We start from the raw sequence: 144,179 nt of genomic DNA on the forward strand, positions 1-144,179 counted from the left end.
TTACTAGGGATGTATTAATGTAGTATTTGTTACACTGGAAAAAGGTTCTCAGAAATCTACCTAAATTCCATAGCTTTAAAAATAGTTAAAAACGGACACAAGCATATCTACTTTTAACATATTTATTTCTATTTCTTTTTAATGGAATTAATGTATCAAAATCAATCTCAAAACTCATTTATTTGAAAGCAAATAAAACTCTAAATCTTTTCCATACAGAATTCCAAGAAGTGTTGATGAAAATAAGGATTCAACTATAATTAGTTGCTGCAGATATTAGACTGAGGATGGGTGGGGCGAGAGTTGCTGTTTTCAAAGACTTGCAGGTGCAGCCTGCACATGGATTTGTTATTTCTCTTTGAGTGTCAGACATAACATAATTCTTCATAAAAAGATAGTAAGCTGACATGTATATTATCATATATATTACATATCGTCTATAAAATGTATAATAACTAAAGTATAAGTACTTCTTTTTAAGTTAACTAAATGGACAATTTTTTTTTAACAATAGTAAAAGAAATGATAAAGCCATTCAAAATCCAAAATATGAGTGTATTAAATCCAATACATTTAAAGAACAACAGAGGGAGACAATGAATAACTTGAAGTCTCTATGCTGGACCCAGGTACACCAGGGAACTCTTTGTTTATTTCAATTCTGGTGTTTGTGTAGTAAGCATTTCCCAAATAAGTTATGTCCCATAATAATCCGCAAAGTTTAAATTTCAGATAGTTTAAAGGTTTCAGATAGGCTATTGCTATTTTAAAAACCCAACAAATTTGACTTAGTAAATATATAGTTGAAGGTATAACTCGCAATAAAACTTTTGTACCAAAATGTATCTTCAATCATTCTTTGTTAAAGGATACCACATTTGGTTTAAATACTGTAAACGTCCATAGTTGACCATCAAGAAATAACTGTGTAATAGTTTGAAAAAAGTTCTTCTCCTGGGCCAATGTCTCGGAGAGCTACCAAAACCACACATCTCAAGGACCTGCAAATTGAATATTGCAGGAAAAGAAGTTGGTCTCAATTGTGCATTGATATTTTTAACAACACAAGCAATTTTTCCTCTGTTCTAATCCTGATATATCCTACTTCAAATATTTGAGAACACTTAACTATTTAAATTATTCTAGAAATATTCAAAAATACAAATTTCTCACCTTTCTATTTCATGGCCGTAGTTTATGTTTGGAAGATACTGTTTAAATTCTATAGGAAAACATTTAGGTATGTTCAGTTCCTGATAGCAAACATTTGCTTCTTTTTCTGATGGAAAAAAGAGAAATATCTTAAATGAAAAAGAGATGCCTGTACATTAATATATGTCTGAATGTATTCAATTAAAAAAATCCCTTTGCTATCTAAGCCCTTCTGCAGGAAATGAGCAGGCTGAGCCCGAAGAAGGGGTCAAATGCGTAATAAGTCTTGAGTCCCTTAGTGCCCAAAAGAGGTCAAAGTCCAGCCTACCTTGAATTCTCTTGACTCTTTTCTATAGCTAATTTGCTTTGACCACTAGATGTTCAGATTCTTGTAGGGAGCTTTAGCATACAATAAACCTATCTATTCATTTGAACTGTCTGGACTCCTGATTTTCTGTGCTTGACACCTTCTATGAACATACTATAGCCAATTTGTTCTAGTGGGTAAGGCATCAAGATAGAAATCAGGAAACCGTGACCTCCAATCCCCATCTTAGCCATGAAAGTCAGCTAGGTAATTTTGAGCTAGATACTGTCTCTCAGTCCAACTCACCTCACTGGGTTGTTATTGTGGAGAAAACAGGAAGAGGAAGGAGCAGCAGATATGTTCACTGTCTTGAGTTGTTTAAAAATAATAAAAGCAGAATATAAATAAAACCTACAAACTATTCTCTGATGTAGAATAAACCTCCACTATTTGCAGAAATTATAAATATAAAGCCACTGACGAATTAATATTTAGGCAGACTTACAACATGCATAGCAACTTCAATTTTTACAATCTAACCAAAGGGGAAAAAAATGGTCTTACCTGTTGAACAGTTATTAACATATTGTCCCACAGCCAATGGATTTTGCATAGCAGTTGTAAGCCAAAAGACATCGCACATTTTTAAAGGACCAATCTGATCTCTTTTGCTGCATGACCTAAATGATATTATAACATTAGCCACAACATTCTATTTTGATTGCTTCTTGGGCAGATACAAATTGCATTCACTTGCTAGACCTGAATTACTGTATTCAACAGCCCTATATCCTGTTCAGTGGTGGAACTAAATATCTGTTTCTGCAAACTATAGTAGAGTTGGTATGATACTAATGACTTAGAATCCCTATTTGTTCAAGAATATCTCTGAGCCCCCATAATAAACTCCCTAGTAGTATTGGAAAATAAAACATGGAAAGTGAGCACAGTTTAGTATTTTGTTTAGAAAGATGAGTTACTCAGGAAAAAAATCAGAGGGACCATCTGGGTGGCCTGGAGGAAATTAGCTACTATGCTTTATTATATAGATTTTGCATCTATTTTATGAATTGACTAGTTCTGCAGAGCAAATACAGCAGGCTCTCAAAATTTTAAATGTCCTTAACACCAAAGACTATATCAGAGGTCTGATAAGCAGAAAACTGAACACCAATTTAAAACATGATCTTACACATAAAGTAGCTCAGACCACTTCTCTGCCACCATTACTTTTATTCCTCAAATCCTCAAAACATGTATTAAAGCCAACTGCAACTATTTTTTTTGCTGGCCTCAAAATGTTGAGTACAGGCAAAACACAGCATGTGTCAATCAGCCTGTCCTTCAGATAAAGAGAGTGCAAGAAACTGCATTCAGTTAATACTCTGAACTGCCACTATGATCCTTTGCCACCAAAAAGGAAAGAAAATAACCTATAAGAGCTCATGTCATTCTGTAATTTTAGTATATCCTGTAGAAATCAATACAAATAGCATTTTACCCACCAACTACCTATTAGCAATGGTCTTGGCCAAAAATCAGGAAATAGGTGCTTTATTTGTTTGCTTAAATGTTGAAACTTAACAAGACACATACAAATAATATCAATCACTTTATCAAATTATTGATTGCTTGATTATGTGCCATCAAGTCAGTACCAACTTAGTGACCACACAGATCTTCTCCAGGATGATCTGTTCCCAACCTGGTCCTCTAGTCCTTACAACAATGCACCTATCACCCCTGGAACCAAATCCATCCACCTGGCTGCTGGTCATCCTCTTCTCTTAATTCTTTCCTTCCACCTTTCCCCGCATTATAATCTTCTCCACAGAGCTAAGTCTTTGTATAATGTGTCCACAGTATGATAATTTGAGTCTGATCATTTGTGCCTTCCAGGCATTGTAGTTTCCAGTCACATCTTGCTAGCATGTTCTGTCGATTTCAACTTACACTTGATCGTCAAATTCATCAATGCATCAATGGTTGAAGCATAAATCATAAACTTATGATTATAAGCTGCCCTGAGTTACCCAAGGTAAGATAAGTGACCAATAAAAATTATAAATTTTATTTATAAATAAATAAATTTAGACAATGCCATACCATAAGATTCTCTAATTAATATTAATCAGTTGTTGGTTGCATAATAGCCTGGTATTGTCTTTAATAAATCTTTCTTAGCTATGTAACTAATGTCATTCCTTGTTTTCCATGTCTGAGTAGAAAACAAATTGATCTTCTGATTGAAAGTCTCCAATTCTAATCCATCTCAATTCAGTGTTTCCTAGCTGTCAGTATGTAGTATAGTATATTCATTTCAATTTTCAATGGTTGAAAGCTTTTTTGTTACAACTCTAATTTGCAAATTTGAATTTTCTTTTTCTGCAAGGCAAAACCAACAACTAGATATCCCAAAGGCTTTAATGTAGTTATTTCATGCATACTGTTTGTACTCTGAAAATCCTCAGCAATTCCTCATAGCATATTAAGTACTATCTGAACTGGTCCATCATCAAGCCCTATATTATTAATTATTTTACCTTTTGTATCAAGACTACCTTTCTTAGTAAAGTCAGGAATGGTTTATCATTATCTTTTCCCTTGCTGATGCCTTTGTCATTGCCACTTTAGTGACCATCTACCTCTGGCATCTTCCTACATTGCTGCTGCCTAATATAGATGCCTACTTGCTATAACTGGGCAGATTGGTGACCTTCAAGCCCTGGATGATCCTGATGGGATCCTGTATACTTTTGATATACACTACTGCCATTCTTTGCTTATCCTTCTATTAACATTCTTCTGCTGTAATGAGGTAGCACAGCAGGACTTAGGAGAGTCTACTGATTAACCCATGTAAAAATAATTATGGTAAGATTCTATATTTTTGACAAGGCAATACTAATGCTTTTCTACTACAGTTTCAGAGGAAAGACAACAGAAACAATTCATATTTGAGGAGTGTCAGGATGACAGAACTGTGGTTGAGTTTCAAAGGTTGGCTATTTATCCAATACCAATAATCTATCCAAAATGCATCCTTCAAGAGCAAATTATTACTAAAATATATATTGATGAGGCCATATCTAAAGTATAGCTCCATTTCCTCTATTACATAGAATACTTATTTCCAATAAGGAGCATCCATGAAAGGAGGTCAAAACCTGTTGGATGGTGAGTGTTGTTTGCATTGAATTCAGGAACTTGTGGCAAGAGTTTCCATCAACAGAAATCAGCATTTCAAAATGCTGGAAAAGAAAATACTAAATACTAGGGAAGCCTAATATTTTGAAAGGACACTCCACTTTAATAAAGATTCAAGTGAAGCAGCCCTTCAAAGACAACCCTTTCCCTTATAAAGACATACAGTAATAAATGAAATTGTACAATATGACTTTCCTCACACCTGAAAAAAAAAATCTGATTGGTGGATAGTTCTGGCAGATCTCCAGACACACAAGCTCAACCATGTCTCAAAATTCACACAAATTTGCTTGAGACCTCTTGATTATACTCTTAGATAAGGTGAAGTTTTATATGGCATAAACATTAGGAATAATTATCAATTGCTCTTTATTTATATCAATATTTACTTAATGCTTTCATGCCTTACCTGTATATAGCCTTTGAGATTCCCCTATTATTTCCATCAATAAGTACACCATCAATACACCTAAATATAAATGGATTGCCAATGGATTGAAAAAATATGGGTTCGTGATTTTCATAGACCGTGCCTGTTTTAAAAAAAGCAGTTATTTTAGATCCTTAAGTGCGCGCGCGCGCGTGTGTGTGTATGTGTGTGTGTGTATATATATATATATTGATGATAACATTAAAAATAAAAGTGTGATTCCTGGGTATATTCATCTCCCAAAGAACCAAAAACACATGAGAACCAGGAATTTAGGACCACATGAGGAGAATGCACAACAATACACACATAGGCAGAAGATGCAAGAAAAGCACAGTCACTGATACGGAAGTTACGACTAGAGCGCGGCTTAGCCAATTGGGACCGGTGACGAGATCTTGAGCCGGGTGCAAGCAGCGCTTTACCTATAAATAAACTCTCCCATCAACTAACATTATATCCTGATGATGTCGGCAGCTGCCGACGAAAGCTAGGTGTTTTATTCTATTAAACTTTTATAGTTTCATAATATTCCTGGTGCTCATGTGTTTTTGGTTCTTTGGAAGATATACATACATACATACATTAGCTAGATGTAAAGAATTATATATAGTTATTCTTCAACAGAGCAAAATCTTACCCTTTTGTCCCAATAGCATAATATTCTTAAAACTTTGACATGGATTAAATACCATTTTACTTTATTACAACTGCTGAATCACACTTATTTCCAAGGGGTTTTGTATATGATTCGTGAGACACAGTAGGCTGAATAGCAACAACAGTTCAAAAAATGGTTGAATGAGAATTTGAACACAGGTTCCTGAAGTTGAAATCTGTGTATTGTGTGTACAGGTAGTCCTCAACTTGCAACAGTCTGTTTAGTGACTGTTCAAAGTTACAATGGAACTGAAAAAAGTGACTTATGATTGCTTTTCACACTTATGACCATTGCAGCATCCCCACCCTTTTTTGACCTTCAGACAAACAAAGTCGTGTGCTTAAAATCTGGATGCTTGGCAACTGGCTCATATTTATGAAGATTGCAGTCTCCTTTTGCAATCTTCTACAAGCAAAGTCAGTGGGGAAGCTAGATTCACTTAACAACTGTGTTACTAACTTAACAGCTATAGTGATTCATTTAATAACAGTGGCAAAAAGATTATAAAATAGGGCAAAATGGCGTTCAATTGTGGTCATAAGTTGAGGACTACCTATATCTACCATGTTATACTGATTTTATTTTACTAATTTATAATACTGATTAGTATTGTAGTAATGTTAATACTAATATCAATATGAAATAGATGCCATTTCTCCCCCCGTCCCCCAGGACTACTGAGCTGGTAATGGCTGTATAATAACAGGAAAAAAGTGTGCTATTTAAAAAAAGTACATATCATAGTAAATTTGGCCCTTGTCAATAGTATTGGCAATCCTAGAAAACAGAATCAAACTGTTTTGAAAAACAATTGGGAAATACTTAAGCAAGGGATGTTGATTAGTTTGCAGGGCATCTGTTAACAAAGAGCTACAAAACATAACAATTTTCACTTACTTCAAGTTGGTAATGCCCAGAAAACTAAATAAAGGTTGATACCTTTATTTAGTTTTCTGGGCATTACCAACTTGAAATAAGTTGGTAAGACCATTACTTCATATCAAGGAGAAGAGCTGTTGTTTAGGGAGCTTTTAAACATATTAGATCCTAGTTCAAATTCTGCCAGTTCCAAATATCTTAAGTCAGTGTTGATGATACTGAGGAAAATGGATCCATCACAACCTAGTGGACAGGATTTGGAGGCCGGAATCCAGGACTCAATTCAAAAAGTGTTGAGTTCCTGGCTTGCAAACAGCTAGGTTGCTTTGTTAAGATATGAAACCATTAATCATCCATCCATCCACCCACCTACCTACCCATCCATCCATCCACCTACCCATCCTTCTAAAGTGTCCTCCACATATAAACATTAAGTCAAGGATTAAACCTAAAGTTATATCTGCTGCACCACCTGATGAATCAAATGTAATGCTGTTTGTGCATGAACTTATATGAAAAATAATATTTCCATACCAGGATACATTGATACAACGGTTCCTTCTGGAACAAACCCTTTTGCTACAAAAACTCCTATTCCAGCTGACTTCAGTGAACTGGGTTGTCGAATAATGCTGAATCCTAATGTACTGAACAAAACTTCTTCTGGATTAAGAGCTCTTTGATGTTCTTGATCATCGTATATTGCTTTGGATATTGTTTTAGATTGCACTGAATGTATTTCTGGATATTTTGATTTAATTTCGGGAATTACATTCAAAAGGAACATTTGTCTGTTCAAGTCATTTACAAATAAAGATCTAAATGTTTTCAATAATGTTTGAAGGACATCTTCATCAGAAACAATTTTGTCTTTAGATTCTGCTGGCACAAATCGGAGAGTCCTGAAGTAAGATAGGAGCAAGAGGTTCTGTAAGTATAAGAATTGTCACGGTTTAAAATTCCATAAATTTATAGGGGACGGGAGCATACAAAAATATATTTTTCTTTTTATAAGAAAGTGTTGTTCAATTGTTAATAATGACTATAATTTCCAAAATATGGCTACTGTGATATCAAACAGATAGACAGACAGGTTGTTCATTCCTAAACCTTATCTAGGCCAGAAACCTTAACTGGATGCTCCTCAGCACCTGTTAATGCCTGCAAAGGTCCTGTGTTCTTCCCAACCCTGCCTTAAAAAAAACCTATAATGGTTGGTCTAGAAAAATAGTTCATAATCACGTCTGTTTTAGGCTGAGATTCCTAGGCAAGTGATTAACTTGCTCTCTCAATAGTTTGTGTTTCTCCCATCAGAGGGGAAAACAAAAGGTATGCTTTAGTGCTTGTTTTACAATAAAATAGATGCATTTACAGTTGTACAATTTCCAAATAGCTAAATTGTGATATGTGGCCCATAGCAGTTTCTCTAAATTTCAGATGTTAACAAAGTTACTCAGTGATGATAATTTATTCAATCTATATGCTACCCAACTCCCGGTGACTCTGGGCAGCTTACAATTGTTAAAACATTTTTAAGACCCAAAGAATAATACTGAAAACATGAAAACAACACAAATCAAAGGGACAATGATAGCTGAGTGAACAAAAAGGAAGAAAGAGGCCTCAATCATCCTGTCCAAAGGCTTGGACAAAGAACCAGGCCCTTCAAAATCCCAGTACATGGGGAGCAGTTTGAATTTCAGAGGAAGCATATTCCAGAGGGCAGGCACTGCTACAAAGGAAGCACACCCCAAGGACCAAATAGGTGACATTGTTTCACTGCCAGAGTGAACCATTCAGACAGATACTATGGGAGAATCATACCCTAAGTCAATGTAGCTAGTAAAGCAGTTGCAACTTCCCATTATCTGCAAGTGACTATGTCTACATAGTGACTAGAGTTCACAAATATGAAATTACAATCCCTGGTCCCCTTAGGATGCATGAGCAGTTCTGTTAGCCCTCTCCAGATATTGATGAGAGTGAAATGCCCACAATCCATATGGTAGTATAAATTTGTTAGCTATACATTCACACATTCTCCCTGTGTTTCAACTCCTTCAGTTAGCAGATTATGATTAATTTGTATTTAATAAATATCACTTTTGCTTTCTACTGAGGAAAAGTAGGGACAAGAATCAGTTCTAATGGGAACATATTTCAAACAAAGAAGAGACTTAACTACTCACTAAAATCTACTATACTTCTGATGACTGGATGAAGAGTTGGATGTTGTAGGGCAGTGGTGGTGAACTTATGGCACGCGTGCCAGAAGTGGCTCTGTGGGCACGCGTGCCATGCCCCGGAGATGGCGAGGGACTGGCCCCTGCCACCCAGGCCCCGCCCACCCAGTCTGCCATGACAGCTGCTGCCATGCCCACCCGGCACCAGGTGATAAATAAGTAGGTTTTGGGTTGCAGTTTGGGCACTGGGTCTCTAAAAGTTTCACCATCACTGTTGTAGAGCAACCCCCCAACTTAAAACTGATAATTGTGAGCAGCATCTAACAGAAATTTGTATATTTTTTTTTCATAAATCTCATTTGCAAGTATTAATATCCTAGTAGACAATAAAATTATTTGTGTGTGAAAATATACGACGGTAATTCTCTACAGTTTCACTCAGTAAATTAAACCAAACATTTTCATCTTGCTATATTTAGTAATTTGCAAGGGAACCTAGAATCAGTTCAAACTTATTACAGACACCTGTTTGTTAATTCAGAGATACAGGTTGGTGAGAAAGCCCAATTAAATCAACGGCGGGCCACTGTCAGTATAGAATTGTCCTCATATGGCACATTCAGAAATACTTCCTTCTGACTTTTAATTATTCTTCTAAGAGAGTTAGTTCATTGTACTTATGAAGAGAATGTGTGGTGTTTTTTAATCCATCATATATGGAGAAATGAGTGCAGGTTGTTAAACAAAAAACAAAAGTGGAAATATTGGTACGGGGAAGGAAGGAAGGAAAGAAGGAAGGGGGTTTAGTGATAGAGATAAAGGAACAAAGAGAAAGTGATTTAGTAAGTTTCGGTCCGGCTGCAAAATTCCGGCGAGATGGCAGCAATCCCGCAGCCTTCCAACAGCGCCCGCGACCAACCCGCAAAGGATATTCCCGGTCTCTCTGTATCGCTCTCCCCCAAGAGAGACCCTTCCTTCCGCGACCCGGGAGGGAAAGGCGGCCGTGGACCTTCGCCCTCGTCCTCACCTGCGCTTGTGGCGGAGATTGAGCGCAATCCAGGGCACGAAGCGGTACTTGTAGGCCTCCCAGCGCCTCCGCAACCCTCCTAGCATGGCGGGGCCGTGCCGGCAAACCGCCCCGCCGCCCGAAAGCAGAAGGCGCACTATGGAGGGCGAATAAAACCAGGGTGTGTGTGTGTGTGTTTATGTGAACTTGCTCCCGCAAATCTCGAAGGTAGCTCTCTGTTTCTTAGGAGAAGCTAATCTGCTTTTTGCCAGTATGTTTCACCTTGATGGGGGACATAACCTCAAATAAAGGCGCTTAATCCCAACTTGCCCCTCGTCGAAAACCCTCCAGATCTGTGCCTCCCCAATTCGCGGTAAGAATCTTCCGGAACCAAACTCGAAGCGGGCAAAGTTTCCCGGGACATGTTTGAAGGAGGGGATGCTGGACATCTCGGTAGCAAGTTTGCGCTCTGATTTTTGTGCCTCTCTGGGAAAAATCTGGGGCAGATCAGAATGGTGGGCAACAATTGTACATTGTTTCCAGGTTTGCTTACGGTAGGAACGGAATACTTGGTTTCGCGTTAAAGGCTTGTGCCTTTAACGGTCCTGTGAGCAGTAGTTTTCGAGAGGTGTTCGTAGCGATTAAGAGTGCTTGTAGCAACAGCCAGCCGCGGCTCGCACGAAAATTGATGAGTTAAAATCCTGATTTTTCGAATGTTAAATGAATAAGGAGAACCTTTTTGTAGTTCTCCTTTGGGTCGAATAAGAGAATGAAGACCCACAAACTTTTTCTTTTTGTGGTAAAGATACTACGATATGAAACTTCCTGCCTCTTGAAATTCGATCAGCTTTTTACTGTAATCATTTAATCAATCAACTATTTTATTATTTATTTAAAAGATTAGTCCATTAGTCTTCATGAAACTTTTTTTAAAATTAAGTGTTTTAAAGGTATTGCCTTCTATTTTTTTTGTTCGCTTTGTTTTTTTTGTTACAGCATTTTTAATATGTACATTTTGTTGAGATAACCCTCTGCATCTGTCAATTGAAGGTAAAAATTGAATGAATACACTCATAAATAAATAATAAAGGGATAGTTTCCCCCATATTTAAGCAGAAAAGCAAGCAAAGGAACAGAGAAAGGGGGTAGGAAAGAGAATAGATGGCAAGGCGGATGAATCAGTGGTGGTCGGTACAGGCATTGAGAAACCAGAAAGACCACATTAGGGGCAGATATTGAAGAAAAATCTATGTAGTTAAGAATTGACAATGACTTGAAAGCACATAACCAGTCAATGCTTATTAAATTGATCTCCTATGCTGCTGCCTTCCAGTTTTTCTATTAGTTAGCATGGTAATGATTGTGGGCACATGTATGTTTTGTGGAAATCTAATTCAATAAATAAAATGCTTGGCAAATTATGTCGTATAGTATGAGTCACAAATCTGAGTTATTCACAAAAGCCAGAACACTGCCGAGCTGCACTATGCTTTCCTTCAGTATAAAAAAGCCTTTGGAGCCAGAAATCACATATCTGGAAGGATGATGAAGAGTGATAGACACATCCTATTTGGCTTCCCAGATCCTTGAGTAAAGCAATTAGTTGGTTGCCGCAGATTCTGCTTTCTGCATTTGTTGACTTTAATTGTCCCCTCCCTGATGTTTTGGACTGTATTGTATCCAAAGGATGTGTCAATCTCACTTGATATGTACCATGTGTTCAGGAAGAGGTTGCCTGTCATCAGTAGGATTCAAGCAGCCTTTGAACAAAGTTTAGAGAAAGGTTACTAGTCACAAAGATGCTCCTTTTGCTGAAGAATCACAACAGTAGTGTTTTACCTTTTGCACACTCCTTCAAGAAACCAGGAGCCAAGGAGACATTCCTCCTCAATACTGCTGTGCGTTCCTGGTCCCTTGGTCACCCTCCAATCAGCTGGAACTGATAATCATGGCAATCTTATCATCTCACTAGGTGGCCAAACAGAGTAAGCATCCCCCCCCCCGTTTGTCTTCAGGAGCTTTATTTATATACAGGTAGTCCTTGATTACTAGTTTCTGGTGGAAAAAAGCATTTATTTAGGAAGCCAGATTCGCTTAATGAACATGGAGTTTGCTTAGCAACCACAGTGATTCATTTTATAAGAACCATAAAAATGATTGTAAAGCCGATCCAGTCACATTTGACTCGACTTGAGTGCACTGATTTACAACTGAAATTTCTGTCCAAAATGTGATTGTAAGCCAAGGACTACCAGTTTTCAAATTAAAGGTCACACAACACTTAAACAGCTCTGGTCAGTTTACAGTTACAAACCACCAAACAATAAAAACAGATACAAATCATACATCCAGAAGACAAACTATACGTAAGAAAATTTTGCTTAAAGACTCAATAATCACTCTACTCCAAGCCCTTGGAGAATAATAGCCAGGTTTTCAATGACTTTCTGAATACCATTGGGATGGGAGCCTTATAGGTTTCTGAAGGATGCTATTCCACAGTTTGGCCCTGCAATAGAGATCAGGAATGTGTAAAATAGTACCTGGCATGGGGTGCCTTCTGACAGAATGTTACTGCCAAGACCTCTTAACTAATCTGCTGCCATCTATGTGAGAATGTCTATGGAGGTTTTCAGGTCATTGTTGTCCCAAAGGTGCTTTTTCACGAGGCAAGTGGACTTTCTTTTTTTCTCTTTGATCCTTTCATTCCCCACCATCCACTCAGAGCTAAAGAAGCTTCTTGGATGAGAAGCAAAATGTCTTCAAAGAGAAAAAAGAAACTCCAGTTGTCTCATGAAAAAGCACCTTTGGGATATCTATATGAGAAACAGCAAATGCTGCATGTTTTCCCTCAATGCTTGGAGATTCTGCTATAGACATAGGGGGTTAAGGCTTTCGGCTTCAAGGCCATATTAACATGACTGAAATGGAAAACACTAAACAAGACCTGCTCTGGTTAGAATTTGTGCAGGTAGAGAGGGAAGGAAAGGTTGAATTCAATCTTATAGGGCAGCTTATTTGTCCAAAAGCTACAGCCATAGCTGGGATCTAACAGTTCCATCAGATGTACACTCAAAGCTGAATTGATCTTAGAATTTGCTCCCAAGCTGCCAGGATGAGCCTGAATTTTCTGCAGTTCTATAAAGACCAAATTTCAACCCAAAATAAATATGGAACAAAAACAAGTGTGGCAGTCTTAAAAACTAAAATCCAAATTCCAAGAATTATGAAAAACTAAAGCAAGTTCAAGGTTCCCATTAAAATATAATTTTATAAAGTTGTAAGTTTCTATTGCTGCAACCCCAACGAAATCAGTAGTTTTTAATTCATGGGGATGAGGTGTCACATTCATTGATGGGTTTGGGCAATCATGGCACTGAAAGCTTTAAGAACTCTTACCCTTAACCTACAGGAATATGTAGACAAAGCAGTTATAGATTTTTGGCTTTATCTAATTCCAAATACAAACTGTTTCTAAGACCAAGAAACAGAAACAATGATATCCTTACTTGCAGGCAGTTTTCAGACCACATAACTGGTGACAAGATCTTGTTCGCTTAAAGGAAAATACATGTAATACAGTAATTCCAGGAAGTAATGAAGTCAGATTTTGCCATAAAAAAGGACAAGTTTTGTCCAAAATCTTTTATTTACTATAAAGACAAAACCACCAAAATAGGTACAAATTATACTATAAAATTGGTTCAAAGGGGTAAAAACTTTTAATTAAAATATCTTGATATATTTAAAATAACAAAGAATAAAATGAAGCCAAATTTTTTTAACCCAGAGATCTTTAAAATTTACTTGCACAGTAAGGTGCTAAGAAGTTAGCCCTTAAGCCCTGGAACTCTTAGGAATCAGTCACATAGCAAATATAATTTCAATGTGAAAGTGAACTTTGGTAGAAGAAAATCTATAGGATACCTGAGGTAGTAGAAACTGGAATAAACAGCAGTAGACGTTATTTACAACTTAGGTACCAAATAACATTAAGAGCACAAAAATAATTACATAATACAATTTTCCGTCCAGCTTTGATCCAAAGAAAATAAGATTACATCACATCTGCATTTAAAAACACAATTACCAGCAAGCAGAGGAAAATGCAAACAAACTTGAAGAAGAGGCAGTCCAAGTTTGATATGTGAAAGACATGATGATCTACAAGGATAATACTGATTAGCTGAGGTTCGTCAGTTTATATAATTGACAAAGTGGTATTTATCTGACAAGCAATCTTCCAGTACATAAATTGGCAAGAGTGCATCCTTTAAAGCTTGCACAGAAGAGACTTAAAAACAATATGATTGGAATAATGACAAATTCTAAATTGTCAAGAAACAAATCAAATACAAACAAAGCTACAAAACTTCACATTTAGATTTTTTTAACTCTTCAAAGTCTCCCAATAACAACAACAACAAAAAAGCAAAGGAATGTAACATTTCAAGAAGAAATACACATCCACCTTTAATGACATTGCTCTTGATTAACTTTAGCATGGTCATTGTGTAAACATTACCTTTGTTTCCAATTTTTAAAAATTGTACATTGCCTAAATTGTACAGTATTATAGCTTATCAAGTTTGTCCTGAGCCTTTGATCATAACCAATTTCTGATCAATATTTCAACTGGCTTCTGAAGAGTTAAAATTGGAACAGTTATTTTAACAAAAGTTGATTAAACACAATCAAAACTTTACTTCAAAAAAAAAAAATTGCCAGAAAGTAAAAGAGCTGCCATTTTCCTTCAATATCCCATTCATCAGAATTTAAAAAACTGCCATTGAAATTTTCATCAACGACACATTTGTTAAAAAAAATGCTCTGCATTCTTGGTGCAAAATATTTCTTCAAGGCTATTTCATTCTGTAAAAATTTAAACACAAGTTTTTAAATGGCTATTTTCCATTTTAAAAAATAGTTCCCAATAACTTAATTACCAACTATTATTTTATTTTTCGTATTTCTAGCCCACCATAATCCAAATTGTAAATGATGGGGCTGTGCAAGGATCATGCATCAAGGCCACACAGTCAGCTTGTTGTGAGACAAGTTGTCTCCTATATTGCTGCAATGTCATGCCCACTGACTCATTCCCAACCTCTCCATTTGTTATTAAGGGAAAACACCTAAATAAGCAACAGTGTCTTCTCCTGTTTTTTTTTTGTTTTTGTTTTAAATCAAAATAGGATGCTATTTTCAGGAAAGGCTGTTAATGTAGGGATAAAGTCACAATTCATAGAAATTACTTCTGGGGTTTCAAGTGCCCATGATGTATTTCTCCTTAGCTGAATTGGTTCACACCAAATCAGAGCACAGCCTCAGTAAAAAGATGACAAATGGCACAAGGAAAATAGCAGGAAAAAACAGCAAACATAATGCAATGCTAAGAGTAAGGCTGAATTTAAAGCTTCAGCTGACTAGAAGTTGAATATCAGAAGGCAGTATGACACAGTACTCCCTTCTACCACAATTTTACCATGAGCTGTGATATTAAAAAGGGCTTCAAAACAGAACATTCACTTGATCCTTGGCTATGAAGTTCTGTTATTCAAAAAACTTGTGCACTCCTACCTCAATAACACATCTTGTTAAAAACACTGACTCAAGGGCAGCATTTTATTGCAGATTTCAAACCAATTTTAACCATAGTCTTTTACAGTAAGTTGTCCAGCAATATTTAGCTTGAACTTAATTCTAGTTATTTGGGTTTCTTTTAAAAACATTTTCCCTGAATGTGAAGAAAAGATAAAATGAAACTACAGAGTGGTAACTTCCAAAGGACAGTTACAAGACTAATAGTAAGTCAACCACAACTGCCATACTTTGTGATTCTAAAGTAGGCAAAAGTGATTTTTAAAACTCCAAATTTTCTTTTTCCACATAAAGAATAAGCTTCACCATAATGCAGACATGAACTTTCTTTAAAATGGATTGTTGAAATTTGCATGTTCTGAAAAAAATAGTGATGTATTTTTAAATGGCTCTTTAACCACTCAACTGCTTATATCACTGAAAAAATGCTTTAAAATAAAGTTTTTTAAAAATCACATTTTCCACTAAATAATCATGCAGATCTAAAAGAGGAATTGCTTCTCTGTTTGTGAACAAACATATCTTTGAGAAAGGCACAGTTTACATATTTCTGCACAATTTGTGAAATGTTACATATTGAACTTATGTCAAGATCTCGATTTGTCAGTCACATACGTATAGGTCGTTTACTGACCTCTGGACAATCCGAAATAGCGTAGGGTTTCCTGCCCGAGCAACTAGATGACCTAAGGTCTAACTTTACTACTATTACTATTACATACGTATAGGTCGTTTACTGACCTCAAGTCCTCAAAACATATAATTAAGAGCAGATTAATACACATTGCTATGCAAACCTGCACAGGAAGACCAGCACTTTATATTTTCAGTAGCATCGAGTTCAATGTACCCCCCGTTTTCTACAACTACCACATAGTGCGAAAGACAGGGTGTTTTAACAACTCCCTTGTTGGGGGTCTGTCCTGAGGTTGTAGTTCCAGACATCGAAGTGCCACATCCCTTAAGCCTGGAGACAAATGCAATGGGATTGTTGGAGCTGTAGTTGCACTAGCAATCTATAATTAAAACAGAAAATAATAATTACACAAAAAATCCCAAAGCAACAGATTATATACTGTAAAAGCATCTTAGTATTTGCACTGCTGACAATGTAAACATTAAGTTTATTACAGCTGATTCCTGTTATTTGCAGATTCCATATTTATGAATTCGCCTACTTGCTAAAATTTATTTGTAACCACAAAATCAATAGTTATGGTCTTTTGCAATCATTTGTGGATATACAAAACAGAAAAAAATTGAGTCACTTTACACACACATTCCCAGCTGAGGTTTCAATATTCACAACTTCAGTGTCTGCGGCAATTTATAGAACAGAACTACTAAGAATAATGAGAATTGACTATATATTGACACTATAAATATATGTGTCCAGGATGAAGGATATAAATGCATATTTTGCAATAGATGTTTTAACTGCTCAGTAATTAATCCCTGAGAGACAATAGGCAAGAAAGAAGGAAAACATATTTGCTCATTTTTTATTTTTATTTTTAACTGCTATTTTTTAAACCACTGGAATTTATTTATATCCCTTTGAAAATGAAATAATAAATTGGGATATATTGCATATAATGTGACTAATAATTATATTGAGAGAATTGAGAGAATTAAATTGAGAGAATGCTTTCACAATATAAGATATATATGTTGTTCACATCTTTTAGTTTATGTGCATGATTATCATTTAGCCTAATCCAGCTATCTACTGCAAATTCCTTTCCTCTCAAGTTCTAATGACAAATTTACACTGCACTCTTGGGCATGTCAGTGGCCTTTGAATGGAAGAAGCTCTCAGTGCATTTCCTCAACTATAGGCTTTACACATTTTCTCTTATGGATCATTTTACCTTAAATATCAAAGCAAGATGGTTGGAATGTTTCTCTGCATTCCAGGGGGGCTTAGCGCAAGCCATTTCAATAATAGCACAGCCAACACTCCACACATCACAGCTCCTGCCATACTGTTGGCCTCTCAACACCTAAGAGGAAAAAACAAATGAGATTAACTTTGATTCATCAACAGAGCATCTTTTTTAAAACAACAACAGTGTAAAATACTTTATCATGAGATTAACCTAAAATAGCAGTAGGATGCCATCATAAAATGTCATGAGAGATTGCTTTATTTCAGTATCCATAAAACACTGTTCCTGAAAATATTACTTTTACAATTAACACTTGCAAATTCTAGATCAGAGTATACATGTCAACTTTATAGTTTGTCTTCATCTTTTGGTATACTTTAGAAATTCCATAAAAATTAAATACTTGTTCCTGTAAGACCAGTGGCCCCATTAACTTTCTTTGAAGAGAACATGGAAACGGAAGACATGTGGTTCCCAAAGTGCATTAATCATTTATGTATTTTTAGCCATTCTTTGTTAAGAGCAACTGTCTAACATGAACTCTGACAGCAAAGAAGCAAAATGCCAGTGCTATTAGGACAGACAAGTCAAGGTATTTTGCTATCTATTTCCAGAACAAAGTTTCTTAAAACATGACAGCACTGCTCACTTGTAACTTGTTCTTAAAGGATAGTTCACATATCATAACAAATCAGTCTGGTCCACTAATATTGTAAATGGGGAAGATGCTTTTCAAACTAAAATGAAAGAACCTTGTATCTACATAGAAGGTATCAGATAAATGACTGAAAATGTAGATGTAATCTACATTTGGATCACCATTTCCTATTACTATGATGACAAGCTCATTAACTATTTCAAGTTAAGAAAAAAACTGAGGAAGGGTATGATTATGGCTGAGTAAGGATATGATTATGGCTGTTATTGCCCTACAAATTATGCATATGTCTTTAGATGATGTCCCAATGCTTAGATCAAAGGTGGGAACTATGGCCCTTTTATGATTGTGGACTTCAATTCCCAGAGTTCCTGAGCCAGCTATATTCTCCACCTCTGTCTTAGGTGATGAATGGACGTTAAATTATTCAAAGTCAATCAAGCTCTGAATATTGAGAGGGCAAAAATGGGAGCTATTTCAATCTGTTCTTGTGAGTTTCTTTGAAATAGGTGGCTGGTTGGTCTCTATGAGAATCATGGAATTGGATTTGACAAACTTTTGGCTTGCTCAAGTAGGGCTCTTCTCATATTCATGTGTCCTCCCTAATTAGTGTCTTATGGAATTAAAGAAACCTTTAAACTAAAACAAAGTAAAGGTTTAAGCATTTTTCAACAGTATTGCATAGGATGCCATTTTAAATGCTACAGTAGTACAGAAACTAAAGGTTAAGTTAAAAGGTATTAATATCCCTTTTCCCAAGATGAAATCTTACCTCTGGTGCCATAAATGCAATAGTCCCCAATAACTGTCCTTGAAATTCTCCAGCACCAGTTCCTTTTGATGCCAATCTAGCTGCAGCTCCAAAATCAGCAATTCTTAGCCTATGACCTGTGCTATCAATTAACAAGTTGGCACCTGTTGGCATTATTAGAAATACAATTAAGTAATGAAAGAAATGCAAATACACTTGTGGTAGAAAATGAAAAAAATGAACTAGTTTTCTTTGTTCAATAAAGTAAACCGTAGGATAAATTTAAATATATGCTGCAGTTACATTGAATTATATCTATAAAAGGTAGCCTAATAATAATGGACTATACAATAAATTAGAATCAAAGGACAGAATAAGAATCTGGATACTTGAGTAGCTGTAGACTTGAGGCTTTTTTTATTGCTGTTGCATATGTCTGAGATGTTCCCAAATTTTATTATGATTTTTAAGTTAAAATAAATAACAAGAAAGCAACAACTAAATACAATATATATATTGTATCAGTGGTTTATGGTTTTCAGAACACAAACAGAACATTAAAACTAAAAAAGGTAGGTATCCAATAGCTCTTGAAATATTAAAAAATATGTGAATCTTTTTTTCATTTCTAAGCAAATTCTGTTTGTGAATGGCAAATCAGTGCTCTGTCTTTGTCTTTTATATATAAATATTTATCTTATAGACGATTATGCATACAATAATATATAACAACTAGGCTTGAAGAAGTCTAAGAGAAGTTAGCACTGTGCTTGGCAGCATACAATCCTATTTATCTTGTGCTTTCAGTACTACATCACAGAATAATTTTGAAGATAATCATAATTCCTCCTGAGAACTACTGGGATATCTTCAATATCATGTAAATATTCCAAAAATCAGTGCTGTTAACATAATCCAAGATGAAGAGAAACAAGCAGTGACCATTACACAAGCAATGATATCAACACAGTTAACATTTACCAACATTTTAAAAAATGAAATTAGACAGTGATGAATGAATTAAAAATAATTATTCCCATTAGATGGCTCACTGATTGGCCATTGTATAAATGTCCAGCTATAGTAACATTGATCTTACCTTTGACATCTCTGTGAATGATTTGATTTTCATGAAGGTAAGCCAGGCCACGAAGCAATTGTTCTGTGTAGTTTGCAACTACAGACTCTTTAAAGGCTCCATATTTACTCAACAAATGAGCAACAGATCCTCCTGAAAAATAGGAGTATATTTTATCCATTTAGGTTGACTATTTGAAAACAGCAATTTGAAACAGTTGCAAAATTTTATCTAAGGACAGGAAAGGAATTTTAGAAATTTTAATGAATTCTCTTTGGCTCCTTATATTTATATTGTTTTAATATGCAGAGAAAAAGAAATGTTAGAATGCATACATACTTTATATTTTATTAACAATTTTCTTATTAATAATGGGGCAATAAACTTTTTATCTTCACAAAACACCCTTCCTTGAAATATTATAGATGCAGAATCTTCAAAACTCTCGGCACAACTGTTATGAAAGTTCTACCCAACTATCCCTGTTTGAGGATCTATTCATAGACAAGTTTCCCCAGTGCTGATAATGATGATAAACATCTATACATGTATATACACACAAAGACAATGTGACAAAGCCTTTGAAATTGCTACATCAAAATATCCTGAAGATGTGCTTGCTTTAATATTAGTGCTCAGTGTTTGTAGGATAGTCTCTGTATAGCCCTAACCTGCACTGTTTTGCTATTTGTCAGCCTGGAAGTTTTAAAGATGCCTATTTCTCTTGCATATTGCCTTCTTCTTCAATAAATATATGCATCTTGTATGTTTACTGTTCCACATTGCAACACTCAATATTCATCACATTGCTGCTCAAATACGTTAATTATTTAATGATGGATCACCAAAAGTCTACAGTAACAATTACTTCCCTTTCCTCTGCTTGCCAGTCCCTAAACTCCAAAAATCATTCTACTGAGACCGAGAAATGCTGAATTACAAGCATTACAACTAAAGGCCTGGGGGGGGGGGCAAACAACTGCAGAAAGTAATTGTTGTTGTTCCCAAATGATATTACATCCCACCTGGATTATGTATCCCATAATGAACAGAGATCTGTATCAGCTATTCAGGCTTAATATTTTTCCAGAGGAGGAGTCCATCCCTCCTAGAATTACACAATTTGTTGCTAAAGCCTGATCACAACTACTGTTCAGTAGTTGGGACCATATAATTAGAAATAATTCAAACAAAGTTTCTAACAAGTATCTTCAAAGTGACCCACTGTGTTTCAAATGCAGAATTTCAAAGGGAGGCAGTAATCTGAATCCAATCTCTGGATAAATGTATTTACCTACAAGCTAAAACTACACCACAATCTGAGTGGACTGAACCATATTAATATTGGTAGACAACTTCAAAACTTCTTGGGGAATAGCTACTCAAAAGAAAGTGAGCCAGAAAGATTTTTCCAGTGATTCCATCCTAACTTTAGAACCAGATCAAGCTAGGTCAGTATTAAGGTAAAGGATCTTAGATCTGCTTTTTCTCATGATATAATTGTAAATAACTAATTTTTAGCACCTAAATTGACTTCATTTTTATATCACATTCCCCAAATTCAGAACAGCCTTATCTTTACCCGGATTTAATGTTCTCTCCAGAGCTACTTTGGAAGGGAAATATAGAAAAATTCCCTATGAAATGTAATACTGGCATTATGACATGGGTGCCAAAGAAATCACAACCCACTGACAGTTCTACAAGGACATTTGCCACCATATGATTACCTCCTTTTTAATTAAATTTCCAGGGCACTCCAATAATTTTTACTTGCATTATTTATTAGACAACTAGGACACATCTATTTCTCTAAAAGTAGAAGCATTCTGATACATCTGTGTAAGCTTCATCCACAAATGGCTTCAGTAAATTTTGATGTAAGAGGTTAATTTTGCTTGCTTGTTTCACTGAATATGTTTTTATTGGTCAATGACCAAAATAATGTTATTGTCTGTCACTACTTTTGAGGTTTTATTTTTTTATTTTTACTGGTATCTTCAGCTTTCCAGAGTCATTGGAACTGAGAAACCTAGAAATGTGAAATATAAATAAAAATGATGAAGAAGGACTCAAAATTTTCTTCCAAGAAATTGTTGTCTTCCCACATATGGGAAGAGATGACTTTTTGAGAAATCCCAATACAAATATTTAAAACTTTAAGATATTAAATCCATAGCAACCAGAAAGTATGTGGAAGAGGCTCAGATAAACATACATACATCACATGTTTATAAGAACAGGAGATACAGCACAATCAGATTTGCAAGATTCTATTATTGTAGCCACGCCCAATAAAAGTAGTTTTATCCTTCCTGTAGAGTTGATTCTTGCTCTAGTCTACCTGGTTGGGCTGGCACAGACTCAGAATTCAATGAGAAAACCCTAAACTTAACTCTAGTGCCACAGAGTTGTGAGTGGGAAACATTTATTAAGAGATACATTTTGACATACATACCTGCCATCCATTCTATAAAAAGATTGTAGTTGCTTTTCTCACATGTAGCACCCATCATTCGAATGATATTAGGGTGATTCAAATGACTCATCATTCTTATCTCTTCTCTCAAGGCTTCTACCACTTCTTCCTGCTCAGATGATGTATTCCTAACATAGGTTACCTGTTTCATAAAAATGTCAGCTTTTGATTCAACAGTTCTATAAGCAGGAAAAATAGCAACTGTCACTGTTGTAAATAGATCAGATTCCATGTTGAACTATTTGAAGGAAAAGATTCAAAGAATGATATCCTGTATGATATCACTAGGTCAGAGTGCAGAATGTGCACCCGAGCATTACATGAAGTCCCCTAGAGCAAGCATGTCAAACTGCTGGCCCACAGGCCGGATGTGTCACGGTGAAACCGCGCCCACCCCATTGCTGGCAATGGGAAAAAAATCCCGATACTTAGAGGCTTCCAATCATTTGAAGGTATTTTTTAAAATTATATTTAATTTTATCCTGATCCCACTCATCACTATTTGAATGTCACTGAAAGAATGAGTGCCACCTTTGGACTAGAAAAAGTTGAACAACTGTACAATGTATATAACAATCCTGAATACTTTCTATTTTTGCTGAAGTTATTAATATTTTATTGCAACAAAATTCAAATAAATTATATATACTTCTTTCTCTAGAGAAACTCCAAGTAGCTCTTTACATACAGAGAAACATTCCATACACAGTACTTAGGTAAACCACTTCTTGGTGAATGTAATGAAAAAATTGTATATTGTGATACTGAAAATATGTGGAATCCATGCTTAGTAGACACATTGAAATCAATGGGCCTTCAAGCCCAATGAACTTAAGTATTACTGATTTCAGTGGCATTGAACATGCTATGCATCCCATTTTAAAGTCATAAAAACTGTAGTACTCAATTCAACACATGCTTTCAACAAATCAAAAAGATGACAATATTAATCAATTCTATACCCTACTTATGGTTTCCCCCCATTTGCAACAATTAGATAGGAGGAGAATACACTGGTATAGGCTTTGATAATTAGAGGAACATCAAGAACAATGGAGAAATATTCCCGGGATCTGCAAGGGAAGGGAAAAATGAATCGAAATAATTCTTGTAGTACTATGAAATGAGAATACATGTAGCCCTTGACTTATGACCAAAATTGAGCCTGGAATATTGGCTATACGTCATTGCAGTCATTATGTGCATCAACATGTGACCTAATTTGATTTTATTACTATTTTTACAATAATTATTACATGAGTCACAGCACTTGTTAAGCAATTCATATGGTCATTAAGCAAATCCAGTACATCCAATGAGTGAGGTTTTTTTGCCGTTTTCTTTTAGAAAACGGCAAAAAAAGGATCACAAATTAGGGTCATATAACCATGAGACACTGCAACCAGTCAAATGCATGGCAGTTGCAACATCACAAAATGCAATTTACATGATTGCGGTGGGGGTGGGGGTGTTGTAGGAGTCTTGATTTTGAGGATGGATTGTAATTTTTTTTTGAGACAGTTATAACTCCAAATAGCCATTAAACATTAAGGCAGTCATTAAGGACTGCCTGCATTCTTGCAGAATGCTTCTCATGAGATGGTCCTGTTAGTGAAGTAAACACCAAATCCAACAATTTGTAAAACAGCACAGAAATAAGTTGGCTTTTATTCAGTTCTTCTCAAAATCCAAGATTTTCTGGTCTTTCAGCTAATAGTTTCCAGCCTAATTTTTAATATTCAAACGCCTGAACAGTACTAAAAAGAACAGATACTATCCAGGATCTTAAAAGACCAAGGAGAAACTATATTATGCAATCTTTTTAAATTAGAATGATTACTTTTGAAAACGAATTTTACAAATCCACGAAAGAAAAAGAATTATCTTTTAATGATAAAATACCTCTACGTATGTTTGTGCCTGTTCTGCACATCTTAACCTTATTTTTCAAATATTCATTCAGCAAATGCTTGCAAAATATTCAACAGTATTTTTTTACCTGTTTCACTGCCATTAATGTCCCAGTGCCAACATCCTGAGCTTGATAGCAAGAAGAAAAAGCTCCAAGGCCTATCTGTTGACCTTTAAGCCATTCAGTGTCTTCCCTATAATGGTGCTTTGCTTTGGTATGCCCAGGCAGGGTTTCTGGTGTCTGCAAATTAAATAAAAGATATGACAATGTAATCCTTTGAAATTCAGGGTGAAAAAAAATGTATTCTTAACACAAAGATATGAAGCCTCTATTTAGAATACGCAAACAGCACAAGCATTTCTCTAATGAGTATGGGTATTTCTCTAATGAGTATGGGTATTTCTCTAATGAGTTGGGTAGGCAGGTCTCTAATGAGACCTGCCATACCCAACAATTTAAAGAAAAAAATAACCAAATTTTAGAATCTGTTTACAGTTTTTCTCACATATATACTTAATTTTTTTTATAATCTGCCCCATTCCCAAAATACTATGGCAGGCATTCAAAGCCAAACTATAAACAGCAATACAAACTCCAAGTAAATTCATTATAATAGGCACTACCATTCACTAGGGACAAAACCACACTGAAATAAAACAGCTCTGAATTGTTTCTTTACAGAATAGCTATTGAATGTACATCTGGGGGAAGTGTTCCAAAGATTGGGAGTAACATGAAGAACGACTTCTAATTCACTGCCTTTCACACCTGGAGAATATTTTCAGAAAGGGTACTCTGGATGACTAAGTTGAACAGACAGAGCAAGTTCTGGTGAAGCGTTGCCTATTCATATTCTAGTAATCTGCTATAAGGCTATAAAGGTGATAACCATACAGTGATTTAAAAACTGATGTGATTTGTGATTGGTTGGATACACCTATAAAAACACATGTGGATATAAATAAGGTTACAAATAAACTCTGGCAGCCTCTAATGTTCTGTGCCCCAGGGGCTAAAAATATTATCCTTCCTGACATATGCAGTGATTACTCTATCACTACAAACAGCACTTTATCTAGAGACAAAATCAATTTATCTTTAAAATACTATCAGAAATGCATTGTGCAATAGTAACTATAATAAATTGCAAAACCCAAATACTCACATCCTGTTGAATAATTATGATATCTTCACCATTTTCAACTTGAAGTTGAGGAACTATTGGGAGAGCATCCTGAGATGCTGACATGGCCATGGCAATAGCTAAAGCTTCCTCTTCTTCAGCTTCCATTTTTTCCTTGCATTTCTGATTATGATTCACATCATCTTTGTACGTGTTATCATTTTCTGCACGCTCAGGAGACAAGACAGCTACTTCAGATTTGAATGTGACAGTTCCATCACTGGCTGGAGCTTCAAGTAAGTCTTCCATACTAGAACTGAGTTCTGCATTAATATCCAGTTGGCTATGTTTTTCTTCCACTGGGGTGAAAACAGTATCTTCACTTGGTATAGCTGTACTAATACTATTATCACATGGTGATATGTCGTTTAAATTAAGTGACATGCTATTTTTGGAGGTTTCCCCCTGTTTATTCACATCACACGGTGTAGGTCGAGATGGCTTTGGCCTATGTATATGACTGAATGGCAGAGGCCTGGCCTGGGTAAAAACAGGGGAAAGCTTTTCCAATTCTTTTTGTTCAGCACAGTTTCTTTGAATCTGGAGAGAGAGCTTCCGCTGCATTTGAGGAGAAGCCGAAGGTATTTTATAGGGAACAAATCCCTGAGATCTGAGTTTAGGAATATCAGTTCCTGCAGGTACAGATGGGGTAGAGGGGGAAGGCAAAATAGGGAATATATTTTGGGAATGACCGGGTGAGAGAGAAGAGTTCAAGCATTGACCAGGGGATCTGCTTTTTGTCTGAATGGCTGGCTTTGGTTGTTCTGTTGTTCCTGACAAAACAGGAAGTCCCAATGAAATACCAGCCATTGTGTCAGAAATGTCCTCCGGTGTAGCACTTCGCTTTTTATTATCTAGTCCTTTCCCACTTTTACCTGTGAACCGAATTGTGTTATTTGGAGTAGTATTCTCCATCATCTCCGGAGAGTTATCAGGAACTGGAGGCTGTGCAAATTCATGCCTGCATTCCCCAGAATGCCTTTGCTCCATGCCTAACTGGATGGCTTCTGCAATTTCCATTTCATCTGCTATAGCCATCAATCGCCGACGCATTCTTGTATGATGTATTGAGCTTGTCATGCTCAACATTTCTAACAGTTTTACAAATACTTGGGGTACTCTTGCAACCATTCTGGCAGCGCTTAAAAATATTCTCCGGGACAATTTGCCCACCATTGAATGGGAGTTGTCAATTGACTGCAGCGCAAAGCTCAGTAGAGATAACAGCTTTTTATACCTAAAAATGAATACAAAGCTGTTAATTTCCACTTATTTTTCTGAAATATCTTTTTAAATAATCAGCATTTCAAGAGAAAATTGTTTAAAGACAGATTTTAACATAAGACTTTCTAAGCCAGCTATCATTTTGATACTAAAGAGCAACTTTTTAAAAGCAAGTTTTTCTAAATTATTACCTGTCAATGATAGCATCAACTTGTAAAATATCTCCACTGACAATGTGGGGATAAAATTCACCAGGGAATTCTAACAGCAATCTATCTATAAGACAAAGACGTCCAAGTAATGCTTGCCAGTTGTTTGATTCAGATTGTGTCCCAAGGATGCAATTTAAGACAAAATCAATACCCCCAATGCCAATGGACCCTGCAAGAAAAGATTAAAAAAAGAATTAATGGAAGTATATTATTTGAATTGGCAATTGGAGTCTCTTATAAGCCAGTTTCCTACACATAAAGTTGTTTTATGTGAACTAATTCTAAGTTTCTAAATTCATTGTTTTTAAAAAAAGTATAATGAGCAGATTTCTCATTCCCAAAATAAAAGATATTGGATGTACTTGAATGAATCCATATTGCCATTCCTTCTGTTGGAAACTTGCATATAAAGTTACTCATCGCAAAACTATTCCAAAGGTGTAAATGCCATTAGAAGGATTAATGCTATGATCACATATTAAAGAGACGAAAACATTAAAAAAGCTGATCATTCTGTATAGAATTCAATAAATCCAGATACAATCACTCAGAATTTTAGTATTGCCATCCTTTAAAATTCACACAAGGCTACATACACATGCATATCAAGTTCCCCAATTACTACACTACCGAATTTGTTTATACTTATTTTTCTTTCATTTTCTTACTCTTATTCCAAATTCTTCTGCCCATCTACTCTTATTCTTTGAGCAATATCCATTTCAACAAGATTTTATTTTCACATCAATTATTCTTTTATTATATTTAAAAACAGTACATTATTTATCTGTTAGATTTTTATCCCACTTTTTTCTATGTTTCTCCCTCCTCTTGTTTCCTATACAGCAACAATCTGGTGAAGGAAGTAGGGTCAAAGTAAGTACTTCATGGCTAAGGATGGCTCTCCTTTTGTAGTTTTTTTCCCTGCACAATATTTATAGCCTATAGCCTACATCTTCCATTGCAAACTAGTTTGTTATGTTTGCAATTACCAACATGCTAGTTCCTAAAATCCTTATTATGCATATGTAGAGAATGCTTCTTATACATTTTTCTTCTTTCCTGCCTTTAAAAGCAACTCTATTCTTTTTTTTACTTTGTTCTTCTTTATTTCTATTTATTCCTACTATGAATTCCTCTTTATTGACAAAACATCCCCTATGCATTATTTTATTTCTTAATATATCTTGCAAATATCTGAGCCAGTTAAATACAAATCTCTATTACATTGAGATTTTTATAAACAGCATTTTGGAAAATTAATATAGCTGTTTATGCGTTAATTGATATAAAAATTATGTCCAGCCCTTCTTACTGCCAGATTTTCAAATTCCAATTAAAGTTTAAGTATCTATAGCATTCACTCCGTTTTACTGTTAATCTTAAAACCTAAGTGAAATTTGATTTAGTTGGAAAATAACAACAGAGCTGTAGAAATATCACAACACCATATTAAACTGCCAAATTGATTTTATGTGTTCAAATAAATTGCATTTTCAAATAGATTTGGCAGATTTATGTTTGTACATATCTTTTAAACTAAAAATTCAAACCAAATCTCAAATTGCTGTAGGCTAACTCATACATCTCTAGGAAGTAGTACTTATAGGGTGCATGTATTCCTTAAATCCATTTGGACACTTGGTGACTACATGGATAAGTTCACAAAATTTTATTGGCGACATTTTCTGAAGCAGTTTGTTCTAGCCTTCTTTGTAGAGCTGAAAGAAATTGACTAACCAAAGACACCCAATTGGCTTCATACCTAAGGTGGAACTAAAACTCAGTGTCATAGTTTCTAGTCCAGTGCCATTAACTGCTACACTATATTGGTAATGTTACTTAAGTAAGAAGAACATGAAGTTTACCAGACTTAAGTATTTCTCGACCAATTGCCAACTCTCCTGCTTGACCTTTACACATTTCCATCAATGTTGAAACTGACAGTTGGCTTGTGCGGCTGTAAAAAGAAGAAAGAAGTCTCTGTTTTATAAAATAAAAGGATGAATAAAGCTCAATGAATACATTATAAGTAATTGTCACTGTTCTCTTAACAAAGTAATTCATTTTGTTAAGAACCATAAGATTGCTGAACAATCACACCAGAGCATGCCAGGATTGCAGTCATTAAACAAAGCAGTCACATGACATTTCACTTAATAACTGTTTTGCTCAGCAATGGTGATTCTGTCCCAACTGTGGTCATACAATGAGACTACCGAACTATCCGGCGTATAAGGCGACCCGGCATATAAGACGACCCCCGACTTCGGCACCGATTTCCATGCCTAGAAAGTCATCTTATCCGCCGAAAACTACCGTAATTTCCGGCATATAAGACGACTCGGCGTATAAGACGACCCCCGACTTTCTGCGCTTTAGAAAGTCGTTTTAGATTTCTGATTTCTGCGCTTTAGAAAGTCGTCTTATACGCCAGAAAATACGGTACATGAACCTTTTAATCCTGGTTTATTATTTATTGGTAGTAATTCCTACAGAAAAATTTAATGTAATATATCAGTATTGTAGTATGTAACAATATCATGTTAACATATTACTTCTTTCTAGTTTGTTTTTTTATAACAGTTTTCATTTTTTCAGCACAAATATGCATTCATAAAAGAACTGCATGCAAATTAACCAATGTCTAATTTCCACTTGAATTTGTCCATATACAATAAAACTAATACAAACAATCCTGAAGATAGTAATCTAAAATATTTAAATAGATTAAAGCCTATACCTGTTGGGATCTGCACATTTCACCAATATGGTTTCCACAACTGGTTTTAAAAGCTGCTGCAGTTTTGTCCTCTCTGTTAGGCTATGGCAGGGAGTATATACCAGCATGGCTCTCAATGTTTTCTTTAAAAAAAAAAAAAGGAAGATAAATTTAAAAAAAAAAACCTGCATACATTTCTGCAACTAAAAGTTGAACACAGAATAGGCCAACCTATACAAACATAATTTTATGCACAAATTGCTTCTGCCTACAAATCTGTCAATTGTAAAACAATAACCTTTTTGTCATTTAAAGATTCCAAACAAATATTGACATTATTTGCTAAACCAAAAAGGAATAGTTTAATGGGAAGTTACAAGAGTCTACTAGGAAAAGACAAAACCAATTATTAGCTTCCAGACTTTTTAAAGAAATCTGCTCCCAAATGGATGAACTAAATATAGATTCAAGAACTGAATAATATTTAAAGTAAAAAGGAAGTAGTGACATTTATCTTTCATATATACGTGCAACTTAACATTGATAATCAACTTATTTAAGGAACTGATTTCAGCAATACTGCAAAGCAAGAGTACTTCAAATATTGTGCTAAGAATTTGGAAATAGAAAAGTTGGTTCCACTGTGAGTCTTTGATGATTATAGTAACAATTCTTATTGTTTATTGTTTTACACAGAAAAAGCAAAACAATAAACATGCAAAAATATTACAGGACTTGTCAAGTCACTCTACAAATACAGTATATAATAGTTAGTATGGAAATTATTCAAAATATTGCATAACTTTGAGCAGTGGTCTGAATCTTGCCACTAAGAATGATTAATTCGAAAAAAAATATAGAAATTTTCTGAGAATCAGATCGGTTCTATTTCCATTCCGGGAGGACAGGGAAAAAATATTCTAAACAAGCTGCTCAAGAAATAGGCGAAGTAACAAATAATGATGTTTATTTTCTATACTGCTTTATAAGGAACCTTTTTTTTAAACCAGCTATCAAGTACAGTTGATGTCCTAAGTGCAATATTGACTGTTTCCTTCTGCCCATAAAAAGGAAATACTGTATATTTAAATGATGTTCACATTAAATTTAATATAGTCTAGAACAGGGGTGTCAAACTGCCAGCCCACGGGCGAAATCGCGCCCAGCCCATTTCCAGCAATGGCAAAAAAGTCGCGATACATCACAACACGTCACATGATGTTGCGAGTTTGACATCCCGGTCTACAAGAACTTGATTTGTATGGAAATAGATACATTTCAGAGGTGAGAATGGAAAAAGGAATATTTCTAGAATTACTGTGAATTTTTAACAATTTGTTTGGAGGGTTTCTGTCTCAAGTAAAAAATTCATATCTCAAATATGCTACCCTATTTCTAAATTCTGAATATGATTTAGAAAGGAAGATTAGAAAAGGATAAATTACTTACTAAAGCAGCAACATACACTTTGTACACAGGGTCAGCACAAACCATAGAAAGTACACTGCAGCAGGATTCCACAACAACATCTCCTGAGATATTTGTCTGGGATGACCCATTAGCTGCCCCTAGAGTTCCAGAACCTGGGGTGTTTCCACTGCTACTTCCAGAATTTCCAGTACTTTCACCATTAGCCAATAATAGAGCACCACTAACATCATGGGAGAGACGTCGAAGGGCCATCTCACGTATATTCCAGTTTCGAGAGAACAGGCAACCTACTAATTCCATTCCAAATACCTAAAAAAATCAACATTACAAGGAGATCCTGATTACAATTACATATTTACATGTATATACACATGTACACTTGAAATAAGCCATTGGAATTCTTGTGACATAGACTACAAAGGGATGTACTGCATGTTTTTAAGAATTCTTATTTTCAATATGTATTGTGAAGCAATGCAGATTAACAAGATCAGATTAATATTGCACTAAACGTTATTTGGTAAAAAGAAGATGCAGTGTCAGGCTGAAATAAAATGTACTAAGAAATTTAGTTCATTAAAAATGCTCTGAAGTAGACTGAATAGATTGAAGTTAGAATGCAAATATTTTCATTTCCATTCTCCAAGGTTGGCACAATTAATGCGGCTCTTGCAGTTGTCTACCATTCAAAAATATGTTTGGACTAGACTGCCAGAAATGGACAAAGAATTCACTGCTATCAAGCAATTTGAAGTATTTTATAGTAATACAAGATCTGGTCACAGTAGCACATCAACCAAATTAGAATAGCTACATATCTCCAAAGTTCACCGTGGTTTTAGGAATAATTAGAAATGACTAATAATAAGACAGAAAAATAAAATGAGAAGACAAGAAATTTAAGTCAAAGAAATTTAAAATTGGCAACTAAAAGCAAGCAACGTAAGATGTAAAATATTATTAACTCTTGATGATATAAGATAGAAGGCTCGACTGCAATAGCTACTCACGTCACATCTAGATGAAGGACATCCAGACAGAGCTTCATCAGGGAGCCTTAGAAGAAATTACTTATGACTTATGGCATGTCCGGGTTTGGCAACTGGTCATCTTTTCATGGTCACAACATTCCATGATCACATGACTGCAATTTGTGTCTTTTTTGCCAGCTTTTAGCAAAAAAAAATGCTTAATGACCACTGTGTTCACTTAACAAGTTTGCAGTGAAAAATGTTAAGAAATAATTCCAGTCATATGGATGCTTCAACTTATGACCATAAAAATTTACACCTGGATTTCCAATCCCAATTGCAATTGTAAATCAAGGACTATTTGTAACTGTCTTGACATCTTCCATAGACATTTACTGTGTATTCATTTTGTAACAATCTGGAAAAACAGATTGGGGGAGGGGGCGACTATCATTTATTCAGGTATTCAAAAAACAAAAAGATATAGTCAGCACCATACATATTTGTGCAGACTGAAATAAAGTGTTAAGTTGTAGCTGACAAAAGAAAAACAGTTTAAGTACGTTTAGAAATTTAGCATACCTGAATCCATGGCTCAGCTAAGTCCTTATAGGCAGAAGGAATTTGCTGAACCCCATAATGAGTGAGGTTAAAATTACTATCTTGATTCCTCCTTGGTGAACCAGTTACAGGTTGCTGAGTTTGTTGCTGGACCACACAAACAATCGAAGGAGAATCAACAGGGCTTGGCAATTCATGACTAAACAAATAATATACAAAAAAATAAATAATGAGTAGATATTTTCAAACTATAAGGAAAATAAAGGATTTAACATGATTTGCATTTTAGTCAATTTGTCACAATTCAATTTCCCAAATAATGTGCAAATAAAATTATGGTTATCTTCAAGATTTAATTCAGCTCAAAAATATGAGCATGTATCTTCTTGTTAAAAAGTATATTCAGGTAAAGCAATATTTTATTGTAGCTTGTAAAAACGTAACAGCTGATTTGGAATTGGGATGGAAGGGGCTTATACACAGACATTTATAATAAACCAACCTGAACTGAAAATAGACTGATGAGGCTTTTAAAACGTTTAGATGTTTAACTCTGCTCATAAATGGACAGCACAACAAATTCAAATAAAATAAATCCTCACCTATAGAAATCATGTGTTCTCCACTTAGATCTACAAAGAGGGCATATAAGAGGCTCCTTGTTTCTTCTACATTCCTCTGCCCCTAAAATTGCATCAAAATCCCCCAAAGAAAAATAGATGGATTCTCGAGTTAGTGGCATAAGAACATTTTAGAACAGAAGTTATTTGGAAATGTGCAAAGAACTTCTACTGTATAACAAACAGACATAGGGAAAACTAATTATATACTTAATCAGGTCTAAAGAATAAAATACAATAAAGGCACAAACAATAAATGTGGGCATTAGCAGTATCAGATCTTTACAAAAAAAATCAACATGAGAAAGTACGTTTAACAGTTCTATAGGCACTACCTAGGCCAGCGTTTCTCACCGTTTGTGTGACGGCGCCCGTCACACGGACGCAGCGCGCATGCACGGGGCCGCCCCATGCGCGGCGCGCATGCGCGGCGCCGCCCCCTGAGGGGAGAAAATGGCGGATCGTGTTGTTTGGTGACCCCCGTAAAATGGTCATTCGACCCCAAATGGGGTCGCGACCCATAGGTTGAGAACCGCTGACCTAGGCTTTGTACCTGCCCACTTAAATAATGATCTCTTTTGTAACTATTTGTTATTTTAAAAAGATAAATAAAACTCATCATTATGATTTATATACTTCTACTCTCCCTTGTACTTTAAAACTGTTCCATAAAGATGTTTATTTCATTAAAATGGATTTCTTCTCTAAGACACTAACTTGTATGAAAAGAATTCCATTAATGTTCAAGCAATTATGATACCACTTAGGACTGCAACTATTTTTGTTTCTCCACTCCTGGCAAGGACCTTCTTTGCTATTATTCCTTAAATCCATTCTTATGATTCAAGTGCATGTATAATATCAGTGACGTACATATTGACATGCAGTGATGGTGAAGTTTATTTCTGCAGCCTTCTTCACAGACAGTCAAGCTTTCCTCATCCAACATGCCTAGCAAACAAATGGGGCACATCTGTTCCTCTTCATCCTTTATACTATAAAAATATATACATATAGACAAATAATTAAAAATCAATTTTAGCAGGTCTCATTTATTTTTATTTTATTTTTTCTTCCAGGTCCAAAACAACCACCACCACCCCCCACAATATTTCAGTACAAAATATATCATTCTGCAAACTGACAGGTATCAATCTTTTGGTGCAGTTTTTTAATTACTCCTGCATAACCTTGCCAATCCACCTACTCTACATTTTCATATTTTTTCCTGTAGGACTGTAAGATCTATGAAGTGTATATTTTGGTGCTTAGCAATTGCTGCTTTCCATAGTCATATGAACACAATTTGTAATGGATTTTGGTGTTTTTCAACAGAAAACACCAAAAATATGCTATGTGGTGACTTGCTTTATGACTGTGGTAGAAATAGTTGCAAAATCAAATCAGATTAATGACTGCTCAACTTACGACCAAGATTCTGGGCCCAATTCTACCTATATTCTCTTCTATTTGATGTAGCCCAGAGTATTTTTTAGCATATATAACTATTTCAGATATGTCCTTGAGTGTTACATTCTTTATAGATTTTAGTTCACCACACAGACTTTCCACATTAACTTCCTCTAGGACAGTGGTTCTCAACCTGTGGGTCGGGACCCCATTTGGGGTCGAACGACCATTTCACGGGGGTTGCCAAACATGGCTGTCCACCATTCCCCCCCCTTTTCTTTGGCCATGCCCCTGGCACCCGGTGATGTTTAAGTGGTTGGGGGTCACCACAACATGGGGAACTGTATTATGGGGTCGCGACATTAGAAAGGTTGAGAACCACTGCTCTAGGAGCCACTCCTCCAGAATGAATATCAATACTATATATATATTACTACAGTATAATGCTACATTAAAGATATCTTCAAAATACCAAGTTAAGTGTCAAATTCATTTGATTTACTTAAACATTTAAACCACCAGCAGTCAAAACTATATGGGCAGTTTACAATAAAGTAAAAAAAGAGAAACAAATACATTTAAAAGAACTGCCTATTATGTAATTCTAAAATATTAATATTATTTAGGAAGAAATAATCTCCCAAATTTAAAATTAAAAGCCTATTAAAGATAGGGAGAAAATGTATTTTAAAATTTGATTACTACAAACAGATAGAAGTTATAAAATAGGTATTTTGAAAGTACATGCAGTAAATTCTTTATATTCTGCAAATTCTTTGCATATTAAATGTTTCTGCTATGGGCATATTAACTAATCAAGGAGAGAAGCAACCTAGAACTAAGGAGAAACTTTCTGACAGTTAGAACAATTAACCAGTGGAACAACCTGCCTCCAGAAGTTGTGAATGCTCCAACACTGGAAGTTCTTAAGAAGAGACTGGACAGCCATTTGTCCGAAATGGTATAGGGTTTCCTGCCTGAGCAGGGGGTTGGACTAGATGACCTGCAAGATCCCTTCCAACTTATTATTATTATTATTATTATTATTATTATTATTATTATTATTATGGATCATCGCACAGTCAGTCAGATGTTCAGACTGGATTTGGCATTTTGTCTACCTATCGAGTCCTTACCCAGGACCTGGGATAGGCAGATGTGGATGTTTGATGGTATTACAGGTATCGTCGCAGGATGGAAGCAGTTCCTAATAAGGCCGCCTTTTGCAATTGACTAATAGCGAATTTGTCAATGCCAATGGTGTTCAAGTGGTGCTCCAGTTGTTTTGGGATTGCACCCAAGGAGCCTATTACTATTGGTACTACCCTTGCTTGCTATTGCCACATTCTTTCTATTTCTATTTGTAGGTCTTTGTATTATCATCATCATCATCATCATCATCATCATCATCATCATCATCATCATTATTATTATTATTATTATTATTACTATTATTATTATATTCTTTCAGGGGATCACAATCATATAAGAAATATTTTGTTCCAGAATTCATTTCCAGCTATCAGCATTCATCTTTTTTCAAACTGCCATTGTGCTTAATCTATTCACACAAGTTTGTTTAATACAGATACAGTATTATTTCCAAAAACTTCTTACTGATGGACCAGCTTCTATCTGTGGAATGGGGAGAATAAAGATTTCAATATTTACTCTTAGGGGAATTACAGACCCTCCAGAAAAAGATTTTGGGGAACACAGTGAAAAGAAGACATTAGAAATTTTTTGCATAGTGTTAAATTGTAAGTTTTGCCAGAGTTTTGGATTTAAAAGGGAAAGATCCTTCAGAGCATGCAAGGTCTTTCACACAGGATCTACTGACATCTCCTTATTAGCTGTGTCTTTTCATAGGATTCCAGGGCTATGCCAACTCCCAAATATATGGTTCAAGAAATTAGTAACAGATAATAACTTATACTTGAAGCATCTTGGGATAGAACTCTATCTTTTGTTTTACTGTAACGTTACAAATGTTACACAGTAAATAAATGTATTCTGACAGTGAGAAAATAAATTAGAAAATAAATTAGAGACATAACCAGCATGTAAATATTTCAGTTAAACCAACTGAGAAATCAATGCTCATTTTTTGTATTTGAGCATGAGAATTTTAAATACTGTAAGTAAATACAATTCCTTTCCAGAGCTCTGGTAAATCACTTCTCATTTTTATGTAGAGATTCAGAGATGGACAAGTTTTGTTTCCTTAGGAGCTACAATATGTGCCTAGAAGCCAAAAGTTATTTTCAAACATAATACTCATATCAATATTCTACAACTTTAGTTTGTAAACTTTCCTTATGAAAGTATTTTGAGTCATTTTTATTTATTTATTTTGTTACTGCCATCCATTCTAGTGGACTCTGGGCAACTTAGAAAAAACAATATGTGGTTAAAACAGCTAAAACATGAAGAATATGATATAGCCCAGCTGAGAAGAGACTGAACAGCCATTTGTAGGGTTTCCTGCCTGAGCAGAGGGTTGGACTCAATGACCTCCAAGGTCCCTTCCAACTTTATTACTATTACTATTACAATAATAATAAATATTTTGACAGAAATTTAAAAGTATTGGGGGCAAAATTCATTTGAGTTTCAGATTTAGCTATACCTATTCTATTTCTGATAGTTAGCTAATGCTATTTTTCCATTCTTTGGATAGTTTATAAATAGTCCTCAACTTATGACCAAAATTGGGACCACAACTTCTGTCACTCAGAAATCTGGTTAAGTGCCCATCGTAAATACATGCTGGTTGCCAAGCACCCAAGTTGGGATCCAATGTCAACGTAAGTGCAAGGACAGGTCATAAGTCACTTTTTCAGCACGGTAACAACTTCAAACAGTTGCTAAATAAATGGTCTCAAATCAAGGACCACCTGTAATAGTTTATTTTTAAAAGCTGAGATATTCTTAAAGACTCTATTACATTTTAACAGCCTCTAATCATGCACACAAAACCTTCTTGTGTATACTAGCTCTTTAAGAAAACATCCCTGTGATTACAACAGTAGGCCTCTACTTAGAAATGTCGAAAGACATCTTCCAAAATAAAAGGAAATAAAGAGAACAAACAGAAATATTGCCCAAAACATAGTAACAAACAAAAATAAATTAGTCCAAACTTCATACTTAGGTCTCAATCTATTAGGAAACAAAACAAAATAAAAACATTGACTTAAAATGACTGTCCAAATAGAAATATTTTACCTTTTTTTTAATATGACAAATAAAGCAAGTATCTACCTATACACTACAAAATTCTCAGTGTGTTTGTTTCTATTTTTGTATCTTCAAGTTAGTGCATTCACAATTTTGGTGAAGGTATCAAAAATCCGCTAATTTAAAGAATAGCAATAGCACTTAGACATATATACAGCTTCATAGTGCTTTACAGTCCCCTCTAAGTAGTTTACAGAGTCAGCATATTTCCCCCAACAATCTGGGTCCTCATTTTACCAACCTTGGAAGGATGGAAGGCTGAGTCAAGCTTGAGCCAGTCAGAATCAAACTGCTGGCAGTCGACAGAATTAGCCTGCAATACTGTATTCTAACCACTGTGCCACCATTAAAAATCTGGGACTCATTACTCCTGTGGAACTGAAATTTCCATGATGTTCAGACCAATTTTATTTGCAAAGTTATGGGCACTGCAGTGTCCCTATGGTCATATGATTGTTATTTCCTATGCTCCCTGCTAGCTTCCAAAAAGCAAAGTCAATGGGGAAGCCAGAAGAAGGTCACTCCCATTCCCACTTCTTTTTTGCCCACCCGTTTGATGGCAATACAGTTCAGGGAAATTTAATGTACATTCTGGTCATTTCACACTACACTCTCAAAGGATGACCCAATGAGTCAGGGTTATCTATTTATAAAAATAGAGACTATTTTGAACAGTAGTACTGATTTCTTAAGAATAATTACTAACCTATTTTCTGAACTAGATGTAGATGTACTAGAAGATGACAGTGTATGAGAGTTTGACATTCGTGAGACAAACTTCTGAATGGTGTTACGAGATGGTGCTTTGATCCTTGAACTACGCCTATTATGGTATTTCTGGAACAAACTCTCAACCTAACATTGGAAGAAAATATTAATAGGCAGTGTTAGAATATGAACTACTCAAACTTGAAGTCTCTTAAATAAATATATAATTGCAGCAGAGTATAATGTAAAATTATATTAATTTACTTATGTATATAAAATAACAGCATACTATAAATACCAACTATGGTATGGGTGAATTCTATAAATGATATCTTTTGTAATTACAGACACGTTCTCTCTTTTTTATTTATGGGAATGCAAACACAGAAGTTGAATTTTGCCAAATTCTATTTTAGATGTGAGAATTAAATATGTTCAATGTTCATAATTTTCAATTTGACATAAACTAATGATGCTACCCCCTTACAAACAAGCAAAATACCATATAACTTAAATAAACTATATTCATAAAATAATACATGAATAATAAGGCCAACTTTTTACCATTGTTTAACAGCTACATGACATCATTCTGATCTTTCTCTTGGTTAATGGATATATTACAGCAATAATCAGCCAGGACTAAGGATAACTAAGATAACTTTTCCACATTTAAACATCTATATATTTAAGGGAAAAAATAGCCAATAGCAAATATAAATGTCTATATAATATAGGGAGAAAGTAGTGCTTATTGTAAAGGTTTTTTTTTTAGCTAACCCTGTTCAATTCCAGTTATTAAAATGGAGAAATAATAATAGAGAATTTATTCAGGGAATTCTACCCATTTATTTGATATTGGAATAATGCTCATTATTAACTAATTTTAGAAATGAGATGATCATATTTTGGTAATTTTGAAACCGCAGAAATTCTATATGGTAAATTTCAGAAGTCACAACTGTCTATTTGTGACAAAAGAAATACGATGGAACTACCTCAAAGTTCTTCAAGGTTTTTCGCCACAGCATTGGATCTGAAGATTCAAGTTGAAACACTCGAAGCATAACAAACAGGAGATGAATACAGAATGTTCCACGCCCACAGCTACATGTCTGTAAACAGAAATGTATTTATTGCGGTTATTATGGGCATATTATATTGTTTTTATAATTTTCCCCCAAATCACTTCTTACAGATTTATGAGGATTATGTTTCTGCTTTCTTCAAAATAAGAAATAACTGATTAATGATGGCTTTATTCTTTCTAAACTACTCTTGTGCTGATATAATCAACATAGCATTCATATAGCTGTTTATATTTCACTGATACTTTGTCAATGCCTATGTTCTGATTTATGCAAATAAGAATTAAATAAAATATGTCAAGCAACTTCTGGAAAGCAAGAAAATTATATGGAGCTGAGGTGGCGCAGCAGTTAGAGTGCAGTACTGCAGGCCACTTTAGCTGACTGTGTTCAGCAGGTCAGCGGTTCAAATCTCACCGGCTCAAGGTTGACTTAGCCTTCCATCCTTCCGGGGTAGGTAAAATGAGGACCCAGATTGTTGGGGGCAATGTAAATATAAATATATATATACATTGCTTACTGGTGTACACTGCTTAGAGAGTGCTTGCACTTAAAGCGGTATATAAGCCTCATAAATAAATAAATAAATAAATAAATAAATAAATAAATAAATAAATAAATAAATAAATAAAATGTTTCAAGATTTTCACATGTTGTCTTAAACCTAGTGAGGTAATTTTAATTAAATCTTCTGAAATGAGTTTATTTAATAGTTATTGATTAAATAATCAATACAGTTTCAATTCATACCTGAGGACCAATGAACACTCTGTATTTATTATCTGGGCTGTCTCCCCCTATCAAGAAAGAATTAGGTCCTATTTGTTGCAAGAGATACAGTCTAGCTCTCATAACTTTGTTGACACGACGATTGGTTTCCTCAGGACTATATGGTGAGAAGCCATCTGGAGACGGTGCTCTTCGTGGGGGTGTTATACGTCCACTCTGAAACTTAAAATTAATTTTATTTTCAGTAATTTTTGTCTGTACTTTTCATATTCCCATTCCTCGATCTTTCTAAGAAATTCAGCTATATCCTTCCAAACTAGTATATGTACAAAATAATTAGATAATAAGAAATGGTAACAGTTCTTCCACTAAATACTATAAAAATTACTACTTCTATGCTTTTCTCTCAGAAATAAAGCCAGTAGTAATATGTATTCCTCCTACAAATCTATACAATTTAGAGTACAATAATCCAATGCAGTTTAATCAATCAGAAATTAAAACAGCAAAAACTGGCAAAATATAGTAAGGTAAAATGAGTTTACACTACAGAAAACATAACTAAGACACAATTTAATGTCCATCAAGCCAAAGGCTTGCCAATTCAAGATGGGTCAACTGATATGGAAGAAGATATGAATTTCGTATCATAAGCTTGGGCTATCCCATAATTACTTACAGGTACAGGAGATACCCTTTTCCTTCTAACACCAGGTGACTCAGATTTAACTGTCCTGGAGGAGGATGAGAAGGGTCCATTAGGAGAAGGGCTCCGTCTCCCTTTCTGAGTAGGTGAAGTGGGATTTGTTTGTCCATCAGGAGGAGGTTCTGTTGTCGATTTGTTTGTTTCACATCCGTCTCCTTTTATTGGTATTGGTTTTACCACCTTGGAAAAATTGGAAAAAATGTCTCCTTTTTCCAAATGAAAGCAAATATTCTCATTAAATTGTAGATAAATGGAGGGAGGGGATTTCCACCAAACAGTTTTTCTTGATGCTAATGAGCATTTATTTTTAATTAGTTAAGTTGAAATTATGAGAACATTTACATTATGAAAATCTAGTAATAGTGATGGTATTCACAATGAATCCAGTTTTTCTCATAGAATGTGCAGCATCGCATAATTATTATAGTTCTTCTACTCAAGTTTAATAAATTATTATTATAATTTATTAAATTCCAAGAAAACAGCACTGATTTCTTCAATATTTGGTAAGCAAAACTGTGTCCCAAATTGTCTTGAGTTTTACATTTTGGAAAACTTTGCCTCTTTCACTATATAGTCATCAATTACACAGGCATGTTATACAAGCAATATTAAAACTCACATTGTTTTATTGTAAACATAATAAATGTGGAATAGAAATAAATAAATATAAATATAATTCCTTCTAGTTTTTGTAATCACAACTTATTTCAACTAATGAAGCAGAAAGTAAAATGCTACCCAGAGAGGGCAGTGTTGTGTCATTTTAAGCAACAGAAATGTAAGTTGGGTTTGACTTTGCTGGCATTGCAGATCTGTCCAGTGAAAACAGCAACATGAAAAAAGTGAAGCAAGAGGAATTTCATTACCATTCCTTACAGTACCAACTGTATGGTAATATAAGATAAGAAAGTAAATTCTGTACTTTCAGCAATTCTTCTTTTTAAGTGATTTCAGAGTTACTTACCACAGGGCCTCTCCTACTTCTTCTTTCTAGCCATTCATGCTTCCAAGCGGGCATACATGTTGCCTTGAGTTTTTCCCTGATCATTCGCTCCTCTGGGCGATCATCCATTTTCTGCAGTCCCCTGAGGGTTTCTTTATTCTCCATGTCACGATTACAGCTGAAATGAAAAGCAAAAACTAGATACGTGATTGTCAATAAACATACTGAAATGCGGCAGACTTTAAACTAAACTAATTTATTCCATCAAAACCCCTAAACCAAACATGTCAAACACAAGGCCCGGGGCCCGGATGTGGCCCGCGAAGCCATCCTGGAAACAATAAGGGAATGGCCCCCGCTGCCTTGGCCCTGGCCCAGGCTGGTCGGGAGCCAATGTACAATTTTGTGGTGGCCATCTATGCTGAAATGCATTTAGTCTTAGCTCCCCAAGGCCGCCTGGAAACAGTGAGGAACCAGCCCCTGCTACATCAGCCCCGCCCCCTGGGGCATGCTGGGAAGGTGACACATCCCCACATCCAGTTGTGTTTCTTGCCTGTTTTTCTTCCTCCTTATCTCAAATATTTTCCCACCACTCTGTACTTAGGAAAGAAGGAAAGAAGGAGGGTCTGAGGGAAGTCCTACCTTAGTCCTGTCCTGCTGCCCTTTCACCATCCCCTTGCCCCCTCCTCCTGGCCTATCCTGGGGGTCTCCCATCCTATTGCTAAGGAAGCTTTAGATACAAAGCCGGGTTTCCTCCCATGGAGAGGGTGTGGGCCTCCCTCTGACTTTGCCCTTGTACCCATCATGAGCAACCTGGGTAAGGAGAGCAAGCACAGCAATAGCAGCCTTGAGGAGGAGGTAAGTGGAGCTGGGCACCCCCTTGGGGAAGTGGGGCTGGGCTTGGTGCCGCGGGTGCTTGAGGGCCAGGCTGGGCGTTTGATCTCTGCTGCCCAGGGCTCTGGGCAGCCCCTGCCACCATCCAGCCCCCCCCCTGCATGGCCTGAGAGGAACAGTGAGGGTCCTTCAGTATACCATACCTTGGCACTTGCACTGGTCCCACCCCCTTCTGCCAGAGTCCCTCAGATCTGTCCCACTCCTGCCCAGGCCCCCACAGGCCCCTTTGACACGAATGATGTAGAGCTCACCACGCCCATCCAGTGGGCCACACCCAATCCATCCACGCCTACCCAGTAGACTGCACCCACCCTGGCCACACCCACCCAAGGGCAACTGCAATGCTGATGAGGCCCTCAATGAAATTGAGTTTGACACCCTTGCCCTAAACCATTGACTTCCAGTACCAGGAACAATACATTAATGCTTCAACATAATTTCCTGCCCTTCTTCTTAGAATTATTAATTAAACAAAATGAAAATGCTCTTTGCCTTTAAAAATACATTTAAATAGATCCATAAATTATGCCATCTTACAACTGATAATAAACTTTTGAAGAGCCTTTAACATGAGCAGAACTGGAGAGAAAGACATGCTCATCAAGTAAAGAGGTAGAATTATTGATATGGCATATATTTTATGCTTCCAAAATAAGTTTATAACAGATTTGAAAAATCAAACCCTAACCCTAAATAATGGTGTATTATGGTTGGATGGGGATACATATCGTATTCATATTTCTGATATGCCCACCCATTGGACAAGGCAGTTCAATGCAACCCATCTGGAGGCCACTGAATGCCATACTCCCAGACCAAGGAAAAGATTAGTTATGAAGAAACATATGCCACCAGGAAAACAATAAAACAGATTTAACTGTTTTACCACGTTCATATGATCAAAATTTGGGCACTTGGCAACCAGCATGTATTCATCTCCATCGCAGTGTCCTGAAGTCATGTGACCATCATTTTTAACCTAGTCAGGGGCTTTCATTAAGGACATGGGGGAAGTTGGATTTGTTAAAGACCATGGTTAAAAAAAAGATTGTAAAATAGGGCACAACTTGCTTAACGATTACGTTGCTTAGCAACAGAAATCCCAGTTGTGCTTGCAAGTTGAGGACTACCTGAATTATTTGTCTTGTATTTAATAGTACAAGTAATAATTTCCCTTTATTATCAAATTAAAATTCATAATGTTGGAGACTGGATCTCGCTGAGAAAGCAAGTTACACACCAAACACTTAAGAGAATATACACTGAATGCTCCAAAACCAATCTCTGGCACACCTCTTCAAAACCCCAGATACTGGGAAGAAAGAATGTCTACTTTGTTTGAAATATTCTCCTAGTTATAATTTAACTGCTGACATGCCTCAGTTATGGGTTCATCATCAACTAATAATTTATTTAAGCATTCTGAAATGTGATACTAGCTTGTATTTCACTCACAGTTTTATACTTAGGCTATTGTTATTTTGCCTCTGGTCTATTTTTATTGCAAAGTAGTATTATGCTTTCATAAAGAATAAACTAGCTAAAACAATTAAATTCCATTTCTCCTTCTGTACCAAAATACACACTCCCCAAATGTTTGAACAGACTTTAAATTGCATGTACTCTTTCAAGCAAAAACCAAGTTGCTTCCTGTCATGTGAGAGTAAAACCAATTTGTTCTTGCTTTTTAAAAAAATAACTCTGTCTGCTTATCTATATAAGCTCTGAAGCATGAACTACAAAATAACAAGTTTTTAGTCAGGCCTCTACGTAGCAGATTACTTCAAGAGGCACTGAAATAATGTTTATATACTGCATAAAGCCTTCCATGATTTGCTTACACACACATACACACAAATACCCTAAAATAAATTCATCAGATAAAATAACTACAGCTCAATATAATGGCAAGGTAAGTTTATTCCACTATATTATTCCATCTCAACAAATACATGTGTGCCTACTTATTACTTCAATACTTTGAAATTCAGCCCTGGCATGATGTAGGTATTGGTAGAGTCTGATTCATATATTTACATAGCTGATAATCAATTTGTACTTCCCCGAAAATGTGAGATTTACAGTTTTGAGGTTTCAATAGACAGATCACAAAATGCAATAGCCTTAGTTATTCGTGGCCTGATAACCTTCAGATTATAGCAACCTGCTGATTGAATAACTAATTTGCTTATTTGATGGTTTTTTGCTGATTACAACAGATGGCTATACGACTATGCAGGAAAATATGCAACCTAGTTCCTTACAGCTAGCTATCTTGGGGCCTCATTTTCCATCTTATCCAACTATGCATAATTTCATTCATATTCACAAAATTCCATGTATATCAGATCTATTGCAAAATTTTCAGATAGTCTCACTTAACATTTGATGACCAAAATCACAAAAGACTCAAAAATAGTTATTTATGATCTTCCGCTAAGCTACAACCCTCACATACCCCATGCAGTCATGTGATCTTATTTCAGGTGCATGGCAACAAGCTTGCATTTACAATCATTGCGGCATCCCAGTCACATGACAGCAATTTGTGATGTTTATAACAAAAAACACCCATCTGAGAGAATGGATTCGCTTAATGATCATGTGCTTTGTTAATGACCATAGGATTCACATACCAACCATGTGATTTTGCTTCATAAAAATGGTCATAAAATATAGTCAGGTCACCCGCTTAATGTCCCTAACAGCTTACAACCATTTTAAGAATATGATGCAATCCCCTGGAATATTATCAGTTTTCCCTTATCAAATCATGCTTATCATTCACAGGCAGGCAATTCAACAAACAAACTAAATATTAATATTTAAATATTAAACAGGTTAATATTGCAGATTTTTAATTATATATTTACAGAATTGTTAGACTGAACTGTAAGGCTACAAAAAAAACCATTCAGGATTATAAGCCATCTTTACAATGTAGTTATAATAGCAATGTTATGTTAGAGATTTTTCACACATGCCTGGAACTTCAAATTGCATTTCCCACAGGAATAGTTCAGTTAACTTCTGTTAATATCATTATATTTCCAAATAATGTATGTGTCATGGAGACATTACAGCTAACATGATATTCAATGATTAAAAACGGAACCCTATTATAACATCTGGGAAAACTTTCTATGTAAGAATGTGTGTGGAAATCACTATCACAAATAGTGCATAAAATATATAATTAATACAATTGATAAGTAGTAATAATAATCGATTATTAAACACAATCAATCCTGGTTGAAAATGGTGGGAATTCTAAACACATCTACAAAGCACCACTTTGGGAAGGACTTAAACACAGCATCTAAACAAACTATTCTCAAAAGTGCTTCTTCTTCTTGTGCCATATCCGTTATTGGACGTTGGTGATCATGTTGGCGATCCTGTTTTTATGAGCAGCTGCACGAAAAAGTGCTGCTGAGTTTTGTCCAAACCAGTCCCTTAGATTTTGAAGCCATGATATTCTTCTTCTGCCTGGACCTCGTTTGCCTTCAATCTTTCTCTGAAGGATTAAATGGAATATGTCGTATTTTTCTGGGTGTTGCATCACATGTCCGAAATATTCTAATTTTTGTTTTTTAATTGTTTTGATGATTTCCCTTGGCTTTCCCAAGCAGCTTATCACCTCCTTATTTCTGATCTTGTCAACCCAGTTTATACATAACAGCTGCCTATAAATCCACATTTCAAATGCTTCTAGTCTCTTCAGGTGGCTTTCTGTCAGAGACCAACTCTCTACTCCATAGAGCAGGATAGAAAAAATATAGCATCTGACAAGCCTGGTTTTCAGTCTTAGGCTTATGTCGTGACTGCAGAAGACCTTTTTCATTTTGAAAAATGCTGTTCGAGCTTTCTCTATCCTTGTCTTTACTTCAGTGGTCATGTCCCAGGTTTCATGTAAATTAGAACCGAGGTGCGTGATCCTTTCAACTTTTTTTAGTGGTATTCCTTCTGAATTTATTGGTGGTAAATTAACGGGTTGTTTGCTAACGACCATGATCTTGGTTTTAGAGGTGTTAAGCTTCAAGCCGTATTTTTCAGATATTTCTGTGACTCTATTGATGAGGAGCTGAAGGTCTTCATGCTTACTGGCAAGCAGAACTGTATCGTCAGCATATCTTAAGTTGTTGATCAAAACACCATTTACTTTGATGCCAGCATCGATGTTCTCCAGTGCCTCGTTGAAGATTGACTCAGAGTAGAGTGGAGACAGAATACATCCCTGTCTGACTCCTCTTCTTATTTCTGCATCAGCTGAGTATTTTTGGCCTAGTCTCATATTTGCTACCTGATGGCAATACAGATTCTTTATGATTTGGATGTCTTTGTCATCTAGTCCCCCTTGTTTCAGGATTACTAATAGTGCTTGAGCACACATTTTTCAGAGTAGCATCTTATGTTGAATGTAAGCTACTTTTGAGCCAAAGTAGGCCGCTAGAGTAGCTTACACAATGCACCAAAGTGAAGTGGTAACAAGGGAGCAGGAAAAAATCTAGCAGGCTTGCCCAATCCATTTTGCAGGCTGGGTAGTTTTGTAGATCTTGGCCACTGAGCAGATAAAATGCACAGGAAGATGGCAATATCAAAAGTGTTTCATATAGTACTATTTCATTATTCAATCTGCAGCAAACTATGCACAGTGAAAAAATGCATATTATTCCATACATAGGACTCCCACAAGTTCAGTTAGAGTGCTTCAAAGGGCTTTAATTCAGCCAAACATTAGTGTACATCTTGATTGTTTTAGATTTCAGTAAAGTCAAGTTCAAAAGAGATTCATGGGGTTAGTAGGCAAAGTTGGTCCATGTCCCCCAATCTTCCTGTTGGTTTCTTTCCATTACCTACCTAAAATAGTTATGTGTCACTGTGATTTAGACTTCCTTTGAATTTAACTGCAGCATATCCAAGTAACCATATGCACCTACCCTAATCTTCCTTCATCAGCCTTTCCCTTGCGTCCCCTTAAATAACTGTCCATCACCTCTACCATCTCCCACTAGATTACTTGACTATTCTGTAACTTTCCCACACCTACCTTTCACTTCCTTTTAAGTCAGCACTCCTCCCTTTCTTCTTCCCTCCCCAAATTGGAAAATTTGGTCAAAGTGCAGAGAGTCTGGGTCCATGTATGGATGGAACATGTGTCTAAATCTATGGATGGACCACCCAGAATTGCCTGTTCATGCATGGAATAATCCATACACAGAATATTTTGTGCACCTTTCTTTACCAGTCTGATACAGATTTCCCTGATTCAATTATCTTTGAAGTAAGCAAATATATTTACAATAATTCTTAAATAGCATACCTGGATGCAGCTGAAACCATTTTTATTTTATTTATATTTTATAATTTAGTTAAATGTTTAAGTTCAGCTCAAAAACTAACTTTGAGACAAAGGCCCTGCATTTAAAGGAACATGTTCAAAGGATAGGAAAGATAATAAATTCCATATTCAGTTGAAATCTAGCACTTTTTCCAATATTGTCCATCTATTCTTCCAATAACAATAATCTCAGATGAAAATTTAGCAAAGCTGTCAAAGCCCCCATAGTCCACATCTTTTCTCTATAAAGCAATAATATCAGGAAACCATCGCCCAAATTATGATATATTAAATTTTATACTTCCCTCCTAGAAAGATGCAGTTTTCCCCCTCTCTTAATTGCATGGTTGCAGAAAAAAAGATTAGATGTTGCATCCTACAATATCAATCTGCCAGAGAAAAACTCTCCCTGCTGCAATTCAGTCCACTCAGAAATATGTAGAAGTTCCTCTGCACATATCACTGCCTGCCTGGAAAGTCTATTCATAATATTGAGTAAAGCTCTGCAATAGATGAAAAACCTCAGTCTTCCAATGCCACAAATATCTTATACTTTATTTCTTATTATCAGGAGAAATTCTTATACATATACTGCAAGATCCACATTGCACAGATTCAGTACTGAGATTTGCAGGAATAACTCTTTGTAGTTCCTCTAAAAGAACAATAAGGATTAAACATGCTCAGTGGCTACACAGTATTTTATCTGGGGGAGGGGGAGAAATCTCAGAAAACTAGATGAGAAAAGTAACACAGTAAAGTTGCTACATAGGAGGGAAGAAGCTCTATTTATGTTAAGGAAAAGATGAACTCTCATTGTTTATATATGCCATTTCCCAGTTCACTGTTATAAACTATTTTTAAACATCCTCAGAAACAAAAATCAGACATTCTCATAGAAATGGAGAAGTATAAGATTTTGAAATAGACAAGAACAGATGTTACATCTACCCTAATGTGCAAAAGACAGCAACAAAAATTTTCTTCGTTTGTGAAACAGCTAAAAAATTACCTTCTAATATAAGTTACAAAGCAAATGAACTTAATTTTTAGTATTGCAAACTGGAATAGACAGTGGCAGCAAAATAGATTAATGACAGCCATAAAATATATGTATGTTGAATACTAATCAAAATCAGCATTATTAACATTGTAGCAATATTAAATTCTTATGATAGGTAGGAATCTAGATTAAAGCTGAAAGTGCAACCAGTTTGCAATCATTAATATACAGGTGGTCCTCATTTAATAACCACAATTGGGACCAGCAACTAAATGAAGCTTAAAGCATATGATTGGTTACTAAGGCAATTGCTAAACAAGGATCATCTTTATGTTGATTTTTATTCATTTGTTGCATTTTGCAGTGAGAGTACTGCAAATAGCCCAGTTAATATTGCTTTAGAAATGAAACTGAAGCTAGTTTCTGTTCCTAAACAAAAGCTTCACTTTGCTGGTGCTGTGTTGTAACAAAAAATTTCCACTCCTTGCCCCAGGACTCATTTGTAGTCAGGATGATACTTACTGAAACCACTAACTTACATGCAGATTAATTGCAATGTGCAATTCAATCTTCATTAAAGTATCACCTGCATAGTTGGCTCATACTCTTAAATATTAAAATTTGACACAGCAATATTTTTCCAGGTGCTATTTTGAATCCCAGATTATCTGAGATTCTTTCAATCTTATGGAGAGGTTCCTAGAAATATAAATTGTATCACATGCAGGCTGGACTCTTGTTCTATCAGGCTTCTTTGGATAACTAGAGGTGGGTTGAGAAGTTGAATTCAGAACGTGATTAATGTTCTGGGGGGAATTGTACAGTATGTTCTGACTTGAACACTGAAATAGAAGGCTAAAAGTAAAAAGTGTGCAACTGAAGAAATATTGAAAAATATGGTAGATATAATAGATTGTGTAATTTGCTTAGCATGTGTGGACATGGCACATGTGTTTAATAACTGGAAGAAAGAGTATTCTCTTATTTTAAGATACAAGTAGATGCAAAAATTATACAGAGGTGGGTTTGTTCTACATCCAGGGACAGGGCAGAATTCTTGTTGTACAAGAAATGACAATAAGCAACACGAGGCTGATGCATTTTGATTTTATACCAAACGGGAGTGCAAATCATTTGTTTTCTCTTCAGCAAGTCACTGAAAAATGCATAGACATGAGAAATATTATTCTCTACAATTAGAGAAAGGATAAGATAAACCAAATAGGGTTATTATAGAATGTTTTGAATGAATATGGAGTTGAAGACTGGTACTGAATTCAGTAAGACTGCTACATAATAGTAGTAAAACAAGGGTGAGAATAAAGTGCTTAAAATATATTCAATACTGTACAGTCAAACAAACCAGTTATTTTTATCTATACTTAGTTTAACATTATCACACCTGCAATACCTTTTTTCTGAGTAAGGACAACACATGGACTATCCAATTACTGTGTTCACTACCACCATGGAAACTAGGCAAGGTCTCAATCTAAGATTATCCAGTTTCATGGCTGAGCAGGATCTGAATAGTCTGCCTTATCCAAGAATACTACTATAATAATACATGTTCTCTAGAACATATTGGAAACTAAATTTATCTGTATCGTTTCTTTAAACACAAATATAAACCATCTCTCTTTCTCTACCCAACAAATACCCTAACCTCCCACAGAGTCTTTATGGTTGAATAATATATGCTAGCAAACTTAAACCAATAAACTAAAAATAAATTGATGCATTTTATTTATTTTAAATTGATACTATTTCATCCTGAAAGCCGCCGATTAGTCATTATAGATAATTAGAGTGGAATAGATAATTATAGTGGATACATTGACTACCTTTTCTATTTTTCATAAGAAGTCCTCTATTCAGAAGAAGGAGAGAGATGAATTTCAGGAAAGATATTCAAGAAAATACAAACAGAATCACAGAATGCAATAACGAGGTATTGTTTTGGATATGCTCATCTTGAGAATCTGTTTTCACTACTAAATGTATAGCTCATGTCTGAATACTTTTCCATGGTTCTCAGTGCTAATGATTCCTTGGTCCCTCTTTCCAATTTAAACCTCCAATATGTAGACAGTACAGAATGTATACTCAATTGTTATTGGTTTTAAAAAAATAACTCTGTACCATCATACCTGATAGATTTTGGGGAAACATGGAAGAATGCACCTTCACTGTTGATTAAGGTTGGCTTTTTCAGGAGAAGATCTAAAACAACTGAGGACAGTGAGGTAATACAAGATAGAAATTGTAATACAGGCCTTACTAACCAATTTAAAATAAATAAATCAGCAGAGCAGATATAATCTAATAATTCTTTAAAAATATTAAGCAGGTTTGTGTTGAACTTCTAATAAGAAAGTATTTTTTAAATTTTCTAAAATCAGCATTTTCCCCAAGGAGTGAGAAATATCTAACTCTTAAAAAAAATTCAAGAAGAAATAAAAAAAATACTGTTCAGCTATCTTAATATTTGTCCTGAGCAAACTGGCGGAAAGGACTGAAATATCAAGTTATAGGAAAACAGGTTTTGCTTAAAAAAAGAAAAAAAATGTCTTCCACAAGAATAAAACTTGTTTCTCTTACATTGCAGGGATTTTAGTATTACAAAGCCCCAAGCTTTTTAGAATGGAATGGGCCAACTTACGGCAGGACAATTCGCCACAGGACAATTCAACAAATACAAAAATTAAATTAATTAATTTCATGGCCAATAATAATGAAATGAATTCAGAAATACAAGAGTTACAATAATTTTGATGAAAATGTGGTCACCAATCCTAAAAGTAACTGAATAAAATGATTAATACAATGTTGAAGTGTCCTGCACCAAGTGGTCCCATGGTGAGTTGGCTGTGGTGAGTTATCCCACAGCAAGCTAGCCATGGCAAGCTGGCCAGGGCAAATTGGCAGTGGTGAGTTGGCCTAGACCAGGGTAGGCAACCTTGGCTCTTTTATGACTCGTGGACTTCAACTCCCAGAATTCAGGAAAGGCCAGTAAGTGAAAGAAAAGATGGGATAAGCGACTTGCACACATTCTCTCATCCCTTTAATTCTTAGTTAAAGCCACAAGGTGATGCAGCTGAAACCCAGTGGTAAGATTCTAGGTGCAAAACAACAACAACAACAAAAGAATAGTGATTAGTGTTCAAAGCCTCTGCAAAGCAAAATATCGCCATTCCCCACTTTACACACTTCCCATACTGGAAGAAAGGACAAATATTTTTCATTCTCACAGTCTCTAGATCAAGGGTGTCAAACTGCCGGCCCATGGGCCGGTTTCATCATACTGAAGCCACGCCCACCCCACTGCCGGAATGCAAAAAGAGTTGTGATATGTTGCGACACGTCACGTGACATGGCGGGTTTGACACCTGTGGCTCTAGATATATCATTGAGGTTCCTCCTGTAGCCTACAAATTATAGAAGGGGCGTTGGTCTTACCTGAACGCCTTTTCTCAGTACGGAGATGGATAATCCATGGATGGGTTTTCTCTGTCTGCCTGCTCTTGAGACCAAGTAGCCAAAGCTTGACACGCCCCCACTTCCTGTGGAGTCCATTCTTAACGAGGGCGAATTGGCTGATGATTGACGAGGTATTGGCTCTCAGCTCCCTACTAGCGGCCTGCTGGCCTTGGGGTGGGTGTGGATTATCCATCTCCGTACTGAGAAAAGGCATTCAGGTAAGACCAACGCCCCTTCTCCAGTACAGGAGATGGATAATCCATGGATGGGACGTACCAAAGCCTCACTGTCCCAAGGGGTGGGAAACAGATAAGGCCGGTAGATTGATCTCTGAGACAACTTGCTGGAGGACCCTCCTACCAAAGGAGGCATCCGCCGATGCAAAGCGGTCTATCTTGTAGTGTCGTATAAACGGGGAAGGCGAGGACCATGTCGCGGCCCTGCAAACTTCCTCGATTGACGCCTGGGTAGCCCATGCCGCCGAAGTTGCAGCGCTTCGGGTGGAATGGGCTGTGAGATGACTTGGGGGCGGCAGGGATGATACATTGTAAGCTTCTGCGATACAGCTTCGGATCCACCTTCCAATGGTGCCCGCGGAAACTTTCCGCCCCAAGGTGCCCGCTTGGAAGGACACAAATAGGGCCTCCGATTTGCGGAAGGGTTCTGTACGCTTTATATAACGCCGCAAGGCTCTGCGGACGTCCAATGTATGCCACTGCCGCTCCCGGTCATGTGTTGGATTTGGACAGAAGTTTGGGAGAATTACTTCCTGTGTCCTGTGAAAGAGTGAATTCACCTTCGGTATGAAGGCAGGATCTAACCTAAGGACCACCCTGTCCTTGTGGAAAATGCATAGGTCGTTTCTGACTGACAGTGCGGCCAGTTCCGAAATTCGTCTGGCTGATGTGATGGCAATCAGGAACGCCACCTTTAGCGACAGGTGTCGCAAGGAAACGGTCGCCAATGGTTCAAATGGTGACCGAGTGAGTGCGTGAAGGACTCGCGGTAGTTCCCAGGACGGGTACCTGTGAATTACTGGAGGTCTGGTGTTATAGGCGCCCTTGATAAAGGCGCGGATCCTGGGGTGGTGAGCTAAGGGAACCGAATCCGTGCAGGTGAGGAGGGTGGACAAGGCCGCCACTTGCCTGCGGATGGTCGCGGGGGCGAGGCCTCTGTCTAGTCCCTCCAAGAGGTAATCTACTATCTGAGGGATGTAGAGTTTGTGTAAGTCAAACTGCCGTTCCCTGCACCAAAGGCAAAAATTTTTCCAAGTGGAGTCATAAATGCGGTTTGTTGCCGGACGGCGTGAAGCTTGAATTATGGTAATGGCCCCAGGAGAGAATAGTTCCTGTGCCATTATCTGGCGCTCAAGTGCCAGGCGGTCAGTTGTAACCATTGGGGTTCCGGGTGACTGATGGTTCCCTGGTGTAGGGACACTTGATGAGGGGGAATGTTCCATGGGGGCGACTGAGACAGGTTCATCAGGTCGGCGAACCACGGTCTCTGTGGCCAATATGGTGCTACTAGGATCACTTCTGCCCGCTCCTGAATCAGCTTTCGGATGACCGCCGGTATGAGTGGTAGTGGGGGAAAGGCATAAAGCAGACCCTGAGGCCACTGAGTTCTCAGAGCGTCCGTCCCCTCTGCTCGCGGGTTGAAGTAACGAGAGTAAAATCTGGGGAGCTGGGCATTGTCTGATGATGCGAACAGATCGAGGATCGGGTACCCGAACTTGCGGGAGATGTCTAGGAACAAGTTCGGGTGTAGCCCCCACTCCGAAGGGTCCACTGTGGTGCGGCTTAGGAAGTCCGCTTGCTGGTTGTTGACCCCCGATATGTGTTCCGCTTTTAGTGACTTCAGATTGGGCTCTACCCAGCTGAATAGGAGTCGTGACTCTGTCATGAGGGTTTTTGATCTGGTCCCCCCCTGCCGATTGATGTGCGCCTTGGCTGCTACGTTGTCTGTTAGGACTAGAACGTGGTGGCCTCTGATTCTGTCTTTGAATTGTTGCAAGGCTAGGTGGATAGCCCTGAGTTCTAGCCAGTTGATGTTGTTTCTCAGATCCGTGGCGGACCAACGTCCCTGTACAAACCGGGAGTCCAGATGGGCTCCCCAACCATACAGACTGGCGTCTGTAGTGATGGTAACTCTGACTGGTTCCTTGAAGGGTGACCCCTTGGTCACGGCCCGAGAGCACCACCAGCGTAGCGCCCTGCGGATTTGTGCCGTGACCCTGACTAGGTGGTTGGATGCGCTGGTGTTCTGCCGTTGGTACGGGAGCAGAAACCACTGTAGTTCCCGTAGGTGGAGCCTGGCCCAGGGTACAATGGCTATGGCCGATACCATCTTGCCCAATAATTGGGAAAGTGTTAGTATCGGAACTGAACGTTGCCTGTGAACCCAGCGAGCCAGTTCCCTGATGCCGGCCACCCGGTCTTGGGAGAGATAGACCATACAGTTGGTTGTGTCTATCATGGCCCCCAGATGCAGCAGCCTGGACGAGGGAACTGTCTGGCTCTTCTGAAAGTTTACTGAGAATCCGTGTAATTGGAGGACGCGAATGACGGTCCTTACGTCTGCCTGAGCTGTCTGTAGGGATGTTGCTTGGATTAGTATGTCGTCTAGGTAACATTGGACGCGTATTGGGATTTTTCTCAGTTTGGCGGCTACCGCTGCTAGTATCTTGGTAAATACCCTGGGTGCCGAAGATAGACCGAAGGGGAGAGCTCTGTATTGGAAGTGTTTTCCCCCGTAACAGAAACGTAGGAACCGGCGGTGGTTTGGGTGGATGGGGATGTGAAGGTAGGCTTCCGTGAGGTCTATCGATGCCAGGAAGTCTCCTTCTCTGATGCTTCCCAGGATGGACTGAAGGGATTGCATCTTGAATTTTTTGTATGTGATGTAGCGGTTGAGGTTTTTTAGGTCCAGGATTGCCCTCCATCCTCCTGAAGTCTTTGGAACCACAAAGAGGATGGAGTAAAATCCTCTGCCTCTGTATTCCGCTGGGACCGGTTCTATTGCTTGAATGTCCAACAGGTGTTGGATGGCCTCCTGCATGAGTTTGCGTTTGGTGGGGTTCCTGGAGACCGAGCAGTTGATGAGTCGGTCTGGGGGTGTGACCAGGAACTCCAGGGACAGCCCGGACTGGATGGTTTGTAGTACCCAGTTGTCCGTGGAGGTCTGCTCCCACTGGTGGAAGAAGTGAGCTAGTCTTCCTCCAATGGGTAGGTCTATGTAGGAGTCATTTTGTCTTCCGGTACGGACGACCCGTTCCACGAAAGGGTCGTCTCGACTGGTTTTGTTGTCTGGGCTGGAACCCCGGTCTGTCGTAGGGGCGGCCGTACGGTTTGTTCTGCCTGGGAGTGAATGGCTTGGGTGCCTGACTGATAGGCGTGGTTGTCGGTTGACGAAAGGACTGCCTACGAAAGTAAGGTGTGGTACGTTTGTCTGACCTTTTGTTCAAGTGTGCCATGACCTTCCGCTTGTCTTTGTTCTCTACAAGATAGGGGTCCAAGGCCTCCCCAAACAGACCGTTGCTTGAGTAAGGGGCGGTCGCTAGCCGCCACTTAGCCTTGGTGTCAGCTTGCCAGTGTTTTAGCCATAGCATTCTCCTGGCAATTATGTTGGATGCTATGGATCTGGATGAAAAAATGGCCGATTGGAACGTTGCGTCTGCAGCGTATTCCGTGGCTGCTACCATCTTAGCCAGGTCCTGGTGTGTTCGTATGTCCTCCATAGGAACTATGGTTTGTAGTTGTTGCAACCAGATGAGGGTGGCCCGGACAAAAAAGGAGGCCGAGGTGGCTGCTTTGATGGCCCATGCCGCTGTCTGGTGGGTTTTGCGAAAGGCTTGTTCCCACTTTTTGTCATCTGCCTTAAGGGCCTCCACTAGGTCCCCAGCCATGGCTGTCTGGGAGACCAAGGGGGTCCAGGCTTCATCTACTTTAGGAATTTCTAAGGCCTCATTGAGGTCTGTGGCAGTGCTGTATAATTTTTTGTCCGTACCACTCACTGATGGGAAGGAAGCGGGAGAGTCCCATGGCTTCTTGATCCCTTTCAGGAAAATGGCGGGGCAAGGTATATGGTGTTGCGTTGTCACCTTTTCTACGAATACGGGTCTGGATGTGGTGGCCGGTGTCGCTTGCGGCTGAGAAAACTGATCCGTCCCCATGTCCGCAATGGCTGTGGCCTTGCGTAGTATCGTGAGGAAGCGGTTGGGATTAAATAATCCCCCTGAGGGGGGCTCAGGGGGAAGTTCCTCATCCTCTGACATAGAGATCCCAGGTTGATCCTCCTCTTGTGGTGAAGAATAACCACTCATGGAGGACTGGGCCGGGGAGACGGGTTCCTGAATGCCTGAGGACTCTGAGGGGAGTTCCGAGTGTGGCATGGCTGAGATGGAGGGCCCCTGGTCGTGGTGGGCGGAGCGCTGTGCTAGGGCTCGGTCCACCACTTTGGTTAATAGGGCCTCTAGCCGTCCATCTGCCCAGATGTCCCCTATGTCATTACCTTTGGGTGTGGTGACCGCAGGTGGAGAGTTGGACTCAGTGGTTGTGCCTGCCGCCGTGGTTGTTTGTTGGGCTGATGTAGATGGCGGGTCCAGTGGTTGCGGTGTTCCTGGAATGGACCACGCGCTCTGGGTTGATGTGGATGGACCCAATGGTAATTCCATCTCGGTGGCCGCCATTTGAACCAATTCCAATTGGGCCTGCCTCTGCGCTCTGGAGAACTCCTTCTCCAGGGCCTGGTGCCTACGGCTGGCTTGCTTTTCCGCCAACTTGGAGGGCCTCTTGAGCGAGTGTTTTGTCTTCGCTTTGCACTTGCCTGCCGCCTTCTGGTCAGAAGGTGTGTTGCAGCCGTAATTGGGAGGTGGAGGGGTCGTGCTCATGGATTGAGGCAACGAGGGTCCCTCCATTCCGCTTGAGCAGTCCCAGAAAAACTGAGAAGACGCTCAGGCAGGCAAGTATTGGCGGGAGCGAAATTGGAACAAGTACCAGGACTGTTCCCCTGATCACCCGACCACAACAAAAATATTCTCTCTGGGCTAAGGTCACGGTAGCTGAGGGAGGTACCGAAGGCACGTTTGGAACCACTCTTTGGGTTCCGCCCGGAGGCCTTAGGTGACCAGGCAACGTGCACCAGTAGAAAAAGGAAAAGGGAGGCAAAAAATATCAGTGGCGACCTCAAAAGGGTCTGTAGGCCTGACTTAATACACAGCAGGTATCAAATGGCGGTCACCTAGAGCGGAATTTATTCTTATTAATACTATTACTATTATACTAATAATAGGAACAACAATAATAGTAAAATAATAATAATAACAACAACAACAATAATGGTGATGATGATAATATTGTGTGTTCTGTCTTTAGGCCTGTTGGCCCTGCAGTCGCTTAATTTTTAGCTTTAAAAAAAAAATTTTTTTTTAATTATTATTATTATTATTATTATTAAAATTTATGTATCTATTTTTATTATTATTATATTTTGTCCTATTATTATATATGTGTATCGGGGGTGGAACGCTGGTTGTGTGCTCCTATTCCGCCTCTATCAGTGATTCCAGATATGATGTAGAGCTTCCTTAAGCTTGGTTTGCCTTTCTCTGGCAAGAGATGGCAGCCACAGCTCGTTTCTCCCTGAAAAAGGGCTTTGCAGATCCCAGGAGGGTTCTCTAGCCTCCGTTTCTTGGTTGGCTTACTCCCTTCCTGTGCTTCGTTTCCCTCTGAAGATAAGCTCCGCAGCCTCCCAGAAGCTGCTTGTGCCCGGGGATTTAAATTTGGCGCGCTGTGACGTTTTAAGGTAATCCCAGCCAGGGATTGCCTTTGTTGTCTGAAAACGGCAACTAAAATGGCGCCCGCGGTTGCCCTGGGCTGCTAGGGAATCTCCGATGATCCGAATTCAAGTTTGAATCCGGACCTGGAGATTGTTATTTTTTCCCCCAATTTGAGGAAAAAATCCCTTGGAAGGTTGGGGAGAAAAGCTCAGCAAGTGGTCTCTGCTGATGCCTTTTCCCCCCCCCCTTTTCCACCTCCAGAGCCCTGGGGCTGACTGGGATCCGTGGGGAGTTTTCCCCCCCCACACCCCCTTTTTCAATTTTAATATAGGATCAGGGATGATCCCAAGGAAAACTTAGTGGTTGGGGAAAAGGTTCAGCAAGTAGTCTCTGCTGATGCCTTCTTCCCCCCCTTTTCACCCCCCAGAGCCCTGGGGCTGGCTGATATCTGTGGGGAAATTTCCCTCCCCACCAATCCCCTTTTTAATTTTAGGTTTGAGATCAGGACTGATCCCCAGAAAATTTTGTGGTTAAATTCCTATAGGTGGAAAATTTTTTTTTGGGAAGGGGAAGCCAATTATCAAGGGATAATCAATCAATGGATTTCTTGTCTAACCTGATAAGCTGAGAGCCACGCCAAAACGAGTCTTCTCCGAGCAGAGACCAAGTTAAGAATGGACTCCACAGGAAGTGGGGGCGTGTCAAGCTTTGGCTACTTGGTCTCAAGAGCAGGCAGACAGAGAAAACCCATCCATGGATTATCCATCTCCTGTACTGGAGAATTTGATGATACCAGATGTGATGATGGTCTCACTTAAGATGGTTTAACAGAAATAGACAATAATTTTTATGTTTACATATTACCTACTTCACATACTTAATTTCAAGTTGGCTTCAAATCTTTATCATTTTCTCCTGTAAGCTGCCTAGATGCATCTAGTTGCCTGCTTTGATATCTGTTAACTTTTTGATTCTAAACTCACCATCTGGAGAAACTAATTGTCATTCTTATTTTAGATAACTCAGAAACTACTGATTTTCAGAAACCCTGCCAACTTAGAAGTTTGAATCCTTTGCCCACAACAATGATTTGCATAGACTAACAATGACTATAAAGACAGTGGTTTCTTATTAACTGTCATTATATTTATCAACAATTGTTCAAAGACCATGCTTACTTCCCTAATTTAACTGCTATAATTCTCTGCATAGATTATAAATTACAAAAATGAAAGTTTAATTAAAACTGAGTTAAGTTTAATTTTCCATGGAGTTGCTGCTTGAGATAAATCTAAGCTACAGCCTTTGATTTTGTTAAAGGCACTGAAAAATAAACAAAAGAAAGTATCTAATGAAGTAGCAGCTAAAAAAAGTGGTAAGTGAAATCCAAAGAAGCAATGTCATTTTTCTCCCAAACTAATTCCTGCCAGATTTAAGCCACATCCTGATTCAAGTTCTACCTAAGATATAAATATCTGCCTGAAAGGCAGCCTTCAATAAATAAAATATTATGATCCTGTAATAGCCATACCATGCCAATTCTAAAAGGTTAAGAATATTTTCAACATTTAACCTTGTATCTGAAATATTGCTTTCAATTGTGTCTTATGAAATACTATTCTAAAAAACTTCCTAGAATTAGGAAGAAATGAGGAATACTTTTGCATATATATCAAAAGATATGGATGGATGGCTAGATTGCTAATAGGCAACATGCTAATACCTATTTCCATGAAAAAACATTCATCACAAATATCCCCAGTTAGCTAAAAATGATTATACAATTGGAACAGGCCATATATGAAGCAGCAATATCTAAGAAAACCAACCAACCATCAATTGTATTTACAACATCTTCACTGTAAAATGCTGCAATCTACAATCGAATATATATATTTATAGCCACTCTTTGCATAAGATTTTGTAATCCAAGACCATACATGCATATGAAATCTTACCAAATCTAATACAATAAAACACAGCATGTAACCTACATAACAGAAAAGCTGCCAACAACTTACTTAAATATTTAACTGCTTAAATGTTTATTATGTATCTTTCCAAAGATAGACTATAATAGTACAGTACAAAGAGAATATTTTTTTAAAAAATGGAAAAGTGCAGGTATGAAAATATTGACATTTTATAACAAACTTTTCCAATAATTTTAAATTATTATAATTTAATATTAGAAAAAATATTTTCCCCAAGAACTATAAAACTAATACATTTAAAACAATAAGTTTTCCAACCTCTTAAAGATAAAACAATTTATTCAGACATAACATATAAGTTATATTTATATTATCAAGTAAAGTGAATGTAATCCAGAAATAAGCAATATTCTGAGGTCCAAGGATACAAGAGATGCACTGCATGTTTTCAACACACAGGTGACCATATATACAGGATGAAATGCACGCAAAATTGCTCTTCCATAAAACTTGATATAAAATGCAACACAACACATTTCTTATATTGGCCAAATTTACTTCATTTTCATGCCATTGATAAACAAAGTGAAGCAGTTTACCTTTGCTTGAAGTGAACTACAGGTCATGAGATTTTCTTTCCTCTCTCCCAAGGAGGGCAAAATGGTTGTTTTCACTATTTTATAGCAACATTTCTGAATTTCCTGAGACAATGTTCATGGCTTATCGTTTCTTTAAAACAAAAAGGTTAAAAAAATGTTCTGTTTGGTTGGCAATAACTTCTTCTAGCTTGTCACCCTCTTTTCACCTCACTTCACTGACTTACCCTTACCCCTTCAGCCTTGCTATGAAGCACTAACTTAGCTAACTAATCAACCATCAATTAGGAATGTAGCCATACTCAAGTCTTCACTTCAAACTAGAGTTCATTTTTTCATAATGTTCTAGGCCAATCCTGAGAGAAGGGATGAAGGTTTTTAAGATGCCACAAGATTCCCAGCTGATTTGATTACTTCCTAGAAATGTTTAATATGATTACTTCCTAGAAATGTTTAACAATCTAGAGCAAAGTTTGTAAAAGAGAGCTTTCCTTTATAATATGCTCATGTGAATAAAGCATGAGTTCTTTTTAAACAGTTCACTAAATACTTCATGTAGCAATCTAAAAACAAATTGCCAATACCTGAACTCATTGATTTTCCCCAGCATTATTTTAAAGATACGTTGTAAATGTAATAGAGTTGGGCACAATATTTTAAGTTCTGTTCCCTGCACACTGCCTTCCTGATCAAAACAGAAACTCACAAATACCTGGATCTTGCAAACATAAATACACACAGAGTGAAAATAATACAGGAACTACTCATCCTAATTTGCAGTTTGGCACTACTTAAAGCTACATCGGAGAAGACTGCATTCAAGACACATTGCCAATGCCATTTAAAACTTACATAGGTAGTCATCAATTTACAACTGCTCATTTAACAATGGAGTTACAAGATTCTCAGAAAGGGTGATTTATGGCCTGTAAACATTTCTGGCTATCATAAAAAGTCACACACACACACACACACACACACACACACACACAGAGTCACATGACTATCTGTTTGTGGCAAGAATATGTGAACTTCTAGGATTATCAGTTCATTTAAAAGGGAAATTAGACTCAGATGTTTCAGTTAATAGGATGATAATTAGGAGTGAGTGTGGGAGGTCCTGCCTTACTTAAAGAATAGAATTTTGGGTATTCACTATCAAAGTCTGATCTTCCAAACACAAGTATGCAGAAGTGTGCTACGGCATGAACAAAGGACATTTCTGAAAATCTTTGAAAAACAGAGGTTGATACTCAAAGGAAAACAATTCAACACCACTGTTACTCTTTCGCGGAGTGGTCAAATAACCAACAAGATCCCACAACCAAGAGCATGTTAATATTCCAGGAAATCGGGATCCCAGGGTAATGCCTAAGAAACTAAAGTTCTCTCTTGCAATGGTGAATGGCCATGTTCATAAACCCACCATCATGAAAGCATTGAACAATAACCGTGTGCATATCAGGATTGCAAGGAGAAAGCCACTATGCTCCAAAGGAAACATAGTTGCCCACCTACAGAATGAGAAGGAACCTTCTGAATGATGGCAAGAATGGCACCAGCTTTCATGATTGTTCGGAAGACTAGAAAAAGGTTCACTAGCTTTCTATGCTTCCTATGCTAGGAAGATGCTGGAAAGAATAAAGTAAATATAAACTGGATTAAATCAAGCATAGTTTTGTTTTTTGTTGTTGTTAATTGCGAAGTCGTGTCCGACCCATCGCGACCCCATGGACAACATTCCTCCAGGTCTTCCTGTCCTCTACCATCTTCTGGAGTCCATTTAAATTCACACCTACTGCTTCAGTGACTCCATCCAGCCATCTCATTCTCTGTCGTCCCCTTCTTCTATTGCCCTCAATCTTTCCCAGCATTAGGCTCTTCTCCAGTGAATCCTTCCTTCTCATTAGGTGGCCAAAGTACTTGAGTTTCAACTTCAGGATCTGGCCTTCTAAAGAGCAGTCGGGGTTGATCTCTTCTAGGACTGACCGGTTTGAACGCCTTGCAGTCCAAGGGACTCGCAGGAGTCTTCTCCAGCACCATAGTTCAAAGGCCTCAATTCTTTTGCGCTCAGCCTTTCTTATGGTCCAACTTTCACAGCCATACATTGCAACTGGGAAAACCATGGCCTGGACTATACGCACTTTTGTTGGCAGGGTGATGTCTCTGCTTTTTAGAATGCTGTCTAGATTTGCCATAGCTTTCCTCCCCAGGAGCAAGCGTCTTTTAATTTCTTGGCTGCAGTCCCCATCTGAGGTGATCTTGGAGCCCAGAAAAATAAAATCTGTCACTACCTCCATTTCTTCCCCATCTATTTGCCAGGAATTGAGAGGGCCGGATGCCATGATTTTGGTTTTCTTAATGTTGAGTTTCAAGCCAACTTTTGCACTCTCCTTCTTCACCCGCATCAAGAGGCTCTTTAGTTCCTCTTCACTTTCTGCCATTAGAGTGGTATCATCTGCATATCTTAGGTTGTTGATATTTCTCCCGGCAATCTTAATTCCAACTTTTGATTCATCTAGCCCTGCCTTTCTCATGATGTGCTCTGCATATAAGTTAAATAGGCAGGGCGACAGTATACAGCCTTGCCGGACTCCTTTTCCAATTTTGAACCAATCAGTGGTTCCGTGTTCGTTCTCACTGTTGCTTCTTGACCCGCATATAGGTTTCTCAAGAGACAAATGAGATGGTCTGGTACTCCCATCTCTTTAAGAACTTGCCACAATTTGTTGTGATCCACACAATCAAAGGCTTTTGCATAGTCAATGAAGCAGAAGTAGATGTTTTTCTGGAACTCCCTAGCTTTCTCCATGATCCAGCGTATGTTGGCAATTTGATCTCTAGTTCCTCTGCCTCTTCGAAATCCTACCTGTACTTCTGGTAGTTCTCGATCCACATACTGCTGGAGTCTAGCTTGTAGGATTTTAAGCATAACTTTACTAGCATGTGAAATGAGTGCAATGGTGCGATAGTTTGAACATTCTTTGGCATTGCCTTTCTTTGGAATTGGGATGTAAACTGACCTTTTCCAATCCTGTGGCCACTGTTGAGTTTTCCAAATTTGCTGGCAAATTGAGTGTAGCACTTTTACTGCATCGTCTTTTAAGATTTTGAATAGCTCAGCTGGAATACTGTCACCTCCACTAGCTTTGTTGTTGCTCAGATTTTCTAAGGCCCATTTCACTTCACATTCTAGGATGTCTGGTTCGAGGTCAATGACCATCTCATTGTGGTTATCTGGGATGTTAAGCTCATTCTTGTATAGTTCTTCTGTGTAGTTTTGCCATCTCTTCTTAATCTCTTCTGCCTCTGTTAGGTCTCTGCCATTTTGGTCCTTTATCATGCCCATCTTTGCATGAAACGTTCCCTTCATATCTCCAATTTTCTTGAAGAGATCTCTGGTCCTCCCTGTTCTGTTGTTTTCTTCTATTTCTTTGCACTGTTCATTTAAGAAGGCATTCTTATCTCTTCTAGCTATTCTCTGGAATTCTGCATTCAATTGGGTGTATCTTTCTCTTTCTCCTTTGCCTTTCGCTTCCCTTCTTTCCTCAGCTATTTGCAAAGCTTCCTCAGACAGCCATTTTGCTTTCTTGCATTTCTTTTTCTTTGGGATGGTTTTAGTTGCTACCTCTTGTACAATGTTGCGAACTTCCATCCATAGTTCTTCAGGCATTCTGTCTATCAGATCTAATTCCTTAAATCTATTTGTCACCTCTACTGTATATTCATCAGGAATATGATTTAGTTCATACCTGAGTGGCCTAGTGCTTTTCCCTACTTTTTTCAATTTAAGCCTAAATTTTGCAACGAGAAGCTCATGATCTGAGCCACAGTCAGCTCCTGGTCTTGTTTTTACTGACTGTATAGAGCTTCTCCATCTTTGGCTGCAGAGTACATAGTCAATCTGATTTCTATGTTGACCGTCTGGTGATGTCCATGTGTAGAGCCGTCTCTTGGGTTGTTGGAAAAGAGTGTTTGTTATGACCATCGTATTCTCTTGACAAAATTCTATTAGCCTGTGCCCTGCTTCATTTTGTACTCCAAGGCCAAACTTGCCTGTTATTCCGGTTATCTTTTGGCTTCCTACCTTAGCATTCCAATCCCCCATGATGATAAGGACATCATTTTTTGGTGTTATTTCTATAAGGTGCTGTAGGGCTTCATAGAACCGGTCAATTTCATCCTCTTCAGCACCAGTGGTTGGGGCATAGATTTGGACTACTGTGATATTGAATGGTTTGCCTTGGATTCGAATTGAGATCATTCTGTCATTTTGGGGATTGTATCCCAGTATTGCTTTTCTATTCTTTTATTGACTATGAAGGCTACTCCATTTCTTCTGAGGGATTCTTGCCCACAGTAGTATACCTGATGGTCATCTGAGTTAAATTCACCCATTCCTGTCCATTTTAGTTCGCTGATTCCTAAGATGTCGATGTTCAGTTTGTCATCTCTTTTTTGACTACGTCTAGCTTGCCTTGATTCATGGATCTTACATTCCAGGTTCCTATGGAGAAAAAATCTTTACAGCATCGGACTTTCCTTTCACCACCAGATATATCCACAGCTGAGCGTCCTTTCGGCTTTGGCCCAGTCGCTTCATTCTTTCTGGCGCTACTAGTACTAGCCCTCTGCTCTTCCCCAGTAGCATATTGGACACCTTCCGACCTGAGGGGCTCATCTTCCAGCGTCATATCTTTTTGCCTTTTAGTACTGTCCATGGGGTTTTCATGGCAAAGATACTGGAGTGGTTTGCCATTTCCTTCTCCAGTGGATCACATTTTGTCAGAACTCTCTGCTATAACCTGTCCGTCTTGGGTGGCCCTGCACGGCATAGCTTATAGCTTCATTGAGTTACGCAAGCCCCTTCGCCACGACAAGGCAGTAATCCATAAAGGGGAGTTTTGTTTTAGGCCTGAACTATTTGAATATGGCATCCCATATTCAAAGACTAAATGCAGTCCTCAATCCTAAAAGGTTCTCTGCTCCAACTGAAGACCTTTACAGGAGAATAACCTCTTTACTTATATGTTACTTGAAGACCCTAGAGTATTAACTTGCATTAAATTAAGCTTATTTTTGGATGGGGGTAATCAATTTAATAAACCTGGAAATCAAATCTGGCTCCAAAACTGTGTTATTTAATGAGAAACAAGACTATAAAAAGTGGCCTCCAATTTTATGCAATGATCATTTGGAGGGGTTTTTTTTCTTACTGAATTTTTACAAACTAGAAAATTAAAAGGGAAAAATCCAAGAAATTCATATTTATATGTAATATAATATATATTAATATTCTTCATTAAGAACACATAAACAAGGATCCAACATAGCCCATTTTTATGTAGAAGCACAACTAAATCAGTGTGCTTCACAAAGTTAATAGTTCAAACACCTGAAAGTTATTCATTTACTGCTTTAAGATTTTCAAATTATAATCAGCTCTTTGAATAACTGCAATGCATAACGTAATGGCTATAAATAGGGTCAGAATTAGGATGCCAGGCTGATTAATTTATTATAGATGGAAATATGTTTTAACAATGTCTGAATTGTAATCACTAAAGATGCATAACCTTCCTTCTAATTCAAGTTAGAGAAAAAAAATCTCCTTAATATTTGGGATTATACTAGCTTTACATTCAATAGCTTTTTATTAGTTTTTCTTATTGAATATGATGTGTTTTAAATAAATGAAATCCAATCAAGCAAGATAGTCACTTGTCATAGATTGATACTTGAATAATGTATTTTCAGGTTTGTCTTGCAACTGGCAGCAGAGAAACATAATAATATTTCAGAAATAGTCGCAATATATATTATTTATTTGCTCGAAAAAGTGACTTACAACTGTTCCTTTTCTCATGATCACATGATCATGATTCAGGTGTTTGTAAACAGAATGTATTTATAATGGTTGCAGTGTCCCAGGATCACGTGATTGCTATTTGCAACCTGTCAGACAGCTTCCATCAAGCAAAATCAATGGCAGAAGCTGGATTCACTTAATGACCGTGGCAAAAAAGGTTGTAAAATGAGGTGCAATTTATTTAACGACTGTATTGTTTAGCAATGGAAGTCCTGTAATGTAAATTGTACCTGTACCATTAGAAATCGTTCAAGATGCTTGGTCTAGAACAGCAAGTCTGGAGGAGTTTTGACATGGTATAGAGAAGGCACACAGCAGTACAGAAATTTGCAGAACATTTTATCATGGAACCTGCAAGCTTTTCACATCCTTACTCACATAACCATAATTACCCAATGTTTTGATGACACATTAGCCACATATTGAACAGTATGGGGAGCAACAGGGAAGCAATAGTCGCCAGCGTCCGTAGCATTCCTTAAGCTACACATGTTCCCTGGGCGGTGCTAAATGGACGAAATGATCAGATGCAGCCCTACTGCCCTCTTCGGCATCACAGCCATGACAAACAGAAGTGCACAAAATCAAATACAGGTTATATTCACAATTGAGCCCAAAATTTATGTGAGACAATTGTTAAGGGAGTTTTGTCCCATTTTTCAACTTTCTTGTCACAGTTGTTAAGTGAATCATTGCAGCTGTTAAGTTACTAACATGGTTGTTATGTGACTCTGACTTTCCTTGTCAGAAGATCAAAAAAGCTGTTCTCCAGGACAGGGCAACTATCATATATATGCACCAATTGCTAAGTATCTGAGTTTTGATCACATGATCATGGGAATGCCTCAATGGTTGTAAGTGTGAAAAGCAGTTGTAAGACACTTTTTTCAGTGTCATTGTAACTTTGAACAGTCAGTAAACAAACAGTTGTAAGTCGGGGACTACCTATAGCCCTTTTGGGGACTTAGCATTACACACAGAGACTTCTGGCCCCAATTTAATTATTTGCCAGCTTATCACTATAGATATCAATCGAGCCAAAAGTGTATACTTGGCTAAGATCCTTAAGGTTTATACTGTTGATCTTTTGGTATTTCAGGAAATACACACTGAGGATGATCTCCAACTGACAATTAGGGCTAAAATCGTTAAATATAAAATTATAACAGCATTGTGCCACCCTAAATAGAGAATTGCAATTTACGTCAAGGATGATATAGACAGTTATAATGCCCTTTCTCCAATTATTAATTCAACTACCAATCAGAATGTCTTCTCTATGTCCATAGAATTATAGAATATTATCATCATGAATGTTTACAAGCCTCCAATGGGCAGTTGGCCAGATTCTGTCTTATCAGTGCCTGTGGGAGATAAACCTTGGTGATTCCAATAGCCACCAAACATCTTGGAGCTATAGCCAATGTGATGAGAATGGGAATAAATTAGTCAACTGGATGGAAGTAAACAAACTTATTTTATATATGATGCTAAAGATAGAGGCACATTCATTCTGCTCATTTGCAACAGGATTATACCTCAGACCTTTGTTTTGTTTCCTCTGGAGTAGTAAAATCATCATCTCCAATCCAGAGACAGGTTTTGAACAATTTTCCATACAGTCAACACAAGCTTATAATCAACAAAATACCAGATCCCAGTAATTAGGGTCGACTCCTAAACCTTGTTGAAAGCAGATTGGAATTCTTATGCCAAGTGCACTGATGCTAATATCAGATGGAACAAAGCAGTCCCTAAGAACTGCTACAAGTTTGTTGGCTTAATTAAATCTGCGGCTAAAAGGATCATCCCCAGAGATTATCATAAAGATTATATCCCTGGATGGAGTGAGGAGACAAGTCATTTGTGCACTGAGTATGAACAGGATGATAATCTGGAGAAAGCAATTGAATTGCTGAAGTCACTGGACAGAGCCAGAAAAGAGAAATGGTCCAGGACTGTAGAAAATCTAAAATTTGTCCACTCAAGCAGGAAAGCCTGGCCCCTTATCCGAAAATTGGACTCATTATCCTTACCATCGAGAAAACATTCTACCACCAGTGTGGAATATATAATTAACCATCTCATCTCTACTTCAAGGACCATAAGATACAAGAAATTTGCCAGACAAATTAGATCTGAACTTAGACTGTTGAAGCATGATTTTCCACCACATGCTTTATACTCACGCCCATTTATACCAGAAGTACAGAGGGGGCTGGATTCTTTGCAAAATGGTTAAGCTGCAGGATTTGATGGCATGTACCCAGAACTACTGAAGAACTGTTGTCCAGCAACTAAATGTTGGCTTGCCTCCTTTTATATTCCATATATACTCAGGATGACTGCCTCCTATATTCAAGAAGACCAAAAATATTGCAGTTTTGAAACTAGGAAAGTATCCAAACCTATCCAAATCTCTGTCTTACCTACAAACTTTTAGAAAGACTTGTATTAAGCAGAATAGCCCTATCTGTAGAATCTGTAACCCAAGTAGAACAAGCTGGATTTCACTCCAAATATGATTATAGTGACCAAGTCCTTGCACTAACTTCCTACCTGGAGAACGGATTCAAAAGAAAAATGAAAAATGTCTCATCAGCCTATGATACTGTCTAGAGAGAAGACCTTTTCAAACTAATCAAGATTATACTATGTCATAATACCATTGCCTTGATTGGTAACATGTTGAACAACAGGTAATTTCAAGTTTTCACCAAATTCAGTAGACGTACGTATCATAAGTTGAATAATGGACTACCCTAAGGACCAATGCTATTGTTTGTTCTTTTAAACTTGTACATCCATGAACTGCCTGAAACTGTTTCTTGGAAAGGGGCCTTATCTTACCTGAATGCCTTTTCTCAGCATGATGATGGAGAATCCACCGGTGGGTTGTATTAGCCTTCTTGCTCAAAAAAGACTAAGTCTAGAGAAGTTGCCATGCCTCCTGCTAGGCTAGACTGTCCCAGTTTTTCGACCAAGGCAAAGCAACCTATGATGTCTGATGCGTTGACTCCTCCTATCCCTGACACAGGACCAGACGGCCCTTAAAGGGTGGGTGTGGATTCTCCATCATCATGCTGAGAAAAGGCATTCAGGTAAGACAACGCCCCTTCTCCAGCATGATGAGTGGAGAATCCACAGGTGGGACATACCAAAGCCGCTCATGCCCCTACGGGGGGGGGGAACTAGTCTGGGCTTGTGTCCCACTAGATGAAAACACTTGCTGCAATACCCTCCGGCCAAACGAAGCATCCGAAGAGGCAAACTTGTCCAATTTATAATGCCTGATGAAGGAAGAAGGGGAGGACCAAGTTGCCGCCTTGCAGATTTCTTCAATGGATGCCTATGTCGACCAGGCCATTGTCATAGCCGCACTTCAGGTAGGATGTGCCGTGATGTGACCGGAAACAGGCAGGGAATGTGATGCGTACGCATGGGCGATGCAAACTTTTATCCATCTTCCTATGGTGGAAGAAGATATCATCTGGCCCATGGATGAGGGCTGGAAGGACACAAACAGGACCTCGGACTTGCAGAAGGCAGAAGTCCACTTGATATAGTGACACAGGGCCCTGCGCACATCCAGCTTATGCCACTGCCGCTCCAATCTATGAGATGGATTGGGACAGAAATTGGAAAGCACCACCTCCTGTGTCCTATGAAACCATGTATTCACCTTGGGGATAAATGATGGATCTAAACAAAGGACCACCCTGTCACTGTGAAAAATACACAGGTCTCCTCTAACGGAGAGGGCTGCAAGCTCCAAAATGCATCTTGCTGATGTGACTACAATTAGGAAGGCCACTTTCAATGAAAGGAGCCGTAGAGTACAAGACTGCATAGGTTCAAATGGTGGTGAAGTTAAGGCGTGAAGAACCCATGACAGGTCGCAAGAGGGGTATCGGCGTATCAGTGGTGGTTTGGCATTAGTCACCCCCTTGAGAAAAGAACGTGCCACAGGGTGCTGGGCCAAAGGGGCAGAATTGTTACACGTGAGGACCATGGATAACGCCGCTACCTGTCTATGGATAGTATTAGGAGTTAATCCTTTATCCATGCCCTCCAACAGATAGTCCAAAATATTTTGAATAGTCACTGATAAAGGTTGGAGGTCGTGCTTAGTGCACCAGAGACAAAAGTTCCTCCATGTCGCATCATAAATCCTATTTGTAGAGGGCCATCTAGATGCTTGAACCATAGAAATCACCCTCGCTGAACAGGATTTCCCGGTCAGGTTTTGCTGCTCAAGTGCCAGGCGGCTAACTGGAGCCACTGGAGATCCGGGTGTTGAAGGGCCCCCTGGTTGAGAGAAATGCGATCTGGAGGAATCCTCCATGCCGGTGAAATGGAAAGTTCCACAAAGTCGGCAAACCATGGACGTCTCTGCCAGTGTGGAACAGTTAATATTATCTCTGCCTGTTCCTGCAGCACCTTGCGGATGGTTGCCAGGAATCAGGGGAGGGGAGGAAAGACATACAGCAACTCCCTGGGCTACCTGCTATGGAGGGCATCCGTTCCCTCTGCCCCTGGGAATGGGAACCTGGAGAAGAAACTTGGCAGTTGAGAGTTGGTTGGACAGGCAAATAGGTCTAACTGAGGCTGACCAAATCTGTCCAAGATCTCTCTGAACAGAGCTGGGTCCAGGCGCCACTCGGAGTGGTCCACAGTAGACTGCTCAGGGAGTCTGCCTGTTGGTTTGCCTCCCCCGATATGTGCTCTGCCTTGAGAGCAGAGGTTGGTCTCTGCCCAAGAGTTCAAAAGGTGGGCCTCGTGCATAAGGGACTTGGATCTGATTCCTCCCTGTCTGTTTACGTGTGCCTTCGCTGCCACACTGTCAGTTAGCACTAGAACATGTTGTCCTGTCACTATGGTGAAGTGGCGTAGGGCCAGATGAATAGCCCTGAGTTCCAGCCAGTTTACGCTGTGCCGTAAATCTGAGCGGGACCACCGACCCTGAGCTAGGTATGACAAAACTGAACAGAATTAGGTGTAATACTGGAAGAAGTGCTTCTGCCCTGTATCAGTGGGACTGGAAAGATTCCCCTTGTTGCAATTGTCATGCTGATATGTAAATAAATAAATATTGTGCAAGATTGCCACAACATGTGTTCTCTGGTTCCCTAGAAGATCTACAAGAAGCAACGTCAGAGGTGATAGCCTGGATAGCTGAATTGGACACACAGTTATGAGGCCACTGCCATTCCTCCGGAGACGTTTTGTATATAATTATGTGGCTTGTGTGTACACATTTACTTCTCTTCTGTTATATTTTCCTCATATGCTAAATAAATAATAATAATTACCAAATGTTTTGATGATGCATTAGTCACATACAGAAGGCAACACTGGAGATGCAGTGATGATACTGTTAAATTACCATCAAATTACTAGTATGCACACTTGCTTCAGTACTAAGTTCATTGCTATTTCAAGCAACCCAAAGAATGTCTTTCAAGCAGCATTCTGGTAATATTAAGGAAACAAAAAAGGCACAATATCTCAATATTGCATGTTTCAAATCATGGATCTTAAATCATTAAGCATATTCACAACAGAAACAGAGAAGAAATCCTCTGTATGGTTATACACTAATAGATCCATGATATTTTTAAAAGATGAGAAATTACCCTAAAGTTAGTAGCATATAAATTAAAATCAAATTCCATTTTCAAAATGCTATTTAAATGGAATTTAGAAGGGGGGTTGTTGTTTTTTGCTTCTGTACATCCAATTAATATTATCACAGAAATTTGAAAAAAATTTTTTTTGAAGAATTGGTATTTCAGAAACCAGCATACCTCCTTCTATTACTGTTCAGTTTTAGGATTTTAGATTTCACTATATTTGCTAATGCTATATCAATTTTTTTCCTAATATGTGCAAATAATATATTCACAACGATAGTTCATACATAAATATATGACATCTGGTTCTTATTTAATCCAGGACTCAGTATTGCAAAATACATTTGTGTGTTGAACAAAAATGTTAAACCAAAATTAGTATAACTATTTCTCAAAAACAAAACAAAACAAAACAAAATCCTTATGTGCATTCATTCCCTCCTTGCAATCTTGTTAATCTTGTTTACTGAACAATAAGTGAGTAAGGAGGAGAAACGTTTTATAAAATTAGCCCTCTTTCCAAGAACATACTTTTTCTATCTGTACCCATAAAAGAGAACAAGCAGCAGAGGCAGCAAGAGTCTGAATGGAAGTAGCTTCTGGCAAAAAATTCCACTAATCTCTAAAATATGGCTTAAGGCAAGTACCGACTGTTTCTAGAAGACAAGTTCTTACAGCTAGAGAGTTACATTGTGCAATGACTACTGCTCATGACTTCTTCTTGCCATTAGGAGTTGTGCAGGCATGAATATCAGTTGCATGCCTTCTTACAGGATTAGATACAGAAGCATTGGAGATAGCTGCACATTTAACCTCTACCATATAGCCACTCTATCAAAACTGAATTGTCTGCTCATTTTTAGTGAGTGACAACATGTCTAAGCACAACAGGGATTTGTGAGGTAAAGTTATAACAATCAATAGAGAAATGGGACTTATTTGGTGACAAATTTTAGCCTCTTCTTATATTATTGGCAGCTTCAAACAATGATAAAAATATTTTTTTAAAAGTTGAATAAAAGATTAAACACCATTTGTGAAGTGTTAATCTTTCATGTTTGTGTACACATTACATAAAATCTTGCCTTAACCATGAAAGCCAGTTGGATGACTTTGGGCCAGTTGCACTCTCTCAGCCCAACCGACCTCAGAGGGTTGTTGTGGGAAAAACAGGAGGAGGAAGATAATAAAGTTGGGATACAAACAAACAGATAACTTTTCTTATTTTGAAAAGTATTCAGAAATTTAATCTCACATTTCTGATGTCAATAGATCACTGCAACCACAAGTATCTAAAGGAAATCTAGTCAAGCTGGTTCTTCTTGTACCTAGTCAAGGTATCTCTAACACTGCAAAGCTTCTCTGGGCTCAACACAGAAAGTATATCAAACAACCTGATGTTGCTCTTTTTAACATTGGAATTAATAGAATTATCAAGTGATCAATTACATTTTAAATGAATGAAAATGACTTGTAAATTCAAATCAGCCAGAAAAATGAGCAAAGCCAAAATCTTATTTATAACATGTCAGATATGTACATACCTATCATTGTTTGGGAAAATACTGCATGAACCTATACAATAGTAATAGTAGTAATAGTAGTAAAGTTGGAAGGGACCTTGGAGGTCATCTAGTCCAACCCCCTGCTCAGGCAGGAAACCCTAAACCATTTCGGACAAATGGCTGTCCAGTCTCTTCTTAAAAACTTCCAGTGTTGGAGCATTTACTGCTTCTGGAGGCAAGCTGTTCCACTGATTAATTGTTCTCACTGTCAGGAAGTTTCTCCTTAGTTCTAGGTTGCTTCTCTCCTTGATTAGTTTCCACCCGTTGCTTCTTGTCCTGCCTTCAGGTGCTTTGGAAAATAGCTTAATTCCCTCTTCTTTATGGCAGCCCCTGAGATCCACAACTGTTGAAACCACCAAGATTCCAAAAATAATTAGACATCTCATTAATACGATAAGCTTTTGAAGCTTGACCACAGTCTCTGAGTGAACTGGTAAAAAGGCTGTTTACTTGACTGGTAAAAGGGGAATGTCCAGATGTCCAAAGTAAAAATCTCTCTCAGGCTCTGAACACACAATGCATCTATGCTGATCTATAACTATAATAAAGATTTGATTTGATTACCGCTGCACTATGTTTGAACTCTGACTGGAAGTTGATTTCACACATGCCTTTCTGACAAAAGAAAGGCTTAATATAGAGGGAAGGTCTTCAGATCACACTAAACAGAACTGTTAACTGTAGATTCAATAAGAACAAAAAAGGATATTTGTTTCACTGCTCTAATTAGGTACATACCAGTATTCAATCAGATCTACAATGGAATCCTCTGAATATAGGAATGGTGCTTTACAAACCTAAAATTTGTATTTTCCTTTATCAATAAAACAAATGACAATCTCTCCTCTTTGTCAAGAGGCAGAAAGAGGATCAGAGCAACCAAAGCCCTTACTTTAACATACTGATAAATGAGGTGCTAAAGTACAAATGTCCGGTTTCCAAGATTCTGCAACCTAATCCCCTTTCCTCCAGTAAGTCTGACTAATGAGGGTCTGTAAGAATATAGCTTTCTTGGTTGTGATCATGAAGATTCACTTTTGGTCTTACATTATTATTGCCCTGAGCATCTTTTTGCTTGTTTCAACTCTTATAACTTTCCTGAGAAACAAACAACCATTCAGGATTGCCACTCAGAAATGTCCTCATACAAGCAACTGATTATTTTAATTGGTCTTTTATCTTGCACAATAATCTACAGTATGACCATAAAGTTTTCTATCATAGCAAAAAATAGGTGTTAATTTCTTCCATATTCAGATCACATCTTATCATCTCTAATTAAATATTTTGGTTTAGGGGATACCCATCTTTGTGAATCTAAGTTAAGATTACCTGGGACAAGCTCATTGCCCAATGTAGAAGTCACGTAAGTCTACCCAGATTCCTCTCCCAGAATATGAAGACTCATGGTCCTCTGATCCCAAAGCTTCAAGGATTTGAGTATCAGACCCAAATAAAAACCAGAAGCACCTGGAAGGCTGATATTACAGCTCACTTTTACATACAGGACTCATATCCTGTACTTGAAAGTTACTTTCAAGTAAACGTTACTGATCATTGCCAAGGTTTCATGAATGAATGCAGCAATTTTTTATCCACAGCTTTAGAATTACAGCAGAACTGCGGAAAAAAAGGATCTCCAATAAAATCACAATCGTTGCTGTCCAACTAAAGTCTCAATTATGCACACCACAGGTGTGCATTTGTCTATCACCAAATTATGTATGGATGGACATTGTTTTATTCCACATATGTCTTCTGAGGGGCAAAACATATATCCTTATTACTCAAGAAAAACTAAGGCTTATAGTACACTGTTGTGAGCTTTTATGGCTAATGTCAATCAAGCAGGTACAAATACAAAGTCCAGTCACTCCATCTTCAGTTGTCATGAGATGCCAAAAGTATACAAAACAGTGTTTAAAGATGGCAGCTACAGCTGCTGACAAAATGTCAAGATATCAGAAAACCAGGCCACAATCACTCAGTCTAAAAGCTCCATTATTACTTAAGACATGTAGTAAGAATATGCCTACTTCTCTTCATTATAGGGAAAGTTTTGTTATGGGGAAAAGAAATAATATCAAAATAACAAATATACTTCTTTTTAAAGTAATAAACTACTCAGTGGTCCCCTTAATGCATTCATCCCAAATATATATCCAGTGTGGTGATTTAAAACAAAACTGTACATATTGATAGCAAAAACTGTTAGTGTTCAATTTACCACTCTCTGATAATGCCTCCTAGCCACTCCCTAACCAGTAACATTTCTTTTAAATGTATTCCTTTAACTCCTAAGGTGACAGAAAGTTACCTCAAACAGCTCATGTTTTTTAAAATGCTGAAGCACATAAAGCAAGACCAGTGATGGGATTCAGCCAGTTCACACCACTTTGGCAGAACCAGTAGCTAATTTTTTGTAGCCCAGTCACAGAATGGACTTCCAAAAGCGGCATCCACAAAGAGAACTGGTTGTTCACATATTTGAATCCCACCACTGAGCAAGACCAGCATTAAAACTATGTCTGATTCAGTGATATGTACATTAAGTCATTCCTGATGAAAAGCCTGATGAGTCTTAGAATGGATAGATAATAAAATAATTGCACTCTTAAGGGTTAGTTTATGTGAGAAATCTTGGAATACTGAAAAACTACCATAAGAGATACAAATATCATTTAAATTTTTAAAAAGGAGAATCTTGGAATTGATTTTGATTTTTAAATTGATTTTGATATTACAATTTAGAAACTTATAAAGTATTCTATCTGCTGATAACAAAACATTGTTTTAAAGAAGGCAACATGAGAGATCATGAATAAATACAACCAGAATTATTTTATTTCTTTATTCTATGGATTGAGTCTTAACAGATTGCGGTAATGCAATGGATGTAACATATCTTAATATTAACAGAACATTAGGCAAGAATACATGACATTTTATTAACACTGGAAACCTAATGCTGCAAAACTACAGGCATGCCCCATGCACAAACTGATTTCTAATCAAATATACAGAGACTGAGGTGTAAAAATGTTCAAAACTGTAATTACTGGATAAAATAATATTTCTTTATGAGGATAAAATATTGTTTACATGTGAACAGAATCATCAATATTCTTATTAATACAAAGGCAGAAGAACTGATGAAGCTATACAGTCCAATGACATATAAGATGATATACAAGAGCCCTGGTCGCACAGTCGTTAGAATGCAGTATTACAGGCTAATTCTGCTGACTGCTGATTGCAGGCAGTTCGAATCTCACCAGCTCAAGGTTGACTCAGCCTTCCATCTTCTGAGGTTGGTAAAATGAGGATCCAGATTATTGGGGGCAATATGCTGACTCTGTAAAAAGCTTAGAAAGGGCTCTAAAGCAGGGGTCCCCAACCCCTGGTCTGTGGACTGGTCCCGGTCCACACCATGCCAGAAACTGGTCCGCACAATCAAGCGAAGCCCTGTCCATGGGATGCAGGCAGCACATGAAACCACACCCCCTCCAGTCCACAGAAAAACCTCTCTTCATGGAACCGGCCCCTGGTGCCCAAAAGGTTGAGGGCTTCTGCTCTAAAGCACTGTGAAGCAGTATAAAAGTCTAAGTGCTATTGCTATTTGGCATTACTTGGATCTTTATGTTTCTAATAATATGCTAGCTTTTGGGGCCCAATAAAATGCACACATTAATAGACTCACCCCCTCCTTTTCTCAAATATTAGGAAAAGATATATTTAACTCAGTATTAGATTCACACACTATCCTAATCCAAAATCAAGCTATCAGATGTGTACGTGTCACTAATATAGACCATATTAAAAGAAAATGTATACATTAACAGAAGACTAAATAATAAACATTGTTAATTTTTGGTGACCGTTTAGTACCTCTTGAACCATAAGCAGTATTACCTATAATAACAGATACTAGAGAACAACAATAAAAGAGAATTATTACCCTTATGAGCTTTCTGAATACATCTAGCTGCCTGCTATGCAATACCAAATGATGCCATATATAGATTGTTGGCCTGAACCAACAGAGTTTGTTGAATGGTCTTACTTGAAACCCTATTACACCTTATGTTTTTCTGTATAAAATCACTTCATTATGGCAAACTTGATGGAATGGGTAGAAATGACGGAAGAGAGGTGGTCCCTCAAATATCCTGCTCATGACACAATGGGTTTTAAAGTTTATAATACCTTCTTTTTACAAATCTAATACATAACTAATGATTTCACTGCATTTTAATGTCTCTTAAAATGGAATTGTGGGTTTATGTTCAAGTGCAGAATTTCTTATGGAAGCTAAATATGCAGATATGCTAAAGCATCCATCCGTGTTTTGGTACATATTTCAGGGAAATCCAGTTTGGATCAATGGTTAAGGCATCAGGCTAGGAGACATAAGTTCTAGTCTGACTTTAGGCATAAAAGTTGGCTGGGTGACTTTGGGCCAATCACTCTCAGCCTCATCCACCTCAGAGGATTGTTGTTGTAGGCAAAATAGGAGAAGGAAAGTATATTAGATATGTTGAGTTATTCAACAAAAATAATAAAGGTAGGATTTTAAAAGGGAAAAAATAAAACAAGCTAAAAAAATAAAATATAGCACAAGTGTTTACTGGAAGGAAGTGGAAGCCAAAGAACATAAACATGTCTGTCTGTCAGTCCATGAATTATCAAAAATTAACATTAGAATAGCTCTTAAAATATGTATATCAATGTAATATTCATTTTAATATAATCTTATCTCAAAAGATTTTATAAGAAATGTGACTATCGAGTTACATTCATTGAAGCTGTAACTATACATTCAGACATTTAATTCAACATGATAAATTTTGGAAGAAATGTAAAGTCAAGTATTGTATAAAATCTGTTAAAATTGTAAAGTCTATCTAAAATAATCTACTCATGTAATAGACCCTAAAGGTAGCAAATTAAATTTATTCCAGTTAATAGCATAGGCATGCTATAAACATATTGCTTTGTCAACAAACACTAATAATAATTTATATAATTTTCAAGAATAGCCATAATCTTATTGATATATAAACAATATATATTCAGTGTTAAGTGCCTTGCCTTTAATATCTTGAGACTGTATAATGGAATCTACCAACGGTTCAAAAACCAAAGTGAAAATCAAAAGAGGCAAGGTACATTATTTATAATTTAAAGGGTCACAATATAATGTAAAGGCCTGACAAACAAACTGATTGGTAATCATTCAAGCTACATGTATGCACACATACAGAATGAAAATACTAAATCGTAATGCCATTAACAAAAATATAATAAAAACCACACCTTAAAATGCATTTCAATGTTCAGTCTGCACCCTATCAAACGCCTTTTTAGTATCTAACCAATTAGAAAAGCTGCTTTCAATTTATCTGCAGCTATACCAATCTGCAGCATAATATCAATCACCAGGCAAATATTGATCAGATACTTATCTAACCCAGCCATCTTTGATGCCTAAGGTTATTGAAATGAAGAACTCATTCCATAAGCCCAGCTAATCAACCTCTCCTTCTGTCACATTGGGAATAGTGCAGTACAAAGGTTTCCACACAAATCTAATCCTCTACCAGGATCTATCTAGGTTCACGCAGTAGCTTTTTTTACCCACGGTTTATTAGAAGCTAATATATATATTGTTTTGTTTTGTTTTGTTTCTGAACACAAATGCTCAGGTAAGTGCTATCCATTTTGTACTGTTCAGCCTCTCTGCCCTTACCAGAAATAAGATATAAAATGACACTGGGGTAGCTTAGGTGCACACCGCTTTTTCATTCACAATGGCATCTGAGAATCTATATTTGTTGTTTAAATATATGGTCACTGACCATTTATTTGATTTGTTATTTATAATGCAATTTTTATATTGCAATTTGAATATTGCACGCCTGATGTTATAAAGTCAGGCAGCATAAAGTTATTTAAAATATCATATTTTTTTAAACATGTTCTCAAAATCAATCGTGAAATGTCTGAGACCTAACAGATCATAGAGTATTCTCCTTTCCTATTTGCCTCTTCTATGTTCTTCCATCTCCACTGACGCTTCAAAGTTTAATTAGTGTGGCTTTTGTTACTCAGTTGGGACTGAGTCCAGTAGTCTATAAGTTAAACTATACTAATGATTGTACTAATGAGACACACAAACACACACACACACACATACAGTATATATAACATACTACTACTAGAATGAAATCCTGTTACTCCATGGTATTTTTTTTTTCAAACCCTCTCTACATATACAAAATCTAAGTTTTAGTTAGGTCAAATAAAACAAGATTGTCTAGCTATGCATTTTTAATGACCATTCTGGCACAATTTCTATTTGTATTCCTCCTCCACCACCCCAATGTAAACAAATACATTAATATATAGGAAAAACCAGAAATCTTTGCTAATGAAAATATAAAGTTTACTACTTTTGAAAGACAAATTGCATAAGGGCTTAGTGGGAATTCAAGTTATAATTTTCACCTATAAAAGTTTGTTATAGTAGCATTAAGACTGTTTCTTCATAGGTAGATAGGAAAAATCATAGTTACCCCAAAAAGGCCTCTTAATTATATAAGTGCAGTTTTATCCTTATACTCAGACATAAGCCTCACTTAATGTAGCTTGATCCCAGTATATAGCATTGCAGCCTAAATTTCAAAAAATATTTTATCATTAAAACTCCATTTTTTTTAGATTCCATTATTATCATTGGACATAATGAGTATTTTGAAACACTCAAGATCACAGCTTTATTTTTACAAAAGCTGTTTTTCCATACTCTTTAAGAACAGTGAACAATTAATACTATGTAATTGTAGCAACATTTACTGAATGAAAGTACACATTAATAAGTAATATTAAAATACACAAAAAACTAATCTGGATCTCCAATTTTGTTTTTGCTAGGCAAAATAAATGGATGGCTACAATAACATGGTAAAATTAAGACACTGTCAAGAAAGCTATATTACTTTTTTATTTCATGAAAGCCAGGATATTATCATAGTTAAATATTTGGGGAACTGAATAATTTAAGACTATTTAATTTTGGATTAACTGTCATGGCTAATACAATGCTCATATTCAGTAAAGAAAGTAACTCTATGCAGCTGCAACCTTCTCCAAATGGAGATGTTACATTGCATTAGTAATCATCCAGTCCCTGAATGGATGGATGAATATTTTTATCCCTTTTCTAAACTACAACATATTATTATTATACTTAGCTAATTGTTTAGACCAGAATTAGTTACAGAGATTTTTTATTTTATTTTACTTTATTTCATTAGCATTGAGATCATACTGCAAAATAAGCATTTTTGAATTAGGATTGGACATACTGAAAATAGTATTCATAATTCAGAAATGTGATAAAGTAGGAACTATTTAAACTCGGGGCTGAACAATCATAGATAAGAGAGAAACATATGAGGCCCTTAAAGCAGTTGCACTATCTACTTATTTCAAGAAGACCACATCAAAGGAATTAATATCATTTACTGCACTCACTATAAATGTAATCATGTGATTTACATTTTAAGAATTTAGTTGAAGTATTTACCATTTAGAACCAGTATGGTGTAGCAATTTAGGGCACCATGCTAGATACCAGGTGACTGACTTCTAGTTCTGTCTGATACACAAAGCCAGCTGACTTTGGACCACTGTCCCTCAGCACTAGAATAAAAGGTAATGGCAAATAATTTCCAAAAATCTCATCAAGAAAACTGTATGGCTTGTCCATGCAGTCACCAAGAATCAAGAGTGTCTTGAATGCATATACACACATTCAAGAATTTAGCTGAAATATTAACAAGAGTAATAATGGCTATTTAATGTTTAAACATATTGAAATTATAATTTGCACTAGCTTTATTTTTGTTGGATTTATTTCAATTAAATCTGTACTGTGCATGCTATTTAAGTGAAATAATTTGTCCAGTATGTTTAAATATTTTCTCAGAGATTAATTTTAATTTATTTCAATGAGTACCCCAACACCCAAATGTGCAAAAATTCTATAACATGTTTGTAAAAAAAATTTCTCATGTACAAGCAACAGACATTCTAACAAATACAATAGTCATGAAATGCTGGTATTTCTGCAGTCAACACATTACATTTTCAAATGGGATTTACAGGTGCACTCTGTGTCTTATTCTTCTTTGGTCACAGCAAAGGTTTACTGAGATAAAATTACCAACGTCACTATGGCATATAATGAGCACACACTGAACAGAGACATATCACAGTGATACACTATTAATCTACTTCAAAGCTAGCTCTTGTAAAAATGCATTTCCATAATCAGGGTACACAGTTCACTTGCCAGCTTGAAATTCAGTTTCAGTTAGCAGCTTATCTGTTACATATTTTAATAATCATATATGTTAACATAACTGCTAAAAAGTAGCTAATCCACAAGTTATAAGCATACAGAAAACCACTGATTGTTGGCTGCCTAAGACTAGATCTGGTTGTACAAGTAGTTTAAAAACTAGTTGTATATAAAGACTGTAAGCCTAAACATGCTTATTAAAAGTGAGTCATATGGAGGTCAAGGTGATCTGCTTCTGAGAGGGATCTCTATTTAGAATCAGGCTTCCTTCATGTAGAATGTAGGTCTCAGAACACCCTCTTACTGACTATAAGGGTATTTTTCCATCAACACTTATTAAAATGCTTTGAGAAAAAAAATGCATCTATCTGAACGGAAGTTTACTAAAAACAGACCCCGGAGCTGTTTAACAAATATATATATTAAAAAAACCCACACATTTAAACCAGTGCGTTTTAATTTAATATATCCGCAATTGAAACTCGTATTTCCTGTCCGGAAAACAGGGCAAATTCTGTATCGTCAGTTAAGTTTAATAAAGCCCATGCACACTGTTTTCAAGTCTGTCACCTGAAATCTCATTTTATATCTGTTTCAACGCCAACCGTGTAGAGAGGCATATCGATAAAGTGCTTTCTCCCATTCAGTAAACACATTTCCCTATTTTCAGCGTGGGGAAAAACAAACTGCAGACGCGCTCTCGGTTCCTGAAGTGTTGAAAACACCAGTTAAACTGCAAGCCAATCTAAAATACTCCGACGCATTTTACAGATATGTTTACCCGCATCCCCATTCCCACTCCCCCTCCCCAGCTCTGGATCCTCCTACTACAGAAAAAAAGACTCGCCTGAAGAATTAGCGGGTTGATCCGCACATAAACTAAAAGGCTGGGACATCCGGTCTTTTTCCACCACTCCGGCCAATTCAAACTTCAAAGCCTCTCAAGCAACCGCCGCTGGGCAGGTATTGAAATGGCTTTCGGCCCGTGCGCCCTTTGAACGCGCACATTCCTTTTGCGACCCACCATCTCCCATAGCAGAGCAAAAATCAAAATGGGGTTGTTAGCGCCAGAAACACACACTTCTTGGATGGTAAAATAGCAAAGGATGCGTGCGCTGGGCAGGGGGAGTTTGCTGCCAAAACAATGCTTGGGAAGCAGCTCCCCACGCTGACCTGCCCCCGAAAGCGACCCCTGGCCGGCTTCCCTGACAAATCCCAGCTTCTTCGCAGGCAGGCAGGAAACTCTCGCGGCTCGCCCGAGTGTTTGCAAACGCGCGCCCTCTCTCCGCACGGCGCCCCAAGTGCCGCTTTACCTGCCCGCGCAGGGGAGGAAACACGGCGGCCGCATCCAGCCCCGACCCCGCGTCCCAGCCACCCCTTCCTTCGGCAGGCCGAAAGGATTCCGCCGCTCTCAAGTGTCACCCGCAGCCGTCCGCCCGCATACCCCGCAGCCCCACTCACCCAGCTCCGGCTGAAGTGGGGGGTGGCGGCGGCAGGAACGTCGGGATCTTCTGGGCGACGCCAGCTCCCGCCGCTTGGCTCGCGACGTCCGGCTGCGGCGGGTCGTGGGATCCGGCGCTGAGGAAGCCGCCGCGGCTGGGGGAGGACGCGGGACTGCCGGGGGTGGAGTGCGGCGCCGGCACCACGGGCTGGGGGGCGGAGGAGGACGTGGCGCCCCCGGCGGTCCTGGTGAGGGAAAGAGGCAGCTCCGGGCACTCGGCGGGCTCCTGCAACCGGTCCAGCTCCACGCTCCGCACTTTGCGCAGCTGTTTCCGCTTCCAGTCTGAGCGCGATTCCCTCTGGCTGCCGCCGCTGTCTCCGGTGGGGAGCCCCGCGACGAGCCCAGCTGCAGCGCCGTTGCTGTACCGCATAGGCTTCGGGCTCCGAGCGCCTGCGGCGGGCGCTGCTACAGAGGCGGCAACCTTGGCGGCGACAGCTTCGTTCCCCGAAGATAATCCTACCGAAGAGGCGATGTGATTCCCAGCCGCCGCCGCCGGTCCTCCTGCCGCCGCCATTTTCTCTGGCGGTCACATCCCAACCCACACTCGCCCTTCGTCAGTCAAGCGCACCGGCTCTGAGCGGGCAGGGAGCGAATTCCCCGGACCGCCACTACGCCTGCGGCGTGGCTTGCGCCCGTTGCGTAGCCGAAGGGGAACTGGGCCGATGGGCGGGCCCAGGTTGCGGGAGGGAAGGAGAAAGAAAGGAAGAGGGCGGAGGCGATAGGTAACCTGAGGGTCGACGCGGCTCGTTTTGCGCAGCCGGGCTCTCTCAGCGCCTCCTCTGGCCGGCCAGGTACATTTGGCTTTTGGCTCTGCGCTCGCCTCGGCCGCTCCTCCTCGCCTCATTCCCCCAATCAAGTTTCTTCTCTCAGCTGCCCTGCTTCCCACCAGAGAAACAGTCTCTTAGGGAAAGTGCCTGCTCCTCACTACGGATTCTTCCGTTTGCCTGCGCTTCGGGAGGATTGCACACCGATTTGCTCTGTGAAAAAGCCGTTGTATCTGTCCGGTCAGCAGAAATAAGGCAATTAGTGGACTTCTGAGGCATTTAGCAAGGATAAAAGCATCTTGAGCGGCAACGGAGGAGATTTTTTCAGGACTCACCCTATAATAACGGTGGCATTTCCAGTAAGTCGGAAACTAGAAGTGAAGACTTTCAGGCAAAGCCTTATGTGCTGAAGGTCTGCTTTAAGACAGGTTTATTTTTGGGAATGGAAAATTCAAACCCAAGAAGTTTGAAATGGTCACTCTGCTAGGGAAATTAAACATGAGTAGCTAATATATCCCCCTATGGTGTTGTGGGCATGCCCCCCCTTATTCTACAGTTAACAATGTTTTACCAATTGTTCTCTTTTAATTTTTCATAACACACAGAGCCACAAACTAACTTGCATCATGGTAGGTTCAAATGCTTCCAGTTGTGTGTGCTGTGTAAATCTAGGCTATGAACAAGGGTTTTTTTTTTGTTTGTTTTAGTTTTATTGCACAGTTGCTTTACTTTGACAAACATTTTTCTCTGGTCAATTTATTCTGTAACATGAAAGGCACTTTAAACAAAAATAGAAGTCTTGAGGATTTTCTACTATTCAGTAATTTCTTAGCAAACTTCACAGGTTTATACTTTTTGATTATTAGATTAGCATTTTGAACTTGTAAACCAGTGTCATTGACAGCTTCTGGATAAAACCTTGAATAGATTGAGTGGCATCCTGACACTGCAACTCAGTAGTGGTGTAATGTAACATTAGAGTGTTGTATGTGCCATTTCCATTCTTAGGTACCCTGGAATGTCATTTGATACTCTCCTCTGCCCTTTCTCACATCCAATTAGAAAACAGTGAGGAGGTACATCTAATTGTTCAGAGATATTAAAGACTTGATCCAGCTATATTAGATAACTTCTGTCCAGTTGCTAAATTTCTCTTTGTTTGTCAAAAGGGGCATAGAGAATCAACTACACAGGATCTTGGACAAAACAGATTAACTAGAAGCCTTTTAATCAGGATTCAGGCCTAGACATGGGACAGGGTGATCTTTGTTGGGATCTGGATGGTACAACATAGTTTTGTACCATCCAAATAGGTTGCCCCTTTAGACTCCTTGCAAGACTAGAGAATTAGGAGAAGTGTTCTATGGTGATTCTGCTCCTACTTAAGTGAATAGTTCTACATAATAGTCCTGCAGAAAGCAATCATGTTTTGGTTGCTGCAGCAAGGAGTATTACACAACATGATCCTATACCCAATGAAGTTTAATAATTAAATAACATTGGGTATAGGATCATGTTTGGGTGCTGATGATATGAAATATATATTGCTACTCAAAAACAGACTGGATATGATATGCAGTAAAGGCCTTCAGCTGATGTCTAGAGGCTATGAGGGACTGGATCGGGAAAATATGCATGGATTAAACTCTTGCAAGATGAAGGATATCCATCTTATTTCTGTTATAATTCTTACATATTGTGTTTTATTTTATGAAGCCTCTCCTCAATGAACCCCAACCACATCAATCATTCCACTATGGCTCTTTCATCCTCATTATTATTATTATTGCAATTTTTATTTTTAAAATACAGAGGAGTAAGTTCCTTTGTGGTGCCTCACAAGACTGAAAAAAAATGGCTAACACATGACAGACTAGGTCATCCCTAATCAAGCATCACAGTGTTCAGAAGTGAATAGTTGTCTGAGGAGAGATGACAAGGTTATGTCTGTCATGTAAACACAACCATAGACTTAAAAGAGATCTGTCAAATCTATTACATACTGGATCCATACTGTACAGATTTATTGGCTGCTGAAATTGAATTGGAGTTGGGAAATTCACAGACATTGTGAAATGAAGAGTTCAGTCAACCGAAAATCTTATCTTCCTGAATATAGTGTAATGAATATTAAAGGCCATAGATCTAGAGCAATAAAATTCTCATCATATCTTTCCATTTCAACAGAGGAAGATGCAACTCTGGAATGACTAGAGGCATTCTTTGCAATATACCTTTTTGAACCCATAATATCTTTCACATATAATTTCAGTATTATTTTAGAAATCAGAAGTTGGAGCATTTGGATGATGTTCCCTGGTGGTTTAACAGAATTGGTGGTTTATTGCTTTATTTATTTAATTTGTATCTCACCTTTATTATTTTTACAATAACTCTAGGCAGCGAACTTATCCAACACATCTTCCTCCTTTTTTCCTTCAATAATAACCCTTTGAGGTAGATTGGGCTGAGAGAGTGTGACTGGCCCAAAGTCACCTGGTTGGCTTTCATGTCTAAGGCAGGATTTGAAGTCATAGTCTCCTGCTTTCTAACCTCATGCTTTAACCACTAAGTTAACTGCAACATTTATTGCACAATGATAAAGACCTATTTGTCTAACACCAATTTTAGAAAACTCTTTTGAGAACATCTGACAATGATCTATTCTTATGCCAAAATCTATAGAAAATTTGTGTACATTTAATGCGCTGACAGTGATAGTGGACAGAAAATTAAATTCAGGATTTGTGCTACAGTTTTCCTTGGTAGCAAGTCCTGTTGGTTTCATGAAGATTTTTTTGTTTTTATTTTTAAGGCTAGTTTTTAAATTATAGCTTCAAATACAATTACTTAAAATATACACAAGAAAGGAATACAACGTTAATAGTTGGCCTTATTTTCCAATGAGTTCAGAGACACTAATATAATCACTAAGTACAGGCAATCCCCAGGTTAAGAATGTCTCACAGCAGAAAAACTGTGGTTTTTTTTTTACAATGTGATCTTCATTTATTTTCTCTACATGAGAAAAGGAATATATTTCTTTCATATTGGTTATTCATACTGATATTCAGTTCACATTCATCTATCACTCTTTCATTCTTGACTCTGTTCTTGTTTTATCATACACATTTCTTAAATACTTCTTTCCAATGCATTCAACTTAATTTTTAGGTTTCTCTTTATAAGCTCTGTTCCTTCTCCCATATAGCAAAATGGGAAATATACACCTCCTATCTTTCTACTAAATTTTGTACACCTTAAACTTTTTTCAACACACTACCAAATTATACAAATGTTCTAATTTTTCATCATTCATGGATAACTTGTAACTGATCACTCTGTTATGCTTGTCTAACACTTTGAAGTAGAGTTTGATAAGGAAATGTTCAAATACTAAAGGTCTTTGAAATATTAATTTTCAGATTCTTATTCTTGTTGCATCATATCAGCTATCAACTTTATAGCTATCAACAGCTATAAAGCCTGCAGATAATTCAGGTTTAGCCAGGAGCATGACAATAACAGATTCAGATCTCCCATCAATATGACATTAACATCACCACAAAATTCCTTATACATTTATCCATAGACATAAAGAAACCAAGGGGAAACCACATATCCTTGACATGCACTGCTCAATGTTGAAATAGTCACTGCATGATCAATTTATGCCTACACATATTTTACTTCTATCAGAAACTGTTTTATCTCATTCAGCAACTAAGCTTCATCTTTACACAAAACATTCCATAATTCAAGCTTGTTCGCTGTTTCATACAGTTCCTTTAAATCTCAAAATATGTTCTCATATTCAGACATTTGTAACTGATAAGAAAGTTGAAAATCTGATCTGCACGTTTCCTGATCTGCCCACACTGTTTTTCCCAGACATTTCTCATTGTTAACATTTCACTCTCTTAATTAGAGTTCTGTCTTCTTAGAAACTCTGAACAAACTATTCCCTCATATTTTTTCATATTCAGTCTTGTTATCCTTGTAAAACGGAACAATAACTGTACTGTTTCAACTGGCAGGTCTATACATTTAAAAATTATTTTGAAATTCTGAAATATATGAAAGTCACTCAGGTTGGAAAAGTCTGATATATATTCATTTCAGTTATGCTCACTTCTAACTAGTTATTGGACAAATAACACCATTACTGTCTTGGTGAATGATCAATACCAAGAACAAATTTCACAAGACTTTCTTGATTATGTTAATTTTTTCAGCAGCTTTTTCTGCCATTACCCTTACCTTCCTTTTCAGTCTATGATGGAACTCAGAGGAGGCTTCATTACTTCTTGAAAGGATGATTTTATAAGGACAACAAGTGCTGGGGAACTCGTTCGGTAACATAAGATATGAGCTCCCACAAGGGTCCACTTTTTCTCCAATGCTAATCAGCATGATTTTGAAAATGTGACTAAAATGTACTGTGACCAAATACATTGATGACATGCAAATTCTATCTTTTTTTTCCCATCAGAATTCAAGGATGTTTTAATACAAAAATGGATCAGATGAGGACAAACAAATTGAAATTTAGCCAGAAGTGCTTCTGTCACAGGCAGATAAGGGAAAGAGGATTCAACCTGCGCTAGAAGCAGTACCTGAAGTCTCAAGTTTTGCAGTTTGGTGAATTCTAGATGTATTCAATCCTAAATGGATATGTGTGAAAGAGATAGAGTTACAGTGGTAGCTAATAGGATGTCAAGGTTTTCGTAACTTCTAGTCTGTACAATTATTTTTATCAGTGGTGTAAGAGTGCAGAGTTCAGAATGACTGTGTACATGTGTGCCATTCATTTAACCCAAGGGCAGCAGTCCATTATGTGATAACCATTTTACTACAGTCCTGTATGTTTGCAATGTTTATCATACTAATGTTGGAATAGGGTCCACTGAAAATGGTGTTTCTAATTATAGTATACACTAATTACGAAACATTCTTAACCTTTATGTGAGATCATCATTCACTGAAATAAGATCTTTAATTTTTTATTAGAAATGCAAGCAATCTTTTAAGAAATACAAGTAATTAACATCAAGTAACAACTTCATAAAAATGAATTTTTCTAGATCTTTCATAAGTATGATAAAGCCTGAATTCTTATAATATCATTTATTTTCAAACAAAAATCTGCCATGTACGTGAAATTTTAGTAGATTATATCAACCACTTGATTTGAGAAATATTACATAAGTGAATTCTATTATGCTACTGTGTTAATTATTATCTAGCCGAACAGTAAATCTTATTATCAGTAAATAAGCCTACACATCTAGACTATTGTTACATTAATTAAAATTATTAAATTGTTTGTATGTATTTTTCAATAAAATTTCAATATAATTCTACAGGTTATTTCTATGCAACTGTTAGGAACTGCTATAGGTTTGGGGGCGGGGGAAGGAGTTCCATATGAAAAATTCATAGCACATGAATGCAAGGATTCATTTTATTTCCTTTTATTTGGAATAGGAATGAAGGAATTTTTGTTATTGAAGATCTGCAATGCTAAATAATTGGCATTCTTTATTCCTTTCTTTAGCATTATGAAATCAGCAAAATGTAGATCATCTTCAAATTTCTAAGAAATTGGAGAGTAGACATGGTAGTGGTTTGGAAGTGCCTTGTGAATATGCCTTGGGGAATGAGGAGATATGTATCTATCTTATAGGATGCTATCCATGCTCTATATAAGGGTTTCTCAACCTTGGCCAGTTTAAGATGTATGAACCTCAGCTCCCAGAATTCCATAGCCTTTATGCTGGCTAGAGAATTCTGGAATATGAAGTCCACACATCTTAAAGTAGCCAAGGTTAAGAAACTTTTTACTACAGTTGCAATCCATTTATGCTTCCTACATACACACATACTGATCAGGGAACAATTGTAATAAGACATGTATGAAACAGCAGTTATTGCATAACATTTTCTAATAACACAATAACTGACTTATCTATTATGGTATCATTAGACCACTACTTGGCATAATTTCAAGCCCAGTCTTTCTCAGCAGAGAGGTTTCTCACAGGTTTCATCATTGCCATTTGAGCAAAGTGGTATCAGGAGATGTTCAGACTTCTGCAGATTGATCCTACAGGAATCTGAGATACCCCCAATACTTGTTTATTAGGGCACAGTCCCAGCACTAATGCTTCCTAGTCTTCTTACAAGAGAACCAAGCAATCTTCAGAGGCAAGCATGTTATTCTTTTTCTCTGTTCCTTCAGCTACTTCCTTTCCATCTTGCTGCTGATTCTGCAAAAGCAAAGCTCAGGCTAATAAACAACTACCAAAAGCAGCTACACTATCCACAGGACATTAAAGCAAGAACAGTACAAACACTCAAACATCAGTAAGCATAGAAAATAGGCCCATGGTGGCGACCCTATGGTACGCGTGCCACAGGTGGCACGCAGAGCCCTCTCTGTGGGCACATGCGCCATCATCCCAGTTTTAGGCCTTCAGCTGGGTTTTATAAAACCTTTTCGCTTTAGGCTTCTGCCGCCATGTGCAAAAAAAAAAAGGTTCAAGCAATCAATCAATTTCATTGGAAAAAAAAGATCTCACAAAGTTGGAATTGATTGATTGAACTTTTTAGTCCTGCTCGGTCTGCTGTTCCCACCGCAGCCACGCCCACCCAATGGGCCACGCCCACCCAGCATCCGACGATGCATAAGTGGGTTTTAGGTTGCAGTTTGGGCACTCGGTCTCTAAAAGGTTCGCCATCGCTGAAATAGGCCAAGTGTCAGTAGTAAACCACAGATGATTGCAGGCTAATAGCAGGTGTATAATACTTTGCACCCAACTCCAAACAGCTTCTAACATCTTCCCAATGCGATGATAAAGATGCATTGGGCACATTTGGAGAAATAAAAATCCTCCTATACACCTCAAATGATTGTCTTTTACATACTTAGTGAAAGGCATGTACAGCCTGCATTCCAAGCCCAGCATTTCTCAATTTTGACAAATTTAAGATATGTGGACTTCAATTCCCAGAATTGAATGCTGGCTGGGGAATTCTGGGAATTGAAGTCCATGCCTCTTAAAGTTGTCAAGGTTGAGAAATGCTAGCCTAGTCTGTCATCCAAGGCCCTTGTGCTAAAACCAGACTTGCTTCATTGTATTAGTAATTCCAATAACTGTCGACAAAGTTTATGGAATGTGAACCAGCATTTAAATAGTAAAAAACTAGGGACAATTCTGAAGTTTTTAGCCACTAGTTTTTAGGCCCACACTGATGTCTTGAAAGTTGAAATGGATCTTAATGATTTAATAGGAACTAGATTCATTGAAGTTATTCTGGTAGTTGTTTTCCTGATTTTGATTTAGTTCAAAAATAGTAGTATGAACAGTTTGCTCATAGTACTAAATTCAAAGTAAACTTTTTAAATATTCTGTTATGTAAAACTAAATCCCTATCAGACTGGTAGCAAACAACCAGTAATTAAATAAAAAATATTTAATAACATAGGAGAATGAATTGAATATATAATGTATTATTATGATAGGTAAGCTACATCTGGGGCAAGCAGTGTTTGAAGAGTCAGGGGCTCAACTCGGCCTACTTATTTTCTGGAGAGCCACAGGAATCACCCAGAGATACTATGACAACAGCAGAATAAACAGGGCTGAAATAAATTTATTCTTCCCTTTTTTTCTGTTTGCTTTTGGGGGTGGGTTTATGTATGGGGATGGAAGCAATTGCATAACATTTGTACATGCTAATTTATTCATACTGATTCTAATTATACACCATAGGGCCTCGAGTTATTGGGAATTAGGTAGCATATAAAAAACAACAATTGCAAAAGGTAGCTTTATTTAGAGTAAGTTACATCGAGTGACAATATATTTATCAGCATTAAACAATAGCATCTACCTATTCTAGGTCCTTGGGAAGGATTCAATAGGTGGATAAAAATGCCAAATCCAGTCAAAATATCTGGATGACTGTGCAATCATCATCATCATCAACAATAACAACAATAAGAATCCAAGCTATTTGTTCATGGAATACTCTTTTTTCTTAGGAAAGGGCTAATTCAAGCATTTCAGGATGCTTAGTACATTTCCAAGTGTGTACTGTATCTTCCAGAACAGGAAGTAGTTTGTGGGGTTTCAGTTAAGGTGTGGCACTGGAATGGAAAAAAATCTGGATTTCCCCCCCATTTTTGGGGAACACAATTCTGCTCATAAATAAATGAAGTTATGCATTAGCATAATCTTATAATTATAATAATAATAAAGTTGGAAGGGACCTTGGAGGTCATCTAGTCCAACCCCCTGTTCAGGCAGGAAACCCTATACCATTTCAGACAAATGGCTGTCCAGTCTCTTCTTAAAAACTTCCAGTGTTAGAGCATTCACCACTTCTGGAGGCAGGTTGTTCCATTGGTTAATTGTGCTAACTGTCAGGAAGTTTCTCCTTAGTTCTAGGTTGTTTCTCCCCTTGATTAGTTTCCATCCGTTGCTTCTTGTCCTGCCTTAAGGCGCCTTGGAAAATAACTTCACTCCCTCTTCTTTGTGGCAGCCCCTGAGATACTGGAACACTGCTATCATGTCCCCCCTCATCCTTCTCTTCATTAAACTAGACATATCCAATTCCAGCAGCCGTTCCTTATATGCTTTAGCCTCCAGTCCCTTAATAATCTTTGTTGCTCTTCTCTGTACTCTTTCTAGAGTCTCAACAGCTTTTTTACATCGTGGTGACCAAAACTGGATGCAGTATTCCAAGTATGGCCTTACCAAGGCATTGTAAAGTGGTATTAATACTTCACGTGATCTGGATTCTATCCCTCTGTTAATGCAGCCTAGCACTGTGTTGGCCTTTTTGGTAGCTGCAACACACTGCTGGCTCATATTTAAGTGATTGTCCACTAGGACTCCCAGTCCCTCTCACAGTTATTACTATTGAGCAAGGTCCCCCCCTATACTATACCTGTACGTTTGGTTTTTCTTGCCTAAATGTAGAACCTTACTTTTTTCACCCCTGAATTTCATTTTGTTAGATAGCGCCCAGTGTTCAAGTTTGTCCAGATCCTCCTGTATCTTAAGCCTGTCTTCTGGAGTGTTGCCCTTCCAAATGTTGTCCATGTCTCCCTATAAATTTTGATCTGAGAAGAAACTAGCAATTCAACTGCAAAGGGAAATTTACCACCAATGTCCACATTGCTTTTTAAAATGGTTTTGCAAATAATTTAGGACTGTTGCTATCAGAAAGAACACAGAGGTTCCAGAATAAAAAGAACTACACAATTAATTTGATTGTTTATCAGCACCACGCAGAAACACCTATAAATTGATTTTATCAAGGAAAGGTTGATGCAAATTTTTATATCGTACACGTTTTGTTTTTTTCCAAGATCACATTCCTCAGATCATGGGGAGTAAGGGAATTTAAAAATCTCTTAATGATTAACTTGTAAACACTCCTATTGAACCTGACTGTAATCTCAGCCACTAATTTGGTTTTTGTCTATTAAATAATATTTCCCAGGAGGAAACATTCAGGGAATTTTAATATCAAAAACAAAGACTGTATCAATGTAAAACATTCTATAATGATCATTAAAATCAAAATCTTTAGTGATACTATCTCTTATAGACAATACATAATTATAGTATATTCTCCCCATGTATTGTATACTATGGTATGGTATGGTACGGTATGGTACGGTATGGTACGGTACGGTACGGTATGGTATTTGATTGTATTGTATTGTATTACACATCAGAGCATACCAAAGCATGAGTGTTTAAATATCACAAAATGACAATAAAAATGTTAGTTTTATTTACTTAAGAAAAAATATAGGTCAGACACATAAGTCTAAGAAAGCTGGGGCCAGTTGCGGTCTAAGAGCCGTGTGCAAACATCGACCAAACCCATTTAAACCATCTTTGTTAGAACGGCCTTTTAGCCCTGATGATGTTGGGAGTTCTCCAACGAAAGCTTGGCAACCTTTTTTAGTAAAGTATTTTTAGTAAAGTATTTTTACTTAAAGTTCTCCCGGTGATCATGTATTATATATGTATATATATATAATATATATATATATATGTTTTCTTATCTTGGTGTATTCGAGTCTTTTCCCATGCCGTGTAAGATTGAGAGTATCTTGGCACCGTTTCGACGAGGTCCCACTCGTATCTTCAGGCTGGGGTCTTCGGCTTCGTACCTTAATATATATTAATGATGAATTGGTCAGAGTCATTGGGAGTTGGGGAAGGAAATAAAGGAAGGAAGGAAGGAAGGAAGGAAGGAAAAGAAAGAGAGAGAGAGAGAGAAAGAAAGAAAGAAAGAAAGAAAGAAAGAAAGGAAAGAAAGAAAGAAAGAAAGAAAGAAAGAAAGAAAGAAAGAAAGAAAGAAAGAAAGAAAGAAAGAAAGAAAGAAAGAAAGCACTAGAGAAGCTTTTTGTTTCTACATATACTATGTGGTATATAGATCATGTGTGGTAGCCAAGTTGCTTTATGTTCTTGCTGAGGATTTTATATATGTATTTGTCTTAATAGTATGTACAGGAGGACAGCTGATAGGTGGATTTTCCTCTTGTTATCCAAAATAAAATGGTATTTGTGGATCACGTTATTTTGAACATTGTTTTAAATGTGGCCTTCAAAGACAAAATGTCTCAGCTGAACAAGTTCAGAATCCATCTTTAATTGTAGTCTGTAATGCCACATAGTTGGAGGGTACATGAAAAGTCTTCATTTTTTAATCATTCTCATCCATTTTCATGGAAAAGAAACAGCTTACATAGATTTCTACTCCAACCCAAGTACATGTCTATGGTGAGTTGTGGGATTCTTAAACAAAGTCCCCAGAATCATTTTGGGTAGTGAGATAGGTGGGATATATATTGAATAAATAATAAAAGTATATAAATAAAGTAGTTGAGAAATCTCAATGTCCTGTCTTCTACTGTTCATAGATATCTCCAGAACTCTGCAACATTCCAGAGTACCTGTATTTCTACAAAATATCGACAAAAAATTGAAGGGCATTCCTGTTGTAGGGCATTTTTCCATTCAGGTGGGGAAAAAAGTTACAGACTAACAAAGAGTTTTATAGCAGAATAAAATAACATTTATATTGTTATTAAATTGATCTTGACACTGTACAGAAAACTATAAAGTAAACCCAAATTGAACTGAATTAATTTTATTTTATATATTAGATCTGTTATGGCCACCCACTCGAGAAGACCTTGATCAGCTTATAAAGTCAATAAACACAAAGTATAATACAAACAATTTAAAAATCCACATAAACTGTCAATCCAGACTAAAATAACTAGAATAAACAATACAGATATTATAGGGTCCCCACAAACACAGAACAAACACATTAACTCAGGCTTGGGAACAGAGTCAGGTTTTAAGGGGTTTCTGAAACCCTAAAACGTGTAATTCTAAAATAAATAAATAAATGATGCAACGTGGGAATGAAGTAGCATTTATTTCACAGGCAGGCAAAAACATCAGGAAAATTCAACATAGCATTAAAATGTGGTTAGAGTCAGATCTGCCCTGAATTAAGAAGAAATAACTGGCTTTGGGGAGAATTATAACATCTATATAATGAGAAAAATCATGGTTTGAATTAATATTTGGCTAAGTGAATCCCAATCCACCAATTTTCACAGGATCATTTTTAAGGAGTGGCCAGAATCAAAGAGTCTGAATGTGGAGGTAAGTTTTTTTAAGAGGTTTATGATAGGATTACTAAAACACTTTTTCTATGAACAAGCAAAAGAATTCGCAAGATTTGGCTGCAGTCCAAAGACTTGGTAAAAGCCACTTTTTTTTTTTGTTTGTTCTTTGACTCAGTAGCTTGGCTGGGAATCAAAATGGCTACAAGCATACCTAGGACTTGCCAAAGCTGCGTCGTTAAGAAAAGAAAAGAAAAAAGAAAGCATTGTACATAAGCTGTGGGATTACATTTAAAGTACGTTACCCTTTTAATTAGTTTTAACATCTGCATCTACCTATATGACGAAAGGTAGAGATCATATGATACGATTTTGACAAGATGGGCGGCAAACAAGTCTAATAAATAAAATATTGAAAAAACTTTAGTCTGGGGACTCTGGTGTGGTTCACATCTGGTAATGCCTGTATCTGGATATAACATTCAGGAAAAATAAAACCAATCAGTTTTTATTGGATTGTCCTCATCTTCTTTCAAGAATAGTATTTGGAGACTGTGGGGCCTGGATGGGGAAAAATTGACCCTAGCTCAATCCTACTGATATTAAGTGGGTATGGTTATAGCCCACGTCTAAGAATTCTCCATCCTTATCCTGAAAAGGGTTGTGTTTCCCCATTCTGGAATGGTGCACAATCTGAGAGTCCTCTTGGATTCATAATTCCTTCTTAAGGGCCAAGCGATTGCTGTGGGCAAGAGGGCCCTTTGCACTTCTTCAGCTGGTACGCTGTTTTCATTCCTTCCTGGATTGGGCAGCTTTCCAAATAGTCATTCATGCCTTTATCACCTCATGGCTCATGTCACCTCATTGTAATGCTCTCTTTATGGGGCTGTCCTTGGACCACTCAGAAGCTTCAACTAGTCTAGAATGCAGTGGCACAAGAAGCCCCTGCTTTGTGAACTGCATTGGTCATGAATATGTTAGCAGATGTGATTCAAGGTGCTGATTATCATATATAGAACTCTTCATGGGCCTCAGCCTGGTTATTGTATATCTCTTCGGGGTTTTCCTGGCCAGTAACAACTGATAAAGTACATATGCTCTAGACATCCATCATTAAACAGGGACCTAGGAATTGCAGCTTCTATGTTGCAATACCTACCGTCTGGAATGACATTGAGATCCAGTTGGCTTCCACCCTGACAGCATTCTGGTAGGCCTTAAAAACTTGGCTGTTCTCCCAGGCCTTGCAGTAAGGTGGATTAGCCACTTATTACATGGGTTTATCATATGTTTATATGTTTTGATGTTAGTATTTTGGTTATTTTCCATATTCTATTTTTAAATTATATTTAACTGATTTTATTTTATTTGTATTTTTTATTGTGACAATAAAAAGAGTTAGCCTGGAGTTGGATGTCACCAAAATGAAATTAAATAAGAATAGTCATAAACATAAATACACTGCACTGCAGTAGAAATATGTGACTTAATATAATTAATCTCTTTAACCTTCTTTCCTGATTTGCAGTCCTGTGTTGTTTATTTATATATAACCAATTTAACTCCTAGAATAAATCACTTCTCCCAAACACTGAATGAATGTTCAAGCAACTACTTATATCTCGCCTGCTGTCATATGCTGAGGCTCATCATTGCCCAAGGTAGAAATGCTTCTATGGGATTTCCTCTTCTTTTTCCATGTGCCCTTACATCTACAGATATAATTTCATAGTTTCAAGAGTCTTAATTTATACAGTCCCTGTCACAAAATTATAGAAATATTTTTTCCTGTGCTATTAAAACCCATGAATGCTACAGAACAACATCTACCTTTGGTATATAGAAGGACACAAAATTTACTCATGCAGCTGCACCATAACCTTTCTTATTGTTTCTTGAATGGATCTTACCTGTTTCTTGTGTTGATCATCCTAGTGTCAGGAGGTATCAGAAACAAACCCAGAAACTGACAACAATTTGGATAATCTGCCATGACAGTGAAGTATTATCAGACTCCAGGTTGTTCCTGCCCATCCAGATTGATCATTGTGCTTTATCAGATCCAAACAGTATTTTATAGACTTCCTGTTCAGGATGACATATCCTGACTGTCTGCATTTCTTTGTATTCTTTGGCTGTGACTTGTAACTTTGTACACAACTACCTGGTAGTTTCTGGTGACCGTTTAAGCTACTTAGTTTTGATCCCCTTTTACTTAAAGATCTGCCTTCCCAATTTTATTGATCATACTGGTAGAATCTCCAGTGAATTCTATTTCTATATATGTATTTGATATCAGGTTAGCTGTTCGAACTCCAAATGAAGAGGAAAACCAGTGTTTTATGAACACATCAACAATTCTATGGAATTCTAGATTGCCCTGAAGAAAAAAAAGTGTCATGTGATATGTGGTGGAGATTACACTATATCAGATCCAATCAGGTCTCCAGATAATAGCTTGCCTTAGGGCCTCCAGTGGACTACAAAGTTCAAAACACAGCCCCATAGCTTTGGGACTGGGGAAAAGGAAGGAAGAAAGATTTTTTTTTTAAGTTCAGAGAGATAAAGTACCATGAAAGTAACGTTTTGCAACAAAAAGAAAGAAGGCAGGCCCAGTCCTGATCTTTGATAAGAATATAGACTTCGTTGCTGTCTGTTTACATCATCTGCTGAAATCTCAGCTTTAGTTTTTTTTTTTAATGTATGCATTGATTTGTGCAAGGACTTGATAATTCACATAAGCTACTAGTAAACAATTAACAGTGTGGCTGAGAAAAATCTGAAAGCCCTTGCCTAATCACACTATAAATGTCAACAGTTGAGAAAGGCTTGCTTTGTGTTTTTAAAATCCAGTAATGAAGTCAGGTAATGAATGACACATTTAGTAGATACGATATAAATAGATATGAAGAAATTTACTACTTTAACTACTGTATCTAGCAGTTGTTAACTGTAGCAATTGGCTCCAAAACACTATATTAATTTTGGTCTGATAGCTCTCCAATCTACACTGTGGAATACAAGTTATTACAAAAAAGATTTAGGCTCACATTATATATTACAGTATATTTATGCATGAAAGAGACACTGAGATTTTTCCTCCTCCACTATGTTTCCTACTTCTGCCATCCATGTTTTTAAGTCATAGTTCACATGAATGCAAAAGTGGATTATCAATATTTTGCACTTATGTGAAACAACCCATCTGCCTATAGATCTGTTTGCATTTATAGTACTTCAATGTAAATAGAAACACCGACAAGGCAGGTTCAAAAATTTTGAAGATAAATTCTTTGACCAAATAAAAGAGCCTGTGTAAAATACATCCATAAAATATACTGCAAAATGAGGACAATGTGAGAATTGCCACACTGGTTCAAATCAGTTATAAAAGGGATTTGCAATTAACAACAAATGTGTTTATATAAAAGAAATATTTTTCATTACTATAAACATAGATACATCCTTCTCATATAGATTCATCCCAAAGCTGGTCACAGCTATGGTGTATAAGACAATAATAAAAACAATACATACAATCAATATGAAACATTCATTTGAAAAGGCAGGAGGCTGAACAATCAAAATCAAATAATCTTTCCAGAGTTCATATAGAGAAATTCAAGAGGTCCCTAAGAATATTGGCTGCCATTTGAATTTCAGGATGGAGGGTGTTCTAGAAAGTAGATTTGCTCTCATCAAAAATACAACATGTGCCTGGCCAGATATCCTATTCAGTAAATGAACTATGAAGGTCTGCTTCTAAAGCAAATACAGGAGCACAGGTAGTCCTCACTGTTCAGTGACCGTTCAAAGTTACGGAACTGCTGAAAGATTTATAACTGGTCTTTGAAGGTGTGACCATTATGTGATTGCAATTTGGGTGCTTGGCAACTGGTGTGCAATTTACAATGATTGCAGGGTCCTGTTGTCATAGGATTACCATTTGCAACTTTCATAGCCAGCATCTGACAAGCAAAGCCAATGGGGAAGCTGGCAGGAAATCACAAGTCACAATGAGTGATGTGATAGTAAATAACTGCAAGTGATTTGCTTAATGACCTCAACCAGACCTGACAAACTGACATCATAGATTGGACATAGTCCAATGCTTCACTTTACAACTATATTGTTTAGCAATGGAGTTACCAGTTCCAATTGCAGCTGGTGAGGAATGACTATCTATATTACTACACTACAACATTCCAAATGTGAGGTTTTCACATTGTATGAACAACATAGTTAAGCTCTCTCTGTTCAGGAAACAGCATAGCTTGTAAATATTAATACTACTCAAGGTCTAGAAACAAGAGAAGTAATAGTAATTTGTTGCAGTTTGCCCCTATAAGAGGCAGTCAGACCTTTATTCTTCTGACCATAAGTAGACTTATTCTTTAATAGCTATAATAGTTCTTAATTCACCAGATGTGCAAACTTGACCGTGATTGGAAAACCCAAACTAATACTTTATTGATTGGTCAATTATGTATCATCAAGTCAGTGTCATCTCCCAGCAACCAAAACCACATAGATAGATTTTCTCCATGACAATCTGTCTGTAACCCAGTCTTCCAATGATGCATCCAATGCCACTGTAACTGAGTTAATCCACTTTGCTACTGATCATCCTCTTCTTCTCTTTCCTTCCACCTGTCCCAGCATATAGATTTCTCAGACACCTACATTTCAGCTAATGCATCCAAAGTAGAGTATAATTTGAGCCTGGTCATTTGTGCTGCAAGTGAGAACTGATTTCTCACTTGCAGCACAAAGTTGAGTTGATTTCCAACTGATAGGGTCCAGGAAGAGACCCTTCTCTGCTGTTGCTCCCATCTTTTGGGACATTCTCCCTCCACAAGGCAACTCTCCTGGCCTTTCAAAAATATCTAAAGACTTGGCTCTATCAATCTCCCTTGCAGTTCACAGAGGAGTACACAGCCATGGTTAGCATGCTGAAGTTCCTCCACCCCCAATTTTTAATTAACTTATAATGTCAAATTTTAAGTATACTTGCTCTATTTCATTTTTTTATATTCAGTTTTTATGTTTTACACCACCCAGAATCCCTTTATGAGGGAAACAAGCAGTTTCTAAATGTGATTAATTATATTTTTTGGAACTGCATTAAACCGTTTATTTTAATAGACTTATACTCTGCACTGTTATAGGGTAATTCCTGTTTCTTAGAAGAAATATTCCACTTTTCATTTCTCCTTCTCTTTCTCTTTCTCCTCCTTCTCCTTTCTCTCCCTCCCTCCCTTCCTTCCTTCCCCACCTCCTTTAAGATGATACTAGATGAATCTTTTTGGGGGGAGAAGCACTATATACTATATTCCTACAACATCTTTGCGTGACTAGAATGAGAAGCAATACATTTATAAGTGTGTCAACATATGTTATTTCTTCATACACTTCAAAAACTAACATTGCATCTTTTAGGGTATATCTATAAATAATACAAGCACCTGTTTAACTTGGCAGAGTAGTCATTTTCCATTTCCTTCACTGTTTTAAAAGCATTATAGATCCTCAGATATGCTTACAAATTTGCAATTGAAGGGCTAACTCAGATGAAATATGGGACATCTTTGTGATAAGAACTTCCAATTAAAGCAAACAAACAAACTTTAAGACAATTTTTAAAAGTGCAGCATTGCACAGGAAGCTGACTTATACATTTTGATATAATGTTTTTTTCTCTGATCTCTATGACACCTGAAGTTGCTTTTGCTTGCAATGGGGAAAGTAAAACTCTAAGTTGTAGTATTGGTTGAGATAGAAAATAGCAACTTCTGAAACCAGTTCAGACTGGGAAAACAAGCTGCAGAAGAGAATGTGAAATATGGTCTCCCTTTGCTACTAACATCAGCAGCCAATCTTTGCTTTAAATGTTTTTTTAAAAGGCCTTATGTTACACAGCACCTATGTTGATACCTGCAGACACATCCAGAACAAAACAAAGCAAAACCAAATACCTGAAGATTCCTTTGAGCAAACACTGAGCAACATTCAAAGACAGGTGTTTTGTTGGTGTACTTTCACAAATGCTGCGGTTCTCTGATAGACATGCTAGACCCAATGTCATGACTAAGTTACGTATTTTTTCATTGTGTGGACTTTTCCAATGATATTTGTCCAGATTTAGCACCAGAACAGGTTACACTTGTGAATCACAGAGAGCTGCATTATATTAAATCAAATCCTTGGTTTATGTAGTCTCATATTGTCTCTACCAGCGATCTTGAATCTGACTATCCCAGATGCCTCCTTTAGTGACTGTCTCATTTAGGGACCATTTTCAGTTATGACAGTGATTAAAAAAATTTTTTTGATCATTTTCCGCCTTTAAGACCTTCACAGGATGGTAAAGCAAAGGAAAGCTGAAGTAAGATCATAAGCACAGGTGTGGTTTCACCTAGCTTGAATTGAATTGCTAGTCCTAGTTGTAGAACCACCTATAAAGGAATGAAGTCCAATGGTCAGAAAATGGTGGGATATAAACAGAGATAGTTGTAAATGGCAACTCAGAGGAAGCTGTATGATCTTTAGGTTTATGTACTTTTCTTTCTTTTCGTCCCTATCTTTACAGTGACAATAAATGAAACAAGGGAAATGATATACTTTCATGATAGCCAAAATTAATACTACTTATAATGCAGGTCGTCCTCAACTTACAACAGTTCATACACAGTTATAACAGTTCTGAAAAAAGTGACTTATGACCGTTTTTCACAGTTATGACCTTTCCAGCATCCCCATGATCACGTGACCAAAATTCAGATGCTTGGCAACTGGTTCATATTAATGACCGTTGCTGTGTCCCAAAATTATGTGGTCATTTTTGCAACCTTCTGACAAGCAAAATCAATGGAGAAGCCAGATTCACTTAACAACCGGGTTACTCACTTATCAATGGCAGTGATTCATTTAACAACTGAGGGAAGGAAGGTCATAAAATGGGGCAAAATTTGCTTAACAAACGTCTCAATTATGACCATCTGTGTTCATAAGTCGAGGACTACCTGTATACATAAGAGAAAATTACTCGTGTCAGTTTTTATATCTCCATCCTTTGTTTTTGAAAGCCCAGGAAAAGAATATACATGGCTGAACTATTTTAAGCATTTTGTTTGTTTTGATTTTGCACATGTGAAACAAATCCAAGGCACTCTGCTTCCTGAGACAAATAAGAACTCTCCTTCCCTAATCCCATACACAGAAATGTCCTCTATAAGCCCTTGAGGGCCTGGAAATATTTAGGAAGCAGAGACCAAGTCAGCGCCTAAACAAGTCCTAAACATTTCAAGAGGGAAATTGATGGGGGAAGTTAGGAGCAAAATTAACTCTTCCTTGTAAAAAATTTGATCTCTAAATTTAGAATCTCCAACAAAAATAAATGAAGCAATAGCAGGATGGAAAGCTATATAAACTTATGCACACACATTCAGTGAAAAAAAAACTGGAGTCAAAAGAAGCTACTCCCCAAGCTGACAAGCTATAGAACTTGTTTTGCTGGTCTTAAACAACAACAACAAAAAAAGTTGAACTTGTTCTTTACAGTGTTGTTGATTCTGTTCTTGTCAGTGAAGACCCAGAAAAAAATCACAATGATTTTCTTTTTAGAATGGAGTGAAATATGTGCTCAATGGAGAAAATGAAATAGTTTATTTGCCTCATTTCACTACTGCTACAGATTGTGGCTACTTTGGCAAACTATTATCAAATGCATGCCTGAACATGGGGCTGGGCACACATTGAAAATGATCTGGAAACAGTGGTGCAGACCTCACAAGGACAAGTACTTGCTTTTTTAATTAAAGCAACCTGACTTTTTTGGTGGGTGGGTTGGTTATATATTCCTGTAGTGATTGATTGCCCCTGTGCTTATATTCCTGTAGTGCCTCTGCCCTTACCCATCCAAAGCACTTCTTCAAAATAATTTTCAAATGTGAACAGTCCTATATAATACTCTGGGCACTTGATGTTGTGTATTCCATCTAGAAAAAGTTGTCAAAGTTTCAAGCATTGTAGAGAAAGATGAGGAGATGATAAGCCGGCTGGGAAAGCCAAGGGAAATCATCAAAACAATTAAAAAAATGAAAATTAGAATATTTCAGACATGTGATGCGACACACAGAAAAATACGGCATACTCCATTTAATCCTCCAGGGAAAGATTGAAGGCAAACGAGGTCCAGGCAGAAGAAGAACATCATGGCTTCAAAATCTAAGGGACTGGTTTGGACAAAACTCAGCAGCAATTTTTCGTGCGGCTGCTGATAAAAACAGGATCGCCAACATGATCGCCAATGTCCGATAACGGATATGGCACAAGAAGGAGAAGAAGAAGAGAAAGATACTCAAAACTGTACAGAGGTGTCACAGAATGAGCTCTAAGAACTAATACACCTTCCTTGTAACAATCTGAAGTTACACCTTGACTGCTCCTGGGCAGCCAGCTGGTGTAGTGCTAAGGAAGACCCAGTTTGTAATTAATCCTCAGCCATGGATGTTTTGACTTTGGGTTAATCGTTTTCTCTCAGTCCAACCTACTTCATGTTTTAAGGGGAAAAAATATAGGAGAATGAAGTGTCTTAAATTCCCAATGAAAGATGAGATACAAATCTAGCAAATCAACAAAATTAATAATAATAATAATAATAATAATAATAATAATAATAATAATAATAATAATAATAATAGTAGTAGTAGTAGTAGTAGTCCCCCAGTGAGGCACTACCTTGACGTGGTTGTGGGGCTTGTGTACTCTGAGGAAGATGAGAGCTATGCCAGAGGTTCAACCATACTGGACAGGTCTCATCAGAGGAGTCAGACAAAGAGTGTCTCTCCCATAAAAAATATGGTGAGACGTAAATTTCAGAATGCCATACCGGCTCGGATGTCGCCCGGGTTAACAAGGTCCGCGCTAGATATTGAAGTTCCTGGATATCTGGTGAAAAATGGGTTACAGGACTCAGGACTGTTGGCTGAGCAACCAGGGCCAGCAGCTGCAGAACTACTGGAAGAAAAGGTGTTTACCCGTCGCAGATACACAGTGATGGAAAACAAAGAAATAATGATCTGTTACTACAGATCAAGTCCAACAAGAAGAGGATATCTAAAACGAATGCACCAGTTCTGGAAAGAACAACATCCAGAATCAGAAATAACAGAACAGAGATTAGCAGATCAACGCTGATTTATAATACGAAATAAAGTATTTACAGAAACAGAATTGGACGAACTGCAAAGGTTTACCCAGGGCAAAGAAATCAAAGCCTTACAAGAAGTAATTCAGAATGTAGAGGCAAACCAGGGGGAGTTGGCAGTGAAGGAATCCAGCAGAGATATACAACTGTTCTCATTTGGAAACCAGGCACCTCTTCCTCAGGAAGAACAAAACCCTCTAACTAAAGAAATAAAAGAATTGAAACAAAGAATAACTGAGCATCTAGAACAGCACAAAAACAACAGAATAAGGCTGCCTGCATTGAAGCTTGTTCCAAAGAAACAGCTAGCACAAGCATTAAAAGATGCAAATACTGCAATATCAAGTATAAGCACCAATTCACTGCAAGAAACAAACCAACTAATGTACAGCACAGCTGCAGTTATAACAGAATACCTGGGATGCAAAATCAACAAAAAAGAAAAACAAACAAACAGTGCACCACAAAAATGGAAGGTTAGACTAGAAAATAAGATCAGCAAGTTAAGATCACATGCAAGCAAGCTAGAACAGATGAAAGAAAAGAAGCTAAAGAACAAGAAGACCAAAGAATACCTAATCAAGAAATACCACTTAGAAACAAGGAAGATCAAGGAAGCACTGGAAATAATAAAGCAACAAATAACAGCTATAGCCAGGAAAATCAGTAGATATGAAGCTCGAATTGCAAACTATAGGCAGAACCTCCAATTTCAATCCAATCAGAAACGTTTCTACCAATCCATCAATGGAGAAACTGCAAGGAATCAGTCAGTACCTGACAAGGAAGAAACAGTGCAGTTCTGGAAGCAGATATGGGATAACCCAAAGAAATACAACAAGGATGCGGCTTGGTTAAAAGAGGTGGATGCAAATAAAACAGAAGTTGAAATGAAAGAACTAGTAATAACAACAAAAATGGTAGAAAAAAGAGCAAAGAAAATCAAAAATTGGTCAGCACCAGGTGAAGATGAACTGCATGGGTTTTGGTTGAAACATCTAACTGTTATACACCCACTCATTGCCAAGCAGTTCAACAATATACTACAAGGAGGAGAAATTGAAAAGTGGCTAACAACTGGGAAAACCTACCTAATAATGAAAAATCCAGCAAAAGGGGCAACACCAGGTAACTACAGGCCAATTACCTGCTTACCAACAACTTTCAAATTACTAACTGGTGTGGTAGCTGATGCAGTACAACAGCATCTAGTTGAAAACAATCTCTTTCCACCTGAGCAGAAAGGAAACCGCCCCAATAGCAGAGGAACAAAAGATCAACTCCTAATAGACAAAATGATCTTGGAAAACTGCAAGAGAAGGAAGACCAACCTGAATGTGGCATGGATTGACTACAAAAAGGCATTTGACTCTCTGCCACATGATTGGATAATAAAGTGCCTAGAAATAACAGGAGTCAGTAGAAACATCAGAAAATTTGTGCAAAGATCGATGGCACAATGGAAGACACAGTTGCAGATCAATGGTGAGAAGCTGGGAGAGGTTAATATCAAGAGAGGAATATTTCAAGGAGATTCATTATCACCATTACTATTTGTTATTGCACTGTTTCCTCTGTCAACAATACTGAATAACTCAGGACATGGCTATCAAACATCAAAAACATCTGCCAGACTATCCCACCTCCTTTACATGGATGATCTGAAGCTGTATGGAAAAACATCATCTGAAATAGAATCGCTGCTCAACACTGTCCGTATATATAGCCAAGATATTGTAATGGAGTTTGGCTTGGACAAATGTGCCACACTTACTATCAAACAAGGAAAAATAGTGAAAACTGAAGGAATCAAGATGCCCCACGAAAATAACATTAAGAGTCTGGATGAGGAAGAGTACTACAAATACTTGGGTATCCTTCAAGCTGACAACATCAAGCACACTGAAGTCAAGAAAAAGATTAGAGGTGAATACATCAAGAGAGTGAAGAAGATCTTAAAGTCCAAACTCAATGGAGGAAATACCATAAAGGCAATCAACACCTGGGCAATCCCAGTCATTAGGTACACAGCTGGAATAGTGGACTGGACTCAAGCAGAACTAAAAGCAATGGATAGGCAGACCAGAAAAATAATGACAATGAATCATGCCCTTCATCCACGCAGTGACATTGATAGACTTTATCTACCAAGGCAAATAGGTGGGCGTGGAATGCTACAAGTACATCAGATGGTTGAAGAAGAAAAAATGGCTTTGGAAGAATATCTGAAGAACAATGATGAAGATGCACTGAAATTAGTATATCAGGAAGGCTTACTAACTACTGGAGAGACCAAACTGGCCTACAAGAAAGACCAAATGAAGAACAGAATAGAGGCATGGGAAGACAAAGCACTACATGGCCAATACATGAAAAAAATAGCTGGGAAAGCAGATAATAATAAAACCTGGCAATGGCTAAGAGCAGGAAAATTGAAGAAAGAGACCGAGGGACTAATTCTGGCTGCACAAGACCAAGCCTTAAGGACAAACGCATACAAAGTCAAAATTGAGAAGACAGCAACAGACAGTAAGTGCCGCCTATGCAAAGAAGCTGAAGAAACAGTGGACCACTTGGTAAGCTGTTGCAAGAAGATTGCACAGACTGATTACAAGCAGCGGCATGACAAAGTAGCAACAATGGTGCATTGGAAGATCTGCAAAAAATATCATTTGCCTGTAAGCAAAAACTGGTGGGATCATAAAATAGAGAAAGTCATAGAAAATGATAAAATTAAACTGCTCTGGGACTTCAGAATTCAAACAGACAAGCACCTGCAACATAACACCCCAGACTTAACAATTGTCGATAAGAAAGACAAAAAAGTCTGGATAGTGGACGTGGCAGTGCCTGGAGATAGCAGAATAGAAGAGAAAGAACTGGAGAAGATAACAAAATACAAAGACCTACAAATAGAAATAGAAAGACTGTGGCAAAAGCAAGCAAGGGTAGTACCAATAGTCATAGGCTCCTTGGGTGCAATCCCAAAACAACTGGAGCACCACTTGAACACCATTGGCATTGACAAATTCGCTATTAGTCAATTGCAAAAGGCAGCCTTATTAGGAACTGCTTCCATCCTGCGACGATACCTGTAACACCATCAAACATCCACATCTGCCTATCCCAGGTCCTGGGTAGGGACTCGATGGGTAGACAGGGTGCCAAATCCAGTCTGAACATCTGGCTAACTGTGCGATGATCCACAATAATAATAATAATAATGTATATTGAACATCATAGCAAAGACAGGAAAATTGTTTTTAAATATGCTTACAATAGCAGGTATGTGTAAAAGAGAGAGTGCAAACTGGAGAGGAGATTTTAACTGTTTTCTGCTGTTTTCTCCTTAACATACAGTTTCAGAATAAGAATTTCCATGGGGGGGGGCCGGAAAAAACACTGTATTCATTTATAATACCAGGTAAGACCACACTTGGGCTATTTCATCCAGTTTTGGTTGCTACAACATAAAAAAAGATGTTGAGACTCTAGGAAGAATGCAGAGAAGAGCAACAAAGATGATTAGGGGACTGGAGGCTAAAACACACAGTATAAAGAACGGCTGCTGGAACTGGGTAGGTCTAGTTTAATGAAAAGAAGGACTGGGGGTGACATGATAGCAATGTTCCAATATCTAAGGAGCTGCCACAAAGAAGAGGGAATCAACCTGTTCTTCAAACAACTTGAAGTCAGAACAAGAAGCAATGGATGGAAACTAATCAAGGAGAGAACCAGCATAAACTAAGGAGAAATTTCCTGTTAGCTAGAACAACTGATCAGTGGAATGACTTACTTCTAGAAAATCTCTGGAGATTTTAAAGAAGAGACTGGACAATCATTTGTCTGAAATGTGTATAGGCTTTCCTGCTTGAGCAGGGGGTTGGACTAGAACAGAGGTCCCCAACCCTCAATCCGTGGACCAGTACCGGGCCACAGCATGCCAGCAACTGGGCCGCACAAACAAGCAAAGCCCCATCCATGAGCCATTACCTTCTGGTCTGCAGAAAAACCTTTCTCCAGAGAATCGGTCCCTGGTGCCCAAAAAGTTGGGGACCTCTGGACTAGAAGACCTCCAAGGTCCCTTTGAACTCTATTATTCTGTTATCCTGTTAAAACAAATTTATTTCCCTCCCCATTCCACCAGTCACTTCATAAATTGAACAATGCCATGCTACCCCCTCAGCTGCTATTGGCATCCCTTTGAAAAAAATCTGAAAATGCATCATATGTAGATGTGGCTTCTGTTATATACAGTTGAGTAGCTTCAGAGTTTCAGGTGATCATGAAGAAACAAGTACAAACTTGCATAGATAACTTTGGTGTGTGATTACAGTGAAATGTAAAAAGCACAACAAATGCTCTTAAAATAGGCAGTATATTTGAATATAGCCAGAAGCAAATCATCAATTTGAAGATTCCACATTGAAATCTCACTGATTCTTTTTCACCTAGGAGATTAGACAAATAGCTTTTGATATAACAGAATTTAAGATATAAAGTACCGTAATGGTCCTTATCATTAAATGAATTGTAAACCAAATTACAAAGTTGGCTTGAAACTCAACATTAAGAAAACCAAAATCATGGCATCCGGTCCTCTCAATTCCTGGCAAATAGATGGGGAAGAAATGGAGGTAGTGACAGATTTTATTTTTCTGGGCTCCAAGATCACCTCAGATGGGGACTGCAGCCAAGAAATTAAAAGACGCTTGCTCCTGGGGAGGAAAGCTATGGCAAATCTAGACAGCATACTAAAAAGCAGAGACATCACCCTGCCAACAAAAGTGCGTATAGTCCAGGCCATGGTTTTCCCAGTTGCAATGTATGGCTGTGAAAGTTGGACCATAAGAAAGGCTGAGCGCAAAAGAATTGAGGCCTTTGAACTATGGTGCTGGAGAAGACTCCTGCGAGTCCCTTGGACTGCAAGGCGTTCAAACCGGTCAGTCCTAGAAGAGATCAACCCCGACTGCTCTTTAGAAGGCCAGATCCTGAAGTTGAAACTCAAATACTTTGGCCACCTAATGAGAAGGAAGGACTCACTGGAGAAGGGCCTAATGCTGGGAAAGATTGAGGGCAATAGAAGAAGGGGACGACAGAGAATGAGATGGCTGGATGGAGTCACTGAAGCAGTAGGTGTGAACTTAAATGGACTCCAGAAGATGGTAGAGGACAGGAAGATCTGGAGGAACATGGGGTCGCGATGGGTCGGACACGACTTCCCAATAACAACAACAACAAACCAAATTACAGAAAACTCATTGCTTCCGGTGAAATGAATTTCTTCACATTTTGAAGGCTTTTGTGTAAAAATGAAGTTGGCAGAAATGAAGAGTAGATTCCTTAAAGGACTACAAGTCAGCACAACAGAACAAGCAAACAGTCTAACTGCTATGCTAATTAATATTGAAACATTTGCTTTAAATTTCAAGTAACCGTCAGTTGGCATATATGCTGATTGTATCTTTTATTGCCTAAAATGAAATCCAAAAATCAAGTTATTTGCCCATATAAGCCTAATACCCCATTCTGGTCTGGTAGTCTACACAGTCTTAAACATGAAACACCAGGAATTAACTTATCTGTATGCAAAGTATGTTACTACAATAGAATGTATGCATATATCTCTTTTACTGCATACTTTATTTAGATCATGGGAAATAAATGTTTTCCAAAACAAGCATGAGATTAATTCTGTAGTGAATTTCAGTCAATGTACTGAATTTACAGCTTGTTTACCCATTACAAATGCAGTGGGCATCTATTGTGCTATAGGATCTATAGTGCAATATTGACGGGCTATTTGCAGCCAACAGACAGCATGAGACCCTTAGTTAGAAGGGGTGTAGCCCATAAAGCTTCCAGGATCTTCATCTACTTCCTCCATGGGCCAACTGATCAGCCAGCTAGCAGGAAATAGATTGTTGGTTTCCTGTTTTCATTATTAGAAGGAAATGAATCAATCTGGTCCCTGCAGACCAGTTCGTTACCTGCTAACATCAGCCACAAACAAGCAATGCACAGTGCGATACTCTTACCAATCTCTCTATTTTTCCTTTTTTGTTTTTTTATTTTTTTGATTATGTTTACATTACTATCCTGCAGATATGCTTCTATGGATTATTATGCATCTTTAGATTTAATCAGAAAAAAATCTAATCTGTACTGTGTTATGAAATAAATCTTTTCACTGGTGCTGCTGAAAATACATTTTTAAAGAGCACAACAGACAAAACAATAAAAGAAAAAAAAAGGTAAGAGACTGCATGACTTGTAAATTTGAACAGAGAGGGAGGAAGCAAACAAGGAGATATTCAACTGACTATTTCTTTTTCTCCCTATGATTCCATAAAAAAATCTGACAAATTAGCTCTACTTTGTCATCAAAGGCTTCCTTCTTTTCTAAATTTGGTAGCAGAATATGAATTTGAATCTATATTAACCCGCCTTTCTATTAATCTAGTTGCTGAAATAAATTGTGCCCTTTTTAAAGAGGCTAAGCTTCCTTTTTATGCTTATGAATGTGACTTTTCTTTAAAAAAAATGATGTCCATGTGACAGTTCCATTGAACAATCAGCTTGTTATAGTGCTTACTGCAGCAGTATGAACAAGATCTGAAGCTGGAATTGAGTAATTAATTTCATATGCCAGAGGAATTAGCTTGCAATACATATAATAAAGGCCAAAATACAGCTGCAAAGATGGCATGCTGCTTTACTGGTTTTTCCATGTATTACTTTGTCAGCTGGCATTTTATAATAAATGCAGAGAAAATACATTTACATTAACCATCTCAAAAACCTTTGCATGCATTCTTACATCATTTTTATTTCTCTATTAAAAAACTTTTTTGTTCTTTGTGGTCTTAGAAAAAAGAGACAAATTATATTTGCATTAGATAGATTATGTTGATGAATATGAGCTGCACAGGACACTTCAATAGACATATGCTAAATAGATATAATTAATATTGAGAAGAGGTTATTTGTTGTTTTTACAGATGCATTTGATAAATGAATCCACTAATACAAGTAGTAACTTGGCTTTGTTCAAACCTAACATTTACAAATTGTGGAGCCAGGCAACTGACTTCCTTTGTAACTACCCATAAATCTATTTGGAATTCTCTGAAACACCATCAAAAGAAATACCAAAGACTGAAGCTGGATTTCAGAATTAAGGTGTATGAAACTACTTTTGAAAATGATTGGTGTATTCTCCCACGCTGATATATATCACAAATTAGAGCCGCTGTGAAATACGGTATACTTAATGATATGCTTCATTTATAGAATTTATTCTAGCATGACTTTTCCAAAATTTAAGGTGCTCAAAGCAATTTGTAACTATGTTTATGCATTAAAATGGTTTTTCCTACATTTAATAATTAATCTAGTTCTTCCATCCATCATTTGTCTGTTCCAAAAACAGGGTGAACAAAAACCATGCTATTATTTGCAGGTGAGGATAAAAGGGCTGAGATTTCTGAGGGATCCAGGTCTGGGTTTGTTTTCTTAAAAGTAAAATGCTTAATTTAGATATTTATTTGTATTGTTACTTTTATCTGTTTTGCATCAAGTAGTGGAAAACAAGTGCAATCAGTTTTCTGCATTCATACAGATATCTCAACCATCCAGGACTTAGATGCTGCAAGTTCACAAAAGTATGTATATTCCTAGAAATTTGTATTAGACTGGCACATCTAATTGAAAACTGACTTTTTCACTGGGTGGTAGAAAATATGAAAAGTTCAAGTTGTTCACATTTGCTCAAAGATGAATCTGACAGAAATCTTCTACCAGTACTTTCTTACTCCATCCCATCAGTGGTCACACGTGATCCAAATTTTAGGGAATTAGAATATTGTTTCTTTTTGATATTCAGTATTCCTCCAATCCTCACACAAAGATTAGAATTAATGTTAGAAATGTTGAAAGTGTCTATATACTATTAAAACTCTCATTCTGTTTATTTGTTTCTCTGTAACCTCATGTTAGCGCAAACAGTGCATAATATCACAACAAGTTTTGAATCAAGATATTTAAAATCTGCTAACTTAAAGTGTCCATTAAAATTATATGAGATTCATTACTCCTCTGGAATTGAAAATTTCACAATGTTAAGAATAGATTTGTTTGCAAAGTTGTAGTCTTTGCAACATCTCTGCAGTCATGCTAACATGATTTCAGATGCTTCTTGCCAGCTTCCCACAAGCAAAGTCAATGGGGAAGCTGACAGGAAGTTGGAGGTTGCCCCCACTCCCATTGTCTTTTTGCTTACCTTTCTGTTTATCTGTTTAGGTAAATAAATATCAACTTAGAATTGAAGGGGTTTTTGTCTCTACAATTATTTTTCTATTTGTAATGTATACTTATATTCAGCCTATATATATGTACTCATTTGGATCAGTTCAGACTGCACTACCTTTCTCTCAACTGGTGGCTGAGTGGATCATAAGGTTGTCTAACATTTGACATACTATATTCTCTCTAGAACAGTGATAGGCAACCTTGGCTCTTTTATGACTTGTGGACTTGAACTCCCAGAATTCCTGGGCCAGCATGGCTGGCTCAGGAATTCTGGGAGTTGAAGTCCATGAGTCATAAAAGAGCCAAGGTTGCTTACCCCCGGTCTAGAATGACAGAACCCATTTGTTTTGCCCTTTATTGAAAGGCCATTGATTGTTATTCCCAGTTTCATTTTGCTTCTTTCATTTAAATACAGTTATAGGTTTCATTTCTGAAGATTTCATTTTTAATACTGTATATCTCTTTCTGGCCATCTATAAAAAGTAAAAAATGTTCCAGGTAACTTTTTGTTAACTTCCATTCTTGTAATTTGGCCTTTCCCATCTATGGAGATTTTTATACTTTATACTTTTTATTTATCATTAAAGATTATTTATCATCAAAATCCAATAAATGCAGACAAAGAAGCACAATGAAGTTAGATAAAAGCAAAGGGATAGAGGAGGACAGTTAAGGAAATTAATAAAATTACAAACTATCTGGACAGAAATAAACCAGCCATCAGATATTGCCAGGATTAAATCAAAGGTTTTCTCACCACAATAAAAATCTTACAGAATTAGGTGATCCTTCTGTTCAGTTGTTATTTAACAAAAACAGAGCATTCTTCACATCAGATCAGCCCATCTGAGAAGTCTTTAATAGTACTATTAATTCAGAATGCCATGCTTGATAAAAAGAGCAGCACAATAGATTGTGTAAAACTGTCTTGATTGCTCCATCTGTTGTGGCCCTGTATGGTTGAACCTTCTCTTCAGGACTATTAATGGCAAGGCATTGAGCCTGGCTAATGAAAACACTCTTCTGTATGGGACAAAAAGGCTATTATAAAAGTAAGTAAGGAGAAAGGTTTACCACCAAAGATACAGTTACAGTAGTAAGGGTCTTTGCTCCTATCTCTAGAATTCCAGGCAAAGAACTATTTAAAAATTTCTAGGGCCCTGATCTTGTCAAAAATATTATCATGACAGGCCATAATAATTCAGATAGAAGATTATGCTTTTCTTCCAAAAAAGAAGCAAAGCTATCATCTGGGTCAAAGAATCATCTTAAATGCATTGGGGACAAAATATTTGCAAATATTGAATTAAGATACCTGAAGGCCTATATGCTTGAATTGTTTTGTCTTTTGTTTCTTTGAAACAATGAATAATTGGAATAAAACTTCTAAATATTTAAAGTCTTTGACTTTGCTCAAGTAGGCATTTATTTACTAGTTATGAAGGAACATATAAATGTCTGAATTATAAATGAAAGATACCCTATGAGGTTTGAAATGAAAAGATAAGATATTCATTTAAGTATAAATGTATAATGCAACAAACACTTGCCCTGCAAAATAAAGTTAGGGATTTTCTACCAAGCCCACATTTGACAGCAAATCCTATTTTACACATGTGTTGTTTTGCAGAAAATGGGATTTGCTTTGCCTTCATCTGAAGTATACTCTAAGCTGCACACCCTTGCTTGCTGCCATAAAGTGGGTCAATGAGTCACAAGCAGAGTTGGATGGAAACTAACCAAAGAGAGAAGCAACCTAGAACTAAGGAGAAACTTCCTGACAGTTAGAACAATTAACCAGTGGAACAACCTCCTCCAGAAGCGGTGAATGCTCCAATACTGGAAGTTTTTAAGAAGAGACTGGACAGCCATTTGTCAATGATATAGGTACCTGTCTGAGCAGGGGGTTGGACTCAATGACCTCCAAGGTCCCTTCCAACTTTATTATTATTATTATTATTATTATTATTATTATTATGATGATGATGATGATGATGTACATAGCTGTCTATGGTCTTAGCATTACATTATATCAGTCAACTATATCAATAGTGTACTCTAATTAAGTCTGCTATTAGTAAGCTGCCAACTATCTTTTTGGTGTTCCTTCATGTGGCATCCTCAGAAAGCTAAAAGAAGTGTTTGGCTTCAAGCATTGGAAAATAGTTATAGTAGTAACTAGAGACTGTCTTGCAGGCTCACTTTCCAACTTCTGTTCTTAGTCTTGGCAGGATGAGGTGTTGATGGCAGGTGCTGGATTTGCTATAAATGGACAATTTATAAACAGAGCTGACAACTGGGAAAACAGAGTATGTATGTGTTGGGGAGGAAGGGGGAGAAGAACACTAGCATTTCACATCCTGATATTTGATTTCCTATCAAATGGCCTTCAGCACGGAATATTGGTAGGTACTGTCCTGAAAGGAAACCATTTGGCTTAGATTTAAATAAATTCTGCTCAGGTTATAGTACTATTAGGGTTGGAGATTTTCAGCAGGCCATTAATGTTATTTAAATTCACATAGCTGGCTTTCCTCCTCAAGTTTTTTTTAAATTGCTTCATTGAGTCAATAGTAGTCTCAAACACTGAATTCAGTAAAACATTTTTTGCAAGATCACAGCACCCAAATATCATTTTGAATTTGAAGTTTCCTGTGTGAATGGATTTGTTGCAAACTTTCTCCATCGATTGCTAACTTTCATCAGAGAAGTTGTCTTGCGTTCAAAGGCATTTGAAAGTGATGTCATCAAGTATTAAGTTTCAAGAGTCAAATTCAGAGAAGAGACAAATTTTGTACAAGAGATACTTTTAAATTCAAGGGGCAGCTATGTAGACAAACAGAAAACAAAGCTCACCACATCAGTAGGATAAACAATAATAAAAAATAAAAAAAGATTTTTTTTAATCTAGGTATCATTTCTCTCTTTATAACAGTGGTGTCAAATTTGTCAAACGGGCCAGTTTCATCATACCGAAGCAGCGCCCACCCCATTGCCGGCAATACAAAAAGAGTTGTAATACGTTGCGACACGTCACGTGACATGGCGAGTTTGACACCCGTGCTTTATAATGTCTATTAGTCTTGAAAGATGACAAATAGAGTGATTATATTGATTCTTGATTCTAAATGTTGATGCAATATAAAATGTGATTTGCCCAGGGTCATAACATCTCATGTTGAAGCATATATGGACTTTCTGCAGAAGTGAAAAAAATTGAGGGAAGAAAACATTTTGACTAATGTGGTTAAAAGGGAGTTTTTCACATTTCTGAATTACTAACAGGTTTTATTTAAGGCATCAAATGTTTTTTTCTCCACTGAAATGGTTTATTTTAAAAGTTTGATAACATTTTAAAGAAGGATTCTGCATTTTCCTGTTCATTTATCCATTTGTTAAAAACATCTCAAAACTAGTTCAAACAAGAGGTGGATAGAAGGGAAGACATGTACACAGTAGAATTGTTTCCCATGCCTAAAGTGATTTATCAATATCTCAGCTACTGACAAGAATCCTCCTATCAAGCTTTCAATATTCATAGTTTATATTTCTTAAGCAGGAGATACATTTGAAATTGGGATGTTTTGGGCATTACCTCAACATCACTGTGGGGGAGATGATTTGTACATTCCCCAAATGATAGACTGCTGAGGTTTTCCCACCATTCTGGAGATGTCCAGAATACTCCCTATCGCTTCAGCTTGTACTTCCCATTTTAACTGGGCAACACAGCACATTTGCAAACAATTCATTCAGTTTTAGCCACCTTCATTTTCTATTTTCTAAGAAAGCCCATGGGGTTTTTTGCAGTATGTTCAGTTCCTATATCATGTTTTAAATTAAAAGAATCTAGAAAACTAAAAACGAAGGCAGCAGGGGCCAGAACCTAGCAGAATCAAGGATAGCATTCATAGATATTGTACTCATTATACTAAGATTCCCTATATCTGACATAGAGTAATAGGGAAGGAAAGCAAAGAAGAAGATAAGGGATAGTAAACAGTCCCTGGATTCCACCTTTGATGTTCTAAAGCTGGAAGCAAAGCCATCTATTGAATTTTATGGCTAAATATTGGTTCAAATAGTGCAGCCTTATCATGTTTCTTCAGAAGGCAGGTCTTCATGAGTTCAACTGAATTTACATTCAGAAAAATGTGATTGGAATTGTTCTTATTAAATAGTAACATGAACGTTTCATTTTAGTTTCTGGTAGATCAGATCCCACAATCCAAAAGGCCACCTAAAAAAGTAATACTTCAAGCTTCCTAGAATTGACCAGAAGAGCAAATAACATATTAAGGAAAGGGGAAAGAGGGATGTCTAGAAAGGCTGTCATGGCATCAAAACCACACTGAGCAAATAGAAATAATTTTTCCCCTGAACTGTATTCTTTACAATATATTTTTGTTAGATTGAGAATGTTTATAATATAGCAGCTATGCCTCTCCAGGGAATGTTAATATTCAGCTGAAGAAGTTTTCTGCAAAACACAAACTTTGCTCACTCTTTTTCCCTATATTTTTCTTTTCTATTAATCCATGTGATTATTTTATTCATTTTCCATTCTTAATCATATTAAACCTTTGAAGATACGGTAAACCTCAATGACATTTTCTTAATTTCCTTCAGGACTTTACTGTGAAGCATCATTTTTTTGTCTATGGAAAAAGCCTGGTGTTTTCTTTACTACTGATCAAACTACTACTGTTTTTTACAGAAGGATCTTTTCTGCAACTTGCTTTATTTTTAGAAGACATAACTCCAGTTAATCTACAAGAATTATGGTATAACATATATGGGCAATTCAAGGTAACTGAGTAGCAATACAAGATCAGGGGCCCACTTAACCAACCAAAAACAAACAATAATCCTATGTACTACAGATCCCTGCAATTGTCTTCTATCTTTGCACAAGTGAAATAAAGAGCAATGCAGATGTAGTCTCATCTCCTGCGTGGCTGGGAGAGAGGAATGTTTCAAAAATAAGAATTTGACTGACATTTCTAGTTTTGGTGACTTAATATAGCTCTTTGGAGAGTCCTATAATTTGATATTCAAACCCTTGATGGTCTTTTCTGAGAAAAATCTGCAGCTAATCAGCCCTGTGATATTACTTCTTTCAATATCTGTGTTCAGGAATATTCCTATAATTCCTTTTATGAGGAATTACTCATACTCATGAAATATTCAATATTATATAGGTCTATTTAGAAAGCAATCCATCAGAATTTAGTAGGATTTACATTTGCAGCCATAGAATAGAATCTTTCAAAACGTCAACTAATTTTCTTTAGATTTACTGGGTAGTGGATACACTTACCCAGGAATAAGATTCATTCTGCATAATAGGTTTTATTTATGAGTAAGCACATATATTGTGGCATTGTTAATATGTACCTTTCATCTGTGGGACTTTATGTATGCAAGAGGATTTTGTGCAGCCCCGCCTAGAAGTCTACTGGGAAAGAATCCACTACGCTGTCACTGATGAAATGACTGTGACATTTTTGAGTGGAAGACAGCTCTGTATATATAATTAAAAGACCACTGGTGAAGTGGTCTTTTCACATTAGCATGGATCAAATGCAAAATGGCACATGGAAACAAGGGCACGTCAACACCCATGAGCTCAGTGTGTTAACACAAGGTTAAATTTCAGCACACAGATTCCTGCCAAAAGTGGGAGTCAGCTATTAATATGGCATTGCTTAATCTGAGATATATGAATACACTTCTATGTACTTCAAAGCTGAATTTACAACAGTAATCTAGGGACTCAATCTAACCTCAATTTAAGAGACTCCCATTCAACAATTTCACATGAAAATACAATAATTGGAATTTTGATTTTGCCCCCCAAATAAGAGAGTACATCTGTTATGTGGGAGGAATGTCTGAATAATGATGGTTTCTGAACATGGGTTGATATTTTTTTTTATTTTCATGAACTGGACTGCATTGTATACTGCTAATGGCATGAGATTTGTAAATATTTTGTTTAGCGTACCATGTTTTCCAAAGGTAGTTAAAAGCCCCTGTGGTTAGGGTTCTCCCTGTGAAGCTGGAATGAAAAAATCAGCTCAACTTTTGACAGATAGCTATACCTACTGCTCTAAGCATCTGTCCAAATTCACCTCCTCCGCCACCACATCCCAAAATTAAGTGGGGAGAGTGATTGATGGATTTTTTTTCTCCTGGAAAACTATCTACCCATCATGGTATTGCTAAGACAGAATCACTTGAAAGCCTGGTTGCTAAGCAAAATAGAGATTAGCTATGGGGAAGAGTATATTAAACTAGCTATCTGGATGTATTATTTGGAAGCAGCTGGGGAGGCATGTGCATACATAGGAAGGTGAAAATAAAGGCACTTTGATGATAAAATAAATGTTAGCAATCACATTTTATAGCTTGCCCCCAGTTATTTTATCCCTTCCAAATCTGAAATCATTAGATAGAAAATATAGGCAGTTAAGAGTAGGAGAAAGGTGATTGGCTAACTTGTCCCAAACACATATATACTGTATATACAGATTTTAATTAATTCTTTAGCTTATATAGTTATCCATATAAAGCAAACCAAACACTGGTCCATTTACCTTAGTACTTTCCAAGGATTTCAGCAGAGGCTTTTCCCAGTTCCCTTTGGAAATAATGATTGAGATAATTAGCTAGCTAGCTAAAAAATACACATCCATAGTTTATTATTATGAACCTGAAATTGGATGTTTATTCACTGAAAATTCACAGATGAGACATGAAGAACGTTTCATGCAAGAAATTTTTTTTTTTCCAAATTCACAAAGATATTTCTGTAAATACCATAGAGTTGTTCTTTGTTAGAGGGGGATAGTATTAAAACTTTTTCTATTTCTTCTAGGCAAACTGCACAGTAGACATCATTATTCAATAATCCATACACAGCTAGAAAATCATTCTGGCCCATGTTTTCCTCCCAAGAATTCTAGCTAATATGTTTAGTAATTATTTCAAGAAGACAGGTAATATTCCTTCTGAGGATTTTGTACCGCACAAGCAAAATACACCAATTACTGAGGGAGCCCAGGATACTTATTCAAGATAATAGCCTATTGATTAGCCACAGTTAATCAAACAATTTAATTACAGATTACCTTAGGCAGATTATGTATTTCAGTTTTATATAAATATATATTTCCATACAATTGTCCTCTTCTTTTAAATACACTTACATAAATGCAATCTTTGCACTTAGTTTGCATTCAGTTTGGCCATGCTGAAAAGTCAAAAACAATATTCTAGCAGGCAATGGCTAATCACATCTGTAATGCTGCAAAGAAAGGTCCCTGGATGCAGATGGCAGGAGTAAGCACTTGAACTGAAGATATAGCCACCTCCTCCCCCCTCAATAAATAATGCACCTTTGTGCACATTTTTCATGTACATCTCCTTTTATTTTTATTTTTTTTAAGCTACAAGCTCCATTATTAAATAATGAAATGTTGATTTCCAACACACAAGTTGTTCTTGTTCACATTTAGATCTTGGACATAAAATGTGCAAATTTTATGTTAAATTCCTACCAAATTTATGTATAGTGACTACACATCTTTAGCACACTAGCATTGATGATGTTATCTAGTTTGGGTAATGAACCATCTGCAAGAAAACATGCAAGCTCAGAGAGCACCCAGGATCCCTACCTATCTTTAATCTTCTTGAACCACCTTAGTTTTTCATGTCAGCTGTTAGTGAAAAAAAACCCCACTTTGTTGAAGTAAACTATATGGCCAAACATGCATCTACGTTGGCCAACTCTCTGTGCTTCACAAATCACTTCTTGAAAATAGCATGCAGATAAAATTATAACAGCCCGTCAAATGCAAAAGGGTTATGTGAATCTGCCCCCAAAGCCTATAATTTGTGATAGATACAATGTTTGGAAAGAAAAGCACACATTCCTTCCTATGAAGGATGAGCATGACATTTCTTCTTCCATTCCCATAACTCTTATCTATACCTGAAAGTGGGAAAAATGCAACTCATAGTAGCACTGCCAAGCATGTTATCTTTGGCACCACCAATTTGGCAACCATTCTTTGAAGATAATCACAGAGTTTTGTAACTCCCTGACCCATCCCTGGGTCTTCTGTGCAAAAGGGATTTAAATTAAACCTAATCTTCTTCATTTTTTTTCCACAGAAGAATTTCTGTAGTTCAAAATTCCAGATGTGATAAATGACTGGTATTACTTAGAAAAATAAGGCCTAAAAAAAGGTAATAGGAAAGTACCTCAACTTAACATTGAGGCTTGATGCAAGATATAGGATTATTGAATCACATAGCATCCCTGAAACATGGTTAGAAGGGAATAAAACTATTGATTTGATTAACATTAGATAGATTTGATTAACATTATTACCCTGCCATTTTGCTATCAAAATCATGCTTTACTCCAAAATGAATGAACAATATAGGTTGTTCAAGCCAGCATCAAGGCATAGTAGAACTTTATAAAATTATGCAGGGAGAAAAAGAATGTAACAGAAGAGTTACAGCCTGGGAAGTAGATAAATATAATTTCAGAGCAAGATGCCAGCAGAAGGACTTGGGGAATGTGAATTGTCTATAGAAGAGACCTTTGTAGAAACATATTCTATAAAATTAGTATGGTCAGAAAAAGATTTTGCTGTTCCCTTGACTGATACTGAGAAAACTAAGATATCAATATTAAGGCTAATTCTTAGAGATAAATTTGTTTAAAATACAATTTTCAAATCCATGTTTTTGAAATCTTCTTTCACATGAATGCACACACATTATTAGTTCTAGGAATCAGCTAGTTAACTTCCTATTGTAATCTTTCAATGCTCCCAATGCATATAAAGTAAAAAAAAACCATGCATAGGATTGAAGCCTCACCCCTTCCTTATATGTGTTGTACACATAAAGGAAAAAAAGGTGAGGTTTTGGTTGTGCAGTTATGGCCATCATAGAGATGATTTTGATCCCTATATCCCACATGAGCACTTTTGAGCCCTACAATATTTTAATTCCCAAGTGCTGTTTCTGTATAATAGTTTGAATTCAGCATACTATTTAATTAAAGGATATTGAATTCACACTATTCCATTTTATACACAGTCCTTATGATAATAATGGCACAATTCTATTTGCCTATAATTAGAACAAACACCAAAATGGCTGATTTATTTATTTTATTTACAGTGGTACCTTGATACTCAATTGCTTTGAAACTCATTGAATTTGATACCAGTGCATTTTAATGCAAAAACTTTGTCCTGGTACTCATTGCTTGTTTGGTATTCAATACACAAGCTAGAACTTGTCAGTGTCGGCTGACTCACTATATTATTCCTAATGGGAAATATTTGTTTGATGCTCATCGTTTTTGGTACTCATCATTCCTCCCTGTACCAATTAATAATGAGTACTGAGGTACCACTGTATGTGGTTGTCCTTCTTGCCATAATTACTCTGGATGCCTAACACCACATATACTACAACATAGTGCAAAATAAACAGAAATAAAAACAACATTATTTATTTGTTTGTTTACAACAACAACAACAACAACAATAATAATAATAATGGCTGTCCAGTCTCTTCTTAAAAACTTTCAGTGTTGGAGCATTCACAGCTTCTGGAGGCAAGTTGTTCCACTGATTAATTGTTCTGTCCTGAAATTTCTCCTTAGTTCTAGGTTGCTTCTCTCCTTTATTAGTTTCCATCCGTTGCTTCTTGTCTTGCATTCAGGTGCTTTGGAGAATAGCTTGACTCCCTCTTCTTTGTGGCATCCCCTGAGATATTGGAACACTGCTATCATGTCATCCAATTCCAGCAACCATTCCTTATATGTTTTAGCTTCCAGTCCCCTAATCATCTTTGTTGCTCTTTTCTGTGTCCTTTCTCAACATCTTTTTTACATCATGGTGACCAAAACTGGATGCAGTATTACCAAGGCATTATAAAGTGATATTAACACCTCACATGAACTTAATTCTATCCCTCTGTTAATGCAGCCTAGCACTGTGTACTTTGTTGGTTTTTTTGGCAGCTGCAGCACACTGCTGGCTCAAATTTAAGTGATTGTCCACTAGGACTCTGAGTTCTGTCTCACAGTTACTACTATTTCATTGAATTTATTATAGCTGCCCACTCCAACAGCTATGATGGGAACTGGAAACAAGACCCTATTAATTAACAATTCTTCATGGGCTCCCACTAACTTCCTTGCTTAGGGATATATTGAGACTTTTCCCCCCAAAACCTGCAATGATGGGCCAATCTATTCTTGGGGGACATCATAATACAAAGGTCACATGGAACTTAAATACATAATGCATCAAGAAACGTCATCAAGAAAGCACATATTATCTTGATTAATCAAATTCAGAAATAGCTCCCCAGAGCAATATATTGCATTTGATTTAATAAATAGTAACACTAATGTTATCTACCATCCTATTAATATGGCAAAATTGTCAGAGAATGTGTGATTAATTGCAAAGTTTTGATAAATATCCACTATATGTATCAAATGTTTGTAGGAGTATTGGGGTGATCAAAAGACACCGCATCAAATATTAACTTTGGGGGGATGCAGCCCTTTCTCAGTGAAGAATAATAACAAAGTCTCAATTGTCTTAGAATAATCACATTACTGGTTTCGAACAGAGGCAGCTATACAAATTTTATAAATAAATAAAAAATAAAATAAAGGGCAATGAGAATGCAGCAATTCTTGTGCATATTAGGCAGCTCCTGAGAACCGAGAAGAAAGTTGGTAGCTACCATTCTACATGTTTTAGAACAGTCTTCCTTTCTAAACTAATCCTGGACAAAACCTAAAAGACACAGAGTGTGAGTTTAGGGACAGAGATCTGATATACTGTGACACAGTGTCATAGAGCATCAACACTTTAGAGAACAGCTCTCAAAGAAAACTAATTATTCATTTTCTTCTGCCGACATCCATCTATTCTTGTCATGTCAGATAAAGGTAAGGAAATTACACATTCGAATAGCTAGTGAGTGTTTTGTGCCATAAAGGACTAGATTTTAGCAGCAAATAAAAAGAAAACAGTGCAAACTGTTCAAGAGGAAGGTTTACTTTTCAGGCCAGGAGAAACCCTACATGGCCAACAGACATCGCAGGAAACACAGTTCTTGGTTAGTCATACTATCTGTTGTTGTTTTTAAATAGAGTGGGAAGATCAAGTTTTCAGAAGCAATTTCTTTGCTATTTATTCTGTTCCATCAAACAGCAATAAGTAGTACAACTGATGTTCTGAACTATATTTATAAATATTATTGTACTAATAAAGGAGAATATTTGTAGCTCAGGGTTGACATGAGGGCTCCTTGGTGCTCTCTGAGTTTGTTTGTTTTCCTGCAGACGTTTCATTACCCTAACTAGTTAATATCATCAGCACTGATGCATAATGAAACATTTGCAAGAAAACAAGCAAGCTCAGAGAGCACCAAGGACCCCTCAAATATTATTGTATTTATCTTCCAGTTGCTTCCTTGAGGTCCACTAAGAAGAAAAAGCAGGACATACTATCAGCCTTAATATCATCAAGTAGATACCTACATCTATATATACACATGCACCCAAACCTACTGGAAAATCTCACAGTGGATGCAACTAACTTCAGTCTTCCAAATCCAGTTCAAAGATTCAGTAGTGATTAGAATATATAAATCATGGGGGAGCACCCCTATTGGGAAGGCATAACAAATACTCCATATGCAAAGTCCAGGTTGCATCAGTAGCAATTCCACTTCAAAACCATCTGGTTAATGATAAACATGAATGAAGTTCTCCTGAAATTTCCTTCTACCAATCAAACAACAGTGCTTAAAAAGTACAAAAGTGAAAACATATGATATATAGATTATAAATAAAGGAAGTAATAAATAAGGAGAAGCATCAGGGGTTCCATGGGGTAATTGTTGAAATCTGCAAGATGGTGGACAACCCATCATTTTTGAATACTTCCTATGGTGCTTCTTAATTTTTCAAAAGCATTAATTTAATTTTTAAAGAAACAAATGGGAAACTAACGCTAGCCCCACAGACATGCTCAGAAGATAAAAGTAGGAGGTGGCACAACTCAATTACCAAAGGAAAACAGGGCAGGTAGATTACAGAGATGAGGATGGTGCCATCTCTCCCGGGAGTTCCCAAAGCCCTTAAGATGGGACTCTAGTCTCATGCCTGAAGTTGATGTGTTTATGGGACACCATTGAGATTTTTTGCCACTGTGATGTTGTTTTAACTTGGGCTGTCTGTGTCATTGTAAGGTTTTAGCTGATTCTAGTTTTCTTGGTTGTATAGGCTACTATTGGGCAGCATAAAAAACTAAACTTAACTAAAAGCTAAACTAATAAAACCAGGGAGAGAGAAGGAAACAGCCTCATCCATTTTCCCTCAGTCAAAGGTTTATTTATTTATTAGTCAAATTTATATAGCTGCCCATCTTATTGAAGGTGATTTTGAGTGGCACACAACAATTAATAAAATAGTTAATGTAAAACCAACATAAAATATATTTAAAAACCTAGAATAATAAATACCATAAAAACAGCGATACAAACCATAGGTGAAGGAAGGTTAAAAATGGCCTCTTCAGCAATTAAGCTTTTAGATAAATTACCAGTTCCTTGGAAGCCCTACATCTGGTAACATAACCAGGTCTTGAGGGCCTTTAGGAATATCAAAAGGGATGGAGCTGATCTAATTTCAGGGGGAAGAATGTTCCATAAGGCAGGTACCATGGCAGAGAAGACACATTTCCTGAGACCCACCCAATCCCAGATGATACCTTCTCTAACACTCTATGCCCACCAACATAGTTTATAGGAACACTTAGGATATGATCTTTAAATTTCGGATATAGCTCCAAAAGAGTACCTGTCCCCATGTCAGATGTTTCTATGCAGTATTTCAGATTCACAGGCAAAAGATACTTCAGAATGCATGGAAACCCACAACCGTTTCTTTTCCTTGGAACACATAGCTGCCTCCACAGCTGCAGTGCAAACTTGAGGGAAGATACCTTTTGTTTAAGAAGTTGCCCCAACGTATGATACAGTAAGTGCATTCCCTTTCATTCCACCTTTTTGCCTTCAGATTCAAAGCACTACATACAGTAGTCCTAGTGATCTTAGAATCTGACTTAGTATATAAAGTTATTATGTTTCTGTTATTTCTTATTACTATTTTTCCCATTTGTATCATCTTCATCATCTTCAGAGCACAATGGCTCAGCAGCTAAAGACACTGAGCTTGTCAGCTGGAAAGCTGACAGCTCAGGTTTGAGACCCAAGTAATGTGCAATGGGTGAGCTCCCATTCCTGTCCCAGCTCCTGTCCACCTAGCAGTTCAAAAGCAAGTAGATTAATAGGTTCCACTTCACTGAGAAGGAAACAGTATTCTATGTGCCTTTGGCATATAGCCAAGCTGGTCACATTACCATAGAAATTGTTTTCAGACAATGCTGGCTCCCTCAGTCAAGAAACGGAGATGAGCACTGCACCCTAGAGTCGGACATGACTGGACAAGAAAACCTTTATCTTGAGGCTAAGAAACATACAATATCTCTATTTAATAGCTGGGCTCAAAGAAGAACTAGTTGCACATCATATTTACAAAAACTGACAGATATGTGTTCTAACAACAAAAATGAATGCACTCATCCTGGTAGTTATTAAAATGGAATCTTCAGCTTCTCCTTATAAAAATTCATATTTTCCATCTTAATATATATCCCGTAGGATGTCCATAAAGTATGTGAAACTGATGCAAGATTCCCTTCCTTTTCCTTGAAATCAGTTTGTTTGGTTTTCATATAATTCTTCTCTTTACAGTTTCAGCCCTGAGTCATATAGCCTAGATATTCTTGGAGGACTGTGTCTCTTTTCACTAGTGATTCAATTGCTTTCACAGAGATTTCTTTACAACTGAAATGGTGTCTTCCAGAAAAAAGATATCCCATTGTGACATAAATTGGCAAATAAACCATGGAATCTACTGAATTTCATTGCCAACATTAATTGCCTCAGAAACTGCATTCCAAAGATACATATATTTATAGACTTCATATACAAAATTTCACATTAGGCAAAGCTGTGTAGAAAGTTCACATATTTTGGAAAGGTTGAATGCAACATGTACACTTTGTTTTTTTGTAGGGAAGAGCCCTTTATGTGCCGAAACAGCAGTAACTATGCATGAGAGGAATATATTAGTATGTTCAGTAGAAGCCTTCCTTCCTTCCTTCCTTCCTTCCTTCCTTCCTTCCTTCCTTCCTTCCTTCCTTCCTTCCTTCCTTCCTTCCTTCCTTCCTTCCTTCCCCTAAAAATATTGTGGAAATAGTATTAGTAAATAGTAACTTGGAATTTGGACTGAAGGCAAAAGTTAAGTGAAACTTTTCAGAGGTAGATAATATTTCTGTGATTTTTGATGAATTCACCCTGACAAGTGGGAACAATGGCCACCATTGTTGGGCTGCATTTCTCTGATATACATGTCTAAAAATAATTTTGAAGCCAGAACTTGATCAATAAACTGAAGAATAAGAGAATGCATGCTTGACAGTTTGGCCAATGAAAAACAGTGAAGAATCAATGATTGTGGAAAAATATTGCTGATTCACAATTTGTATTTCTGGCCAGCCAAGAAGAAAAATTACCTTGGTATATTTAGGATTGAATATTTAGGATCCCAAATATTTCAGGTTGGAGAAATACTAAACTATGGTGAATTTCAATAAACAGCAGCAAATGTCCCTTCTCCTTACATTTAATCTAATGGAGGCTATTCTGCCAGAATTTTGTTTTCAAATTACATCTTTATATAGTGCTATCTAACTGATCTGAGCAAACAAATATGGGCATCCCTGCCAGGAAGGCTACACTCCAAATGGTAGGTTCAATTGGCTTTTTTTTTCTTCATTTTTTTAACCCACCTTTTTTTTTTTTTAAAAAAAAAATACAACTCAAGATAGCAATCACATGAGGTAAGTTCTGCTAAGAGGCAGTGACTGGTCAAAGTTGCCAAACTGATTTTTCATGCTTAAGATTGGACTATAATTTAGTCTCCTGGTTTCTATGCCAGCACTCTAACCACAGAAGATCCTCAGTTTTCCCATCAGTTAAATCCATTTAGCTGAAATTAACATTTATTTTAGAAAACAATGTCTGATTTAAAAAAAACCCCTAGGTATAGTATCAGAACATGAATATAACCCTCAACAAGTAGGGCTAAGTCTTCTTTCAAACTGCCTACAACTTGTATGCACGTACTTACATGTGTTTGTGTTTATACATACACATGCACACATGTGTACATGCACATAGACAATTCTCTTGGATTGGCATCTGTTGTCTCTACTCCCCTTTGACTTTGCTATCTCTTGTGATGGGATGGAAAGTAATCTTCAAACAGCCCTTCTGATCTCATTGCCTTCCTGATCTATATCACTAATTTTAATACTTAACATCTAACAGAAGAATCTAGCTATCAGTTTTTTAAAAATAGCTCTGGTTGATAAATCAATATTATTCTTCCTCATATTTCAACAAGGATATTGAGGCTGAGAAACAATTGCTAAGGTATGTTTTATATGAGAGTATAAGTAATCATAGGCAGATTCTCCCCCTTCCATCAAGAGCCAATGCCACTCTTCACCTTTTTTGGGCAGGGCTTAATTGTTCCATAAAAGCCCCTGTGGTATATTTCCAGAGATGGAAAAGTCAGATTTCTGAAGATGCCCTATACAAGACAATTTGTATGAAAGATTGTCAAACACATTAAAATGGCAGTTAAAAACAGGGGTACGTGGCCTCATGGTCAGAATAAATCATGTGTATAGAACATGAAGGAGGAGCTTTGCAATTTTGGAGCAGCCACGCTTATCTGACTTTTGGAGGGACCCTGGGAAGTGCCTCCAGGCATGCTCCAGGATGCAACAGATCTGTTTATTTCTTAAACACAATATAGACCACACTCTTTACTATGAGGAAGAAATAGTATCAGCTTAAATTCTATCGCTGCGCTGTAAATCATCTCAGAAGTTATCTTTCTTGCTGAGCTTTCAACCTATCTGGCCTATGGCATATGGAGTTCTGGATTTTATTTTATTTTATTGAAAATTTAACAATTAACAAAAAAAATTTTTAACCCCCAAACCCACCCACCCCCACCCCCCTACCCCCACCCCCACTTCCCAGAGTCGAGTACAGGGTTATTACAAACCTATTAAACAAAATCTAATTAAATTTAACAAATTATACAGTAACCAAATTCATACTTAACCCTTAACTCCCTTTAAACCTTAATATCATAATATTATAAACAAATCCATTTTAAAATAATTATTATAAAGTACCATAATAACAATAAATAAACTAAATAATTTCCATTATAAAATGCTATTAATAATTATTATTTAAAATTTAATCATAAAATACATGGAACTTTTTAGTTCCATATTTAATCTGAATATAATCTATCCATCTTCTCCATATCATAATATATCTTTCTTGTGTATGATCTTTTAAATAAGTAGAAATTTTAGCCATTTCTGCTAAATTAGAAACCTTAAGTGTCCATTCTTCTATAGTAGGCAATGAATCTTTCTTCCAATATTGACCTACCAATAACCTTGCTGCTGTTACTAAATTCAACATTAAAATAGTTTCTTTAACATCAAAATCCATAAAAATCCCTAGTAAAAATAGTTGAGGAGTAAACTTTATCTTCCTTTAAAAAACCTTTTGAATGTTCCACCAAATCATAATTCAAAAAGCTTTAATATTTTTACAAGTCCACCAAACATGAAAATAAGTTGCGTCAGAACTGAGTTCTGGATTTTATTGAAGAAACACCTGGAGACAAAAAAGCAAGCCATGATTACTGCCTTCTCCTCTGTTATTTGGCTATGTTCCAAAGATTACTATTAGAAATGAAGCTGTGAATTTATTCAGGAAAGCAGAAATATTTGGTGTCAACAGATTCTAATTTTCTACAATAAATTACTCCATGGGATGATGCAGTGCATAACAGTAAGATTTCACATAGCATGCTGTTTGTGTGGGATTCCTTATTACTCTAAAGTTATTATTGTGCCCTTTTCTTTGCATAACAAAAGCTAGCTGTTAAACTTGAAACCATTCTGGGAAATTGCTTGGATATACAAAGAACATACAGGTCTATATTTCAGCTGGGTGCTCTTTTCTGAGCCTTCCATAAAGGCTTTTTGTTAACTTTCAAGAGGCCTAAGTACAGTGGAATTACAGTACTACATCCTCCAGGGCTTTTGGCTGTTTAATTTGCCTTGAAACACAATCATTATAATTGCAGATGTACCATATTTAAAGTTCAAATATTTAAAATTTCCAAACAGTGGGATTAATTACAATTTTTAAAAATTCCTGCATAATTCAAATTAATATAGTCTCAACCCCAAAGATAGAAACATTCTCAGCATTTGATTCCAATTACTGCTCCAGAAGGGCTCCGACACCATAATAGTAATAACAATTATTTTTCAAAAAAGAAGAATACAAATAAATATGATGGAGCAAATGCCACGTGTTCTATTTTAACTGAGGATAGTACTATACTAATCCATATGAAAAGAGAATATGGGTCTTAAAATTGCCATCAAGATTAGTAAGTGGTCAGCATGATGAGCAGCTATAGAGATTATTTTGTCATACCCTTTGCCACTGATGGAAGGGATTATACTTCTGTTTAAATTATTTACATTGAAAGTTGCAATTAAACCTACAAATTAGCATGTATTTTTATACAAAACAGTCTTCTAATTTGTCCTCTTTTTGTGGATGCATTTCAGTCTTTTTGGCAATGAAGAAATGGCAAGTCTGTAGTTAAAGTATTTTGAAAATATTCTGGTGCAAATCAAAAATAATAACATGAAGTCTAAGAAAAAAAATGAAGTGATATCATAGAGGAAAATGAGCACTTTTTATCCACCACAGAGGGGTGAAATATAGGATTAAAAAGGGTCTGTATTTACTTAGTTTGAAGATATATTACCATCTAGATCACTGACATACAGATCTTAAATTCACAAGACTGCTTATCTGCATATTTTTTTTTAATGAAAAGTCCAAGATCTACTAAGGTTTTAATTGATCACTTCCAAATGGGACAGGATAAAGGAACCAACCTATCCCCTTATCTACAACCTTTGGATTCAGTCATTTAAGAGATGCATGTTCTAATCCATATAAGCCAAGGGTCTTCAAACTTGGCCAATTTAAGACTTGTGGACTTCAAATCCCAGAAATCACTGAATTCAATAGGAATGACTTTGGAGTAGATGTATAAGATTATTATGTAAATACCTATGTCATAAAGTGCTGTTTCTTGAGTAGATAGCTTTTATAAATGTTATGTTATTGTACATTTCCTTCAACAGCTTTCTTTCTTTCTTTCTTTCTTTCTTTCTTTCTTTCTTTCTTTCTCTCTCTCTTTCTTTTCCTTCCTTCCTTCCTTCCTTCCTTCCTTCCTTCCTTCCTTTATTTCCTTCCCCAACTCCCAATGACTCTGACCAATTCATCATTAATATATATTAAGGTACGAAGCCGAAGACCCCAGCCTGAAGATGACGAGTGGGACCTCGTCGAAACGGTGCCAAGATACTCTCAATCTTACACGGCATGGGAAAAGACTCGAATACACCAAGACCTGCATACCTATACCCGTGAAAATAATGAAAACATATATATATATATATTATATATATATACATATATAATACATGATCACCGGGAGAACTTTAAGTAAAAATACTTTACTAAAAATACTTTACTAAAAAAGGTTGCCAAGCTTTCGTTGGAGAACTCCCAACATCATCAGGGCTAAAAGGCCGTTCTAACAAAGATGGTTTAAATGGGTTTGGTCGATGTTTGCACACGGCTCTTAGACCGCATCACTGGCCCCAGCTGATCAGCCGGTATTCGGAATACATCTCTGACGTTATGTTCTTTCTCGTCATTCTTTCGGGTTCCCTTATCTATCCTTCTGTTGTTGGTTTTTGGGTTTGTTAGTAATCTTACACCCCCCCTCCCCTTTGGTGGTGCTCGTTCTTATCGTATCGGGGGGATTTAGTCCAATGTTTCCCTGTATCCTGTTAAGGGGCTGGATTTTTCTTGGCTGTGAGCCAATGTTCCCTTTTTGTTGTGTACTCCCCTTTTTGTTGTACTACACATTTTCTGGTGTATAAGACGACTTTCTAAAGCGTGGAAATTGGTGCCGAAGTCGGGGGTCTTCTTATACACCAAGTCGTCTTATACGCCGGAAATTACGGTAGTTTCCAGCAGATAAGATGACTTTCTAGGCATGGAAATCGGCACCGAAGTTGGGAGTCGTCTTATACGCCGGGTCGCTTTATACACAGGAAAATACAGTATACACACTACTGAAAATAAATAAAAAATAGCAAAAATTAGGGAGCAACAAAAGCAGACTCACCAAATCTAAACACGTATGTCACTCAACCTCACCAAAGTTTGTGCAGGAAAGTGTCCCAACAAGACACTTTTACTTAGGGAAATATCTGAGCAGTTAACTGGTGAATTTATTGTTCAACAAAAACACATTAGTTATTCTTTAAAAAAAACAAGATTAAAGATCAAATTAAAGAATGATTGTCTGATCAATAATTGGTTAACAAGTCTCTCTGGAATACTTAATTAATTAGATCAGTGGTTCTCAACCTGTGGGTCGGGACCCCATTTGGGGTCGAACGACCATTTCACAGGGGTCGCCAAACAATGCAGTCCGCCATTTTTTTCCCCTTTTCTTTAGCTGTGCTACTCCCCTTTATTCTATTAGCTTTTGAAAGCCAATAGAATAGACTCTCTTGAATAGAGTCTAATTCTATTGGCTTTCAAAAGCCAATAGGAATTGTCCAGGCTGTCTCTGCCCTGCTGAGCCCACCAAAAGTCCCATTCTGCAAACGGTGCTGCACCAGTTGAGTAGTCCTCGACTTACGACCGGTTGGGGATCGCGGCATTAAAAAGGTTGAGAACCACTGAATTAGATGTTTCTGTCAAAACTTGAGTCTTCTGTAATCTGACTACAGTATGACAGATTCTTGGCAGTTTTGTTGCTACCTGGGTGACTTTCTTTCCCTCTCTCTGTTTGTTTTTTTGCCTTTTTGCGTTCCTTTCTTGGGTAAGAGCAGCTAGGCCAAGTGTGTAAATGTAGATGGTAACCTTCAGGTCATGTTGGAATCTTTATGTAGGCATGTCTTATCATGTTTTGTATCAAATCATCACAAGAAACATCAAATAGAAAAATGTAAACTATACTAGAAAGATTTTGATCTTTCTTTAGACTTTTTGCAAGAGAAATGAATGTCCAGAGAGAGAGATAATACACTTAGAAAAAACATACAGTATTAAACAATGGAGCATTTCAGGAATAATGTCCATTTTTAAATATGGTGCAGGTAAAAGTGGACAAGAATTTATTACAGATACTTCTGAATTTGAAACAAACAGCAGTGAATGAATAAAATGTAGGAAGTACTTGTTCAGTATTCAATAACTTTCAATTTTAAATGAGATGTTATGGTAGAATTCCCTCATGTGAAATCCTTCAAGCTTCTTATATTGCAATAAAAGCATTTCCGTAAGTTTGTGTGTGTTCATCAGTCAGACATTGAGAATCACCTATGTGATGGGTGGCCAACTTCTATCTAAAAGAATTTTACACTAAAAATTATAGGAGTTAATATACAGTAGTGTGATTAAATAATAGGAAGACTAATTCCAACTGAATGTTAGGTGGAAAAAACTATCAAAAAGAGCATTTTGACAACAGAGCTAATTTCTCATAGTGATGATAGACTTCACTGGAAGAGTTCAACTAGCCTTTCAGGAACTGGACTCAATATCCTAAAAAGTTCCTCCTAATTCTTAGGATTTTGTGTGAGAAGCTTCAGCCTTGTGCTCTTTCACTTAGATATTTATCTTCAAGCCAGTGGTGGGATTCAAATATGTGAACAACTGGTTCTCTGTGTGGATGCCACTTCCGGAAGTCCATTCTGGGCCTGGGCAACAAAAAATTAGCTACCGGATTTGCCAAAGTGGTGCGAACCGGCTGAATCCCACCACTACTTCAAACTTAGCTGTAATAAATTACTTTTCATTTTTTCTCTTAATCAGGTTTTAGTACACTGCTTATTCTCTCTCTCCCTCTCTCTCCTCTCTTTGAATTTTCAGCTAAAGTTTCATATTATATAAATAATAAAATATCTTTCCAATATTAGGCATCTACAAACGACTGAACAAGTTATTTTGAATAACTATATAAATAAAGCTTCCTTCCTATTCCACAATCTTCAGTTTGTGAAGAGGCTTGAATTGCCCATCTTTTTTGCCTTTTTTAAAAATAGCTTGTTCCTTCTGTTGCTGGTTTTCCTTCTCTGAATATCTCGTTTGGGATGAAAATAAGGGTTGATGGGGAGAGTGAGGGGAGGTAGAATTATGTGTGTCTCCTTCTTGTCACCCTGAATGGCTTAAGTAACCATTTTATTCTTTAAACACTTTTGCCTAGATAATCCTAGCCAGTCAGGAAAGACATAGCTGGTATTATAATGACATATGCAAGCAGTCATAAGGGCAGTGTTCCTTTCCATCTCTCTAAATGAATGAATGTTATTATGGTATTCCAAAACTCCTCTCTGCCATAGAATTAAATTAAACCATTTACATGGAGCCAATAACATTGTTCTTAAAATATACCAATTTGATTTAGGCAGAATTTTGGCCTAAATAAAATTAAGATCATATTTATGATCCTACTGCTTCTTAGTTAACAGATTTGAAAATATTATTAAGAATGACAAAAACTAGATGGCAGTATGCAGGTTGTTGCAGTCCATAACAACTTTGAACGATTCTCCCCAATATTTAGCAACAATATATCAATAAAACAATCTATCAACAAAATTAGTAATACTATTAACATGTCTGAGCCATGTAGTTTTAATGTCTCCAGAACTATAGCAATTGTTGCTATTTATGAAGGCAAAAACATGACTTCTTAAGAAGTAGGATATGGCCACAGGCACTGATGCTCTAGCTTTTGCTTTGAAATTCTGCTGATGAATATTTTATATCCATATCCAAGAGGGATATTTTTTCATGGTATGCAGAAGATCTATTTGACAGCTGGGAAAAGCATTTAGAAAGTCTGACCTTGGTGATGCAGTTCTCTGTAAAAAAATACACAGCCTTCTGTTTGTAATATTTAAATAACTTAAATAGTTCGGCTAAATTTCAAAGGACTACTTCATAAGATATTAAACCAATGATTTTGTGTTAGAGATTAAAAACCTACCAATATGGTGTTCCGGCATGTTCTCTACTGAGCATGAGATTTCAGTAGAAATTTTACAGACAACAATTTCTCATCCTCCCCCATCACCTTTCTTGATATTTTCTTGTTCCACTTCAACCTCTGCTCCAGTGAATCAGGGACCTAATACTTCTTTCCTCGATCACCCCTACCACTGCCAGTAACAGTCCTGTTGCTTCTGCTTGTTATCAGTGACCACTGAGTCTATACAGAGTTTTTTGAGTTCTATGTGCATGTGGTTAATTTATAATCAAGTAAACAATAGTTACTAACAGCTTTATCTCAGATAAGCACATCCTGGAGAAATATTATGACTTGGTGTGCCATAGAAATGGAGACGCCATGTGTTCTGGTTCTCCCTTAAGGCCTGAGAGCTGGCCGGGTGACTGTGTCAGTCAGTCTCTCCCTCAGTCCCAACTCTCTTCCCAGGATTGTTGCTCTGTAGAAAATAGAAAGTGGGAGCATTATGTACTCCACCTTGAATTGTACAAAATTGGTTGCAGTATTCCAGATGTGGTCTCACTAGGGTTTTATAAAGCGGTACTAATACTTTGTGTGATCTTGATTCTATAATATTTCTATAATATTTGTTCTTCCCCATATTACCTTTTTAATGTTCCCTAACCTTTGTAATAATGGCTCAATCTTTTTATGAGAGGGCCCTCAACAGACCATTTAAAGTTTGGTCTCACCTTTTGTACTATGATATACATATATTCAGATTTAGATTCACATCACCATTCTTTTTTAAACCTTTGAATCAGAGTTGAATTGAACAGCCCTTTAAATAAGGGATTCTTTCAAACACAGAACTGTGCTCTCTTAAGAGACACACAGAATCTACAGGAGAAGTTTAAAAAAAAATAAGATGATGATATGATAACACAATCAAAACTCAACTCCTTTTTTTATACACAAAAAGTCAAGGTAGTGATATGACAACACAATCAAAACTCAACTCCTTTTTTACATGTACTGCAACACTTTTAAAACAGGAGCAGGGCTTTGATCATGCAATCATGGCTGCCATCTTGCTTTTTTTTTTTTTTTTTTTTTACTCCTTGCTTCCCACAGAGGCTTCTGGACTATTTTAGGCCATGTGCCACCATAGCTCTTTGTATTTAATGATAACAATTTAACTGAAAGCCCTTGAGAGGGGAACTCTTTTAGGCTCATTATCTAACTTGAAATGCTACATCTGGTTTCAGATCCTTTTTATTTCTTTAAGCCAGCTGGCTAGATTTGCATAGTTTTTTAAAGTCACTACTGGGCCCAAGGGAATTTACCAAGGAAGGAAGGGAAAAACTGAAAAGCAAATAAGATCTATATTTTGAGACAATTATGGAAAACCTTGGGGTGTCTCTTTGAGAGGATCTCCATCAACGTTTCACTCTCACACTCTCCTCACAATAAGGAGATCTTCTGCCAAGCTGGGTTTCCAGACACCTGTCTGAAAGAGACAAGTCTGAGGAGAGGAGAGGAGAGGAGAGGAGGGAACAGTAGAGGAGGGAACAGTAGACTTCTGAAGCTATCAGTATGGCTGAGTTCCTTTTGATACTGGATGGGATTTGCAGAACATGAGATCATGTGGCTGTGTGGATACCTTTTCAATGGTAGCATACAGCTGGAAGAAATTGCATCCACCTGTACTAGCTAGGCCCCGGGAGAATAATGAATAATCGGGTCTCTGTTTTCTCTTATCTCCCATTGGCATAAAGCCTGGAAGGCATAGAGAACAGCTTTGCTGCCTCAGCCTTCAGTCTTTAGTTGCATCTGCAGATAAAGTGATGAGAAGAGCAGGAGAACAGATGTGGAGATTTTGTTTTGTGATGACCCCACTCTTTTTGTTTCTGTTGTTCCAGGTCTGGGGTCAACAGGGTTTCCTAAAATATGGGGGTGCTATGAAGGAAGTGCAGAAGATCCTGCTGTTAGGCACAATGAACTGTCCATCTCACAAAGCAAAAAGGCAGCATACTGTTAATTATTTATTGTTGCATTGTTATCACCAAGAAGAGGAAATTGGCTTTCTTATGTCAGTGCAAGAATAAATTTCTTTTTTTATACCTATGGTAGGTTAAGCCTATTGCTTTTTCTTCCTTTTTCTCCCACATTTTAAAGGACTCTTTGTTTTATGCTCCATGGCCTTGAAGATGAAAAGGAAGTGGTTGACAAACCTGATATTTCTGTTCCCAAAACTGCTGGCTGTTGGTTTAACTTGCTCTGATATTTCTGTAGTTCAGTCTTTTAGCTGAACAAGGAAACAGTGACTGAAACCTCCTTTAACATTCTTCAGTCATAAGAGTTCAAGAACTATGCGCTGCCAGATAAACTGATGCTTTCTGGGAATTGCAATAGGCCTAAAAAAATAATAGCTGTTATATTCCATTTAATCCCCAGAAAGCTCTGAATTGTCAAAAAAGCATTCAAACCTCTGTGATATTCTCCTATCACAATCTGAGAAGATTTGGCTGAGAAAGAACAACAAGGGGGTTTCATATGAGGCTATGAATTAAACCCCAGTTGTAGCCCAGCAATTGAACATTACCCTGCATTAGTTCGTGGTATATATGTCACTACTATCAAAGACAACACCCAATAAAGAATTAGAAAGAACTGTGCTGTCCACATCAAGATATATTTCAACTCTGCTTTGGTTTCTGTAGATAAGTAGCTTTCCTCAATCCAATGTTCTTCAAATGCATTGGAGTTTGAGGTGCCAGAAGTATACCAGATTAAGGAAGGCATTTTTGTTTATCTTCAAGATTATAATAAATTTTCCAAAACACAGTAGATATTACTATTTTGCATATCTCAGATTCTTGACCCAAATGATTTATAAATAACAGAACTCTAAATAAAGATAAATAAACAATAAAGCCAGAATCTTTCCATAATGTAATCAATTTTTCAGGTAGATTAACCCCCTACTTTCTATTGTAAGCATACCTAATAACACTAATATTTCCAATATTAATTCACACACAAAGCACTGTTATTTAGAACTCTGTTTGACCACTTTGTTTCCAGGAGACAAAAGAAGGCAGATAAGGGCAATATTTTCTGATGGCGGATTCTATAGTGCAAAATATACTTACCATATAGTTTATTGGAGGTCTCGCTGGGAGTTACAGTTTATTCCTCAACAATCTTCTCTGTTTGCCTTTAATTATGTTAGTTTCTTCCTGTTCTAAAAATATCAGACACACTAGGCTCAGCTTTACTGGATTTATCCTAATACAGTTTGTTTAGTCGCTGGTTTCATGTACAAAGTTTTTTTCAGGTCATGTCTAGAAGAGGCTTACAATGAGAAGCCAACTCTCCTGGAACCTGTCGTGAGACATTTTCTAACAGCATTAATCCACAATATATTTGCAAAACATTATGTACAGGATAGGTAATTAGAAATGTAAGATCTATTTTATTTGTAAGATCTATTTTATTTACAGTGTTGATGGACATATAAAAGGAGTAGGGCTTCAATTACAATGCTGTAGCCACTATCTTAACATTTTTTTATATTTAACATACCAGTATTATACCCAGACAATACTGGTTATTCACTTGATTTATAGTCTGGTATAAATTATATACCAAGGATAATTTGAATTCTGTCTTCACTGAGTCTAGCTTTGTACAATACCCAACAAAGTTGGTTTCAAGAGAATCCCAATGTACTATGGGACAAAAGTCAGCTTATTTCTTTGGACATAATGTTCATGCTTAAACACAACAATAGCATCTTATAGGTCAACCTCACTTAACAATGGTAATTGGGACTGGCAACTCCATCTCTTAAGCAATATAATAGTAAAGCACAATGTCATGTGACTGCATCAACTTACAACAGTTGCAACAATTCCAGTTGCCATTGTTAAGCAAATCCCACATGGTCTCAGTGTCACATTGTCTCATGATTGCCATTTGCAAATTCCTGCTGATTTCCCTATTGATTTTGCTTTTCAAAAGCCAGCAGTGAAGGTCCCAAATGGTGATCATGAAACTGCAGGAGGCTACAACCATTTAATTGTTAGTTGGTTGCCAAGTACCCACATTGCAACCACATAACCATGGGGATGCTGCAACTAACACAACTACGAGGATTAGTAATAAGTCTCCTTATGCAGTGGCATTGCAATTTTGAATGGTCACTGAACAAATGATTGTTGAATGAGGATTATCTGTATTATCCTGAGTTTGAACTACACACATACATCCAGTCAGTTTCCTAGAACGAGGTATTTCTCTCCTAATCCAGCACCTTAGTACTATATCCTGTTAGGTTTCTCAATTTTCCACTTCTGTCGTGCTGAAAAATTACAAGTTGGTGGCAGCATTTGGGAAGCCATGGCTCTGAAGCCACCCCAGGACTTTAGAGATTGTAGGCAGTGCAGCCTAATGTACACATAGTGTTGGGCCATCACAAGCACACCTCTGCTGTTGAAGGCTAGTGCCGTTTAGCAGAGCTGTTGTTTTTCAGTCAGGACAGAAAACACCTTCAGTCATTCTCCCAAAATGCCAATCTTTCAAAATGTCTAGACACCCTCTCCCATCTCACATGTAAAACAAAGGAACCCAACTGGATCACTCTTGACTTTAAGAAATGTACGTATGGAATTGTTATCATGAAAAACAGTCACCCCATAGATGTGGCTCTTGTTTTGCTTCAAACAAGTTGACCTCAGACAATAATTAAGCCCAGGATTGATGTTGTTTTTCCATGCTTCTAGGCAGTTTTTGAATTCCTCCAGAGCAAACTGTTTTAGAGAATAAGTCAAATACAAACTATATTGAGCTGGGTAGAAGAAGTTGAAAGGTCTACGTTTTCCCACCAAAGCTATTTGCAATCAGCTCTGGCGTGGGCGTGCGCGTGTGTGTGCAAGGGTCGTGGCCTCTTTGTATTTTTACAGCCGCTGCCATGATTTCATAATGCTGGCAGCAGTCACTCCAAGGTATTGGCTAGACTTTATTAAACTAATGACATGCTAAAATGCAGGCATGAACAGAGCAACTTTTCTACAGGCAATAAATGCCAATGGCAAATTGCTTTGCCCAACAAGTGATCCTTCATTTTCTCAACAAATATTCACTGTGATGAATATTAAATTAAACTCATTTTTTAAAAAATGTACCCCAAATGCTCATTGAACATTGGCATTTTGACAGCATCTCTGTTGTAAGAAAACTAGTATGTTTCGATAGAAAGATCCAGGGCTTTTTTTCTCATAGAACGGCCAGAACGGAGTTCCAGCACCTTTTTTGGATGGATCCTTGTAGGGTAGGCAAGGTGGGTTGTATGATGTGAGTTCCTGCACCTTTTTTTTTTTTTTTTAGAAAAGATCCTATATTTTTTCTGAGCAGTATTCCTGAACTGTATGCTGCATTATATCTATTAACACTCCTGCTACATGAACACACACACACAAACCTGTTTACATATCTCCTTAGGTATAGGACCACCAAGGAGGCCATTTGCCCTTTATGTGGGAACATGTGTTATTTAATATGGAGTGATGCATTTCTAATAGAACTTTGGATTTAATTAACAAATTCCATTAATAAAGTTGTCTTTCCAGACAGATTAATTTTTTCCAAATTGTCTAATGGTTTTAGTCTTAATGGAACAACTTGATATATCTTATGATGATTACCTAGTCCTTTGCTGAGTGTTTACATGAGGAACTTTCCCCTCTGGCTGCAAAAAATATATCTTTATACATTTGGGGATTTGTTAATGTGTGCTTCCACTTCTCAGACCTTCTCTTTGTTTGACATTAAGTATAATTTTTAAAGAGTAGTGGAAGATCCTCATCACATTCAACACAAACATATGCAAAAAAAGAGAATGTCTATGGATAACATATACTGGTTATTTTGTATGTCATCATCACCTCTGTATACAACTCTGTGCAGCACCTTGAGAATAGGTTTCAGGTTCAGTTCCATGCATTTCCAGATATTACTGGGAAAACTGTCCTCTGAAACCTCAATTGTCCTTCCTCTATTTGGTATCCTCCAAATCTGTACAGCCATAAGTACTACAATACAAAGAGCAACATGATCAAAGTTTATTCTGGCTAGGAATTTCAGTGCTATAAACTAACACCAGGCTGGAAAAGAACACCAAAGAACTTTAATCATTGAATGGAGATAATTTTCAAAATAACAACTTAAAGCCCAGGTTGATGAATATGGGAAGATGTAATTTAATAAATAACCCTGAACATTTTAGGAAAAAGATGGGCAAAGGCTACATGGAAGCCCACCACTCAGTTATTTATTTATTTCCAAATTTAGAGGACCAATTCCTTGACAACTTTAGCATTTAAAAATAAAAAGGAAAAACAACATATGGAGATACAAGTAAGAAAGGACCCTGGTTCTAGAAATAAAATACACCAAGCCATTCACAAGATAAAACAAAATTAAAAGTGCTCCCTCCCATTTTATCCCAAAGCCTCTGAGAACAACTAGCTTTTTAACAGTTTTCTAAATGAGCCGTAGTGGCGCAGTGGTTAGAATACAGTATTGCAGGCTAACTCAGTCCACAGTCTGGAGTTTGATACTGATGGGCTCGAGGTTGATTCAGCCTTCCATCCTTCCAAAGTCAGTAAAATAAGGACCCAAATTGTTGGGGACAAAATGCTGACACTGTAAATCACTCAGAGAGTGCTGTAAAGCGTTGTGGAGTGCTATATAAGTCTAAGTGCTTTGCTATTGCTGAATATCACAACGGTGGGAGTTGTGTGAATCTTGGGGGGGATTTTGTTCCAGAGAAAATGCACATCCTGGGCCCTGAAAGATGACCCAGTTTAACTGGAGAGGACCCATGGCATACCTTATTATGCTTGATTATATTGGATGGGCAGAAAGAATTATAGTTTACAGTGTCCAGATTATGCTGCTAAATCTTTTAGCAAAAGAATGCACAATTAATTCATTTAAAAATCCCACTGTATAGAACAAAGAGAAATCCCAATCCAAAAGGTTTATTCATTGAAGAGTCATACATGAAAGAAAAACTTAAACTTTCCCAGCAGTTCCTGGGTCAGGGAGTTTTGCTACCCTGTTGTGATTCTTGCAGTATAATTGTTCTGTTGCTTCCCCTAGTGAGTTGTTTATTTTTATTTTGTTGTTTTTCAATGAATGTATTTTAATCTATTTCTGTCAAGTCACATAATATGAAGTCCAGAGTTGCTTTTGCCACAGAGGCAGTAAATAAGGTGACTAAATAAATGAATAAATCTGAATTGTGAATCAAATATAACCTGTCATTCTAAAACAGTGTATCTCAATCTCAGCCATTTTAAGAAGTGTGGCCTTCAACTCCCGGAATGAGAAATACTGGATGGAGATTTCTGGGAGTTGAAATTCACACATCTTAAAACTGCTGAGATTAAGAAACACTGTCCGAGAGAGAGAGAGAGAGAGAGAGAGAGAGAGAGAGAGAGAGAGAGAGAGAGAGAGAGAGAGAGAGACTACCTAATCCTGGGGGGAAAGTGAATTGTGAAGAAAAAAAAACTGGAGCAAGGTTTCCCTTTCTTTGATGAACTTCAAAGAAACCTGTCGAGGGAGCTTCATTTTGATTTTGTTCTGCCTTTTTTCTTACAGGACAAGCTAAAACAGATTTTTCTGGGCAGGCATGAAGCCAGGTAAGCAGCAATTTAACCCCTAGGAATTCCTCCAGCTAGGTATTAGTTGAAGCTAGATGTGAACCAGGACTTTTGTTCTTTAGGAAAAAAAGGCTTTGATTTGTGTACGCTTTGTTTTACTTTGTTCTCTCCTTGTTATACCTTGCTGTATCTTGTTCAGCCTTGATCTGTGTATATGCATTTGTGTGTTTCTATGTGTGTGTGTGTGTGTGTATGTGTGCACAAATGGTTGGAAGCAACCACAAAGTTAAACCATGTAGAAATTAATGTTCTT

General features: G+C 37.2%; 2 protein-coding genes and 1 long non-coding RNA gene across 4 annotated transcripts in view; 1 reads left to right on the forward strand and 2 right to left on the reverse strand.

The window, feature by feature from the left end:
- Positions 1-10,177, reverse strand: part of SETD9 (SET domain containing 9) — a 10,327-nt gene extending 150 nt beyond the window's left edge. The window contains exons 1-6 of the mRNA XM_039355434.1: positions 9,847-10,177; positions 7,171-7,538; positions 5,076-5,199; positions 2,024-2,139; positions 1,174-1,279; positions 1-1,001 (exon numbers count right to left, since the gene is read on the reverse strand). The exon at positions 1-1,001 is cut by the window's left edge and continues 150 nt beyond it. Of these exons, the coding sequence (XP_039211368.1) occupies positions 914-1,001; positions 1,174-1,279; positions 2,024-2,139; positions 5,076-5,199; positions 7,171-7,538; positions 9,847-9,932 (888 nt within the window). The 5' untranslated portion in view covers positions 9,933-10,177 and the 3' untranslated portion in view covers positions 1-913. The remainder of the gene's footprint in view (positions 1,002-1,173; positions 1,280-2,023; positions 2,140-5,075; positions 5,200-7,170; positions 7,539-9,846) is intronic.
- Positions 10,178-16,160: 5,983 nt separating this feature from the next.
- Positions 16,161-84,439, reverse strand: MAP3K1 (mitogen-activated protein kinase kinase kinase 1). 2 transcript variants are annotated; one of them, XM_039355447.1, is made up of 20 exons: positions 83,862-84,439; positions 41,966-42,122; positions 40,972-41,178; positions 40,314-40,514; positions 39,474-39,590; positions 38,474-38,622; positions 33,991-34,112; positions 33,100-33,181; positions 32,519-32,696; positions 30,984-31,274; positions 29,556-29,677; positions 28,681-28,772; positions 26,792-26,981; positions 25,359-26,613; positions 24,281-24,433; positions 22,261-22,423; positions 19,824-19,955; positions 18,746-18,888; positions 17,298-17,429; positions 16,161-16,442 (listed from the first exon to the last, which is right to left on the reverse strand). In XM_039355447.1, the coding sequence occupies exons 1-20, from the start codon at positions 84,413-84,415 to the stop codon at positions 16,293-16,295; spliced, it is 4,590 nt and encodes a 1,529-aa protein (XP_039211381.1). In that variant the 5' UTR covers positions 84,416-84,439; the 3' UTR covers positions 16,161-16,292. The 2 variants fall into 2 exon arrangements, with proteins under 2 accessions (XP_039211381.1, XP_039211391.1); XM_039355457.1 differs by lacking the exon at positions 83,862-84,439 and adding an exon at positions 60,972-61,902.
- Positions 84,440-111,389: 26,950 nt separating this feature from the next.
- On the forward strand, positions 111,390-118,450 carry LOC120313495. Its single transcript, XR_005558158.1, has 4 exons — positions 111,390-111,795; positions 113,163-113,205; positions 115,482-115,738; positions 116,787-118,450. It is a non-coding gene; the product is annotated as an uncharacterized LOC120313495 (long non-coding RNA).
- The last annotated feature ends 25,729 nt before the right edge of the window (positions 118,451-144,179 follow it).

The sequence above is a fragment of the Crotalus tigris genome, unplaced genomic scaffold (genome assembly GCF_016545835.1).
Source record: "Crotalus tigris isolate CLP2741 ecotype Arizona unplaced genomic scaffold, ASM1654583v1 scf7180000017571.3126492, whole genome shotgun sequence".
In the NCBI taxonomy this organism is placed as follows: domain Eukaryota; kingdom Metazoa; phylum Chordata; class Lepidosauria; order Squamata; family Viperidae; genus Crotalus; species Crotalus tigris.

What these genes read in the sequence shown, in the direction of transcription:
- MAP3K1 (XM_039355447.1), bottom strand. Translation starts at nt 84,415, where the DNA reads ATGGCGGCGGCAGGAGGACCGGCGGCGGCGGCTGGGAATCACATCGCC. An exon ending in CCCACTTCAGCCGGAGCTGG is followed by an intron (nt 42,123 to 83,861) that starts GTGAGTGGGGCT and finishes TTTTCATTTCAG; the next exon opens with CTGTAATCGTGACATGGAGA. An exon ending in GTTGATGCTATCATTGACAG is followed by an intron (nt 26,614 to 26,791) that starts GTAATAATTTAG and finishes ATTCATTTTTAG; the next exon opens with GTATAAAAAGCTGTTATCTC.